At 51.3% G+C, this 139,844-nt stretch overlaps 6 protein-coding genes and 1 long non-coding RNA gene across 15 annotated transcripts in view; 2 read left to right on the forward strand and 5 right to left on the reverse strand.

The window, feature by feature from the left end:
- The window catches only part of ARHGEF12 (Rho guanine nucleotide exchange factor 12), a 73,695-nt gene extending 41,129 nt beyond the window's left edge, over nucleotides 1–32,566 (reverse strand). For 2 of the 4 annotated variants that reach the window (XM_035345999.1, XM_035345996.1), the window contains exons 1-3: nucleotides 32,108–32,566; nucleotides 2,280–2,303; nucleotides 1,526–1,614 (exon numbers count right to left, since the gene is read on the reverse strand). In XM_035345999.1, coding sequence (XP_035201890.1) covers nucleotides 1,526–1,614; nucleotides 2,280–2,303; nucleotides 32,108–32,139 — 145 coding nt within the window. In that variant the 5' untranslated portion in view covers nucleotides 32,140–32,566. The remainder of the gene's footprint in view (nucleotides 1–1,525; nucleotides 1,615–2,279; nucleotides 2,304–32,107) is intronic. The other 2 variants (XM_035346000.1, XM_035345997.1) reach the window with 1 other exon arrangement.
- An 8,556-nt stretch (nucleotides 32,567–41,122) lies between these two features.
- LOC118177980 (TLC domain-containing protein 5-like) lies at nucleotides 41,123–48,099 on the reverse strand. Of its 6 annotated transcripts, XR_004756003.1 has the most exons (5): nucleotides 47,793–48,099; nucleotides 47,491–47,604; nucleotides 43,491–43,690; nucleotides 42,329–43,070; nucleotides 41,123–41,735 (listed from the first exon to the last, which is right to left on the reverse strand). XR_004756003.1 is itself a non-coding variant. In XM_035346109.1 (4 exons), exons 3-4 carry the CDS (start codon nucleotides 43,687–43,689, stop codon nucleotides 42,532–42,534), a joined length of 738 nt encoding a protein of 245 aa, XP_035202000.1. In that variant the 5' UTR covers nucleotide 43,690; nucleotides 47,491–47,604; nucleotides 47,793–48,099; the 3' UTR covers nucleotides 41,123–42,531. The 6 variants fall into 6 exon arrangements, 5 of the variants coding, with proteins under 5 accessions (XP_035202000.1, XP_035202003.1, XP_035202004.1 ...); XM_035346109.1 differs by having other exon boundaries at nucleotides 41,123–43,070; XM_035346112.1 differs by lacking the exons at nucleotides 47,491–47,604; nucleotides 47,793–48,099 and adding exons at nucleotides 45,308–45,386; nucleotides 46,145–47,368 and having other exon boundaries at nucleotides 41,123–43,070.
- Nucleotides 48,100–48,996: 897 nt separating this feature from the next.
- On the reverse strand, nucleotides 48,997–51,203 carry LOC118177982 (TLC domain-containing protein 5-like). The gene is made up of 2 exons (XM_035346114.1): nucleotides 51,004–51,203; nucleotides 48,997–50,359 (listed from the first exon to the last, which is right to left on the reverse strand). The coding sequence occupies exons 1-2, from the start codon at nucleotides 51,197–51,199 to the stop codon at nucleotides 49,821–49,823; spliced, it is 735 nt and encodes a 244-aa protein (XP_035202005.1). The 5' UTR covers nucleotides 51,200–51,203; the 3' UTR covers nucleotides 48,997–49,820.
- Nucleotides 51,204–55,471: 4,268 nt separating this feature from the next.
- POU2F3 (POU class 2 homeobox 3) lies at nucleotides 55,472–96,628 on the reverse strand. The gene is made up of 14 exons (XM_035346108.1): nucleotides 96,421–96,628; nucleotides 92,592–92,645; nucleotides 91,801–91,869; nucleotides 81,296–81,330; nucleotides 68,007–68,111; nucleotides 66,408–66,510; nucleotides 63,391–63,473; nucleotides 63,088–63,270; nucleotides 62,587–62,728; nucleotides 61,633–61,769; nucleotides 60,384–60,545; nucleotides 58,873–58,939; nucleotides 58,254–58,386; nucleotides 55,472–57,317 (listed from the first exon to the last, which is right to left on the reverse strand). Exons 1-14 carry the CDS (start codon nucleotides 96,626–96,628, stop codon nucleotides 57,278–57,280), a joined length of 1,521 nt encoding a protein of 506 aa, XP_035201999.1. The 3' UTR covers nucleotides 55,472–57,277.
- Nucleotides 96,629–100,378: 3,750 nt separating this feature from the next.
- Nucleotides 100,379–111,648, reverse strand: OAF (out at first homolog). The gene is made up of 4 exons (XM_035346099.1): nucleotides 111,200–111,648; nucleotides 103,150–103,284; nucleotides 102,425–102,605; nucleotides 100,379–101,953 (listed from the first exon to the last, which is right to left on the reverse strand). Exons 1-4 carry the CDS (start codon nucleotides 111,428–111,430, stop codon nucleotides 101,679–101,681), a joined length of 822 nt encoding a protein of 273 aa, XP_035201990.1. The 5' UTR covers nucleotides 111,431–111,648; the 3' UTR covers nucleotides 100,379–101,678.
- On the forward strand, nucleotides 103,281–108,724 carry LOC118177970. The gene is made up of 3 exons (XR_004755999.1): nucleotides 103,281–103,476; nucleotides 104,127–104,129; nucleotides 108,714–108,724. It is a non-coding gene; the product is annotated as an uncharacterized LOC118177970 (long non-coding RNA).
- A 27,121-nt stretch (nucleotides 111,649–138,769) lies between the features above and the next one.
- Nucleotides 138,770–139,844, forward strand: part of TRIM29 (tripartite motif containing 29) — a 27,191-nt gene continuing 26,116 nt past the window's right edge. The window contains exon 1 of the mRNA XM_035346323.1: nucleotides 138,770–138,793. The gene's annotated coding sequence lies outside the window, so the exon portion shown is untranslated. The remainder of the gene's footprint in view (nucleotides 138,794–139,844) is intronic.

Genomic DNA, 139,844 nt, shown 5'->3' on the forward strand with positions numbered 1-139,844 from the left:
AAAAAAAAAACTTAATGAAAAACACAGACTGATTTATTAGGTTAAATCGTGCAAAACACAAATAGGATGTGAACAAAACATAGGTGAAACACTTGGAGTAAGGGGTGAATAATACAAGCATGAAGACACAGGTAACACCACAAAGAATCTGTTGCAGAATTTGAGACAATAAAAGAAGTTCTTGGCTATGAACTACAGAAAATATTCTGGATAAAAAACAGTCCAAGCATAGAAACTCTGGTAACATTCATCTCCAGAGTAAGTAATAAACATATGCACAGTGGTTCAGCATTCTGAATTTACCCCTTAAAAAGAAAGGAATTTTATGAAGGCTGCAGTACAGAGTTCATCTGTTAGACCAGATCATAACCATTGTACAGTGGTGCCAGGTAGGAGCTCTCGAATCGGAATTACTTTCATCAATTTAAGATCAGAAGATTCCTGAAGTTTGCTTCTGAAGAGTTCTTTCTCCAAACCAAGTTCAGAGCCCGAGACCTCCCCCAACCAAAATAATTTTACATTATGTATTCCCAAGGACTAAGGAAAAGAAGACAACCACTAATTAGGTTCTCTCCCTTAAAGGACTTTTTTTTTTAAACATAATGTTAAAAGCCCATTTTAATTTATTTTGTGCACACTAGGAAGGAGTCATGCAGCTAGTGGCAGGAAGCATTATCGAAGAGGATGGTTTATAAACATCAGCTTCAAATGCCTTGTGCAAAAACACATTCTACAAGTTCTACAACCTTTAGATTCAACTCTTGTCTCTTCCACAAGCCCCAGGGAAATCACTGGGCTAAACAGCAGAATGCACAGACATGAAAAAAGCACATTGCATGGGGCCAGGAGGCTCAGGCAAGAGCCTGTCATGCATTTCATGAACACACACAGTAGTCACTGGGTTAGTGTTTCGCAGAGGGAAGGAAGAATCCCTGCATGCATCCTAATTTCCATGACAGCACTGGACAGGTTGACCAAGCTGACCCAGATGCAACCTTTCAGAAGGTTAAAAAATAGGATAGCATATCCTTTAAAAAACAGAAGTTCATCTTAAAATACGTCATGTTGGAAAGCACAAATTCACTCTACAGTGGTGGCTCAAAATCCACTAAACTTCAGAAAAAATTTGCAAGGAATACCAGAGCTAGTCGAGCCTATAAGGTCTCAGATTTCACACTTTTTTCTACGAAAACAGCCAGAGAACTACCCACAACTAATTACAGTATTTGCCTCCTGAAATTTCAGACTAACGTTTCTGAAAGAGGAAGCAGTTATAATTACTCACTGATACCACTAATCTAGGTTTATTCTTGAATAATTAACAGCTACTTTGTCAATGAGCACGTCTAAAAGCAAGCCCGTATTCATTTCAATGCCTGCACGCATCCAAAGGGCTTTGCAAGCCCAGAAGAGCACAACTCTCAAAAACCACATTTGTTGACACATTAAAACCGGTTTCATTCCGATCCCCAGCACTTTTCAAATCAAAGCCTAGATCTTCAGCTGTGAAGTTTTAAGCCTTTACCTGTCGGATCAAAGTCGTGTGTGCTACTGCAGCGTTCAACCTTCTGCTTCTTGTCAGCTGGAGACTCTCTGCTCAGAATGCTGCCGTGTCTGTGTCAAAGCAAAGCAGATAATCCTGACTACTGTGCCGTAACAGCGCCGCTCAACCTTAACTAGTTCTGGAAATAACCTTAACTAGTTCTGTTTGCTAACATGAAGTTTAGATCATAGAATCACAGAATCATGTAGGCTGGAAATGACCTCTAAGATCATCTAGGTAAGTAGGTACACATTAGGTTCACCTCTGAATTTCTTCCCAGACTGAGTTCAAGGGGAAAAATGGTCTCCCTCAGAACAGTTACAGACTGAAAAAGCTCCTCAAATTTTAATTCCACCTCCTCTCCCACCAAACAGTCAATGTTTATAGATGCAAAAATTAAAACACTCAGAATACCCACCCCACAGCCCCCAAAGCAAGTGTCTGCACATCATGCACCAGCACAGCATCGCTTCTCTGCCCATCTCAAACCCCAGGTAAAATGACCTGCCAGGGTACGTAACAAAAGCAAAAGGTAACACTACACCGTGCACTCTGAGCACAGCACCAGCTGCATTTTTGGCACCTCATCCTGATCTGGATATTAATTTCCTTGCATCTATACTGGGCACTTCTACTTACGTTTGCACACGCTGCTCTCCTTTAAAGGCACTCCTCTTTCAAAAACGCTGTACCATAATTTGTCATACATATAAACAGTTAAACTTCAGCAACTCACCTTGTAGGTTTTTTGAGAGGAAACCTGAAAAGAAGAAGAAACAAGTTTAATGAACTGTCTTTGTTTTTTTGGTTCTCAATATTATGCTTGTTAACAACACTTATTCTTAAATACAAAGTTATTTTACACCTCTGTAATGTCTTTGAAAGAGAACAACCAAGGCTTTTCTATTCTTCTGCCTCAGCAAATTATTAGTTTGTTGATTCAACTAGGCAAAAAAATTACCAAGATGCTTAAGGTTTCAAAAAGAATAAAGAACAGAAGCAGAATTTGTGCTGCCAAATCCAGTGTCCTGTAGGCCTTTTTCATTAGGGTGTAATGGCTCATGGATCACCTTCCTCTCCTAATAATTAGTTCCATACAATAAAAATTAACATTGCTTGATTTTTTTTGTCCTGGTGTCCAAGAAAGCCCAAACTCCCACTGACAATTCTTCTATAGCTGTGACATTCCCATTACGTCCCTCCCACGTGGGTTCTGTGGTGTCCAGGAATATCGGAGCTCACGCTGACGTCTCCTAAAAAGACCTCTAACTATTTTCCTGAAACTAAGAACTTGCCAAATTTGAGACAGCAGCATGAAGTTAAGCTGAAATTCTATTAACTATTCCAAATATTATTTCTGGGACACACAAAGAACATAAGCAACAGGAGCTCAGAGTTAAAGGGAGGCAGAAGCGTATATGGATTTTCAAATTAACAAATAAGAGACATAAAAACAAGTAAGACAAATAAAACCTGGATATTTTCCCCTTGAATTATCACCAAAAAAAATGAGAGAGCAAGGTGTACACCACCTAAATTAAGGTACCAACCTCTACTTTTATAAAAACAATTCTTTATTCTCAAAACTTTTCAGAAATTTAGCTGCACCGTTGCTACTTGTTAAATGTTTTTCAGGTCCTTCGGCTGGAAAGCAATACCAACATTTAGACATGTGCGTGTACTTATGAAAAAAGGATAAATCACCTTTTGTTCTCAACGAGTACATCTACAATTGTTGTAGCTGATAATTCCCCCCCACACACCAGTTATCCTTACTGCACTTGGGTTTCCTGTTTACATAGGCTTTCCAAAAAGCAACGAGGTGAGGGTCAGGAGGAGATTCAAGTAAAAACAAATCTAATACCACAGAAGTTAACAAGGCATTAAATGACTTTTTTTTTTTTAGCAGACCTATTTAGTAAAGAACAATATTCCACAGTAGAAAACAAAACTGCCAGGAGTGCAGGACGCTCCCAAAGGCACCACCTCCAACCACATCCAGCTGAGCTGAGCGATGGCCTTGCCCATCCAAACTGCTCCAATGGGCAGAAGCAAACTGCTCCCGAAGAGCGCTTCGGAGCATTACAACACGGATGCCTCGAGCACTGCCCACAAGCCTGCCCCAGACGCACACCTCGGGTTTGAGGCTCCTTTCTCCATGGAGGAGCACCTCACATCCTCTCATCCTCGGTGCCACACTGAGCGGCCCAGCTGGGAAAAGCACAGGCGCAGAGCTGCAAACTCCTTCCCAATTACCTGGAAAACATATCTGGATACAGAGAAGAAGCACCCAACGTAATCCCTCGCTTCAAATAACAACTTAACTGCGTACAGACGAAGGCCAGCTCACACGCGCCAAGCCCCTACGCAAGGCTGAATGCTAGGCGCTCTGAGATGAGCACCTTATGACACACTAGGCAAGAGAAACTCAAATGACACTGGCAGTGGTGGCTGCCTATTCCTGACAATAACTACACAGAGAAAGACACCTGGCATCTCTTAAGAGAGCAGCAGCAAATGTAGCTGAAACGAACCAGCAGCTTCAAAAACAAGGGGACAGACGGGTTTGTTCGTGTAAGCCTTCAGAACCGATGGATAAAGCAGCACAGAATTTATCAGTTAAAGAAAAGGTGCACCCAGACTCCACAGAAGTGCTGGTCCTCTTTCCCCCACAAAAAGCCAGGAATCATTATTTCCACCTCAGAAGCTGGGAAATCCACAGATTGAAATAAGCAAGGTGCAGCAAACGCAGCCTCTCCTCGTGCTGCTCCACCTGCAAAGCCACATCGCCCAGCACTCAGCCCTGCCGTCTGCGGATCTCAGTCAGCAAGGAACAGCTTTGTGCAGGACAGACAGCCTGAATCCTAAAGCAAAGAAAACAAAAGTCATCCCAGGCCAACCCGGCCTGGCCTGAATGCCGCACGGTAAGCAGATGCAGCAATAACCAAGCGTCGCTTTCAAAGAGCAGAAAGGGAAACAAAGAAATCCAGGGGCAGACAAACCATCATCCCTTCAAAGGCAGGGAAAGATGGTTAAGATTATACTTTTTTTTTTTTTTTTTTAATCTAATGCACTCGCTTTTGAGTTGCATAAAAATTCCCCAACACCACTAACAAATACTTTGATGGGGGAAAACTTTTATTCCATAGGCTTCCTTATCAAGCACCCAGAACTCCAGGCTTAAGCTCCTACAGCAAAAGAAGCCGTTTACAAACAAAGTAAAATTAGCTCCCTGTTGCACTGTTTTGGTTGGTTCAGAGCTATTTATTATGTGTTCAAGCACCAAGTGCAGATGATGTATTTTCGAGGTCTAGAAGTTACGAACAACGTTTCAACTTATTGTACACAAGCTGTTGATGTTATTTATAAAGGAAACACGAGCTGTATTTTTTTCCCCCAGCTGAAATCCTCAGGATTTCTTCCTGTGCTTCGACGTTAACGGGGAGCGGAGAAGCTCTGAGCGAGAGCCAAAACCTCGCAGCTTCCTCCTCCGAGGCCACAGCTGCCCTCACGATTTTGGGTACGGCGCTCCAGCACAACCCGTCAGCATTAGTGCTGGAGAGCCAAGCAGCATTCGGGCCTAGGCCCACAAGGGAAATGGCGTTCGGGCCTAGGCCCATGAGGGAGGCCCCTGGGGGCCGACGCTGGCTGCCTCCCCGCTCAGCCTTCCCCCGGGGCCTGCTGCAGGCCGCAGGAGGCCGGGAGAGGTTTGGGAAGCACTGGAGGCCCTGGGCCGCCCGCCAGCTTCCCCAGTTTCACCCCGCTCCCTGGCTAGCGGAGGGAGGCCGGTGGTGGGGAGGCTGGCGGCAGCGGGTCACGGTCCCAGTGCTGGCAAGGCCAAGGCAGGTCCCGGTCCCCTGACATCTGACGATTCTGCACCCAGCGTGGCTATGGAGGTGCTTGGGGAAGCCGACAGCAGAGGAAGGGGCTGGTTGAGCTGGAGGTAAAAACCCCCAAAAACTCCCCTCCAAGGCCTGCAATAGCTCCAGTCCACAGAGGTGTGAAGTCACAGAGATGAGAGATGGAAGAGGTGGCTGAGGCTATAAATACACCTTTAACATCCACGCTAGCCAGGAGAAGTTCCCTTTCTCTTCCCCAAGCCCTAGCAGAACGCTACCTGACATTTCTTAGCTGAATATATCCCTCAGTTCCCAGTCACTACATCACTTGCACGCTATGGCACAGTGCCACTGGATAAACGGAGCACAAAGTACACAACAGAGTCCCCCTGAGTTTCTTCCACAGCTATTTGTGTCCCAGTGCCGCTGACCATCGCTTGGACGCAGCATTAAGTTTGGAAGTAGTACCAAACCTCCCCTCACTGCTTTATTTCATTCAGCACCATATATAACGTATAAAATGTATTTCACCTACTACTGTAAACACCACGCAGGCTGTAGGCACGGCAGGGTGCGGTTAACAGCTGGAGGTTTAATTCCAGATTGAGCTGGCAAGTTTAGGCTCCATGATAAAACCCTGTAGACATTTTGTCTGATAACTGATGAACATCAGCACATTTTCAAACAAGTTGTTCCACTCTCTCAACTCCCAAATACCAGGAACAATTAAAAGCCAAGTCACATTCTGTTTTTAAAATACTGGGTCAAATAATTTAAGCAATTTAAATGCATCAAATTACTAAAAGTATGTCTTGTTAGTCATGCTGCATTAGTAAAATCTATTTACCGGAAAGCCAAGTGAGAAAAATATACCTGCAACTAGTACCACTGCGGATTAAAAATTACACTTCTCCAAGTTAGCTCACACATGCATGCACCATTCAGTACTGGACCGGTGCCTGAAAGCTACCTTCAAGCCAAGACAGAAAAAGATAGTTTTAAGATCTAGTGTGTCAAAACACACCAGAGCGAGGAAGGATTCCCAGCTCCCTGCAGTACAAAGCATTCCATTCCAGCCCTGGAGGTTGAAAATATATCTGACCATAAATAGCACAGCACTCAGATAACCATGTTGGGTTTGTTGGTGTGTTTTTTGTTGTTGTTTTGCCTTTTTTCCCCTCCCATGCTAAAATATTACTAGATTTCAAGTATTTGCTATCTCAAAACCTGATCAAAGAAAAAAATATTTAGATTCAGACAAGAGCCTCAACCTTGGAAATATTTACTCATGGGCCTAACTTTAGTTCCCTTTACTTCAGCAGGACTACTCACATGCCTGAAATTAAGCTTCTGTGTATTTCAGTGGAAGTATAAATTACTACAACTTGTGCTGAGATGAGTAAGAAATATTGTGAAACCCACACAAAAGAGAACAGCCCAGAACTGCTTGCTTGACAGAACTAATCTTTAATTAGGAGACGAACAGTTGCAATAGAAGCTTCTTCATTGCTTTATTAGTTTCATTTAAATAAGGCGTTGCTTTGTTACAGACCAACCCTCTCCGAGAATTCTGGATTTGGAAAAAAAGCAGCAAAAGCACCCAACTACCCCAAACCCAACAGAGATGAGAAGTAATTACAGGCTCATTCGTCTTGTCCACACACTTAGAGAAGAAAACTAAAGATTAACTCTAAGTCTTATCCTCCCCTGAATAAAAGCCTGAAACCATAGCTATTTAAAATTACATCACCCTACTTCAGAAGGTTTTCACCAAGCAACGAGTCAATGGGAGGCCTTCTCCTAGCACCACCTTCGTGGATGCTGGTGACAGAATTGGTCAGCTGCCCCCTCTATTCCTGGGAGGAAGAGCCAGATTCTACCCCCCTCTTCCTCATCCGTACCCAAAGAGATCCTGAAATGGAAGGACCGAAGACTGTTCTCTTAAACATCACCGGTTTCACAGCTTGATTTCAAATGCATCTAATGTGTGCAGCTCCCCTCCATACCTTTATTTCTGATGCCCTGCTTGGACGTGCACCGATAACAGACAGAAAAAGCTGCATTTTCTGTGTAAATCAGGTAGGTTTAAGGAGGTGCCTTGCAAGTTCAGTGAGTATGGATGTCTGAAATGCCATTTCACAGGTAGTTCTCAGAATTGCATCTTGAAAGAAACAAAACCGTCTGTATGTTTATATTCCCCCAGTCTGCAGATGCACATAGCCACCAACCACTTGTTTGCTGGGCTTAAAAGCCCTGAGAAAGGTATTGTGGCAGAGTGCTGACATGACCTGAACAAAAGCAGTACCAATGTGACCTTAATATAGAGCTAAAGGCAGTCTTCTGCCACAACAAAAAGGGGTAGACGCGCTCTGTACAGGGCAGCGGGTGAGTAAAAGGAACTGATGAGATAGCAAATGACAGGCGGATCGAGAGAAACACAGATGCAGCAAGTGGGCAACTATTAGCAACCAAGAAAAAACACAGACACAAGTCTGCCATTTCCCTGCGCTGCCCACAAAGCGCAGCTGCAACCACAGCAGCTATCTGTGGACACCACCGATTCAACACATCGGGTCTGTTTACCCGAGCATTAACCCACTTAGTGCATAAAGCTGCTCTGCGTCATCTCTTCCCCATATCAAAGGACATTAAGCTCAGGAAATCAGTTTTCTTCCTCAAAAAAAAACAAAAAAAAACCAACTGCAGACTGATGACAACAGAGCACACAGCACAAGGTGCAGCAGAACAGCCGAGTGAAGGAGGAAAACAAAAGGATTCCTGGGACCACCCAGGGCCGATGTATGGATCCTAAAACCGTAGCAAGTGCACAAGGAGGCGAAACCGAGCTGAGCAACAAAAGTTTCCATGTTATTTTTGTAGGAGTCCAAGGCAACAACCACAGCTGACGCAATGACTCATGGAAGAACTGTTCGTGGCATTATTAGCTTTAGATTACTGACAGCTTTGCCAGCAGACTTAGTTCTGCCTTCGCAGAAGGAACCCAGGAAACATAAAGCTGTGGCCTGAGAGCCCCTAAAGCTATCTTCTTGGGCTGACCCCACAGCTCTCCATCTTCTCAACCTTCCCAGCAGCTTGGATTGGCCCTAATAAAGCATCAGCAAATACCTCCATCCTGGTGAATACTGTATTTTGGTTTTCTGCCCCACCAGTGTTTCTACACATAACTAGATTGTGCTATTCAATTTTCCTTTTAGGCTAGAAAATACGGAGTAGCCAACACAGCCCATCAAGGTGCACTCCAAGTACACTGCTGCCCGTGGTAGTTCTTTCCTACGCACCCTTCGCTGTCCCACTTCCAGAAGGGAAGGGTTCCTATTTCTCTATAAACAGGAACGTTTGGAAGCGGCAGAAGAAAAGCATCTCCAGAGGAGTTTCATCCACAGTCCGGTCATTCAGTCCCAGCCCAAGCAAGTGCCTGAGCTATTTTCCATGACACAAGCACTTGGATTTTTCCAAGAGCTGATGTCAGGGCTTTTCATGGAGAAAGAACTGCATTTACAGGGCCGGCAAGGAAGGAGGGCTTCCCCAGCAGCTATTCTCAATGTGGCCTTTGTGCTGCTCTGCTGCTGAAGCCAGGACCCTGCGAGAACTCTCAGTCCCCTCAGAAACTCTACAAAGGGGAGGGGACAGAGACATTTTCAGCAGCCGGCACTGTTCTGCCGCTCCTGACCGACTTCCAAGGCTCAGAAGCATCAGCTTTCCATCTCGGGGCCTGAAGCTCCAGCCTTCCAAGACAAGGCCACCTATTGTTTCCTGCCTCTACGACTGGGTAGGAGCAGACAAACAAACCGGAGCTGGGGAGGGGGGCAGTGGAAGAGAGCATAAATAAACCGAGTCGCTCGTGCGTCCCCCGTGCTGCCTTCGGGTGCAGCCTAAAAGCAAGATTCAAGTGGTGGGGATGAGGTTTGCCCTCAAAACGTGGTTCAGAAACTGATGAAGAACAGAGGTCGCCAGATCACGGCTGATTTTCTGCTGGTTTCCCAGTGTGGCTGGCTACAAGTTCCTAATTCTGTTTCCACCGCCGGGAATGCAAAATTCACATCTTTGAAATGGAAATAAATAAATAAATGAACTAAACATTAAGAAAAGCTTTTTAAAAAAGCCTGGTATTTTCTAAAACACCTTCAGAAAACGTCATAAAAATTGAAACAGAAATCCAGTGCTCTGCAAAGAAGAAATGCCCCCGATTTCTTCATTCATTTGCCGCAAGTTTTTCTTGCATTGCGCATGTAGCAGCATTGACCACGTACAGTAGAAAGGTCAAGCCTTGTGATTTCAGAAGTTATGACCCACTTTTCTTGCTTATTTATTTTTAAGTAGGCTATAGACAAATATTCCCAGGCACAGAGAGCTCGACCTTCCCTGAAGGAAGGAAAAGCAGCTGAAATATGGAAAAGCAGCTGAGATAAACACAGCGCGACAATAAAATGGGAGCTCCAAAATCTCCCTTTTCTCCCCATTTTCATATAACCTTGGCAACCTGAGCTTCAGCTCTTTGAGGGGGGAAAAAATACAGTGCAGAACATGGGTGCTCTGTTTCTTTCCCGATTTTGTTTTCTGAAAATCATTTAAAAACCCCCTTTTGCCCACAGCCTGCTCCCCACTATGGAAGGATCACATAAAGCAAGAGGGATTGTTGCGCAGACAGGGCGTGGCGGTCCAAATTAACCTGCCTCCGTAAACTGCAGCTAATTACGGGGAAATGAAATGTTTGCTTTGCCTGCCAATAATTGCAATACAGAGCTGGCTCAATGGAGGCAGCCCCGCTCCCCGCCTCCCTGCAACCACTCCTCCTACACGGAGTCTGGAAAAGCTTTCTAGTTAGATGCACACGAAAATCAAAGCGAGGCACAAAGGAAGCGGGGCGCTGCGGCAGACCTTTTTATTTCCCTAAACCGACCATAGGAACCCGAAGCCGTGGGATTTGCTGTCACCCAGCGCACGCAGAAGGGCTCGGAGATGGCTCCTCACGCCGCCCCAGCGCAGTCGAGCGCCTTTTGCATTTCATTAGGCACCCAGCCGAGTTCCTTAGTAATGCCGTGCCTCGCTTGTGGTCGTTGGGAAGCAGCAACAAGGCTGGTGTGTGGAAGCAGGTCTTAAAAACAGCAAAAGACAGCAATTAGAAAGGGAGGAGGAAAAACAGCGCATGCAATACAACTGGAAATGTAGCTTTCAAAAGACCGTAACACTAAGTCCAATTATCCAGCTTTAAGTTTTGCAAATATATGTACAAGGTTCAGAGCCACATTTGAATATTTGGCCCAGAGTTCACATTTCTGGTAAGTGAGCACAGGGCCTGGCACGGGAACACGGCACCTCCACAGCCTGTGAGACCTACGCGCGTCCTGGGTTCTAGATACCGGTAAGAAACAGGTCCTGTTCTCCAGTAACTGCACAAGCTGGGAATTAGGAGCCTTGCTCCTGCTGAAAGAGACCTGACATAGATGTCAGGGGATGCAGGACAGGGTAAGCCCTTGCAACCCAGCTTTTAGCGTAGACTCGAAGAGGTGAGCGGGCTTTTCTCCCTCTGTAGCTTTCAGAGCCGTACCATCTGTCTCCAGCTTTTTAAAATTTATGGGTATTTAACATCACATTAAGCCATACTTCCTCTCCTCCAACATGCCTTTCACAAGCTGTTTTAGAAAAGAACCAACAAGGTTAAGTCCTTCTGCTCCTTGGCACGGTGAGCTCCGATCTGACTCACCACCAGCTCGCTGCAGATTGATCTCGATACAGATTTCACTGTAATTTGGAACCATTAGCAGCAGAACACAGATCAGCAACACCCTCACCGATGGATTCGTGTATTTAAAAAGAATCAGGGTAGTTTGAGCCACTGCACAGAATGTTACCCCGATAACAAACGTGGTCAGCACGGCTAACACCGGCTCCAAGAAGAGCACCTTGCCTTAATTTAGATTTTCCTTGGATTCTCTCGGCGGCTTGTTTTAAAGGTGAACGTGCGTCAACTGCTCCAGAAACCTAACGCCAACACTCCAGACCCAAGACCTGCCGGCTCATCAGGAGGAGGAATTGATCAGCTCAGAGCTGAGCAGACACCCAACCAAGAAGCAGTTTCGGCCCTGCCTTTGCTTCTCCCACCCAGTCGTGAACCTTTGGTCAAACTACGCCCATCCTGCATAGGATGTGCAGACAACGCTCAGCCTTACGACCTTGGCAAAGCTTCTCAATATTTGCCAGCTGCAATAAACTCATTTACAGCTAATACATCTTAAACTACCCGAAGGCAAAGTGCTCCCAGTGGCCTAATTTACACCCAGGAAAAATCGGATCCACGCACTATATTACAAACGAAAGCTGGAGCAGAGAGCGGAGCAAGAAATCATTACCACGTTGTCGCTTAAGCTGTACAGCGAATTATTAGCCCTCAGCCTTTCAGCTTCTAACGTAGCTAATTCTCCCGGTGAAGTTTTACTAAGGCAGATGCAGACACCGAGGGCAACAAAATGAGTGTGCCATCACGAGTCTAAACTATCAGAGACTACATTAAGAATCTGCAGCTAATTGAACGTTTCACTTTGCTTCAGCACTTCCGAAGAGGGTTTCTCTCTTAGTAAAACTCTGATTTTACAAGTATCCGTGGAAGATTTCTCAACGGCACATGTCAGTTTGGCAGAATTTACAAAAAAGAAAGTGGGTGATGTGAACTGAACGAGGAAGACGTTAGCTAAGCTATACGCTGAAGTTACAGCTACCTTATTTGCATTGCCTAAGAAAAACAAAGAGCTGTCTGTGACACACAGACCCATTACTTCCTCTTCCCCTGAGACACAGGTCTCACCCACAGAGCACGAGGCAAAAGACTGTTTTGGGATACTCCGCGTGAAAAGTGCAAAAAATCCCGCCGGCATTCACAGCCAGCCTTCCTCCCCAGCATTTCATCCTCCCCTTCAGCTAAGTTCCAGGATAAATCCAAAGAGACCAACCGTAAAGGGCTGGAGCAGCAGGCAGGATTAGGATTTCACAGTAATATCAAGCCCTGTTTCTTCTACTATAAAATGGAAGGAACGACAGGAAAAAAACAGTAGTGAAGCCACACTGCTTGTAAGATGGCTCAAGACCCTGACAACAACATGAGTCAAACCCGTGGCTATTAATAGGTCTCCGAATGTGTTTGTGTGAGCATTCACCTCTTGCTTCTCTTAAAATAAAGCTCTAAGAAAGGAAAAAATCAGTTAGGTAGGAAACCTACCGGCTGTCAGGAGGCGATGGCAGCGAAATCCCTCGAGACGTGGCAGCGGTGCAGAGATCATCGGGCTACGGGACGTCTGGGGATCGGTTGGACCAGCTCTTTCCCCACCCCCTGCCCTGCCACCAGGTCTCGCTGCCTCCTCCCCGCGGGCACCGCCAGCTCCAGCGCCGCGGGGACAGCCGCAGTTGCGATACCTGCGGGTGGTCCCTCGGGATTTCGGGGTCACCCCTTGGTGGCCGAGCCACCCACGAGACTGCCGTCCTGGGGGACGAGCATCTATCCACCTTACAGCATAGCCACTCAAAAAAATAAGAGAGATGTAATAAATATATGCATAAGTGTGCACACACTACGTGTAACAGAAGCCCTAGCAGCGATGAGCACACGCCAAACCCTTTTGACATCAAATCTTCGTCCCCTGCATCAGCAGGAGCTATCGCTAGCGGCGAGAAGGCTCCGGGGGCTGTTGCTGTGTTAGTGCTGTCTCAATCCTACCCAGAGATTTTGGAGATCCTCTGCTGATGCAGGTTGCTTCATTTTTTCTTAATTTTCTAAACGCCACACAGCGAAATCCAAAAATAAAGGAAAATTTCAGAGAGAACTGTTTTCGGAAAACAAACAACGCACCTCAAAGATGGTTTCTTGAGCAGCAGTACTTAATATCACCAGGCATCAGCTCTCAGCTTCTCAAATCACAGTCACCGAGCCTGCAGAAGCTGGCGAGAAGGCTCTGCGAGCATACACGAGGGCTGGCACGTAATTCAGCATGGGGAACTGGGAGGAAGGCACCGCTGCCTGCATCTACACCCGAGGCTTCTTTCCTAGCTGTCAAAACCTTTGTTCTTCAGCTGAGATGCCGAGGCAGATTTTCCCAACGATATTTAATTGGCCATTTTTACAATGCAAACACAAAAGAGTAACTAAGGTTCAGGCAGCAGCCATTAAAAGAATGGAAAGGGGAAAATAAAAAGCCCTGCAAGAGAAAAACCTAAAGCTTCCCACCCTCCTTTTTCCGACAGATAGTGAAAGAAAAATTCTTCCCCTCTCCCCTGCATTCAAGGCAGCTATTTTCTCATCTTTCAGCATATTCACGGAGCGCAGAAAAGGAACAAAGACTCTCCGCTATTACCTGGTTCACCAGACACAGCTGAACAGGGAGATCCCAAAGGCCCGTTCCCAGGGGGAGCACGCCGAGACCGAGCCCCTCAAGGAGCCACCCCTGCGAAGCCGATTTTTTTTTATTATCCAGCCTCCCTGGGAGGCATCTGCCCGGCTGACCACTCGAGGAGGGATGGGACCAAACTCCACCTCTCCTCTCCCACCTCCTCCGCGGGGCAGCGTCCAGGCGGCGCAGCCAGGGGGGAGCTGGGATTTGAGCATTTTGCATTCCCGGAGCTCCCAAAGGACAGAGCAGCACCTACCTGGCAAGGCGCGTACAGTGTGCAGTACCTCTAGATGTGTTCTACGTGTGTACCTTTACATTTATGCGCGTAAATATTATGCTTTTTTTAAAAAAAAATCAGATCCCCGATCAAAGCAAGCGCATGAGGCACGTGAGCAAGGGCTTGGATTCTCGCAGCCAGATTTTTCCTCGGATCCTCGCAGCCTTGCGCGGGGTCGCGCCGTGCCACGTAACGCCTCCTGCTTGCGGGCGTTTTCCAAACAGCCGTCTCCAGCGTGGCACCTGAAAAGCACACGGCCACAGGAAAACACAGCCCCGGTATTGTTTTAGGAGAGAGGAGGGCAGGAAAGGGGGGTGAGAATGAAAGCACGCCTCTTTCTGTCATCCCGGGAAGGGAACCGGGAGGTCAGAGCAGGGGGGCAGCGAGCTCCTACGGCTCCGAGGCTGCTCCAGCCGTGGGGAAGCAGGACCGGAGGGGTGAAGGGGCTGTTTTCTTTTTCTGCCCCAATAACCTAATTAAGTTTGCAAGCGCTGCTAGCGGGATAGAAATTTCTTCACGCTACGCTGTCTGTTTGTGTTTGATTAATGTAAATCTTCCCAGGGCTCCAACCATGCCCCAGGCGCTGCGATGCCTGGCACTCCATTAGCAAGCAGCCAAGCCGCCACATGCAGCAGGAGAGGGGAAAAAGCACCATTTCTATTTCAGCCTCTGCCGTAAAACCACCTAATTCGACTGAAATATTTGGGGGAGAGGGAGGGGGTTGAATTGCCAGCCCTGAGCTCCACATCTTTCTCAAATCACGGGGGCTATGAAAAAGATGAATCTGCATAAATCACTTAATACATCCATAACGAGTTCCTTTCTTCTGCACTCAGGATTTATTTTTTACATGACAGAGGACACTCACCATAACTTGTGTGCTGCCCAGTCCAACGCGCGCTGGTACCAAATATAACCTCAGAGCCACAACTGCACCAGGGCTACAATTACACAGCAGACAGGAAGCCAAAGAAATCAACTCCTACCCCTATCTGCTCCACGGTTCTGAACATGCAGCAATTTCCCAGCCTGAGCTTGTATTTTCCATGCTTCCATCTTCCCTGTGGCGTGCATTATCATTTTCTAAAGAGCCGTAAGCTGTACTTAGCTGGTCCTTAGTCTGGAAGGTTTGCTCAGCTCTGCATTTTCTAGGAATTTCACGAATCAGACGCGAAAATGCCAGCTCTCAAAAAGAAAATGGTAACTGGAGGAAAGAGAAAACCAAAAGCACAGAGAGTAGCCAGCTGCTCAGCTACTCGCTGGCCAGCCCCTCTTCCTTTAACACTCCTGGTTTCTGACCTAAAGCACGGAAAAAAATGCCCAGTGCCTTTTTTAAGCAAACAGGGAATCACAAAGCCTTAAGGAAGTGAGGGAATGATCGTTGCAAATCCCAGGGCAGAGCTTCATAGCCACTCTACTCATGCCTGAGCGAGAATCACGTGCACAAAATGCCACTAAGACATGAAGAGAGTATCAAAGCAGAGAGATTTTGAAAGCTGGTTTATATTTTAAAATAAAGGATTTCCCGTTTTGTGTCCCTAATGCTCATCTGTAAGTGAAGCACTGATCAAACACCGTGTGCACCTGACATTAGCAACCTGCATTTTGCTTAAAACGTAGATTTTCCCCCTTGCTTCACTGCTCAGAGCAGCTCATTCATTTGCTGTCCCCTGCAACGAGCAGGGCCTGGGACGGATGGGCAGAACCAGGTTCCTATTCCCAGCTCTACACCCTCCATAAACCCGCGTGCCTCAGTTTACCCCTCCATACAAGAGCAAACCACCACTGGGCTAAGATTCTTAATCTGCTTTACAATCTTGAAAACAAACAGGTCTAACACTGTATTTTTTGTTACATCCCTGCAAAACTCAGTGCTTGCTTTTTCAGATCTGCAGGCAGAGGCTTTGGTTTGCAACCCTTCAGGTCAGTGAGCAAAGGAGATGAGCACACCGCAGAGCTGTGTCACGCCTTTACCTTGGAGGGGCCATTTTCAGCCCCCCTGAACAGAAAACCTCTTATTAGCATAATCAATTGTGCAAAAAAAAAAATGCATTTGTACCAGGAAACAGTCTTAAAAGCTTCGGGAATGGATCCTGCAGCCTTCTCTGAATGGCAAGGAAGTCATAAATACTGTGAAGATACTAAAACCTCCGTGTATCACAAGTATCGAGTGGAAGGATTTAAGCCCAGGACACAGCAGCCACATTTTTGGAAAACTATTACAAGAATGAAGTTCTAACTCCTGAGCCTCCCAGCACATTTGTTCGCTTCTTGCTCTGAGGTTTCCTTCTCGCTGCGAAACCAGCGCCGAGGAGGCCGCTGTAAGCAACCGGAGCCAGCCCAGAGCCTGCTCCTTTCCTGGAACACCCAATTTCTGGAAGAACATTGCTTTCCGAAGCACCAACCGTCATCTTTTGTAGCATATTGCACCCAGGATCGAAATGCCACAAACGTGGCACACCCCACCACTCGAGACAAAGTTCTCCACTCGCTCACAACAGGGATGGGCACAGGAACAACTGATTTGTGCCCGGGATTTATCGTGCAGCACCCTCACAGAACCACACAGCCCAGGGACGCAAGACCCAGCTGCTGGCTGCGGTTTCTGGCTTGGCTACGTAACAAGCTTTTAATTTTACAGCGTTCATTTTGATTTATATTTTATCTGCAGATTTTGAGAAAAAGCAACACAATGCGTTCCTTTCAAGTCCAAACCAACGCAGCTGCCAGGAAACAATGTAAAAACAAGGAAGGTTCAGGAATGGAAGCTTCTATCTTGCTTCCTACTCCGATTTCCCAGATTTCCTTCCCGCCGTACTCTCTCAGCCACGGGACGTAAGAAGAAAACAGTTTGGAAAAAATAAATCAATCTTTGACCAAAAAAGCTAGGAAGACCGTCTGGCACAACCAGGTTTTTAGAATAAATTAGGGACAGCTAAGATACGGCTTGGACTGCAAACGGAGTATCGCCGTTTAAATAAACGCCTCCTAAGAACATCGGCAAGACGGTGAAAGAATTAGCAGATGCTCCTCATTTAGCCAATGCAATAAGACGCCAAGGTAGGAAAATCACTTTTAAGTGCTTCTAAAACATCACACTGCAAGTTCTAAGGCTTGGAATTCCAGGTTTAGCTTCCCAGCGTTTTCCTCCCTCTGCTGTGCCATTCTTTGTCGAGTACCTACAATTTTGGCCGCCTCGCGCTCTATCGATTAGGGAACCCCTCGCTTCTTGCCCGTGCACAAACCACGCGCCCCGCAAGGCAAACAAGCAAAGCTCTTCTTGCTGCTAAATAACAGCATCAGCAGCTCTCAGCTGGTTAGGATGGGATATGGTAAATATTTATGCGGAATTCACAGACCTTTACCCCAATAAGGAGCCAGGCATGGGAAAAGAGCAGCTTCCCAGAGCTCCGTCCAGCGGAAGCGAAGGGGTCCCCGAGGGACGGGCTCCACACCCCTGCAAACAGCATCCGTGCAGCAGCAAGAGCTCCGCATCTCATCGCTGCCACCACGGGAGGAGCGTGCGCCACGAAACGCAACGCCTCGACACCCGAGGGCTGGGCATCGGGGCGCCAAACCGCTGCGCAATTTATGAGCTCCGAGAGGATGAAGAGATGTGGTGCTGAGAACGGATTTAGCCCAAACGCCATCCGGATACGGGGCAGAGAGGCCTGCATTTTGCATCAACGAGCCCCTAGGATTATAACACATCGCATCAACGCACAGAGAGCTTGCTATTACACCTCCTTAGCCCCCCGATGATGGGCAGCAGGGTTGTCCAGCTGCCCCATCAGTGTCTAACCACGGCACAGAGCCGTGCGCTACGAGCGCTGACCCTCCTCTTCTCCCTTTCAGCTGATGGGCTCAGGATGTTGATTTTTCCTATCTTTTATATAAAGCAACAAAAGATATCCCCTCATCTTAAATAAACAGGAACTCGCAAAAGCCTCGTTAGCATAGGGTTGGGGTTTTTTAAGAGAATAAACCTAAGAGCACAGGCAAAGACGACCTGCAAGAAAGCTCACCGATTTCAGCACGACACCACAAGGACACGAAGCCCACTAGATCACCGACACCTTCTGGATGTGACTGAGAAACATCTGTGGGTTTCCAAGCACAAAAATAGCAGGCCCCTCTTCTGCATGCAAATACCCACCAAGAAGCCGCGGAGAGATCAGAGCCAGGGAACTTCACTTCAGCAGTGGAAAGCAAGGCGAGTGTTGATTCGGTGCAAATCCATTTTATTTAGCAGCTGCACGCGGGACTTGCTATTTTTGTTGTTATAAAAGGGGCAGAATCGTCCTCTCTCACACACCACGACACCTCTTCCTTGTCACTTCAGGCACTGAAACCACACCTTTTTCACGCCTGCTGCCTTATTTTCAAGTCGTGCACACTTGAGGTTTCCTCCAGGCCCATCATCTTAAGAGCACGCTTTAAATTACTTCAGCTTCGTTTGAAAAATAGGAAACAGGTAGAGAAACAGGGAATTATTTCTGCAGTAGAAGAGCAGATCGACAACTGCTGAAGGATAAACACTACCCAGACGCTGACCAGCCATTCCATCTTCAACCTGTAATTGTTTTAATTTCTATAGATTAGTAAGAGATGCCTGCGTGGCACTCCCAGGAGCAGAGAAGCCACACACTTGGTGCATACAATGTACTGGGACAGAAAGCTGGACTCAGCACAGCAATGGACAGGTAAACTAAAAGGCCTGCAGACTTCCAGGTTTCAGGGTAGTTTGACACGAGTTACCTGAACGTTTTCAGGATCTTGGACACCAGAGGAGAACCCCCTAACAGGTGCCCTCTGCTTCCTAAGCACAGCAGTGGCCACAGGTTCACCACCTACTACGTGAAACTGCAACACCCACCAGGCAAAATTCAAACTAAAAGCTGTCCGAAAGGAAATGAGGGGCTGAAATCAAGTGTAAGACAAGCTCCAGAGGAGAACTACCCATAAAGAAACGAGCAAGGATGATTTAGGTACTGGAAAACCAGATAAACTCAGCAGGGTGGAAAAGTACAGAAGTAGGGGGGGAGGATAAAATACAACAGCTCCCAATTTATTACTCGAGACGTGACCCCATGAAGGTATCGGCGCATAAATCCTCTGGCTCTGCTCGGAACAAAACCCACGTCCCGGGCTCCAGCTGATGACCAGCAGCAGCTATCGGCACACGCTGGGATTAGGCGGGGAACCTACTTCGCGGAGTCAACCACTGCAAGACTGAACCACAGCTGTTTTGAACACACGGCTGCATTAACCTGCGGCAAAAAGCACTGCTAAAAAGTAAGTTTTAAATAAGAAAAGTGAAGTCCTCACAACTCTAAGCACAATTATCAAGCTTAACCATTTACTAATAGGAGGTACTGCTGAAGTAAAGATCTGCTAAGCAACAGAATTACAGAAGGCCCCACCATCTTCTGCCGTGACGCACAACTGCTACTCGATTTCCAACAGACAGTAATTAAAGTGGGAAAGTTTTGGCTCAAGCACGGAAACTGATTAAAAAGCAGCTGTAAAGTCTGTTCAATCTGTGATGCAGATAAAAAAACACCTATCTGCAAAAGCAAGAAGCAAAAGACCCTTTATGGACACGAACCCTAATTCGTTCAATCTCCCATTGTCTGGGCTGACTGCTGGCATAGGAACATGGGATATATGGAGCTTCGTTTAAAGGTCACACTGTTTCCTTCCTTAACTTTTTACCACGAGCAATTTTAGAAGCCATTAAACATTTTAGAACAGCCCGTATAAAAACAAATTTTTGCTTATCCTGCCTTTGAAGTAAGTTCAACTGATTTCAGTCAGCCTGCAATAGCGGGGGGGGGGGAAACAGCTCCAAAATACAAAATTTATGCCAGCCACTAAATTCAAACGTGAATCAATGCCAAGGCAGCATACTAAATCAAAGAGGGAGACAAGCAGTTATTGTATAGCTCACATTTTCAAAAGAGAGAAAAATGAGAAGAGGGACGCTCCATTTTCTGAGACAAAGTCTACTTCATTCACAGCAAGCTGCTGAACATGGTTGCTAAATTGTGTTATAATCTGAAGAGATAAAAAGCGAGAGCAGTAACGCGGTTTTAGCATTGATAACACCTTGTTATGGAATGCTCTAGAGCAGGAAGTTTTCAGTAATAAATACTTTGAGGCCTAATAAATTCTACTAACGGCTCACAACATACCGAGAACCGGGAAAAGAAAAAAGAGCTCGGCTCATTCTTTCCCAGGATCTCTGCGGATCCTTCTCAGATCACTGCAGATTCACCTCTCCCCAGCTTTATACGACAACACAAACCCAAAACGTCAGGACATGAACCACAAGTTCAATCCCGTAAGTGACAGCCAGCGCTGGTTGATCATTCCTGTATCCCCCACCTGTAGCCTTCCGCTTCCGAATGCTGAGAGGACAAAAACAAAACGCGAGGCAGCGATACCTGTATGCACAGCCCCAGACTCTGAAAACGCAGAGACCCATCCCCTCAACGCACTACAACCTACGTTCATTCTCCCACTGCTTCAGCACGGCAAGGGAAGCACAAGCACTGATGTTGCGAGCTTGCGGTATCTCCAGACGTTGTCTGTGAGCCAAATCCCAGTTTGCTTTAGCTCCCCCAGAACTAATTTTATTTCAGAGTCCGTCCTAGTGACGATTTCTCCTTTGCCCCGAAGCCAATGCATAATGAGCAGGCTTTTCCAGGGCCCTCCATATTCCCGCAGAGCATCGTGCCTCCAGCGCGCCACCAGAAGAAAATGAAGGTTTGGGATCTCAACGAAAGTTTTACCGGTGTAATTACGAGAGTTTTCTTCTCCAATCCCAAACCCAGAGCGCTCACGGAGCTCGTTACACCGGTGTAATTACGACGGTGCGTTTCCTCGCCGAGGCAGGACTACACCTTAATGGGGCCTGGGAGGTGATTCATCCAAATTCCTTCGTCCTTGCTCACCAGCTGGGCACTGCTGTTCAGGAGACTTCCTGCTTTGACCTCCGGAGGGAGAACAGCTCTACAGCCGAGCAAACCTTAACACAATGGCAGTTACTTCTCGGAGCATGATCAAATATACAGCATTATCGCTTCCCTTTCAGCAGGGAGCGCGTGCACCGCACCTACGGAAACCTGACAGCGCTCGCCCGTCCTACCAGCTTCGGCTGGGAGCCATCCGTGCCTGCAAGAAACCGCAGCTCCCTCAGGGCTGGATCAAAGCATGCTCTAAATGCCAACACACGGACCTCCCTCTCCGATTTCCACTGTTAGCCGAACACGTTGGCTACCCATCAGCAGTTGTCCACGGTCAGACGCCCTGGTTGGATTAAACAGAACGTTGTGCATCACCATAACCGACAGCTGCGAGGATTCAGGATCCCACACGTGCAAGAAACCAGGGAACGTAGAAACGAAGCGCAGAGAACATCAGCACTCAGCATCGGGAAGGAAAATAACATTTCGTAGAAGTTTACGAACCGCCAGCAGTAAGGCGATTTCTCCAAGGCGTTTTCTGCCCGGGGCTCCAAAATGGAATATCTGCAACCAGCCCCCGTGCGGCACGGAAAGCACCGGGATGTCAACAGAAGTGCTTTATCTAAAGCAAACATCTCCCCGTGATGGAAAAGAGAGAGGAGGGGGAGAGCAGAGGAGGGGCGCAGTCTCACAAGATGAAATTCATTTGCTACTGGGCATTTCTTCCTGCGTGTTATCATGCAATCGAATTGGGTTGGCTGCCACTGAGACACAGCCCAAGTGCTCCTCGGTGCCAAAGGGCTGCCCCCCCGATGGGTTATTCCTGCCAGACTCATGCGGCCTGACAGCTATACCCAGCGTGGCCGCAGCTGGAGAGGTGACGGAGACAAAGGGAGGATGCAGCGTGCACGGATCCTCCGAGCAAGCAGCCGATTCAGAAATACTCCTAGCACCGGCACCACCGAGGAAGCGCTTCTTAAAATCCCACAGGAAACAAGCTTTCCATTTTGGGTTCCTGGTATTTCAGACTTCTCATCGCCATACAGCTAATCGTTGTATTTTATATTTACTGCCACGGCAAACTGATCCAAATGCGACTTGGAGATGATTTCACTGAGGGATTTAAATCAACAAGGTCCCTGAGCAGGACTGTCCTTGTGTGAAGTGTCCAGAGCCCCTCTGTGCCTGGCCTCACAACTGATTACAAATCTTCCCCCCCCTTTTTTTTAAAGCTCATTCTTTGTATGCTCTTTGTTATTTTTTCCTCTTTATCTAGTTGTTGAAAATGAACTTTTGGGGCCAATTTCAGTTTTGATTTAAAGGATATTTCATAGAGAGGGAGAAGGAAGGGCAGAGGGAGAACCTTAAATCCCTACACACGCTCCAGCGTAACCCTCATTTTGTGGACAATACATTCCTACTGCCCAATAAAACTACAGGAACCAGCACATTTTGGTGCGTGAAACTCGCACCAATTTCTGGTCACTCGCTGATCCACCTGAGCGAAACCCGTTCACATTCCGGGAGCACCTTACGGATCCGGGGGAGCCATTTTCCCGTCCGCCAGCAGCAGCAGATGGAGCAGGAATTCCAGCACGCCGAGCCAGCGCGATGTTCCTGTCCTTGCAGGAAGCAGGCGGCCTCGCTGAAGCAGCCACGATGATCAAAAAAAAAAAAGGGAGGGGGAAAGGGGCAGGTCCTTTCCATCCAGCTGAACTCCAGCCAGAAGCGTTCAGGCTTGCAGACAGCCCCAAACTCAAACCTGTTGCAAGGCTGCTTCCTCTCCCCCCCGCTTCCCTCCGAGCTTAATTATCCGCTTCTGCCTGCAAGTGACCCAGGGGCAGGGCTGCGAGCACCAGCCTCCTCCAGCAGGGCCGCTCCTGACCGTCAAAACAAGGCTGGATCGGCACCCAGAGACTCTCCCCTCCGCCTGGCGCCCGCCAGGCAGCGTAGGTTTTTATCTGGCGAGCAGGCAGGAGCGCAGCACACCGCCAGGAAAGAAGTGTTTTCCTGGCCCCAGCCTGCCGTGCTGATACCCCAGCCACAGAGGGGGAGGCAGCAGCGCAGGTGAACAGGTGCAGACACCGAAAAAACACCGTTAATGTCTCCCCGACGAGTGCAAACCCTGATAATAAGCCTGCTAAAAGGAAAAGGGAGAGGAGGTCAGGGTTTGCTATGCAACACATACAGCTGAAGTTGCACTGGTTAACATCCAAAGTAAACAGCGCTCCGGAGTTTAAAGCTATCACCAGCATTCCTACATCCTTCCATGCTGGAAGAACAAAAAAAAGAGCAGGCGTGCTTTTCTATTTTCTTTTTTTAAAGTATTCCAGGCTTTTCTTCCCATAGCAACGTCCGTAACGCAGGTGGGATGAATGGTGCACAGAACTTCGCAGAGCGTAAAACCTGGGATTTCTCAGGCCTACCTGCAGGCTGCTTTGTACTTAGCAGCTGCTGAGAGAGGATCATTGCACCGGGACACCACAGCACCTGCCACTGCGGCGACCTCCTTCCAAGCCTGTGCCCGTCCCCAAACTATCACAGGGCACTTCCCTTCCCAGTGCAGGTTCCGTATCGCACGGGCAGAGAAGAAGCCCGTGACAAGGTGTCCGTGTTACCAGCACCCTGCAGACTTTGGCACGGCCTCGATAGAGCCGAGGGAAACCCCACGCGTGCGAATGGCTTTCTCTGCAGCATCCCCGTTCCACCTCCATCAGCCAAAACGATCGAGCCCGTCGGTTTGCGAAGATCCGATCTGCACCCACACGAACCACTTCCGCTGCCGAAACCACAGGGACTACACAGGGCAAACCACAACCTATCATTTTGTGTCTCTCAACATACAGCAAGAACAAATTGCCAACTTGCGAGCTGCAGCTCAGCGTTGCGAGATCTCCAAGCTGTCTAAGAACTCTTGTCCTTGACACAGAGGTATTGCTGGCGGGCCATCGCTCCCTCTCACCCCAACGTTCAGGGAGTTCACGTCGTACAAATTCATCCTCCTCTCTTTCACAGCTCCCCCTGACCACCTTTCCCAAAGTTGTAATGCTGCCCAAGCAAGGCAGGTCAGATGGCTACATGCTCCGGAGCAGCAGGGAATAAAAACGCACTTTTAGGATCTGAGAACAGCAACTTACTTTTGGCTGAAGTCACCATCTCACTTCGGACTGTGCGTAATAATTTTTCAGAGGGTGGAAAGAGCTATCTTATCTGCACAGCTCAGAAAACCACACGATTTTCCTCTCTGAGAGCCACGTACCAAAAGAACAAGACTCACTACCACCAGCACGGCTCAAATACTGTCACGGGGGACTGCTGTCACTGCGAGCACAGCGCGGTTTCCGAAGGCACTGCAGTACCCTCCTGGAGGAACAGGGGGGTACCCAGGCACCAAACCCACCTCCCGTCCTCCCCAGCAGTCAGCAGGGCTGCGCTCCTGGCAGCGTTTGTCATTTTTTTTGCCTTACGCAGCAGGTCCTGGCCCTTTGCTGCTGGCGTGTGCCTTCAGGAGGCAGCGGCAGGCAGGAAACCTCCCTCGTATCTGGCCGCTGCCACCACCTCTCCCGTTTCTCTCCCTCTCACTCATTTCCTATTGACTTTCGCATGTCTTACGCTGCAGCTTTTTCCTATTTCCTTTTGCTCCGCGCTCATTATAGCTCCTCTCTCTCGATTCTCTCCTTCTCCCCCTTTTCCCGACACTCCCCTGGCGGCTTTAATCTCCCTCCCGGTCCCCCAGGCTGCCCTCCTGCAGCTGGGCACATCCGAGGCCGGCGACGGTGCCTCTGTGCCACAGCAGCGCCGAGAGGAGCCGCCTCGTCTGATGTGCTGCCAGCAAGCTGCACCAACAGCCACTATCATAACACGGTGGAAAGACTTGCAAGCAGCCATCAGATACTTGAGGGAGGCTTGCAGGTTGGAGCTTGTACGTTTATGGGAGGGGTGGACTCCGAATCCCGTACCTCTCCTGGATCAGACCGGTGCTTTATTCAGCTGGGTCTTTTCCTCCAGACCGGGAAATGCTCGCGCAGGTCAATTCAGGTCCCACCGACGCCTTCCAGCACTCCTCCAGCGCTGCAGCTCAGGCGGGACTCCACAAGAGAGCACCTGGCTCTTCGTAGGTCACTGGTTCGTGGTGGGAAGGCAACTGAGCTCTTGGTAACGTGATTGCCTGCGACACCACAAAACCGAGGCTCACAGTTTACAAATAAAAGCCAAGGCAGCCTCTCACGTAAACAGGATTATTTGTGCCGCCGCTCACAGTTTCCAGGAGGAACAGTACGTGGACAAAAAGACAGGCTTCCACCACCATTTCTGCAGACTTCTAATACATAATTCAAGAGCTCAGGAGCCCACAAACCGATCCAAGCCTTGCCCTGGCAAAAACCCTATTTGTTGTGCCAACTGCACGCGACCCAGACTTCCCATACGCTGGGATGCTCGCCTGAGTTCCTAACATCAACACTGCAACATCATTGTACCCAACAAAAGAGGGGCCTTTTGCTCATTTCACACAGTCCAGCCCATCTTTTGGGCAGCTCTCATCCTAAAAACGTTAGTTTTTCTGACCCACGTAAAAGACGGGACGTAAACGCACTCCGAGGACAGCACCGACCGTCAGCACGACGTTTGACAGCGCCCGGGGAACCAACATGACAACGATTCGGATGGATTACAACCGAATTATTTCAAGTCCAGGAACTCACATGCTATGCCTTCGGGTCTTTTCCAGCTCATGTCTTCGGCCCCGGCAATGACACCATTCATTTGCTTTCCCTGCGCCCGGAGGATTTCACGACGTACCTTCCCAACTGGCATCGCGCAGCCCCACAAGTTTCAGCGTTGTCAAAACAAAGCTTAAAATAGCCCCGCAGATAATTTTTAAGCATTTGCCAACAAATGTAAACAGCATCCTTTCTTACTTACCAGACTGCGTTACATGGCGCAGCTCTGCGAGGAAGGGTTCCTGCCCATTGGTCTTAAAAGTCAAACAGACAAAATACTGAAAATACTCAAGAAAAGGATGCAGAATAATAACAAAGCATAAGCGACGGTTTGGAGACTATTTGTGAATGTCACGGTCTGAGCATTGTTTGTTTTGTTTATACTATTTATAATTATGCTTACATTTCAACATAAAATAAGGACACCGCTTTTTCCTGTCATTTTAATGTATTTATTTTAATTTAAAAAGTAAACCTTGTTTCTTCCTGCCATTTTCTCAACACGCTGTTCCTATTTTGTACGCCTTGGTATCCTGCCTTTATCCTTCGTACGTTCTTGCAGGTTTTTTTCTCCCTTCTCACGTAACCAGTAACTCTGCTACTCCTTCCCTTGTCCTTACGTCGAGGCATTATCCACACACAGGCTCCTGACCCTTGGCTTCATCAAGCTGAGACATGAACTGACATTTCTGTTCTTTACACCTAGTAATTATCCAGAACAGGGCCACGAAACAGAACAGAACACAGGATCACCTAGCCGAAAGCAAGCACCCGGGTTTGTTTTCTCTTAGTGCTACTGGTACCTCTCACCGGAGCAAGATCTCGTTTTCTCCAAGTAGGTAAAACATCAGGAGTAGGGCGAGTGCAGGAAAAGAGTGCTCAAAGGAATATTTGTGCAGCCTCACAGAGGCCACCAGGAGCATTTTTACCTGCATCTCGGATCACCCAGTCTGCAAATGCCGGGATAATACAAATGGGATGCATCACTGAGCCTCCTACCAGCAATTTTCAGGGGGCTGAAAGAGGTGTTAAGTGAGAAACCTGGAGGCTAAGGCCCTGAAAGCAAAAACCTAAGCTTATCTCTCAAGCAGCAGAGCCAACATACTTCCCCGGTGACCCAGAAGGACCACCTAGACGTTTAAGTGCAGAATTCAGTCTCCAGACCAAGGCAAACACTACTTCTTTGAGACACTTTGCATAACCATGCTGCTGGCCAGGGTGGGGGATGGAGGCTGTAACCCCTGAGAGGGAAGCGATGCCACCCAGAACTCGGGGGGAGAAAAAGAGCTGGTGGCAGAAATCCCAGCAGTTATACACCAAGGCTTCTCGGGAAAGCAGCGGGGCAGCAGCAGGCACTGAAAACACTCAGCAAACGGCGTTCACACCAAGTACTTAGAGCACAAACTCACTCAGAGAGCTGCTTCTTGAAATAACCTGAAAAGATCTTCGGGATATAGCTAAGAAACATATAAAATAACTGGCACAGGTGTGCTCAGTGTTCTATACCACCTTCAGATGGGATGCCAAGTAATATTCCATGCCTAAACCACTGTTTTTACTACGTGATGTGTAACAGTTCTGAGAGCAATCAGGGAGCAGCAGCACTGAGCAGTTTTCTGAGGGCCAACAAACTTTTACCCTGCATGGGCCACGCTCATCAGCACCGGGGTCAGGTTTACTCTTGCTGGAAGAACACAGACCGACACCCCCAGGGCTCACCAGTCCTAGGTGAACGGCTCCAAGGTGCACGTTCCTTACCAGGCATCTCTGCAGGCCAGCAGCAGGCATCAGCAAAGCAAACCGTGATCCCGAAGCACTCCGAGGTGCAAACCTTTCTCTCCCAGGGAGAAACGGGGAGGCAGAGGCAGCCCAGAGGAGGACGACAGCCACAATAACTATCTGAAGAGCTCCGATTGTCACCAAACCCTTTCTCCAGGCTTCTCCCGCAATCCCCCATACCCTCTAGGCTTTCCATAATTAGCTCTGCTAAGTAGTGCTGCAGCTAAACGAATCGTGCCCTGACTCCTGCGGACCTGGACAAGATTTTTGCACAGCCAGAATTCGAAACAGCCTACATCTCGGTCCGGTTCCCCATCTACCCATGTGAAACACTAATAAATGCCATAATAGGAGCTGTGTGCAGGGAGAATTATACAATCTGGCTAACAGACGAAATATCATTCCTGCCTCCACCCAAATAATCACGACGCCCACAGCTCTGTTCAAAACTAGAAAATCAAGCTCACCTCAACTTCTGTCTCTAGTAAAAGCCCTAATAAATTATGCAGCACCAACTGGTAGCGTTCGCTTCTCTCCGAGCCAGTAGTAAACACCGGAGACAGCAGCCCCTTCTGACAGCTTCGGTAACGAAATCAGTAAGAAACGAGGTTACGCACAGATGACGTCAACTACTGATTCACAAACACAGTGAAACAGAGGGAAAACAAGAACATCGGCTGTGATGCCTATTATCAGGGACGCAGAAAGGTTTGGGTTGGGAGGGATCTTAAAGATCATTTGAACGCAACCTGCACGGGCAGGGACACTCGGCCCTAAAATCAGGCTTTTTAGTCAGGAGAAACGGCTGTTTGACCGCAGCCCACTTTCCCTAAATAATCTCACAAACTCTCCTAATTAAGAAAGCGCACGGTAATAGCATCTAGCTGCTCGGTGACAGCGAGGTGCGACTTTCTCTGAAGTTCTCTTACCCTGGTGAAGAAAAGCTGCTTTCTTCCCCCAGCACGGGGTTAAAGGAGCCCCAGCTACCAGGGGACTCGCAAACAGCCAAAGACAGCGAAAGTGCATCTCAGCAGATAAGAGCCAATTAGGGCCTATTTTAGTACCAAGTGAAGAGCGAATCAGCAATTAAAAGCCTCTCAAGGATAATTACGTGTCAATTCTACCTCTCCTATTTTCCAATCATAGCAACAGGAACTACAGCAGGGTTATAAATAAAACTCCTCCGACGGGAACTGCACGGGGAGGGTAAGCGGTCTCCCGACAGGACGCCCCGAGAGCATCCCTTCTTTCGGAGGGCTTCAGCAAGCAGAGAGAGAAACCCCGGGCGAGTCCTGGAGCCGTGCAGTTGTTTCACTCGGCAGAGCGCTTGGAACGGTGACAGGAAGAAAAATACAGTTAACTGCGAGGCAAAAAATATTAATCGCACACAAATGTTTCTTTAGTGTCATAACAGGATACAGCCCGGTTGTGATCATCCTTCAGCGGCCAACCAGGGCCCGCGAAGGGCTGAGTTTCATCCCGGCCCCGGTACGTCCTTGCAAAGAATCCAAGCCTTATCTCGGCCGGCCATGTGTCGCCTGCCACGCAGAGAGCAACGCCCAGGGCGGCCGCACAGCTCTGCCGCGAGGCAGCGGGGGCACTTCTGGAAGCGGCCCCCTGCCCGAATGGCAACGCTGGATGCTGGGAGCTCGTAACAGCACCCAGCAACAAGGACCCAGCCTGGTGAGAGTAATGAGGAGGGAGCTCGAGGACAAACTAACAGGAGTTTGCAGGCCAAAAGGCGCAGCTCCCTCCTGAAAACAGAGCTGGCTGAAGTGGAGGGGCTCGGTCTCACCTGCCCGCTCCAGGTCCCCTCACCGTGCCCATTTTCCTTCGATTCTGAAGGCAATCCAGACCAACAGCTCCAATACAGATGCGCACCCAAAATCTTACTCCGTTAAGCAAGATAAATGCCACCCCAGGAGGCCTCCAAGGAAATACAGAAGAGCTAAGAGAAGATTAAATTGAGAGGGTGTGAATGTTTACAGACAAAGCGGCAGGGCAATAAGACTGAAGATGAACTGCGTGATACGGTCCACCGGGCACCAGGGTTATGAAAAGCAGCTGACAAAGTACAAGAACATCCTGCAAGAAAGAAGGGGAAGTAGACGTCACTGCTTGGGGGTCTGCACCTCTCATAGCAGCATCAGAAGCCACGCAGGACACCACGGCTATCCTGGGCATCCCTCTGCTCGCGCACGTATTTCTAAATCTCATGGATTCCTAAATTTCAAGTACTACTTCATAAATTAATCCTTTTTTTTTTCTGCCCGCACCCCTTGCACGTTTCTCCAAAAGCAGAGAAGCTGACCGGGAAGGGCCCGTGCCAGACGGGCAGACACTGAAATCTGCTGGGCAAAGGAAGAAAACACCACGAGACAAAAAAAAAGCCTTCGATTAGTGAAAACATCGTTTATCACCCTGGCTATAGAGCAGCACCAGACACGGCCATTCCTCCTAACTCCTCCTCATTTACACAGACTTTAACGCCCTGCATGACCTCGTCAGCAGAGGACACGTGAGGGACAGGACAAGTGCAACCTGGACAACGGGAATGCCGAAGAGCTACCAAAACACGCGGGATTTCATCTCGTTTTCACCTGACGGGACACGAAAGGAAGTATTTGCTGTCTTCAGCAGCTATACGTTTGTAAAAGGCAACTACGGAAAGCTAACACGGAGAGAAATGCAGGCCCATGCTGCCCCACGATACTCCTAATGCCATCCGGCAGAGGTGCAAGCTGAGAGTTTTTGGTTTTGTTTTCAAGGCAGTTCCCAACTCGATCGCACCAAGGAAGGTCACCGAGAAATAAGGGGAGAATTAAACACGTCAGATGACTTGTGCCGTGCGGATCTAGTGACACCAGGAGCTCTGAGTTTATTTATGTTGCACCTGCTTTGCATTCCAAGCCTGAGAGCGGGACCCAAAGAGGCGACACGGGGGTTTCCTGGGCACAGTGGGAACCCAAGCCTGTCCCCATCATCGTGCGAGCATTACAAAATCCTCGGCATTAAAATCACCTGAACCGAAACCCTGATGGGACACCGAACAGCAACAGGCACTTCCACGTAACCAAAAGCAACAGAAAATGGAGACTTTTCTCTTTTTTTGGTCTCTGCTACAGTTTTAATTTGGCTGTTCCAATTCAATAATGGAAAGTATTTTGTTTTTACTAAGCAAATATAACTCCATGTCCTCGTGCTTCCCCCCCCCATGCAGCACAACTGCTTCTTGGTATGAAAATCCTGCTGCTCCTTCAGATATCTTGCAACCCACCTTAAGATATATGCTCTTAAGTACAATATTCTTGCAAACCTACTGAAACATCACCTTCGTTTTACTGTCACTGTCTCGCCTGATGTAGAGAAGTGTCCTGCAACTCCACAATATCTGTGGTGTTCATACACGTGCACCGCAAACAAAAATAAGAAGAAATAGCGAATAAAAACAGCAAGGAGCCCCGCAGCCCCAGGCAGCAACAACTTCACCTCCTCTGCTAGTACAAAAGTATTACGCAGTTCATCTCAAAGTCTCGCTGCTCTGAGAATAGCACAGAAATAAACACCGACCCGATGCGGCTCCTCGCTGTCCTGGAGCACTGCTCAACCTCTGCCAAAAGGCCCAGGAGTGAATTACGCCTGCTCTTTTCTGCCCGCACCTGGGATCCCCGAGGGATCTCAGGCACCCAGAAGCATCATCCCTGTCCCAGCCCTGCTTTACCTCCTGTGCCAGAGCTGCTTGCGTCGGTCGTGCAAGGCCCGAGAGGCGAGGCCTCTGTCTCAAACACATTTGCACCTTAACCACCAAACACGCACAGTAATGAAAAACGCAATAAAAACCGTAATAAAAGAGAAGCTGGTTCTGCTTGCAAGCATCAAAACAAACTATTTTTCCTGCTCACCATAAAAAAAAATTCATCTACAATTCCATCTCAAAAGCACCTAAGGGGTTTCCTACTGATTTTTTTTCCCTTCAACGTATAAAATATGTTTTTTTACCGGCCTCGGTAGCATCCGAGCAGAAGAATCCCAGCCTGCTAACAAAATGCACGTGGCAGCACCTGCAGAGGAGCCCAAAGGCCCGAGCAGGTATCTCAGGCAGGAATGATCTGACTGCTACGGTCGTGCAGCCACCAGCACCATTCCTGCTCGGCGACTGCTCCTCCTGCCCTCACCTGATGTGACCTCCGTGCAAGGCTACGGCGCTTGACCTGCCGAGAAGCAAGCGTGTCCTCGACTCAGCTTTTGAGCTCGAGACTTCAGCCGTACCCTAAACTCGTGCTGCTTTTCCTGCTTTACTTGGCGCAGGAGCGGTTCCCCTGGGTTTTCCTACCAGCACCGCGCTGGCCTGGGAGCGGAACGAGAAGCCCTGGCAGGCGTGAAAGCAGTTGGACTTGAAATTCTCCAAAGTTAACCCCGGAGCCTTGACAGTCAGCCACCCCAGGTACGTGCTGATTCTGATGCCCAGAAATACGATTTAATCCTGATTTTCTCATCCCGTCACCGAAGTCAAAACGCGGAGGACGCGAGCCCTAAGGCAGAGCCTAAACTTCATTAAAAACAAACTTATTTCATACTGACCTGTCCGTGATTGTGGACTGTGTGCCACTCATTGGAGCCTTTGGCAAGAAGTCGTATTATCCACTTTACATTTTACTCTTATTGCAGGAATATTACCGAGGCTTGGCCCCCCACACGCACCGAGGTTCCGGCTCCAGCCTCGCTTCAGAAGAGGCATGCACAGAGAAATTCAGTTCAAGGGCAGGGGAAAAAGAAAAAAAAAGGAAAAAAAAAGAAAAAGAAAATCCCAAACTCTTCTTGCAGTCACTCGGAATATCCAGACCACGGAAGTGGAGGGGGGGGGGGGGGGGGGAATTGTTTAAGGAAAAATTCCAAAAAAAAAATAAAAAAAAAAAAGCTGTTCCCCAAGGTGCCCCCCGCGATGGGAACGGGGGGGTAAAGGGGTCTGCAGAGCGAGGAACCCCTCCGGGGAGCAGATCCTCGGTGGTCCTAGGGCAGGGAGCGGGGGGCTGAGCCCAGGGGAGGCCGGAGGCCGCCGGCCCTGCCGCCTCCCCGCGGGGTGCCCCCTCCCCGCCGCTGGTTTGGGGGATTTTTTTTAGGGTTTTTCTTCTCCCCCCTTTTTATCTCCCGACGGCTGCCGGTGTCCTCGGGGTCGCCGAGACGAAACCGGGTCCCATGTCCCCGTCCCCCGTCGTGTGTCCGTCCCCCCCCCCCCCCCCGCCCGCCGGCTCGCCCGTTTAGGGGAGGGGGGCGGGCGGGTGGGAGCTGCTGTCCGGCTGCCTGTCCGTCCGTCCGCCTGTCCTCAGGCCCGGGGCTCCATGCCCGGCCTCGCCGCTTGTCCCAAACCGGAGCGATGTGGGGGGAAAGGGGGGAAGGGAGGGGGGTCGAGGCCCGGCCTCCCCCAGCCCGGGGAGGGGGGAGCTCGGCTCCGTTCGTGGCCTCTACCCGCGGGGAGGCCCCGGCCCTGCCTCGGGCACGGCGCGGCGGGGCAAAGTCCTGCTGCGAGGGGAGCTGCCGCTGCCGCTGCCTCCTCCTCTTCCTCCTCCTCCTCTTCCTCCTCCTCCTCCTCCCGGTTCCGGCCCGGCCCCGCTGCTGCCGGGCGGGAGCGGAGCCTCCCGGTGGAGGCCGAAGCGAGCCGGGCCTCCCCTGGCCTCCGGGGGGCTCAGCCTCCGGCCGCAGCGCTCCTCCCCGCCCCTCCGGCCGGATCCTTCCGCCGCCGCTCCGCCCCTCCCGGGCCCTCTCCTCCTCCTCTTCCTCCTCCTCCTCTTCCTCCTCCTCCTCCTCCTTCTCCTCCTCTTTCCCCCTGGAGCCGGGGATGCGCGGTGTGGAAAATGTGGCACGGAGAGGCAGCGGGCAGGAGGGGGCGAGGGGAAAGAGCGAGGGCAGGAGCTCATCCCCACAGCCCCCTGCAACCCCCCTGTACCCTGCATTCCTCCTGTATCTCCCTTCATCCCCCCCGTCACAGCCTCCCCTGCCCTTCTCTGCATCCCCCCGTACCTCCATCCCCTCATGCCCCTCCATCACAGCTTCCACAGCCCCGTACCCTCCTTCCCCCCGTACCCCACCATCCCCGCACACCCACAGCAAGTCTCAGGATCTCATAGCTAAGGTGATCAAAAACCCAAGACCAGCGTGATGGCCGAACCCCGACACACCTCAGTCCCGCTCCTGCTCCCCCAGTGCTCTGGGCGAGCAGCAGCCCGTGTGCTACCACACCGAATAAATGCAGAATATTCGGACAGCAGCACCTCAAGACACACGGATGGGGCACGGCTCCCACCAGAAACGTGCCTGTGTCAATATGTCTGTAGTTCCTTGGTGCTTACACCACATAAAACAAATCCATCAGGAGCAGTGCCTGTCTCGATGTCACGGCGTTTAAACAGCACAGTTTGTTTGGGACGTGAGGCAAACTGTGACAACAGACCAGACACCAAGCTGGAGGTCCATCACCTAATCCCCAAATCGGTTGCCAACACGAGGGGATAAATGAGCTTTCAGCCAGGCACGCTTGCTCTCAAACACCTAGCTAAGAGTGTCCGTATACCAGAAGCTCGTGAACCTTCCAAGCCACCGAGCCTCGCGTGGCCAGGAACTGAAGGCAGTGACCACCAGACGTGAAATGGAGGGGACGGCTCCACGTGGCACCCATGCCCGGCCTCCCAGAGCCGAGAACTTGGGCAAGGCCCTGGGGCTGAGGCTCACGTCAGCCTTTCCTGCCAGATGCCAACAACAGGCCAAAATAGGAATATTATTAGCTAATCCCAGCCACGTAGGCCACCTTCCTTCTCTTTAATTAACCTTACCTCCATGCACTTCTTCAAAGCCAGGCACTGGACTTGGAAAGAGCCTGGAAAAGAGGTTTTTGGGGAGGGAGGCGCAGACGTGGCAGTAAGCACCGTACCTTGCCCCAAGGCGCTCGCGGGCCCCCGACGTGGAGCTGCTTCCTCGTGCGGAGAAGTGAGTGGGAATCAGGAAGCCCGGGGGCTCTTTGATAGTCTGATGAATTTGTTGTTTTGAAGAAGTTCGGCGCAAAGAGGGGAAGCGTGGGATGAAATCATTTTCTAGATGGTGCTTGACACAGACACGCAGAGCATTTACGCTTCCTCTTTTGGTTTCCTTTTGGGGAAGATAGAGGCTTGAAAAAAGAAAAAGAGGGGGGCGTGAGTTGTGCACCCACAGCCGCCTCCAACACGGCAGCAGCAGGCGACACGCTGCTCGGTGCTAATGGAGTGCCTCAATATCTCTATTTATCTATCTGTATTTATCATGTATCTCTTTATTGCATTCTTTATTGCACCTTCTCTGCAATAAGTCCCTCCCTGCCTTTATCGCAGGGAACACGCAGTACTGTGCCTTGAGAGAGAGGAAGGCTCTTGGGAGACCGCTTCTTTCATGACGGGCCCAGCGTTTGCATATTAGGCCTTGATGCTTTTTTATTACTTTAATCATAATTTATCGTGCATGACAAAATAATGACAATAACAATTAGCTGGAGGAAATCCTGAAAAAAAAAAAAAAAAAAGAGTAGGAAGCATCTTCAGCTGCAGTAAAAGCACATAAAACTCAGTGGAGTGACACTGATTAACATTTACCAAAGAATCTGCTCAGTATTGTCAAAAGAAGCATCACATAAAACTGTACCAAAGACAAGAAGGAAGCATAAAACCCTTATAGCATATTGTTGAGTAGATTAACTCTTGCTCGTAATGGGCTGCATTCACATTGCTACGTTTAATGCCACAATTAAAAAGAAAAAGCAATAATAAAACAATTGCAAAGTAGACTCTGATACCATAATTGCTTCTCCTTCCTGCACATGATGATTTTTGTGGGGAAGTTGATTGTGTACTGATGTTAATACACATGTCTATTTATGACACTTCTGCTGCCTGGGCAGTTTTACAATGTGAAATCTGGTGGAAAAAAAAATCGATAAGCAATTACATTGTGCAGTACCAATTAAAATAGATTTCGTTTGGTAGCTATGAAGTCCTCACTTAGCCTGAATTTACAGCTAGGACTGTCACACAAATGTAGATGTTGGAAGTGGGAGCTGTGTATTTAGCTCATCAGTCCATATCTCAGGGGCCAAGCACCAATGTCCCCCATCCCTCCCACTTGTATCTTTATAGGGACCGGAGCAGAGCTAAACAGCTGGAATAACAAGGACCCTGATGTGAAGAATGTCGAGTGCTATGAGCTATAAATTCCCATTTTGCCTTAAGTAAAGGATGGCACAAAAATCCTTGGAGGTGCCTTATACAGGGCTCCTGGTAAGGCATGCCTACAGAGAAGGGCTGCGCTGAGGCTCCTTCCCAGACCTCATTTCCCAGCCTGGCACCAGAGGCTCACCCGGGGACCTGATGCCATCTGCTGGAGGATCCTCGCATGGCTGCTCTCATCTGAAACCTTCCACCGGCATTTTAACAGCAAGGGCCCGCTCACCGCCGAGCCGCTTTCGAAACGAGTCCTGAAACCGGAGTCAGCTTCTGGAGTCTGGGTGCTCCAGGTGCTGTGCTCTGATCCGGAGTTGCACCACTACGGCCTCAAAATAAACACAGAAAACAGCACAAAACAGCAAAAGGCAATAGATTTTTAACTCCCTGATGCCAGATGTATCGGGCTCTGCCTCGTCTTCAAATTTTGAGTGTCACTGAATGTAATCATTCTTCTGGGAAAACTTTGCAGCGCATTTCAGGTGGGATAATCAAGCATTAGAGCACCTTACCTGCAAGTGCAAAGGATCCCCTGCAGACTTTAAGTAAAGAATAGATAGCTTTGTAAAACTGCATGCTGCAACTCAGACATGATGGGATATTAGCTGAGTTTTGCTGACCTCCATTATAAAAATGAAATGGAGGAGGACTCTTCTAACATTAAGTTATGTATGATTTGAAAGGGCACAGATCATTCCTCTTGTACTTTGCTGCTTACAGGTAATCAATTTAAAACCAGAGGCAGAATGCACCAGGATTTTGTATTGGTATTTAGACTTCAGTTGGTAATGCCACAAATTACTAAGGCTCTGGGGGGAAAAAAGATTTCAGGGAACTCCTCTGGTATGAGATCCTGCTGAGCCAGCTGAGAAGTTGTGGGGGATTTCCTTAATTGCTGAGATTCTGCTTTTGAGTGAGCGGAACATGTTATGATAAACTGTCTGAAATCCAGACACGTGTCTGTCTGCTTGGCCATCCACTGAATTTTCCAGCCAGGTGCTAGGCTGTTGCTGAACAGCTACACCGTGACATGGATGCCACCTGCTTCGGAAGCTGATACAAAGCCTGATCCAACAGCCACTAATGGCCACGTTGACGCACTTCTAATCTGAAAAATAATAATAAAAGTAATGAATTTTTGCTGCACTCCACATTGCTATGAGATTTCAAAGCCTTTCAGCATCACATGCCTTAAAATAGGCACATGACCCGCTACCTACAGAGACAGGCAGCTCGTTTTGTGTCCAGTTAGCTGGAAATGCATACAGGGATGGCCCGTGCTTTTAAGTCACTTGGACACATGCGATACTTTGCTGACTTTGTTGAGATACAGATAGGCTAATCTATCAGGGTTTCCACTGTGACAGCTTATTAAGTGCCTAAACCTGGATAAGCCACATCACAGTAAGCATTTTTATAGCACTAAGCTTTCTTTCCACATCAGCATAATTAAAGCAGCAGTGTGTAAGGACAAAGCTGCTGTACGTTCTGCCATGGAGTCTTTCTTCTTGCTGCCTGCTAGAATCAACACCCTCTAATTGGAAAAAAAGAAAAAAGAAAAAAAAATAATTAAAAAAGAGGTATTTGTTATTAGGGTAAAATAATCTAAAGAAATAGAGAATGAAATTTCTTACCGCATTTGAGGACTATCAGTTACACTGAACAGATGTTCACCTTCTGACGTGATACGGGATTTAAACACAAGCATTCCAGAAAACCTGTAGCTTGTAACACATGAAAAGCATCAGAAATGGACGCTTTCTCTTTTCCATGTGAAATTAGCTCCCACTAAGCTGTTCTAACTTTGTGAAAGTATTTTGCACACACTTTCCAGATCCGTTCAGTTGCTTCTGGAAGTCATTCTCTGAAGATTCCTTAGGATGCCAACTTATCAGCTGCCAAACTGCCCCTGGGGCTTGAGGGAAACAGGACAAAGCCAGCTAAAGCTGACACCTTCTTCTCTTGCACAGATTTACAAGAGTACATATCGAAGCTGACTTGGAAAGGGAAAAGCACTTGTTGGTTTTGGTATAACCAAAAAGTTGTTCCTTGCCTAGAAATTGCTTATGCAACATGACTCTAATTCTCTCTTGGTCTCTGAAACTTGATTTCTTTAGAAATGGCAGCAGACTTGTTATTTTGCTTCCAGCTAAGCTATACAAAGTCCGCAACTATCAGGAGCATACACACGACTACCATGAAGCTTAAAACATTCTTTTATATTTTATACCCAAGGAACAGGCCAGCTGACAGCACTGGTATTAAGTCTAAAAGCAGACTCTAGAGCCCTAAACCACTATGCTTTTATAGCAGTGTTTGGACTACAGCTGCAAGGGAATAAAGCCTTCAATTTCACAAAATAGCAATTTCTTCAAATACAAGTAAGGAGGTTAATTATAAAGAGAGGGCAGAGGACCAAAAGGAAGTTAGCTTTATAAAGCTCCACTGCAGGGCCAGCAGTACAAGCAAAAAGCAGGCAGTAGGGAAGGAACGGGTTTAAAAGAAATAATGGGAAGACATAAAATGAAATAAATTGCGTGGGAGGCAGATGTCACGTTTTTACACTGAAGCACCTTTGCTCATGAACTTAAGACTAGATTCTAGTGTGTAACTTGAAGTTGTGAAACGGGGAAGATGCTTGCAGCTCCAAAGCAAAGCTGCAGAACATTACTGTACTTTCTTCTCTGATTGCAGATTACCTCAGAGGTTAAAAAAACTCCCAGGATAAATTATTGCAGTCCCTGACACCACTTCACCATGCAGCCAGGCTGCTTGGAGAGTGCTAAACAGGCCGGTAACTCTAGAGGACTCAACACTACACAGCTGCTCCCCAGTGCTGGGGGATTTTGAGGTAGATTTAGGGTTACACTCAAACAAAAGTCACTTAACTGTTCTTAGAAAACAGACCCTGGCATGATAGATCTCTGGCAAAATGCTGTGGCCATAAGCAAGGCAGAGTTGGTTCTGGGTCTGTACAGTGCCTGGGTCTCTCACTGAAAGCACCACTCTGACAGAAACATTTTCCTCTCCTCCTGTTTCAGCAGCACCATTTTGAAAGGAACACACAACTTTCTAAACCACTTTTGATGAAGATGTTCCCCATGTTGCTGGCTTTCCAAGTGCCAAGTTATTGCACTAATGGCAAAAGAAACCCCTTTGTGAACAGAGCTGAGCCCTGCGCAGCATCTTCGTGGCAGCTCGCACCTCCCAGAGCAGATTAAGTGCCTGGGGAGCTTTGGGGCACGAACGGAACAGGATGTACACAGCTCCCTGCAGCTGCACGGACCTGCAGTTTTTCTCTGGCTTCGAGTGAAAGCAGGCCCCCAGCATGTAGGCAATAATACCCTGGCAAGCGCACGGAGTGACAGACCAGCACCTCTCACCCCCCAGCTTTGTTCAATGCCAACTCATGCAGCAATCCACAGAAGAACTCCATTCAAAGGCAGAAACCAAATTCCTCATATAATTAAATAACCTTTATTTTATAAAACATAATACAAAGCATCTACACCATTCACTGGTGGAACATTAGTTGCTATTACACAGTAATGCAAACACAAGTTATTATTTCACACTAGTTCTGCAGTTTCCTTTTACACTTGCTGCAGGCACCACGGACAAGCTTGAGGACAGGTCCCACCACGTGCTCCACAGCTTACAGGTTATGCTTCTTCTTGGGTCTGTGATTCTATGCTGGAGCCCACCAGACAGACTACAAAGCCTTGCTCTGCAACATCGCTGCTAGCTCTACCTCACAGAGCCATTCCTAACTGCTCTTTTGTTTTCTGGTGCCTTTGCTTAACATCTAAAGCCTCGACATTGATCACTTCTTCTAACCCAGTTCCCTGCAGTTCAAAGAAGGGGACCCCTCAGCCATTAAGTGCATTACCTTTCTTAATACTTTCAGGCAATGTGCTTCAGAGGTACCTGCAATCACTAACTGGCACCCTTATTCTCCATTCCAAGTCAGGCAGGTTGTGCACAGAAGGGCTACAGCCACGCATTAAGCTGCGCACCAAATCTCACCAGAAGCTGGGGTCCGAATCATCAAGTCTGCTCAGGAAACTGCTCCTGCCAGGCAAGACAACAAGGGCACTGAGAAATGAACAGGTTACGTTTTCAGCTGTGCTTCTTCAGGGCCTGCTGCTGAAAGCCCTCCCTGCAATCCTAGCCCTTATTCCCTGGTCAGGCTGGCTGCTGAAACTCTTCTGACTCCAGATTTGTTGCAGTCCTCAGTAGGGAGCACCCACCAGACACCCTTTCTTTAACCTGGGGGTCTAGCTGAACAAGAAGGACCTGGGCTCACTTTTACATGGGTGTCTAGCTCACTCATTTTGACTCCTACCCACTGCAAAGCACCTTGGACTCATGCTTTTAAGCAAGCCTGATGCTGGGAAGTGCCAAGTTCAGGTTAAAAATAACTAAATATGGGCCACAGAGAGAAGTGCTTCACTCCGAGCAACAGCAATTTCCCTTTATACAGCACAGCTTGACAGAGACCACCAAGCTTTAATCAAAGGTGGCTTCGTGTTAACATATGGAAATGCCCCACGAGGTAGCTGTGTATTGTACCCACTTAACAAGGGGGGTAAGCTGAGGCAAAGAGGCTCCTTGACACATCCCACGCCCGCAGCAGAGCTGGGAAGGAACCGGCGAGCCCTGACTAGCCCTTCTTGCCTCCCTCCAAGGCAGTCACATCGCTGCGCTGTGCCAAATGAGTCAAGTTTGGGTTGAAGGACCAGCTCACCACCAGCCGGCTCTGCTGATCGGAAGCCCTTTGGCTGCAACAGGCAAGGCTGGCAGCAGCACGACAGCCCTGGTGCTGAGTACAGAGCGCAAAGAACACACAGGGAAACAAACGCCAGCTGCTGCCAGCTGGGCAGCAGGTTTGTTCCCTGCAAATGGGACCAGATAGATAACTAACATTTTCTCCTGGACAAGTACACTTCTCTGCTTAAAAAATGCCATGTTCTGTGCCTCTCATTTCTTTAATTATTGGGCCATAAAAGAAGTCTCTCTTACCCTGTAATTGTTCGCTTTCATAAAGTGAACCAGATCTAATCTGGAAGAGTGAAGTCAATTTAAAGCCCAGAGGTCAAAGCATCAATGCAGATCAAGAAGAGCCAAGAGCAGGTCTCCGGCTTAAAGAGGGCAGAGGACAGATCTGGAGCTGGGTTTCTCTCCCACCTTAACTAGTGGGTTTTGGAGATGCATCCTGACTACTTTTAACCAAAAATCCCAATTTGGATCTGAGGAAACACTCTTGTCAAAACTGTTATCTATGGTCCTTGGGAAAAACATCAATGCTCATTTGAAGCGAGCTGTATTTTCCAGTCGTCTTTCCGCACAGCTTCCATGCTTCCACCCACAGTCCTCCATTGTCTTTAAATGCTGGGACAGACTCTGGGTTCAGACACAGTGACAGGAATCTGGAAGGACACCTTCAAGAGCAACAGAAATATAAAGCCTTTACTACCAGTCGGGTTCTGCACCCTGTTCCCTTTTGGCTGCCGGAAACGGCAAGTACAGATTATTCTGCAGTGATCTGCAAACGCACCCTACATTTACTGCCCTCGTTTTCAGAAGTTGCAGCTTGGGGAAGGTATTTGACAGTCTCAGGACGAGCCATGGGGTCTGAGGCTTGCTCCACGCTATGCCTGCATTTGGGCCAATAAATAAAGCTGAGGGAAGTTTGCCGTTCTGCAGACACAGCAGTGCTGGGCCCACGTTGGAGGTCAGAAAACCACTTACTGACAAGTCCTGATGGGGCTTCTCATAAAGGCGAGTGTTGGTCACTCACGGAGCTAGGAGCAGTATTTAGAGAGCGTGGGCAGAGCTTTAACAGTCAGGAGTGAAGAGGAGGAAAAACGTCACAACAGCGCTTCCCATCAGGGGCTGCATCTTTGGGTGTGTTCGTGGAGCACCGAGTCCTGCAAGGTGCCAGTGCTGACCAGAGCCTCTGGACACTACTGAAAAATAAGTTACCAATACGTTATTAAATAAGTTATTGAAAGGAATTAGGGTAGGAAAAAGTGGCCTACTTAAAATACTGTTCTTCCTAGAGTCACGCTGCAGCTCAACCACCAGAACCACTTCTCCCAAAGGAAACGTGGGGATAATGAACAAAGTGCAGATAACGACCACCATTTTGTGTTTATATAGCACCTCTCAAGGGAAGATCTGAAAGTGCATAACACAGATGGATCGGCTCCATCACCCCCAGTTCACAAATGGGGAAATTAGGCACGGAGTTAGAGAGTTAAGTGACTTGCCCAAGGTCACGTAACAAGTTGGTGGAAGAGCCAGGAATCCCAGCTCCCACAAAACACTAAAACGTACTCCTTCCTAGCAGTACGTAGTCACTCCAGCTGTCTAGACTGTACAGGACACTGAACATCAACATCTAGTGTTATTTTCTCCTCTCTTCCAAGATCATAGCAATGCTGAAGGAGTTCGCTGCTAACACTGCTATTTACACCTGCACTGCTGGACCAGTTATGGTTAGTCAGTAAAATTAGCCCTTCTTTCACTCCTATCAGTTAGCGTATGCTTACATACACACCGAGCTAGCCTCTGCCAGGCCAAACACTGCAGATCCGATGAATCCATGGCACAGCTCCATGGATTTCAATGGAGTTATGCCAGGGATAAATTTGGCTCCAGAACTGCTAACGTGTGTTGGCTCCTCTCCCGACAGTGGCATCTCAGGCATGATCCCCTTCCTGCCAGACTGTGAACTCGAGGAAGTTTTTACTCAGCATCCAGTCAGTGGTTTTTCAGATGTCCGTTCGTTTTCAAGTACAGCTCCTCACTCCTCCGACTCCTCCAAGCGTGGTACTTCTTCATGCTCTTCCTCCTAGCGAAGCGACAGATGCTGACCATGAAGACCCAGGAGACAGCGTACATGATGACGCCACCCAGCTTGATGTACCACCTGGGCTTGGGAGAGGCGAGCTCACAGTACATCAGCCAGGCCCCCACTCCGATCCGCACCCCGGTGAAGAGGACCACGAAGAAGAAGTCCACCACGTCGCCTGTGAGGCTGTGGTAACACCCCGTCTCCTTCAGGAACCAGCGGGCTTGCAGCAGCGGGTTCGTGATCTCGCTGCCGAAGATGACAGCGTTGACCTCTGCGGCCGACTCCCCGAGTGCCAGGGATGCTGTGATGCCCAGGATGCTCACCAGGTGGTGGGCCAGCATCAGGGCACCCTCTGTCTGGAAGTACACGCACCAACAGAGGTCGAAGAGGAAGTAGCCCAAGCTAAGGCACAGCCCGTGTACCTGAAGAGTTGTGTTTGGTGATCCTGAAACAGAGAGACACCAGGGAGAGCGTTAGAGCAAGGAGGCAACAAGCAGGCAGGTTCTGAGATGGGGAAAGGGGATTCACCTTCAGCACAGGCAGGCTGACACTGTCCCGTACTGGTCACAGCTCCGCCAGAGAAGTCAGATGAGCCACAATACTACAGTTGTTAGTCCAACAGCTGCACCCATGTAATGGCCACACAACGTGATCGCACACTCTGCCAGATTGCAGCTGAGGGGAGGCGTTATGCTAGCAAAATACAGCACAGTCTCCCCTTTTCTCTAGTACCTTCAACCACAAAGCACCTCAGATATCACTGCAACCAACATTCCTCACGTGGGCTAGATACCAAGGCAACAGGAAAACCCCACCTTGTGCCATCACCCACTGGGGGGCTCAGGACCACAAATTCACCACTCACCTGGGTGACTCAAAGGCCAGGGGCCGTCGATGAAGCCAATGTAAGCAGAAAGACAGGTAGCGAGGATGCCGTGGGTCAGCGTGACCAGCCTGCAGCTCCATTCGTAACTCCGGTGCTTGTAGCGATGGCAGAACCAAGCGTAGAGGGACAGCCAGGCAAACAGGCTGCAGGCTACTCGCAGGGGCAGGGCGAACAGCATCCTGACACGGGAACAGAAGGACAAAATGCACCAGAAGGTGTCACCTTGGACATCAGCACAACCCTGTAGAGCATTTCACCAGCAGCCATCCCAGCACTGCACATACAGAGCTGTTTCCTGACAATATTTATTTTTTTTCTGCAGAGGAACTGCAGTTTCTCTGAAGAAAGGCCCATACCAAAGAGCAATTCATGATAATTTGGGCAGCTCATTGCACAGAAAACAAGTCAGAATTTGGTAATGCACCTCAAATGTCTTCCCCAACCAGTCCACAGTGCAGGATCTGTGGGATATTTTCGTGCTCCTCTGCACTGCCTGAGGGACAGGCTGAGGAGCTCCACATCTAGCGACAAGGCTTTGATCCAGAGCTACTCAAGCCCCTTCATTTTTCTTCCCTGCCCACACAGTCTGCACTTCAATGGTCTGCTTGTGTTGCCCCACCAGACCTACTTATCCCATCTGCTAGCCTGGTTCCTCCTCTACTGCAACAAAAAAACAGGAAATCCCAAAAAACACAGAGTCTCTTGCTAGGTTCACTGCTAATCAGTCTTGCCAGTGCTGCAACACCATCTGCAAATGGGTGAACAGAAACACAAGGGCACTGCCACCTTATCCTGCTACTGGAATTTAACCTTCCAGCACTAACACATTTCAGGACAATTTGGAAACAAAAAACAGCCGTGAGGTCCCCTTGTCCTCCCAGGGAAACCTCCTGTGGAGCAACCTACGTTAAGGCTTCTTCACAAACAGAATAAAGTGGCTGACTGTGCCAGGGAGCAGCCAAGCACTCACACTTCCACTCTCTTTCCTACCCTTCACTGCTCTCCACAGGTGCTCCCTGTCCCTCCTCGCACTTCCCTGTGCAAGGCGTTGCACGCAGCCGCCTCCAAAGTCCATGCTCAGGAGGTTCAGAAAAGCAATGTGCAGAGGAGTGGGACGAGGCAAAACACACTCAACTCTCCTACATACACACTTCATGTCATTTTTTCTGGCACCAAGATCTCAAAATCTTTTTGATGAAAAAGGATTAGCAGCTATGCCCACAAAGATTTTTTCAGCAGTACTTTTATATGGCTTCCCTCACTGTGCGATACAGGATCTCTCTAACAAACAGAAAATACGCTGCCATAAGAAAACTACAACACATACCCATCTGTGGAGGACGCTGGACTTATTGCTAGAAGCCCCCCCGAGCTGTAGTACTCTAATATCTACATCTCGTTCATGTTTATAAAAGCTCTCCAAGAAATACAAGATCCACATCATTATTTCTGGGCATTCGGGGAAGTGCAGCAAAAGAAGCTGAGTCACGCACAGGGCCACGCAGGTTTCCAGTTGTGCTGCAGCCAAAGCACCGCTGGTCCTGCTGCTCGCTGAGCACCGCGGCTGGGGGACACCGAAAGGACACGCATGGTGCCGAGTCAGAGGTGCAGCTCCCGACCTTCCTGCCTCGCCTGTTTTAAGTGTTACCAGGCATGACATAGGAAGCTGGATAAACAAGACCATTATGGTTTAATGGGCCTCGGGAACACGGGGAGATGAAATAAGGATGTGATTAACTGCTCTGACTGGGCGTTTCCATTGGCACCCCTGGTACTCGAGGCCCATACGCACTCACAGTCGGGGTAAGGGAGGAGGAATCCTGATGTGACAGACGGGACCGATGGGCTGAGGAGCCTGCTGGGAGGACACCTGACCTGCAAAAACGGGCAAAAAGCCTGCTGGAAGGAACCTGACCTGCAAAAGGGGCAATAAGCCTGCTGGAAGGACACCTGTACCTGCAGAAGAGGGCAATAATCCTGCTGGAAGGTCACTTGAACCTGCAAAAGAGGGCAAGCATCTCGAGGTGCTTTCCACACCTACGCTTGAAAAAAATATTTCTGTATTTCCCCAGGAAAAAAAAAAAAAAGGAGGGGGCTTTCTTTCAATTACACATCAAAGCTCAACGCCTGTCATTAGCATGTACAATATATATTTTATCTGTTAATTATGCCTCTCGCTGCATACTGAAAAGGGCAAAAACCTTTAAAACGGGCAGTAGTTATATTATTGTCCATATTGCCCCTTTAGAAGGATCAGCACTGCTTGCATTAGCAGCAGCTCTGGGGCCACAAATAAAAGCAGAACAATCAAACGCGCCTCAAATCCCAGCCCTACTCACCCCAAAAGAGCTTAAACCCCTGACGGACACCTCCAGAAAAGTATCACTTCCTCCTTTTTCTAAAATAAGGGAGAAACCACCCCAACACCACCCTGCAACTGCGCACAGGCCCCATCCCCTCCAGCCCCCGGAGGCCCCGCCGCGGGCCTGCGCCCCTCGCCTCGGCACTTCCCGGCCTGGTGGCACCCGGAGCCGGCTGCCGGAGCCAAGCAAGGCCGGGGCTGCAGGGCCGGGGTGGCGTAGGGCCCCTGGGGGTCCCCCCCAAGCCCTATTGGGGCCTCCCCACGAACCCACCTGTGGGAAGCGGCTCGGCCGCCGCCGTGGCTGCTGGGCCACGCTCTGTGCCTGGGAAGAGAAAGCGGCGGCGGCGGCCGAGGGGCGCCCGCTGGCGGGGCGGAGGGACGGCGGCTGGCCCCGGGGAAGGGGCCCTGTGCTCGTCCCCAGACCCTCAGCCGCAGTAAGGGCTGGTTGGGGTCAGGGCTGTGTCCCCCCCAGGTCCGCTCAGGCCTTGGTTTCGGTGGTCAGCGGGGTGTTGCTCGCAGAGCAAGGCAGCCACAAGGCACGCACGGAGCATCCCTTTGTCCTGCGGGCACGGGAGCTGAGCCCCACGCACCCACAGCATTGCTCATCTTGCGTCCCAAAGATAACAGGCACGGCCACGGCCGCGTCTTGCTCGCATCCAGGCGGGAGCGGACATGAGCCGGCTCTCCTGCAGGAGCTGCCGAACCGCAGCAGCATGAAGGTAGCGTACCCCGCGGGGTTCGTCGCCAGCACAGCACGGAGCATGCAGCTTCAGCAGGCTGGGAAAGCACACCCCTGCCCTAAGCCTTCCCTCCCAGCCTGTGCTTATGCAGCAGTTACAAAGCCTGGTAATTTCTTCTCACTGTAGGCATTCAGCACAAACACACCTCTTTTCCACCTGCCGCCCCCCCCCCCCCCCCCCCCACAACAGAGCAGCAAAGCAGGGCGCTTCAAGTAGCTCACAAAAAATCTTCCTCTGACCAGCAGACTTATTTCTTTCTTAAGTTTCAATCAAAGCAATCTCTCACACCCTGGATTAGTATGTATTTTCATCCTGTCGGGTTTTACCTTTTGAAATACAAATGGTGGGAGTGTCTTGTCAGCCTCTCATGACACTTGTACCCATCCTGTTTTCAGCTGGATATCTTGCTATCTCACCTTTCCAGTTCAAGCCAGGCACAGCTTCCTATAGCTACGAGACGCTCATCCTTCTGCTATTTCAACACGACATCCTCGCTAGCATTAATAGCGCACTTGTTTCTCTGACAAATCTTAGGTCTCATCTTGCTTTCCTCCACCTTTGCTGGACCAGGCACCAGGCCAGCCCTAATAGCCTCAATGACAAATGAGGCAGAGCTGTTCTGACGTTCAGTTTAGGATAAAGAACAGCACGGATACACAGAAAGCTACAGGACTAATGTTGAGTCATGGCACAGAAACTGAGCAGGCAGGAAGAGCAGCAGAGATGGTCACAAAAGAGCAGTCAAAGCCTCAAGAAGGCAAGGACTGTTTGCTGCCAGAGGTAATATAAGAGGAGGGGTTTTGTGTGTTTTTGTTTTAAGATCATATGATGTGAAACATTTGCATACAGTGAGATACAAGGTGGAAAGCTAAATCACCTCCCAATGGACTGTACCAGAAATTAGGTGCAGTTTCTACGCTAATTCTCTTGTTTGCTTTGTGCAGAGTCAGCTGTTTCAATAGGCAGGCTGAGTTGCACTGGCTTATTTTGCCTGCAGATGAATAGCATTCAGCAAATCAGCTCAGGACAGGAACCTCTGCTAACAGTTATTTGCACACTACTGCCCATTATAGTATAGCTATACCCTTGGTCATCAGTAAATTCTTCCTTTTCTTCCTTCTGTACCCATTCTAACAAGAGCTTATAGCACCAAGAGGGTCACAGGACTTATTAGCTTACCTTCCCTTAGAAAATATTAGTCCAAAAATGAACTGGGAATATACAGCAGCAAAGGCACTGGTGCTGCAGAGAAGAGGCGGCCTGGGAAGTAGGCCACAGCCAGAATTTAACAGGAGCTCTGTGACCCATGCCCATCAGGAGCAAGCACTGACTGATTCATTGGCAAGGCAGGTTATGGGTTCATTAGTCACAACTGTGAGCTTCAGCTGACCCTCATCCATCCTCCAGACCCCAAGCCAGAGCCCATGGCACTGCCCAGGCTTGTTTGCCCACCTGCTCTCTCCTTCCCAAGCTGCACAAAATGGCACAAGCCAGAGCTTCACCAGTGACTACTGGCCTTGGCATGCTTAACCTTCCTTCAGACCTTCTTTGCTCAGGGGAAGCTTCAGTTGCCCTCCTTTAGACACAGAAAAAAATAAAGTTAAAGCAATTGTTTCTTTTTTTTTAAAGGAGAACATAACTTTATTGGAAGTCTCATTACTCAGGGGAGTTTTCACAAGAGCACAGTGACTCCAAGAGCTGCCACCTCCCCAGGCAGCCCCCCAGAGCCAAGCTGGGAACCCATCAGGAGTGCAAGCCTCCTGCCCTTTTGACCATATTAACCTGCTTCCTTGCCTGGATTCACAACTGCAATGCGTTCAGGGGGCACCTCTAAAGTTACTTCATGCTATTTAATCTCTCCAGACACCTTCCTGCAGCCCCCAGCTAAGGCAGGTGTCAGCACCAGGCAGGGCAGGAGGCATGGAGCTGGTGGGACCACCCCACCACAGCAGCACTGCCACCCTTCCCCTCCTGGGGCTCTGCAGCATGGCAAGCAAGAGCCACACAAGCAGCCTCAGGGCTCCCTAGCTCCATGAAGATGCTCTTCTCAGTAAATCTTCTCAGTAAAGTCTTCAAAAGTAGGAGGGAAGGAAAGGCAACCGGCCTCGCTGAGCCTGAGGGAACTCAAGGCCATTTGTTTCCCAGCTGTAAGCAAGGCTTTTATGGGAGGGGGGAGATCCAAACTGCAGCCTCAGAATGAGGTAAATTCACATTAAAACCCCAGGGGAAAGTCAGAACAATTCTGAGAGGTAAAGACAACAATACAACTGGTCCATACTCCGAGACCTGCTGGTATGAAGCAGATGCTGCACCGAGATCTGCCTAAATGTCACTGTCACCACGGGCACATGCTGGACTCTGTTGCATACAGCTTAAGTGTTCAGTAATAAGTCAGCCCCAGAACAGAGAGCAGCCAGAGAAGACTCTAATCTATCATCTCTCACACAAGAAGTGTCTACTTTTTAAAAAAAAAATAATTAAAAAAAATCCAAGGCTAGGTAAATACCTGCTTATGGAGTTTATCAGCACAAGTCTAATTCTGGATTCCTGTCTGCCAGGAACAGGGTCTTGTAAGTGCCAGAGTCAAACTCCAGGAAGTCACAGTGCTCTAAGATCAATATCTGCTTGAATGCAAGCATTTAAATAAATAATAATAATGAAAAGAAACGTGTCATTAAAAACAATGAGGTAAAACATTGCCTCACCCTCAGGTACCACCGCTTCACACAAAGAACAACTCCACTATACCCCTACAAGCACTTCTGTCGGGTTCAGAAGCTTTCATCCAAGTACTTGGTCAAATGTTTTGCCCTGTTTCTGGATTAGGGGAGAGTGAGGCCGAGCAAATTTTGGCTAGGTCACCCCCCTACCTGGTTACACCAACAAGGGGGTGGGATTTTCCTGATTAGACTTTCTGGCCCTACGCCGTAGTTGCAGACTCGTTAGGCCCAGCATTAGTGCCCTGCTAGAGGCTGCACCGCTGCTGGAGGAGGCAGGGAATCGCAGGTCAGAAGACATGCGAAATTCCTCCCATTTCTACTTAAATCCCCTTTCTCTCAGCTTTTCTGCACACCTGATTCATCTTCTCTGTGGGTGGCAGAAAGCTACAGGTGCCCAAAAGTCAGTTCTGTGCCACTTTCAGGAGTTCTTGTCACCAAGATGGGCCTCAGGAACTAGGAGCTACCCCAAGGGCCCCTTCCACAACCATTAATGAGCTGTCAGGTGCCCGTTTGTTTTCACAGGTGCATTCATACTCCTCAGGCTTGTCCAGGAAGGGAATTTCTTCAACATTTTCCTCCTCACGAAGTGGCAGATCTCAACCATGAAGCCCAGAGATACAAGGTACATGGCCAGGCCCCCAGCCTTGAGGAGCCAGCTGGGCTGAGGGGACGCCAGCATTGCGTACATGATCAGAGCTCCCCCCGCGATGCGCAGCACCAGGAAGAGGAACACAAAGAAGAAATCCACCACCTCGCCCAGCCAAGTGTGGTAGCGGCCCATTTCCCGCAGAAACCAGCGGGCCTGCAGCAGGGGGTTGGTGATCTCGCTAACAAAAACAACTGCATTGACTTCGGTAGCAGACTTGCCGAGCCCCAGCACCATGATCATGCCACAGATGCTCAGCGTGTGGTGGAGCAGCATGAGGTCCCCCTCTGTCTGGAAGTACAGGCACCAGCCCAGGTCAAAGATGAAGTAACCCAAGGTCAAGGCCAGCACATGGATCTGAAGAGGTGTGTTTGGTGAACCTGAAATGAAAGACACACGTAAGAGTGGGGTCTTAAATAAGACATACTTCTAAAATACATAGCAAACAGGTGGCCAGCATGCCTCTTTCCTGCTTGCTTTCTGTGGTTATCCTACAGGCCATGAACCAGGACACCTGGCTCTGCTCTCCCTTCAGACTTCAGCCCCAGAAAACCCAGGCAGGTCATCCCATCCTGCCACGCTTGGCTTCTCCTTTTCTCTCCACCCTTTTAGAAAGCAGGGTGGGAGAGCCTGACCCCATCAGCAGAGCTATGTGAGATTTAACGATAGAAAAGAACAAACCCACAGTCAAGTGCCAGGAGTTATTATACCCTTCAAGAAGTGAACAGCATTTAGTCTGTTCTCTGCATTGCCACACCTAGCAGTAATAGCACCATAAATTCAGCCTGAAAGTCTTCAGTAAGTACATGAATAGAACAGCAGCAAGATTAAAAATATAAAGTCTTAAGAGCTGGAGAACAAGCATGGGAGTTGAACAGAGTTTTGCCATGCCCCACAAACACATAAACAAAAGAACAGACAGCAAAATTGGCCAGATCCCCACTCCACTTGCACAGAACCATAGGAGGAGTCACGTCCCCAGCAGATGACAAGGATGTGTGTCAGGGTAAGACTCCAAACATACCTGCATGGGTTAGAGGCCAGGGCCCGTCCAGAAGAGCAACGTAGCCCGAGAGGCAGGTGACAGCCACCCCATGCAGCAGGGTGACCAAGCGGCAGCTCCACTCGCAGGAACGGTGCTTGTGCCAGTGGCAGCAGGTGGCATAGAGGGACAGCCAGGCCACCAGGCTGCACGCCACCTCGAGAACGATCGACACCATCCTGCTGAAGGCAGAGAAAGAGTCATGAGCACAGCAGCTCCGTCACCGAGGGGTGATCATCCGGCCCTGCTTACTCATGTGGAAAAAACCCAGGGAGATAGAAATAAAAAGAAAAGGAAAAAAAAAAAAAAAAGGAAAGAAAAATAACAAGCCACATGCAAACAACCAAAAAAGTCCCAAACATGCTCCACACCCTTGCCATGAGCACAGCACCCTGCTGAACAGAGCTGGACCCTCTTTAGCACCATTCCCCTGCACACCCTTCCTCGTTCCTACAGCCCTAACACCAGTGGGAACAAACACCATCCCACAGCCCCAAAGCATCCCAAAGCTCCCTGCCCTGCTCGGGCACCGCGGGAACCCCCCCGGGAAGGGACCCCCAGTAGGGGGACAGCCCCCTCCGGCTCCTTACCGAGCTCGGGGCCGCTCAGGACCCGGAGCTGCCTCTGCGGGACCGGCTGCGAGCTCCGAGAGCACCCGAGGAGGCGGCGCTGGGGCTCCCCGAGAGGTTTTTATCCTCCCCCGTCCCTCCCCGCTCCCCGCCCCCGGTTGGTACCTCCTGCCCCTCCGCTGCCCTGCCCCGCGGGGAAAGGGGTCGCGGCAGTAAATCGGGAGAGGTTTTTGGGGAGCCTCCTTCCAGCCTCCTCACCGCAAGAGTCCCGAGCTCTGGTTCGGCAGCTTTGCGTCCTAATGGAGGGGAAGAAAGCACGGAACAAAGGTGGCTCAGGCAAGTAGGGGAGGTGCTTTTGTCTTTTTTTTTTTTTTTTTAAGTTTTGTGCGTGGTTTGGTGCAGGTGACTGCACGGAGGGAGGAGGAAGAGGAGGAGGAGAAGGAAGAGGGAGAGGCAGGATGCAGGGAACGGGGCGAGCAATGGGGCAAATGATGGGGGAGCCGAGCACCAGGGGTTATACCATGAAGGGCTGCGCTGCCTCCAGGCCCTGGCAGTGAACTTGGAGCCGCGTTGTTTCTCTTTATTCAATTCACTTAAAAATCTGCCTGAAGGAAACTCAGTGCCCCCAGCAACCCCAAATCTTCCTACAGCCACTGAGCTCCGTGCAGGGAGTGGAAGCAACCACTGAGAGCTTTAGGTCCTCACCTAAGGGTGCTTTTTTGGGGGGGGAGATCCCACTGCAGCTCTAGCCCTGCAGGCTCAAGCTACCCAGATCTATAAAAGCGAGCCTGAATTTAAGCTCAGCTTCTGAAGGCATTGTGTAGGATGTGAGGGTTAGGTTCTACACTAATGCTACCAGGAAGGTAAGCCCCAAGGCTGTGAGCATCAGGGATGATGAGGGCACCTGAAGGGAGCATTTAGACACTTAGAAAATGCTCAAAGACACCCTTCGGGTCATGGGGAAAACTGGGAAGGGCAAGGACCGAGCCCTGCTCTCCCCACTTGCTCTCATTCTTCTCCCATGTGGAAAACAGAGGAGGAAAAGCAGAGGAATGAACAGAAATACCAACAGCAAATTATTCCATTTCCAACCCTTCCAAATCTTGCTTGAACTCAGGCACAGCTAAGCAGTGTGGGTGTGCCAGGAAGGACACAACCTCTGGTTCCTGATATCCCACCCCCTGCCCCTTGCACACTTGCTCAGAGCTCTGGGGTCGCTGCAGCAGTCGTATGCAAGAGTCGTCCTCGCTATCAGCCACTAGTACTGGCTTTAGCATCTCCTGCGTGCACCCTGACGTCTGTCAGCAGAGAGGAAAATTGGGAGAATTTGTTCATGTTGCATTTTGAGGATGCTGATTTAGCTATCTCTGGTTGAGAAGAGCAGGAGCCCAACTTCCACGGGCATGCCATGTCCTTGTCCCGGTTTTGGTGCTAAGGGGGACCTGGCTCGTTTCTCCAGCAAGCTTGTGAGCGACCAGACCACGGATAAAAATAAAAGATGAAGGGGGTTGCACCCCTCATGCTCAGAAGGAATAGAGATGGGCCCCACAGAGGTGTTTTTAGGTGGGGGACAGCTGACAGATGGCTCTTCACTTACTTCAAGGGTCCCATCACTGATACTTGAGTCCTAACGTGGAGGAGCTCTCCTCAAAGAGACAGACAGGGACGGGGTGCAGTGGCTGCTGTCGGGCACCAGGGCTGCTTCGGCAGCAGGTCAGGTCCAGGAGACGGTGTCAGTTCTGACAGCCACCATGAGGCACCTCTGCTTGTGAGCAATTGTTCCCTGCGTTGTTTATTTATGGCTGTGGGAGGTGACTCTTGGTCTTGGAAAGCTGGAATTTCCTGCCCTGTATATTTTTTAATCCCTTAGCTGCTCCTGTGATGTTGGAGCTATTCCTAGAAGACAGGGGAATGAAAACCTTTCCCTTCCAACTGTAGCTTTTTCTGAAACAGAGAGGCTGCTAGGTTTGTTTTCCTGTTCAGGACTGGTTTATCAATAAACCTGAGAGCCGTTTTATTGTGTCGGTAAACCTTCCAGGGGATAGCAGCTCTCCTGTTGTGTTTGCACAACACCTGGCACAGCACGGCTTTGATCTCAGCTGCAACACTAACGTGCAGGTGCCGCTACCCAGCATCGAAGAGCTTTGTAATCTCCCTCCCCGGCTTTCAGAATCCCTATTTGAAAATGTACTTAGTGCTGCTTTTGTGGGAGCAAATTATATGGAGGAATTTCTGAAAATGAAATATTAGTTAACAGCTGGGTTTTGATCTCGATGCATCTTCTCTATGTTATAAAAATATACACATGTACAGTAACTTATAAATACACGATTGCAAATTGTAAATTTCCTTTTGCTTCTCTGTGTTTTTGTTTGTTTGTTTGGCAAAGAGGCTCACAAACCTCTGGGACCCTTCACCGAGGGTTTAAGCAGACAGTCAGCTGCCTCTAAAATCAACAGCTCAGCTACCAGGTACGCTGCTTAAAATTTGCAGGCTAGGGTTGTGAAGGCAATCAAAATGGCCACTCCTGAGCTTTTAATTAATTGCTTATCATCTACAAAATAACTGGAGATTTTTCACAATACAAGTGAGCTTGGAACCTGAGTTTTGCCTAGCGTTGGTATAACAAACGTCTTCTCTGACGGCAGCAGAATCCGCTGTGATGTTCGTCAGTTGTGCCCTATGCTGTTTTGCACAAATTGAGGACTGGGAGGAGGAGAGGATTGTCATCGCCTAATGGGGACTAAGTGGTTTGTCCGAGGTCATGCAGGAAGTGAGTGAATAGGCTGTAAGCTAAGAAAGGTGTCACAGAAGTACAGATTCGGGTTTAAATCCATTCTTCCCTTACGCTGGCCTTTACATATTTGTAATAGCCAGAATTTTAAAAAATATTAGTCACTGTCTTAGCAGCGTGATGCACGTTTCCAGTATGCAGCAGAGCTTTAGCTTCAAGAATTCTGCATCTTAGCAGGGAGAGGCCAGAGCAAGGTCCCTTTGTGCTACCCGAGCACCTTTGTCGTATGGAGCTGCCTTTGAATAAGGATCAGAAAATTACTGCTGACCCCAGGATCTGATTAGGGGTCTTCCTAGGACTCTTAGGGGTCTTTTTAGTGGCAGAGCAGGTGACAGACACAGCTCTTTTTCGGCCCTGTTCAGAATCTAACCCTTGCTGACTTTATTCGTAGCCTTGTGGTATGCTCAGTGCAGCAATGTGCAAATCGCTTTTCAGGCTGGCATGAAACCCCCAGCCCGGCTGTTTCACCCTCCCATGCAGGATCCTCACTGCAGAGGGAGGTGTTTCTGTGCAAGGCCTCAGAGGAGAGGCAGCTCCTCCAGGGGGATCCCCAGTTTCCCACTTACCACCCATGCCTCATGCTTGGGACGTGCAGCATCGCTCCTCCAAGCCCCCAGCCACGTGGAGATAATGCTGTAGGATCATTTCATGGCCGGAGGAGAATTCTCTCCCTAACCCCTTACCAAAGATCCCCTGGTTAAGGCACATGGTACAAAAAGACATCTTTTTAATTCCTATCAAGAATAATTCCTATTCCAGTTGCACAATACTGGTCTGGTAGGGGAGTCCCTGCTACAGGGGGCAACGGGAACCTTAAACAACGTGCCACAAAAACCCACCCTCGCGGCTGTACCAAACCTGTCAAAGCCTTTAGAGTAATTATACTCAAATAATTTGTTTCACATCTCTAAATACAGTTGGAAAGCAAATAGAGGACAAGGCTTGAAATCAACCCTCTGAGCATGTAAGAGTATTTAATTAATGGCAGAGAGAAGGGCCATAGCAATTAGGGAGATGAATGCTTCCCACCTACATTTCTTGCTTTCCCAGCAGAAAATGCTTTTTAAACCACAACAGATTTTGTTGCAAAAAATAGAAAGTTTCATTTAATTTTAATGTTTCCACTGAAAAAAAAAAATGCTATGACGAAAATGTTTTAGTTAGAGGTAAATGGGTGATGTGGGGAATGCAGGAAACAGAAATACACTTTCTCCGTTCTTTGTTGCTGTTGCTTTTGATGATTTCAGAACATTTTTTAAAAGTGATTTAATATTTGAAAAGGAAATATTTATCATTCTATTTTTCAATCCTTTCTCGTTATTATCAGTGTCTGCTTCTATACCGTACCACGCTCGAAGCGACAAATGCAGTTCCACGTACTTGTAGGGCTCAACGTTTTGTGTAAAGGTAACTGAGAAACTCTTAAGGTCCACAGACCCACTACGGCAATAGTGCCATCACACAGCACGGAAGGAGTAGGATAAGAAACAACCAAATCAAATACATTTTTCCCCAAAAGAAGTGACAACAGATAACTTTACTTAGAAAAAAAAAAAAAAAAGAAAAGCTCACATTTGCCTAAAAAAAAAAGTAATTGGAAAAAAAAAAAAAACTACTACTCAAAAATGTCTATTTACAACCTGTGAACCAAATGCTCATTTACTCTAGTTTCACTGAATTAATTACCTGTACCCATTGACAACCTGACCAGGAATTTGTATTACTCAAGTCTGCTTTTGCATAATTAAATATCTACCTCCTTTTAAGAGGCGAGTTGCAAGTAACCACGATTTCCCTGGCGATATGCTGTGACAGTTGAAGCTTCCTACGCTTTGGCCTCTCATGATATTAAGAAACCTTGCACACAAAATCCTCGAGACTCACACCTGAGCAGTACAACCTGTCCCCCAGGAACGAAGGGCACGCTGCAGGGACCAGGCCAGCTACATCACTTACAATTCAGGACAAACACAGGCACCCCCCTGCTCCGGAGGGGTTGCTTTCGTTTGGTACCAGATAAAGCCCAAAGGATGAATAAAAGAAAGAAGAAGGGGCGGTCAAGACTAATCCTCGTCCCATCAAGCCAACGCAATCTGCTTTTGTGTTCAGTTGGATCAGAAGTGCACCCAGTGTTTTACTACAGTGACATCCTCCAGCGAGGCCAGCTGTGAGCAATAACAAGACCTGGACACAGATTTTGCAAAAGGAGGCAATTTTTTTTAAAGGAAAAAAAATAATAAGAAGGCTCTAAAATACTTTAAAAAAAAAAAAAAAAAAAAAAGGAAAAGGAAACAAACTTCAGAAACAGGGCAGAAGGGCTCAAAGCAAAGCAGGTTTGGTGGTGGATAAAGCACAGTGCCATTGACCTTGGAAGTCTATTGAAAACCAAGGCTCACGTCTAGACACGGGTCTCTGGTGAAATGAACTGGGTTACCTCGGCTCAGTTTGGGGGTTACGGTACGTGTGCGTGATAGTAACAGCATGACAGACCCTTCCTGTGGGAAGCTCTGAAATGAGTGAGGGGAAAAAGAGGGTCCTAACACAGAAATCCTTCCAGATCAGGGATTGCCAGGCAATCCAGTGTGAATGCAGAGATTTGCAAGCAGAGGGCAGTGTTTCATGCTGATAGTGCTAAGCAAGGGCTCGTTCTTGAAGTGAATGCATGGAAGAGGACTAAAATGTCACTGGTGGTGGTAGGGAATCCTTGGGGAAGGTCAGCTGCAGTTTGAGTCCCTGGAGAGTTCTGCTGCTCTGGGCTCCCCTAAACAAGACCTTCATTTGGCAGCAGTTTGAAGGCACTGGAACGCCAGATGTTGCCCCAAGCATTGTTCCTAGAGAAGTTGGTCCATAGCTAGAAGTCAGAGCTCCTGTTACACACGATGGAGGAGTCATCTCAGTGGAGGTAGGTAGGTTGATTCCATCGGTACCAAGATCTGTTTGCAACACAGGGAATAAGAGCTACAATTGCCATGTTGTTAACTTTTCCCCTTGAAATAAAAACCATTCCTATTCTGTCTGTAACCCTTCTTAGACGTGGCAGCCAGCAAGCGATCCTTTTTCCTGTAGGAAGCTCAGAGCAAAACCTCAGTCTTTCTAAGCAGCAGCTTGCACTGAGCTCAGGGTTTCACACACGACCTGGCTGCTGGACTTCCTCTGGGTGAGAGCACGTCTGATTCATGGCACGGGACGCTCCATGACTCAGAAAGCCCAGAAGCTACACGTAATGCCCTCTCAGTTGCCTTCCTGCTAACGTAGCATCCTCGATGCCACGTGCAACGAGCCGCGGAAGCTACAAGTGCAGAGAGGCCTCAGCAGCACAGGCTGCAGCAGGGGAACAGTCAGTGAAATAAGGAGAAGGGCTCTGAGCCCTCGAGTGCGGCTTAATCCTTTTGTAGCATCTAAAGGCAGAGCAGAGGAAAATTGCTGTTCTTGTTTTATCTGCCAGTGTGGAATCATTATGCTGCAGCAGAGCTCTCTGGCTGGCACTACAGGAGAGAAACCTGGCTGTGGAGAGGTTTATCAAAGCAGAAGCAGCAAAATAAGCCTTCCTCTGCGTCCTCCACGCACAGAATTAATTCAAGACAGTCCTTATGGACAGTGCTTCCATCCAGATTTTTTTTTTCTCTTTTTTTTTTTTATCAGCATAGAATTTCAGGCAAACCTGATTTACTGATTATTTTTAACTAAAACCTAGCCATATCCCAAGAAGCTTCAGGTAAGGCGTGGAGCTTTGTGTAATCACATGCCACCACCTAGCTCCGCATTGCTGGAGCCTCTAAAGGCTCTCCTCTAGAGCCCCGCTGCTTTTCTCCCAAGCCCCCCAACCCCCACGGAGCACGCCGGGGGCCCCCCCCCCCCCCCCGCCTTACCCTGAAGAGTTGAAACCGGATGAGTTCATTGCAGCTTTGGAGTTGCTCTGGGCTGTGCTGGGACTGCTGGCATGGAGTGCACTGCCAGGGGACGAGGGCCTGCTGGAGTTCCCTGGGGAACACGATGATGTTACTGCACGGCAGAGAGAGCAGAGTGAGGCTGGGGTCCCCTTCTCCTGCCAAGGAAAGCCCAAGCCCAAACCCTTCCACCATCCTGTTCATCCTGCACCCTGCTCAGTCTGGTTTCTCTCAGAGCAAACCACATCTCTGCCACTGCTCCTCTGCAGAAATGCAGTAACCTGCCCCCTGAGCATCCTCTTGGTTGGCTTCTAGGTGTGTGCCTGGTTCTCAAACCTGAACACCCCAGTCACATTTGGCTAGGATTATCCTGGAAGTGTTACCATGCCCAGGATGCTTTCCTTGCCTTTGTTCCAGCCAAGAGAAAGACTCAGCTCTTCTCATCCCCCATCCACCCATTAGGTAGGGCTAATTTCCCTGTCCCAAACCAAAGGTCTGTTCAAGAGGGACCTGCAGAGGTGGCCTGGAATCCAAGCAGCCAGAGAGCAAGAGCAGAGGAAGGAGGGAAGGAATGGGGGTGAGACAGTTTGTCAAGGCTTACCTGTCCCAGGCATGGTGCTGTGCACCGGGTTGACAGAGAGGGGCCCCAAGGACCCTGAGGTAGAGACCTGAGGAGGAACAGACACAGACAGTCAGCAGCTGGCACTCCGAGGGTGCAGACCACAACATGCCACTCCTTCGTGTTCCCTTTGGAGTGTGCTGGCTCCCAGGCAGACTTATCTACATCTGAGCCTCCCACCAATGCTTCTATTCGTGCTCTATTCTGCCAGCACAATTCCCATATCAAGGGTCGGGCAAAGAAACCAGAATGAGGATTACGTGTGCCTGATACTCCCCACACAGGTCTACATTTATGGATCATCTACGGAACAGCCTGAAACTGCTGCACTTTCTGCAAGTGCTGAGCTCCAGCCAGGAGGAGCCCCTGCCCTTTGGATGTTTCAGACTGGATGTTCTCATGCAGAAACATCCCGACTCGTTCTGGTCTCGGGCACAAATCATCCCTTTTCCTTTGAGGAGTTCTTGATGGGTGAGAATCCTCATGTGACAATTACTAATTTGGTGGCTGTAATCAAAAGCGAGCCTGGGGCATCTGGTGTTCAGCCGTGATACTTTAGCTACAGGCAACGAACGCGCTGTTCAGAATGCCTGATGAGCAAAGGCATACTTTGTGCGACGCGCTCACGGGGAAACCAGTCACCAAAGCGGCTGCCTTAAAAATTCACGGCTTGCAAGCAGCGTTTTGTGTTTGCGACTGCGGCCCAAACGTGTTGTGCAACAAGTGACCAAACTTCTTGTGATGTTTTTTTTTTTTCTTTCTGCCTTCTAATGGATAATTCTAAAACCCAGAAGATTTCGAGATAAAATGTTGCTTGTGCATATGTACTCTTCCTCCCACTCACATGTGCTGCAGTACCAACAACACCGTAGGGAGGATCCTGCCACTTTTCTACATGGAAGCAACTAAACAGCTATTAAGTAGCAGAAATGCAAGAGCAGCTTGTTATCCAGAACAGCCACTCTGATTACAGGGACATGCTTTCACTAACTCTCACAGCAGCTTCTTTCTCTCATCCTTCCTGGCAATGAAAATACACTTGTCAAAATGGGAGTGTGCAATAAGTGAGAAGGACAAATAGCGCTGCTGAAGTGCGTTCTGCATTTCTAAGCAGATGAAAAACACCCCCGTGTTAAGTAAGTGGTTACTATCAGGTTTCAGACTCAACCAAATTGATATGACTGGATGTCATTCTCTTTCCGTGGAATGCTGAATTCCTCCTCCATTAACTTTGGGAAGGTTATATTTTACCAATCTTAGAGGGAGAATTTGGGGGATAGCACCCCTATTTGGATTAATTATCCAAAGGTAGACTAATTTATATTTTTTGGGAAATGTGCATTTTTTTTTCCTTGTGATTTCTTACCAGAGTTTTCATTAAAAGAATACAAAATGTTGTTCTATAAATGAGGGCAAACGCTGCTCTGTATCCCCCTCCCCTTTTCCCTTCCATGAGCAGCACATACAGCTCCTTAACCCAAAAAGTCTCTCACCAGTCTGGAGTTGTAGATGGGTGATTTGATGGGGGACGGCATCGGGCAGCTGATCCGTTTTTCCTTCTGGCGCCGGTTGCAGAACCAGACCCGAACCACCTCCTTTTCCATGGAGAGCTGCTCTGCTATTAGGGAGATCTCCTCTGAACTGGGCTTGGGGTTCTGCTAAGAAAGGGCTGGAGGTTAAAGAAAGCCTCGGAGGTCTGTAACTTGCAGCATCAGTGCCTGCTTCTGCTGCTGGAAAGGCAGAGGACGAGGGTGGGGTTGGAAGTAAACTGGAGAGGGGAGAATATTTGCTTCTAAGGCAAAGGGTAAACATTTGGGTGAGAGATTATGTTCTGTGAACCAGAAAGGGCCTCTGATTCAACATCAAATCTCATGGAATCAGCGGGGATGAGTCAGTACCTGGCCCTGCTATTGCATAAAGCACCAAGCTCTTTGATCTTAACAGCACCCTAAATCATTGCTTGAGGGGAAGCTAATGACTGGTGGTCTTCTTATCACCGCACAGGACACACGAGCTCCGAGTGCTGTTGTACACCTGCCCGCACCAGCTCACAACCACCATTTCATCTCTGGCTTTCTCCATCCCTCATTTATAAATGGAAATAGTAGTACTCATCCTTTTTTTTTTTTTTCCTGACTCATTTTCTGGTGTATTTGACAGCACTTAGCTCTGTGGTTTTTGATCTGAGATGGAGACTTGAAGGGAAAAATAATACCTAGCACGGAGATGCCAGGACAGTTTTCCCATTACAAAGAGCGCCTTGTACTAGCTAAAAAATGAGCTGCCCATAACAATCTGAAAACGACTGTCTTTTGTCCTTATCAACATAAGACTGGAGGAAAATTTGATATGATCAGATAGGAGAGAGAAAACAAGAATAAATGAGGGCTGGTCAAAAACGGTTCTGAGGAGCTGCTCAGCCAGGCACCCTCCTCCTGCTGTGCTGGGCAAGCAGCTGACCCCAGCTGCCAAGAGGTGGGTGCAGGGGGTCAGCCTTGGTCGGGGGCATTGATGAGTGCAAGAGTACAGGTGATGAAATCATAACTGCTTTAAAAACATCTACCAAGGAAATAATTGGGCCTAATTTCTTTGCTTTGATTTTTCCCTTGAACTCCTTCAAGCATTTTCTAACCTGCTGTCAAAACAAATGATTTTTTTTTGATTATTCAGTGCTGCTACTATGACCTAGCAAATGGCAAACCCAGAGACAGTTCACAGCACATTGGAACATTTTCCCCTCACATCTTGAAATCTTTTCTCCAGCGTGGAGCGAATGTTGGTCTCAATGCTGGTCCGCTTCTTCCTTTTCCGTCCAAACATCTCGTTCACTGAGGGGTAGGAATTGGGAGTGCTCATGGAAGAATCCAAAGGAGCAGATTCTGGGGAAAGAGAAAGGGGAAAAGAGATACTGAAGATTATGGGTTATTTGCATTCCTAGATCCTTTCTGGGAACTAGAGCACCTCCCAAAATAAGTGAAGTGCTCCTACATTATGCATAATTCCTCTTACAATTGCTTCAGTGCTTCCAGATCCATCAATGATGGAATCAAGAAAGAAATATAAGTGATAAAAATGTTAATCAAAACACCGTTTTTATTTCTTCCATCTTAATTTCCAGCATGCTCTGATGGGGACCACAGATCTTCTGGGGACCACACAGTTAAAGCTGCTGATTTACCTCCCTAGGGTCAGCCCTCGTGTAGCTGAGACACCTCCTGACGTGGTAAATTGGTCAAAGACGCAGCTCCTGACGGGCACACGAGACCAGAGCCACTCCTGTGCTGGTGCGCAGCCAGCAGAGGACACCAGCCCCATACTGCTGCTGCCGGGGATTCCCCGTGCAGTGATATCCTCCTTTTCTAGGCACTGCCCACGGGCTGATCTCTTGCACAGCACTCCCTGCCTTCTCTTGCCAGTTTGTGCAGGGAGGGGCAGGGTGGACTAGCCCAGAGATTTGCCCCAGGCCATGCAGCAGAGGCTGCAGGAGCGGATTGCCCCAGACACCAAGTGCCCACACTGCTAAAGCAAAAAAGCAGATATGCTTTGCTGTCTAGGCTGTGATCAACACAAGCAAGAAGTCTTGTCAGAGGTCTTAGCTCTGGCTACGGTTTTTCTGGCTTTTGTGGGAGGTTCCTGGATGGAGCCTCTCCTGCGCTGGTCAAAATCAGTGGTGTTTCTGCACCTAACGTCACCCACCTGCATCACTCAGCCACTTCTCCAGCAGGGGTTTGAGCTTGCACATATTCTTAAAGCTTAAGTTGAGAGCCTCGAAGCGGGAAATGGTGGTCTGGCTGAAATCATTGCCATAGAGCTTCCCCATGGCAAGTCCAACATCTCCCTGCCAGAGAAGACCCAAATCACAACATGAGCTCAGAAAAAAAACCCTCACAGCTCCCTGCTGTCACCACCTCTCGTGCTGCTTCCAGAACAGATGTAGCTGAGTGTCCATGCCCACCTACCCAGAGAGAAGGGCCTCTCTTCCCCTTGGAGTCTTCTCCGTGCCCCTGAGCCTTCATATATTGAAGAAGGTGTGGGATGAGGTCGTGGTAATGAAACACTAGGAAGAGTTTGTCTTTCTGTATGTTTGGAGGGGGATATCTACACCTAACCCAGCCCTCCCTCCATCCACTTCTCTGCCACAGGATCCCCCATCCCACCACGTGTGACACCGACATTCCTAGGGACGAGGCCGCTCACCTGCGTGAACCCTAACTTGATTCGCCTCTGTTTGAAAGTCTTGGCAAACTTTTCCAGCTCCTCCAGGTCACTGGGCTCCTCAGATGCTCCCGACGGAGTTAGGTGCTTCGCCACTTGCAAATGCTGGGGTACATCCAGGTGAGGTTCAACTGATGAGCCAGGGAGCCCAGAACGCCCCACAGCCTGTTAAAAACAGCAGCGACAAATGCAGGGAGTCACAACGACAGAAAAAAGCACATGGTTTTCCCTGCCATTCACCCTCGGTGAAGCTGCTCTTTAAGATTCTCGGGGTGGGTGAGTTACCTGCGATGCCAGGCTGGGTCCTGGCTGGGAGAGGAGAAGGCTGCCCTGCTGCTGAGGGAAGGAGAGGAGGTTTGGCTGCAAAGCTGGGGAGAGAAAGAGAGATCAGATCAGCTCCTTCATCAGCGCCTAGGCAGCTGAGCATCGCTCTGCACAGGCTCGAGAAGCTCTGAATGGAAACAGCTCACGCTTGTTCAAAATACGAGAATTTTGGCCATTGCAAGTGTGGATGGCTCTGGGTTGGGTTATGAGAACGACCAGGGTTTATTTTTCTTTCTTTCCATGGCCTTTTAGCCTGAAAGAGATTTCTAGAGTGATGATGGAGGTAAAATATTTCAACCATTGATCCCTGCGTGAGGTTGAACTAGGACACAGACATTTTATATAGACATCTAACTTTGATTTCAGATGTCAAGCAGCAGAGAATTTATCACATCCTTAGCAGTGATTTCTCCCAGTACTTAATCACTCTAACTATTGAGAATGTGCGTCTTATTTCCAATATAAGCTTTGCTGACTCCAACTTCCAGGAGTTGTTTATCATGTTAAAAATATCCCGATCCTACAGTTAATCTCATGAGCCTACCCAATCTGCTCTCTACTATGCATTTCATTTTGAAGTGTCATTTCGGAGCCATCAGACCCGTTCTGTTCTACCCTACTGTATTTCAAACAAATTGATTTTTTTTTGGAATTTATACACTGACACAAAATGATGAAAGAAAAAAAAAAAAGGGGGGGGGGAAATCTATAAAACTAACAAAAAGTAGTATTTATGGACACTGTGTAATTGTTCGGTTGACAAGCTGCTGAGCACAAGCCCATATGTTTTACAGGGAATGTCCTAAAGGATTTAGTAGCGACCGAAGCAGTGCAGTTCCATATAAATTTAGTCAGGTTCTTCAAGTCTGTTGTGGGTGAAGCTTATAGAATTTAGAGAGGATTTATAACCTTTCCTGAAACAGGCAATATATTCCATTGATTGGAACTGACAATTATAGGGAAATCTATAGACATTTATGGACTTCTGCTGAAAAAGGAAAAAAGATCATCTCCGAAATGTCTTTCTCTCCCTCTCTGTCTTTTCTTTTTTAATTTAGATCTGAATGTGCAGGATCCCATTTATTTATTTAGATTGGTGTTTCAATAAGCCTTCTCTAATGCTGGAACAACTTTGAATTTCAAATGCAGGCTGGTAATGAGGTGCACATTTTTAACAGTGAAGGTAATTAATCACTGGAATGGCTTGCCTAGGGACATGGCGGATGCTCTGTCATTTGGAGTCTTTAAAAACATGATTGAACACCTTTGCAAAAGCTGAGCTCTAGCTCAAATGAAAATTATGGACTGGATTCAGGAATCACCGGTTTGACAGCTGATGAGATGGAGGCTGTGTTTTCGTGAGATGAAGTCTTCAGCAGCAATATTTTGGCTGAGAGTATTCCCAGCATCTCCCTGGCTGCTTGTTTCCACCTTTGCAGCACTGAGCTCTCACCCTCTCATCCAAGCGTGCCAGCATGAGCTGTCTGAAGGGCTGCACAGCGAATCAGATCAGCGCATAATGAATCAGGCCTGGGAACTTAACTAGCTTAAAAAGAACATTAAAACAATAAAATCAAACCCAGGCTTGTGGCCTCTTGGAAAGGTTAAACCTACAACCAAGTCCCCGTGGCTGTGAAGTCTGTGAATTGATGTATCCATCAGTCAGAGCTCAGGAAAGGTTGGAGATGTTCCTATGTTCCTGAGGGGTGGCCCCAGGGATGACTTCAGGAATACTCCACGCACCTCATCGGCACGAAGAGCGCTTCACCTGCATCTCTACCAAACCACTCGTGCCACAAAACCCATCTGTGCCTTCCCTTTCAGTCCCCAGTGGCTGTGCACGCACACAGCAGAGGATCATTAGAACTTGACAATCGCCTATTCAAATGGAGGAGATCTTGCTCAAAAAGCTGGCTACTGGCCAAAATATCCAGTCTGCAGCAAGTCTGGAACCAAAAAGGGGTCATGGCCAAACAAGTGGCCATCTGTTGGAAGGGCTGCAGCTGCCAAAGGAAGTCACTTAACAGAAGAAATGGTAGTTCTATAAAAGGAAGCAAAATGCTATTTTCCAGCATAGTGCGTTTCTTATACAGGCATAAAATCAGGCAGCGAGCAATAGATTATCCCGACCCTGACAGCTCAAGCAAACTAAATTCTAGACTACTGTTAAATATACATTGAGTGATTTCTTGATGCATCGCTCAGCATCGTTTGGCAGAGAAAAGAGTGCAGGTACTGTCAATGAGAAATAGGTTTCCCAATTGCCCACGGTGTGATCCTTCTCTTTCAGAGCATGTGTACAGTTGCATTCGAGCTGCAGAGACGTTATGGTTCTAATTCTGAATTTTGGCTCCCATAGAGGGACTTCTGTGCTGGGATAAATGAGAATGTGAGCGGAGGACCCAAGTCCCTTTGCATCTGTCAGGTTATGGATCGACGTCTGTGTTTGTCCACAGGCAGCATGAAGCTTTCTCAATGGCATGTCTGTGTCCCAGAGGCTGGAGAAATGCCATGAAAATATCGGTGATAAAAATAGAAACACGAGGTCTTTCTTAAGCACTGCGTTCAGTCCTCTGCCCTTTCATGATGCTGATTACACTCTATTTCAGAAGTTGTTAGGTCTCCCGTCCTCTCCCGCCCCATGCCTTGGAGCAAGGTTGGGGAACAAGCAGTGGCAGCCCCACTTTGGAGCTCGCTCCCAGCCCCGCGATGCTCCTGGCTAGGTCGGATCTCTTTGCTCTGGTGCCAGCACCATCCTTCCACCAGAGCAAGGGGGCACTCGTGGGATGCAGGAGCCGTGGGTGCTGGCAGCCCCCCTGCTGCCCACCCCCTGCCCCGCTGGCAGCAGAAGGGGCCAGGCACTTCGAGCTGGGGAAATCAAACAGGGCAGCTTGAAAGCAAGAGTCAGGAGAAGGGAGGCTCTCCCTGGATACGTGCCCACATATTACAACGCCCCTTTCAGCTTTGGTTGCTCTTACCTTGTTGCCCTGCCTGGGACTGAGAGAGAAGAAACTGGGGAACTGACTGCATGTGACCAGGGAGCAATACCAGCTGCTGCAGGGTGTGAAGAGAGCTCATGTCCTACGGGAAAAAACAAAGCGAACGGCAACGCTTAGAGACATCTGCTCTTCACACAGCATCATCTCCCCCCCGTCCCTGGTCTTTTGCACTGTCTCTGACCCCTTTCTTGTTTTTCATTTAGCTGCCAACACATCACATGTGTGCACAGGAGAGCTACAGATCCAGAGCTAAGCCGGGATCTGAAGTTTTCAGCTTTAAAAGAAAAATGCTGTGCACACAGACATCCACAGGGAGAACACCTACTTTTAACTGAAAAAGTTAATGCTTGGAAAATAACATTTTTGAGGGACTGGAAATCAAAACCTCCTTATCTTAATAAGCAACAACAAAAGCCCTTGGATCTCAGCTTCTTACAGATACTGTCTTTTCAGAGAATGAACTCCTTAAAATGACACAGAAAAGGTTCAGCTGGCTGTCCCATCTCCCAGCACTGAGCCTGCTTGGCACAGAAGGCTGACTTCGTGCTGGGATGGGAAAGAAGCAAAGCCCAGTAAGTGTCCAATTCTCTGCAAACGAACTGCAATGGGCACAGCCACCAGATCCAAAATATTTTCTGTTCTTTGCCACGGGCACTCCCCACCCTGCACCGAGCAGAGCAGGGAATAGGTACTGAGAGGCAGGGAGTGCATCCCAGTGCTCTGTCATGTCCCTGGGGTCCTACGTCTTTTGTAGGGATGAGGGATAAGAGTTTGCATTTGTTTGGGGTAGAGAGAAAAGTGCTCCAATAAGACCAGCTCTCTTGAGACGTATGTTCTCGAGGGAGCTCATTGCTTAATAAGATCAGATTTTGAAGCTTCTCAATAATTGTTAGGAAGTCTTGGGGAACTTCAACAAGGCTGAGTCGGGTAAGAGTTCTGATTACCCCATGAAAGAATGGTGGAAGAGATTACTGAGCAGCCATGTGGCCTTCCAGCATCTAACTATAATAGAATTTAACAAGTGTTGAGTGCTAGACCCTATTTTTTTTTTTTTACCTTAAAGAAAAAAAAAAAATCAAGTAATTGATTTATTCTCTGATGTAAATCAGTTGGAGCCAACATATTTAAGGATGGCTAAGATTAGGAGTTAACCTCACCTAGGATTCTATCTCCAGCAATGACATTAACCAGGCATTCGGGAAAGAGGAAGACCAGGACAAGCATATCCAACACTTCCCCTTGGTATTGTCTCAGTCTCCAACTATTTTCAGCTCAAAGGGATTTCCTGAGCATGGTGTGGTTTTGCCTGCTTAGAAAACCCTCAAAGGAAATCTCTTCCAAGTACGTGTCCAGTCTGCCTTTGAACCCATGTAAACTTTCTGCATCCTTTGGCAAGGCATTACACAGGTCTCCTGGCTGCTGTGAAAAAGAGGCTGGGGAGGAGACTTTGCCAATTTACTGTCCATCATGTCCTCAAGTCTTCTTTTGTCACTGCCAAAAGGTGGCAAGTGTCTCTCAAAACCAGCCTTTCCTCTGGAGGTTCACTAACTCAGCCCCTGATGCCCCAAAGGCACTTACCCCTGCGATCTGACTTCCAGGCATCATTGATGATCCCTGTACAAGGTGTCCTGACCTGGGGGGGATTGTAGATTGCAAGGAATCGCTGAGGTCTTCGGTTTTAATCTGAAAAAAGAGCAAAGCAGTTGTAGCCTTAGGGCACAGACATAGGCCGTGGGATGCCTGGGATGGTAGGAAGTTAGGCTGGAAGAGACGGGGAAGGGATCGCTTTCAGATTAAAGGGATTGCTTTCAGAGAAGGGGGAGAAATCAGGGCCTATTGCTTCCATCCCTGGCTTTGCAGAAAGGTAGGGGTTGTTCCTCACTTCTGCTCTCCAGTTTATATATTTTTATGTCAGTACTAGGTTAAAGGTTGGACTAGATGGTCTTCCAACCCGAATGGATCTACGACTGTAAGAGGGGAATAATTTTCCTGCTCTGCTAAACCAAGGGGAAGCTTGCAGTTCACTCAATTAAATCACATTAATTAAAACGTTTCAGGAAGTTTCCAGTCACTTCACAGGCTTTAAAGCATGCGAGTGCTTTCCTCAGATGAAACACTGAGGCATTTTGTGGTGTTATGAGGAAGACACGATGCAATTCCCCTTTACAGATCACCACTCACAGCCCAATAGTGTGGCTGCAGATGGCCTCACATGTTGTTCTGCAGGTAGCAGAGGGTGGTACAAGGGAAAAGAAGAGGAAAGATCATGAAGTAAGAGACCTTAAAAAGCAGTATGCCCTTCCAGACTTGAAAACGCACACCCTAGGCACCACATGCCCCAAACCGTGAGAAAGCAACAAGAAGTGGGGGAAGTCCTGCTGTACTGGCAAGGAAAAAAATCTGGCAAGGAAAAGATTTGCTTCCTTAGCTAAAAGAAGCTGTGAGGAAAAAAAGGCAAACTTCACAGGTGCCAGCCCTTTGTCCAGTGGTCATTTTAACCTATTTTAAATGTTCAAGGAAGATTCCAGTCTACAGAAATCATTATTTCTGAATCCACATTTTTACATGGGTTCTTCAGAATTTACACAGGGACCAGAACTGAATCCTTACGTTTGGTTTACCCCATGGCCTCCATAATTAATTTTTAACATTGCTACTCTTTAAAAAAACTAGTACTAAAAAATAATAATAAAAATACGTCATTTTGTACTAGCTGCTTTTTAAATTTTATTATTTTTTGACAAGACCAAGTGGGAGAGGAGAAAGGACAACCTGGTTGGGGAGATTTTAGGAGTTTTTAGAATAATTCCTGAAAGCTGAGGAGCGTCTATGTGCAGATAGAGTGCAGAGGCATGAGAAAAGTCATACAGATCTCTTATAATACGTTTTCTCCAATAAAAGATGCACTCAAACAATTCCCAGACAGCCTCAAGTTTTCCCCAAGCATGACTGTGCCTACAGGAAGGCTCACATCAGCAGTCCCCTTCCTAGTTTAAGCTTTTCCAGCGCAAGAAGAGGCTCCAGTTCCCACAAACTGAAAAGAACAGGAAGAAAACAGAAAGAATACATCTAGAAAACCTTGTCTACAGACTCAGAATCTCAGGTTCCCTCTTACTACCAGAGCTGAACCTCACCATCTCCCGTCAAATATCCGCCGAGCCCAACATCGCCCGGAATTCGAGCAGGGTTGTGTTTGCTGGCGTTTCGCAGCGCTGGCACGGACTTTAGGTCATGCAGCCTTCTACCAGCAGAGGGGGACAAGAAATGCCCCTTTAAAAGCAATGGCCCGTGCGGGTATTTTTGGCTGAAGGATCTTTTATTTCAGTTTGAGCAAAGCAAACAAATACACACCACCTCCGTGCCCCGAAGAGGAAGTGCGACCACAGGGAGCCGACCCGATAAACGTTAACCTCTGCTTTTTGGAAGGTGCTGTGCAGAGGGAAGAGTTACAACATCTCCTTCACTTAAACTGTAGCTCTGGATACTGCCGAAACTAGTTTTGCAATAGTAGTAGCTCCTTGCAACAAGGCTTATACATGCTGTGAATTCCAGTTCTTTCCTACCTTTCAGGTCGGCATGATCATCCCGCTTAGCCTGGCGAAGGAATCAGATGGAAAGAGCTTCTTGATCACTATCAGCGCGGATAGTGTCTAAGTTACTAAATGTTAGGCAAAGGGCTCCGGAGAATGCACCGTTACCCTTGAGCCATCCAGTCACCGCAGGGAAATGGTTTTATGCACCTTTTTTTTTTTTTTTCCTAAAGGTGATTCAAAAAAAAAAAGAAAAAAAAATACAGGTATAAATCATCCGAGGCAAAAAGTAAAAATAAATAAATAAATGCTACTCCTGCTCGCAATTCACGCGTGTCTGCCTCATACAACGCAGTCATCCAAGGCTGAACGGTCCCAAAAAGAAAAGATATCCGCGTGTTAGAGAACGAGGCACTTGATCCCGCCTGGGTTACGATCCCGGTAGGAGCGGAGTGTTGAAGAAGCACGAGCCATTTCCAAACTGAAATCAATTTTTACAGCTGCCAAGCGGAATGATCTGGAAGCGTTCCAGGCCGAAAGGGGTGTGTAGCTGCATCCCGGCATCGCACAATATGAGAACGGGAGGTGGGTTTGGCAAAGGACCGGTTCCCCATTTAAAAACAACAACATCTCCCACTGCTCCTTCCCCCGGCCCTGGAATTCTCTGGCTCTCTCCTGCGCAGTGGGCGGGAACCTGGGTGTTCTTGACAAATCCTTCTCCCCTGCACCTTTTTTCATTGGTTTTAGGCTCAGTTTTACTTCTCCCTCCTCTTCCTCTCCCCAACAGGCCTGCAGCTGGCTAATTGTTCATTAGCAAGAGTTCGGGGCATATCCAAAACTTTTGGGATGGTTTATGCAAATCCTGCACCTTCATTTTTTCCCCAGCTAAACCGGCACTGTTACCAACCGTACGTTAGAAAGAAACCAAACCAAAAACCCCAAAAAACCACACACATTGTGGGCGAGGCCACTCAATATCATGAGACTTAAAATAATGTAAATTTCAAACTAATAAAACAAGAGGAGGAGTTGCCTTTCTCCTTTCCCAGTGCATCTGACTTTTGCTGTTATTTTCTGCAAATTGGAGAGTTTTCCTTAAGGAACCAAAGAAGGCTGAAAAAAAAAATCAGCTCATGTAGGTGTTTGCTGAGATCCACGCTAGATGACCATGCACAAAAACAAGTGTGATTGGGTTAAAATCAGGACCAGGTCTTGCTGTGGTTCCCCAGTTCCTTGCATTTACATCATGGTCAGGGCAGGAACGAGAAGGCATTGAGAACGAACCTTAGTTCCTTCCCATCCAGTTGGGTTTGGGAAAATAATGCTACGAAGGGAAAAAAATTAACTTGTAAGAGAGGAGGGGGAAATAAGGCAGTGCTCGCAGGCACCTGGGCAGTCTCCGGGCTGGGGCCCCTGGGCAGCAGGTAACGGCAGGTGGCGGCACCCGCACGCCGAGCTGCCGAGGGCTGGGGAGAGGAATCACACTTGGAGATCTCAAGTGGATGTTTTCACAGCCTTAAAATAGGGTCAGCTGCCCCCAAGCAATCCCTGTGAAAAACACAGGAAGGGTGACTGGATGGAAGGAGTCCCTTAGTTGGCTAGCGCGTCTGCTGGGCACGGCCAATGATGGATTGGTTCTTACCTATCTCTAGCCTGAAAACAAAAACAAAAAGCAAAACAAACTAAGAAACATATTGAGGGCGATGGAAAATGATCAAAGCTCTTCAGCTTGCTTGCGCAACTGATTTGTGGAAGGTGTTTCATAAACATTTCATAAGAAGGAGAATTATGAAGAAAACATCTCCCAACCTGCCTGCAATTACTGCACAAACTCTTCCTTACCAGTAGGAAGAAGGGGAGGAAAAAAAAAAGTACATCTGTTTTGTAACTGATCTGTGAACTTTTGGCAAACATTCGGCTCATGAAAACATCCTGCAGACATATTGCAAAGCTGTAAAAAGCCAGCCTTACACGAGGAAGTTGCAAAGTTAGCAGCTCCCATCTCACCGTGTGGAAGGCCGTACCCCTCCGACAGACGGACGGAGCAACCCCCGCCTGATCCGATGAGGTGGCAGCAGGATGCCATCGGTTGCACAGGGGCTGCAGCCTCCTGCTGTAACCCAGCACCGCCAAGGTGGCTTGAGATGCTTCACAGCATTCCTGTGCTTACAGGATCAATTAGCAATTCAGCTAACGAGCACCAAGCAACCGGCTGTGGTCCCCAGGCCAGCAAGCATCTGCTGCTGGCTGGGAGCACTTCCAGGTAACGTTAGCACTACTCCGCCATCCCCTTCGCTGAGGTGGGATGGGCTGATTCTGCACCCCTCTGGGATGCTCTCCCCAAGCCTGGATAAGGGGTGCCCGTACCCTGCCCGAGTGAAGCCATGAAAGCCACACCAGCCTCCTCCAGCAGTAGCTGTGGTTGTCATCGTAAGACCGAAGACAATCGGATTTGTTGTGCAGTTTCTATTTAGACGGCAACCTCTTTGAAACAGGTATTTATCTGCCCTCGTATCTGGCTTATCTGAGAGTCAGCAATTCACAACTGTTTAGGACTTGGACTTGCTCACATCCCTCCCCCTGCAGCTGCAAAGGGCTCTGGCTGTTGGGAAGAGGATCGGGCGCGCAGAGGCTTTGGAGCCAATTGCCCCTCGCTGAAAGAGAGCAGCACGTTTCTTCCTGGGCTGAATCATTCCCTAAGCATTATTTCACACAACTGGGTTGCCTGAAGTCAAGGGAGGAAGTCTTATGATGGAAACAGGTATCAAAACTGGATCCAAGGCTATTGCAGCTAAGCCTTCCCACCTTCCAATGGCGTAAGTGTACTTCTGTGAATTACCTGCACACGTGGGCACCATAAAACACAACACACACTAATAATGAATTATAGCAATAATAATAATAATGGGCTTGCAATTACTATTTCCACATGTACTATCCTGCACATGCAGCGAGGCTTAACAGACACTCAGGAAGAAAGCAGAAAACCCTCCTGTTAATAGGACAATATTCGCCCTATAACAATTCGGTGTCCTTTCACATTGAAGAGTGGGATTTTCAGAAGTTGTCAGCATGACAAAAGCAGAATTAATCCCACGCTGAATGCTTAGCAGACAACATCCTAAAACTCAGTAATGGCAACACAGGGAAAAATTAGAATGTAATCCCTAACCTCAACACACCTGCATCAGAGCTTTGAGGCGTTTGAGTCTGTTAATTGAGGTCTGATCTGATAGGCTTCACCCTCTGAGCTGCAGCTCAGGATGTGAATGGCTGCGCTGGAGCCGTAGTAAAAGTGGGGGTGGGAAATCAAAATTAAGTGTAACCGAGCTACACGCTTCACAAAGGGAAACAAACAGAACCACGCTCGGCTTTGCGTTTGCAAGCCTTCTGATGCAGCATTTCCCAAGTGTTTCTGCTTTGGAGCAGAGAAGAGGAAAAAGAAAGAAGCCATCCCTCTGCCCCGCGCTGAGCGATAAGCCTCCAAACAATCACGTGCGGCAGAGCAGGCTTCCAAAGCAGACACGGGGCATGGGAGAGGAGAACTGAAGGCAGAGGTGGGGCGAGCACCTGCCCAAGAGGCCGTGCTCACGTCTGTGCTGCCTCTGCATGAGCCCCAGGAGCACAGCGAGGGCTTGGACTGGTGACCTGTGGTCAGAGAGCGCCGAGCTGGCAAAAGGATGCTGGAAAGGAACAGCTTGGAGCATCTTTGCTCTCGCTATTGGTACTCAGGCATGCGGTGCCTTCCCCGCCAAGGCCTGCGGACGTGCCAAATTGGAAGTATTTAAAAAAAGGGGAGGGGAAGATGCCATTTTCTTGGTCAGAACGGTGAGAACCTCCAAACAGCACATGGAAAACTGTTTTACCACCATAAAGGCTGTGATTTCTCTCACGGCTCCGTTCCAGGGCTCTCCTCCCCAACCCTGAGCCCGGAGGTGCTGCCATCGCTGCTGCCCCAGCCTCGCCGAGCATTGCAGCACTGCTCCTGCATCTCCCGATTCCACTTGCCCAACTTCCAAAGCTCTCCAGAACTCCACCTCTGCCTACACCTTTGCGCTTATCTTCCCCGCTCCCACCCTGGGCTGCATCCCTGCCCCTTTCCTTATCAATCCGATTTCACACATGCCAGGCTTCGTTGCTTCTCCCATGCCCTCCTGCATGCTTGCACAGGTTCCCTGGAGCCTCGTCATGTTCCTGTTGAAGTCAGCAGCAAAATTGCCTTATTGGTCTTTTACGGGGGCCAGAACCAGACCTTTAACCAATTCCCTACACGGAAAATTTCCCCTTCCCGTGGATCCCTTGCCTAGGGGGAGCAGACCGTGCTGATCCTGTATTCTCTGTGCCCGCTGGCTGCCAACCAGTCAGAAACCACCTAAATACCTGGCACTGCCTCCCTGCTGCGCAGCACCGATGTCCCCGGCTCAGTCATCCGCACCCAGGGCAGGGCGAGACGCGGGAGTCGTGGCGCAGGGAGCCCTCGCTTTCCGCCCCATCCCACATTGGAAAAGGAATGAACTTGGAACCAGCCGGCTCCCGTGACTGGGGCTGGCTCCGTCCCAGCTCCGCAGGTTTCTCTGATTGGTTCGGGGGAGTTTTGGCACCCGCTGCCGTGCCCCGGGGAACTGGGACACAAGGAGAGCAGCTAGAGGAATTGCATTAAGCGCACACAAGTCATATAATTAAAAAAGAAAGGGAGAGTGAGAAAGATCAACCTCGCTGGAGAGTACCGCATAATTCTTCGGTTTGGGTGGAAGAAACGAGGCTGGAGGTTGAGGGAAGAGGGAACCAGTTCTCTGCTCCCAGCTCAGGGGCTCTGGCATCTTCCACGTGCCGGGGAAGCAGGTGAGAGGGTGTCCTGCAAGAGAAAACCCAGCGTCTGCCTCCCAAGGGGCCGAGCAGCTCCGGCTCACCCACTGATTTCACATGGAGCGCTGGCACATCAGCACCTCTGGGACGGCAGAAAGTGCACTCTGATGTCAGGTTTCCAAAATTAGAGGCCTCGCTTGAAACCCCATCACCTTCACCTTTTTATGCTATGACTTGCCCTTCTGCAAAATGGGTGCAGGGCCCCACCCTTGCTGGGTGGTGCAGGCTTTTGATTGAATTCTTGGAGCTCACCAGATGAAAGGCCTTCAAGAATTTGGAGTCTTCTCCTTATTACCGATGAGCCATTCTCCAGCAGGCAGAAGAGTCATAACCATGCATGGCAGTTCATGCCGCTCACCACTTAAAAAGGTGCCAAGCAACCTAAAAAGCACCTTGACAGTGACATCCATGCCCTGAACCCAGTTTCTATTGCGGAAACAATCGATAGGTCCCTTTAGTCCATGAAACCAGGGCTCGTTGCCTGCAAGCTAAGAAAATATTTAGTGAAAGATGATAGGAGCCCAGCTGAGCAGGGAATTTGCAGAAAGGGAAGACCAGCCTGTCTCTCCATCTTTAAGAGAGCTTTGAAACGACAGCACAAGACACATTGCCAGTGGACCAAGGCAACAAGTGTGGGCAGTACCTTCCAAATACAGGTTGCTCTTGGGGAGTCTGGAGCAGGCAAGCAGGAGTTTGTGCACGGGCTGTGGCTGGATCTGAGAACCAGGCACAATCCTGCCAACTCAGGAGTGATGCCGGGCTGTTGTCAGCAGTTACTGGCTAAGCAAACAAATCTGGTGACTTCAGTCCATCCCTTGGGAGCAGAGGGTGCAGGGTTCAGAATCTTTCCTTCTACTTCCATCCCTTTTCTCCCCTACAAACTTCACAGGACAGTCACCGGCACGTTTTGGAGTTTGTTCCCAGCGATCTCATCTGCAAGGCTCCAAAACAAAACTAGCCTGCAGAAGAGGTTCCTCTACATATCTGTCCTAAGCAAAACAGTGCCGTATATAGAAACAGAGGACTTTCCCTCCAGCCAGGGCTTTCTCTGATGCTTTCCCAAAGGGCTGCATTTCAATGAAGAACCAGCACTCATACAAATTTATGCAATCAGTCTATCCCTAGGACGGAGCAAGGGAACTTCAAAAGGGAAAGGCCAAGGCAGCGCTCAGCTTAGATCCAGTGTCAGTCAAGGCAGATATGGACAGCTGGGCCCATTTCCAACTAGAGGAGGCTCAAGAGATGAAAAGCAGATGCAAGACTTAGGCTGACACCCTGGGGCAATGCGGAGAAGAAGAGAGAGTGAAATCTGAATTGATCCCCAGAGGGGAGAAGGAAGCAGGATGTGAACCTCCACTGGAGAGGAGGGCAAAACAGGACTGGGATGGAAATCTGGAGGGCAGACTGAAACCTGAACTACCCACAGGGAAGAGCCAAGCAGGAACAGAAATGACATATAGGGAACACACGAGATTAGGGGGAGGTGGGAACTCAAAGTGGAATGAAAAGCTGTGAGAGAGATCGCCGGGGGGAGGGAAGCCCTGATTGAGCAAAATTAAATCTGCAGGGAGTTTTGCATCCCAGATATTAATAACAAACTACCTAGCAAGCTGGGCCCTTCTTTCCACCTTCAAAAGGATGGAGGGGAGGAAGAACTTGTCTGTGGTTGAGCACAAGACTATGAATCAGAGAATGGAGTCCGTATCCCAGCTCCGCCAGGGAGCGAGGCCCTGGATTACAATAAGCCTCAATGTCCACAGGCAACTCTCCCGAAAAGCATCCACTGATTTCAGCTGCAATCACAGTGCTCAGCATCTTTGGGAAAAGCCAGGGAGTCAGCCCCTGTCTGCCTCATCTGCAGGACAGGGTTAAACACCTCCCTACCTTCTGGAGGATGCTAAATTCATTAGCAAAGAACCTTCAGACGTGTGGGCGGAAAATACCCGGCAAGGTCAGGGCGTTAATGGCTCTGAGGAAGGGCCACCTGTGATTTCGCATCGCAGACGCAGTTTGCCTGCTTTCCTTTCTCACATCATGAGTCTACGGGACATCAGCTGTGAAGACCTGGGACAACTCAGTCTCTTACCTCCAAACAAGTGCTGGACCCCCCACCCCCAAACCTCAGAAATTCATGTTCCATCAGACAACAACCCTGCCAGATACAAACAGGGCAGGGAGGTGAGGTTAGAGAAGCAGATCCCGGGGTGGGAAGAAGATCCTTTTGGAAGGGAAGAATTTTTCCAGCGACCCAGTTCCTCACTGCTCTCTTGGGTTACACCAGCAGACACACTCAATTGGCACCCCCAAAATCTACCCGAGTCCTTCTGAGTGGGAACCTGAAGCAGCTCAATGGTGTGATGCTGACTGATCACTGGAGGAGAAGGGGGTGTGAAATCTGTCCCTTGCCATCATAAGGAACAGTCACAATGGCACAGAGTACGACCCGATGTGGAATTTAAGCATAGAGTAAAGTGCACGTGAAATGCCAGCCCACTTCAGTCGTGCATCTTGCTTCCTGATTTCACTCTGGATTCTTCCCTTCACGCTCTGAAGATCTCTCCCGCACCACCACTACATCTCCCAGTTACCTCCTTTTCTCAGGTAGATCCTTCCCAAAATCCTATTTCTAGGAGGCCCGTAGGAAAGGGCCGTATCCACATTACATCCCCTAATGGGTGTAAAACAAAGAAAATAAAGTAATAAAGAGCCAACAGGAAAATTCAAGCTATGCTGAGCCCTGGGCTACTCAGGCACATGAGTGCCTGCAATATTGGTAAGTCTCACGGCAGGATCACCTCTGTATTGGTACAAATATCAAACCTGTCATTATCATTAAACAAATGACAGCCTGTCTACAAGGGTTAGCCTGCTGCTGGAATGAAACTGCATGACATATTTGGATATGGAGCACACGCAGATCCTTTCCTGCCCTGGTGAGGCACAGCCTTTCAGCTTTGTTTCAGAAGGGACACGTTCTGTCCTAGCTCTGGAGCTCAGCTCTGTGCTTGAGAGCATGAGGGGCTTGGAGAGGACGTCTCATTCCCTCCTCTGGAAGGAGATGTGAGCCTTCAGCCCTCATATTGCTGCGAGGGCCAGCAAGTGCCACAATCCTTCACATCACTTCCCTGGTGGAAAAGAATCCAGAGAACCAGAATCTGTTCTTCCCTCCCCTAGCTGTGGGTCGATGTGTGGCACTGGGTGCCTACAGCATACACACAAGACCTGTTTTCTCTCCAAACCATCAGCCCTAGCTCCACGTACAGATCACAGAAGTCAATGTTATCTCTAGGATAACTCCAGACAAAGGGCGAGTTGCACGGCTCTCCAGAACAGCTCTCTTCAGAGCCATCTGAAAACGAACAGTGCAGTATTTCCCCAAAGTGTGACCACTGCGTTCACCAGTGGGGGAAATAAAACAAACCAGGCCGTCACCACCTGGTGAAGATCACCACATGACGGCGAGGAAAAGCTCCGACGCCAACACTTTCAGCCGGACCTTTCCCGGTCTGAAAACTGAAGCCACCACTGCCGAGTTCCTCGCTCCTCTCCTTGACACGCTCTGGACACGATCCCAAACCATTAAGAAGCAGATGTCCCTACCCAGGTTGCCAGCACTGAAGGTGAAAGTTTATTACGCTCTCTTTGCATTTCCCTTGATATAAACAGGAAACAACAAGCATTAGACTCCCTAAATAAAAAGCCAAACCAGATAGGCAGGGCAGAAGATGCTGCTTTTTTCCATACACACCCTTTCCCCTCTCATTCACATACAAATTACTGCTGCATCCAGGTGGGAGGAGAGTTTAAGCGGGGAGGGGGGGGAGTGAACGTTTGCCAAATAGGCTGAGGGATCAGAAGGCAGCTTTCTCATAAGGCACAGGGCTGACCCACAAACTGCGAGAAAACCTCAAACTCCGCAAGAGTTTCCCTCCTCCCCGTTCGTTGGGTGAGAGCAGCCGCAGCAGGGAACTGGTAGGCAAGTAAGGGGTCTAACCAGGTCACTCCACCCTTCCCTTCCCGCCTGGAGCATAACAGGGGAGGGAAACAGACCTGAAATGTAGGCCATCTACAAAGACTGGGGGAGAGGCTTAAACGATGTGAGATTTATGATCTTCAAAGTGATTAGCGCCCAGCACTCCAAATAAAGTCAAAGAGAGCTCGGCAGCTCTCGCATTCAGCTTGGAGTTGGGTTTCAAACCATGCTTCTCTGGCTTCGGTTTGAAAACCTGAATTGCAAGGTAACCAAAAAAAAAAAATTACACCCAAACCCCAAACCAAAATTAAAAACCCACCAACCTCCACCCGTAATGAAAGAGCTCGGCATCTGGTTTTACATGCAAACACTTTGATATTCCCGTATCTCCCCTCTTCCTTTTTCTCATCGCTCCATATCTATTTGCTGAATTGAAGATAAATTCACCAATAGCCGAGGTCAGCCTGAAACGTGAGCGTACAACCGGCGTGCGCTGGGGCTCAGTCTCGGTTAAAATAATACCAAGAATGGCTCAACTCGCCCTGGAGAGGGCCAAGAGAGGGAGACAGAGAGCCACGCTGCCTGCAGGTCCACTCACCCACACTGCGACAACCCGGATAAAGAAAGCAGCTGAAAAACACCTTCAGAATGAGCTTATTCACAGGTTTTTTGCTTTTTAAGCCTCGATCGGTCCCCAGGAAGGTTTGCTGCTTGGTTACACAGGTGTGCTGGCGCGAATGGAAGGGACTTTGCGGTGCCCTGGTGGAAGGAGAGAAACAAAGGGGGAAGCGAATGCTACCAAAGGCTGCTGTGCAACCACAACCTCATTTTGGGAGGAAGATGTTTCCACCGAGCAGACTCTGGCCCAAATCCTAACGACTGTGAGGCTGCCTGCCCACACAGGTATACAGGCAGCTCCTCATTCAGAGGCGTGCAGGGGACAGGGACCTTGAAGATAACGAGTCCAATCTCCAGCAGGTGAGAACCAGCACTGCTTCACCACCGTCACTAACGTCTCCCCGATTAACCTCAGCCCAGGATCCAGTTCTAACATCTCTGTGGTGTTGCCATAGGAAAAGTTTGCAACATGTAACGATCTTGTACTTTCATAGCTTATTTCTATCTTGAGGGAATTTTCTTTTATCACTCGTTATAAGCAGATTGGATTCTTCTCTTGGCTTGTAGAAAGCCTGTGCTTTGGGCTCTGCAATCCACAGAGCTGGAGACACAAGACTTTTTGTTTTCAGCTGGGTTTTCCAAAAACCTGGAAGATGGCTGAACGTGTTAAGACACCTTTGATAGGAAGTTACAACCCACCCAGAACCGGCGCAGCCAAACCAAACAAACAAACAGCAGCTTGCTGACATCTGTCAGGCCGGAGCCACCAAAACAAGCTTGGCGGGCAGAAAAGTCACGGGAGAGGCATCAGCTGCCCACCTGCTGCTAGCAGGAAGCCTTCACAAAGGATCGCAACCCTTGAACTCGGGGAAGGCAAAGCTGGAAGCAGGCAGGCTGCTGGATTGCTAGGAGTGCCAACATCTGCTTCAAACGCTAGTAACTGTCCACGGAGCCTGCTGGCTTTCCTCGCTCCAGCTCCCCGGAGTGCTGCAGCAGGTGGGTGCCTTGTCTCTCCAGACCTCCTCTTTGTGTCTACAAGCTCTGAGCCCAGCCCCCCTGATGGCTACAGTGGTCCTTGGTTGAGGACTGAGCATGTTTTCTTGTGTCTCTGCACAAGTTCGGGGTGTGGGGAGGGCTGTCACCTGCCTCCCCTTTGCAATTCTGCGTTGAGGTTCGGGGATTTCAGAGGGCCGGGTGTGAAGGTCTCAGGCGCTCCATGAGACAGGGGTTGCTTTTGGCTGCATGAAGCCAGAGGGCAACATCTAACAGCAAAGACAACAGCTCGCCAGAGCCTCACGTGCTGCAGCCAGGGCTGCTGCTATCAGACACACTTGCATTCATCTGCTGCCCCTCTCCCCACAGTCTTGTAAGAGGAATCTGCCGTTGTAGGCAGGCCTGGTCTTGACCCAGGCACTCCAAGACCTCAAACCACCTCATCTTCAGTCCTTGCTGATACTCCTGTGAGTCAGCCCGTGCTCCTAGACTTGCATACCGCAGTGCTTTCAGCACCAGCGTCGCGCACGGTGCAAATCCGTGGAGCTTTGGGGCGGGATTTGCACATTCGCCAGCGTAACTGAGGTCCCTTTTGTTTCTAAATGGCATCAGAAAAAAATAAAAAGCCAGCAAAAGCCTCAAGCAAAGGGTGACTTTAAGAAACTCTATAATTAACTGAACTTCTATGAAATGGGAAGGCCTGGAAACCAGAAGTTTCATCTGCCATGCTGTCCCACAAGGGGAATCGGGAAGGACTTTAGTGGCCTGTTTAATAGCAGCTTGTGCCCTAACAGTTTGTATCTCCTAGCAGCAGCTGCCTGGGACTCAGCAAGATGAGCAGTTACACTGTAATTCAAGAAAGCAGGAGGATCCAAGGAGCGTCTTACCTGCCTGTTAAAGTCCAGCCCATTCTGCTCACTTCCTACAACGAAACAAACAGAAAAAGGTCTCAGTATTAACAGCAGAGAGCATCCGTCTACACCTCCCAGAACTCAGGACCACGTAACCGAAGATGCGCTGCTCGCCCAGCGCACTTTTGTGTAAGAGCAAGGAGAGGAGCGGGGAGGTGGAATCGATGCGAAAGCAGCGATGGAAGCACGAGGACGGCTTTTGCAGCATTTGGTGGTACCAGCCTTTGCTGATTTTTTTTCTGCCTGGGAGACACCTGGCCAGGCAGCGAGGGTGGGGGAGAGCTCACCGACAAAGGGAGATTCCAGCGGGGGTGAACTGGAGGATATTGCAAGTCTCCAGGGAAACCCAGGAGCCAGGACTGCGCATAAAGCAAGAGCTAACTGTGGGAGAGGCTAGCAAACAGGTGGCCGAGGCTGTTAACCAGGGATCTTTAGGAACCTGTGTGGTACCAAGTAATTACGGGATATCTAAAGGAACAGAGGGTGCCGTGGGGTTGTGCGCAAGAGGCGTCTCCTTGATTCCAAGAGAGATTGGCAGGCACAGGGGGAAAATCAGACAGGTTTCAGCCTGAAGGTACTGCACAGGCCCTCACTCATTCCCCTTTGATGATAAACATTTCCCCCCCCTCTATCACACCTGCCAAATTCATCAAGAACATCACAGAGGAAAGGCTGTGCGCTCCACAGATATGAATGCTTTAAGGGATTCCACGAAGCCTCTTGAGTTGCAAAGGCAACCCCAAGAAACCCCTTCCCTTCCCCTTTGCAAGCCATCCCCTAAGTCATTCTCTTCCAGCCCAACTGAGTTTGTGATAAATAGTCTGAAATTGTTCGCATCCCACCACCACAAGCCCCTGGGGGCCTTCTGCCCCTGTTTTTTTCTTTCCTTTTTTTTTTTTTTTTTTCTCCCCTCTTTTTTCCAGTATAACGTTCCCCATGAAGCATAGCCCATGCCCTGTGATCTGATCAAGCTTCAACACATCGTGTTTTTTTGGGGAGTTCACGGCTCTTGCAAGAAGTTGGAAAGCAGCTCGGGGAGGCTGTGCAGGCAGGAGCGCAAACCCAGCTCTCCCGTTGACTTGCTTGCTTTCACCTGAGCAAGCCTCTACCCCGAGCTAGCAGGCAGTTTTTCAGCTCGCGCCATGCTCATACTATTCCCAGGTGAATCACCAGGGCCCCGAGATCCTCAGGGGGAGTGTTCCTGGTACAATTACTCACGGATGGCAGAATGCTTTTAGAGCAGACTCGAACCATTTCATGGCACCCTGTTCTCTGCTATCTAGAAACTACTCTGCAGATTTTATCTGCAGCACGTTAACGGCACCAGAGATGGAAACTGAGCTGCCTTTGTTGCTCTCGTTAGGCTGAGCTGCAGGTCTTCGTTATCAGGCACAACCAGAGCACTATTTCACGGCAGAGCACACCGTTGTCCCCGCTCCAAAAATCTCTATCCTCTCACCACCTGCAACTCAACCCCAATCCGGGTCTGTTCCTTTTTCCGTCAGCCCTTCTGCATTTCTGCTGTGCTGGAACCTGCCCTCCCCTCCTGGCTTCCTCCCGACCTGCTTTTCAAAGCTTTCTTTCTCTTCCCAATCTCAGGGCTTTCTCTTCTTCCCTGCAGTTCCCCAGCTCGTGCTTCCACCTCCGACCCGCCAGGCGCTCGTGAGCCCCCCAGCTGTGGCCAGCTGCCCCCTGACCACCTCTCCCTGGCTGCTCCCGCCCCAGGAATTTGTTCATTCATTGCGCTCCAGCTCCAAGCCCCGAGAGCCAACGACTGCTCATCTAAGCGATGGGAATGCTGATAGCGCTAATAGATGATCGCAATCAGCATCCACACACCTGAGCGGGGCTGCGTGATGATCTTCAAGGCCTGCAGTTTCTACCTTTGCAACCCACGGGGGGTTGATGCAATCTGAGGGCAGTAGCTGAAGGGGAGAAAGGCAAGAAGGGGAGAAGGAAACGCAGTTCCCAGTTGCTAAAATAGAACAGGAAGGAAAAGGTAATCTTCTGCTTTCTTGGATGCGAGGCTTTCGCTCACGTTCAAATGGAGCATGTTGATGAGGCAAGATTCAAAGAGCTGGAGGGAAATCCCTGGGTCCCAGTGCTGAGGGCTCTGAGTCACCACCGTACACCCCAGCTCCTGGAACCCGGGATGCGCAGCTGGAGCACGGCTTCGTGCTGCATCCCTACCACAATGAGCCAAACTCTCCAAACGAGGCTGCCAAAACACACAGCAGGTTCAAAGCGCCCAAGCTCAAGCTCTCCAGCACATCCCCTCCTCCCCTTCCAAGCTTCCCACCTTTCTCTTTTCCCTCCCTGCAACAGCAAGCTCAGCCCTCAGACTTCTTTTTCCCTTCCTCTCCTCCAAGGCCAGACTCAGCACCCTCCGCATCCTGCCCCAGATGAGCGCAGGTGCTCGGGAGTACCTCATTTTCCGTGACAGTGGAACATGCTGGAAATATGCACGGAGATCAACAGGAACCCATTTGTAGCTTGGGTGTCTAAGTCTGAGATAAGTGCCCCAGGCTGTCTTGGTAGACAACGAGGAGCAATAGGCACCTCCAGAGGCCATTCATCTGACCTATCTTAGACGCCTATCTAAGTCGAGATGAATGGCCCTCTGGAGATGACAATTTCTTTTTATTGACTACAAAGGGACCCAGGGGCAACTAGTTCAGGCTTAGATGTCCAATAGTGTGATATTTAAAACTGGGCGAGGTGATTTCTGCTCCCAGTGGTTATGTAAATGGGGGCTGGATACACAAATCTCTGCAGCTTTTCAGCCGGATCAGTGAGTGTTTGCGCGCAGATTTATTTGCAAACAAATCTCATCTTTTTCTGTTTCAGCAAAAGCTTGTGTGTCGAGTGAAATTAAAATGACTTCATCTGCAAGCCAAGGTTTGGGTGTGATAGGGATAACGACTCTCTCGTTCCAGCTAAATCGCTGACTTTCCGACAAATATTTTAAAAACAGACTGCTTTCCTCCCCCTTTCTATCACCATCAGGACCCACGCTGAAGGAGTCATTTCTCTCCTTAAAGGAACGGGCTGTTCAAACAGCACGGATCCGCGCTGTAGATTTAATCTCTCCTAGCTCCAGGAGATAAAAAGAAAGAAAAGCGTAAGTGGCGGCAGACTCTCAACTGCTGCAAACTGCCAGAACGCCGCTCGCTTTGGTGGAGCTCCGCACCAGCCAACAACGTGCTCCTGCTACGCCAGCCAGGCACCACGGCCCTCCCTTCCTTCGGTTGCATCCAATTTGGGAAGCCCAGGGACTTAAAGGGAGAAGGATTGCTTTTGAGCTCCTTGCTCTACCTTTCCCAGGAGCTTCCCCATCCCTTGCCCTCTCCGTGGGTGTCCTGGACAGAGGGGGAGAGGCAGCGATAAGCTCTGCCGGCTCCCCGCAGCACGGCAGCCGAGGGCCGCGCTGCTCTCCTTGGTTCACCTGGCAGCTGTTTTGCATAGCACTGGCATCAGATCTGGTGCGAGTTTGCCTGGGGAGGTTTCTCTGGGGATGGGAGCAGCAGCGCAGTTCCGGACGGCTTTCCCCCCACCCCTGCTGTTCCCCCCTGTCTGGAAGGCTTCGCGTGCTGTGAAAACCGAGCCCCCGCTCCCCATCACAACCGCCCCGGTTCCCACTGAAAGCCGCCCAGCCAGTCCGGCTCTTGAGGATAAAAGCCCCGCGATGGCAGGAAGGGAAATCAAGATCGCAGCTCGGCTTCGCCTCGGCGAGGCAAACGCATGCAGGAACATGCAGATGTCACCCGCGGGGAGTGACAGCCGCCCGTGGCTTTTCGCCCGGCGACAAAGCAGGGCTGCCACCAGAAGGCTAACTTTATTCCCCTTCCCACCCAGCTACACGCTTAATGTGCCCCGCAGTTTGATCTCGCAGAAGGGACAGGGAATTAGGAGGCGATTTCAATCTTTAGCAGGTGTCGGGGAATTCCCACAGGGAATCAGTTTTCTGCCCATGCATTTGGGAGGGAAATTCAGAACAGCTGAACGGTGATGGGGGAACAGTGCCAGGCAGACACCGGGCAGGGGATTCAGGCTCAGATGTCTAACTTTTAGGTGTCTAATTCCCAGCCAATTGCTCTAGGCTGCCTTTACAGCCACGGAGAGGAAGCCGGCGCTTCCAGAGGGCAACTCACCTTGCCCCCAAGACAGAGGGCAGAGAGATGAATCACCTGCTGCTGATGCCTATTTTCATCACTGACTCTACAAGGCGCCCGGGGTGAGTAGGTCAGGCTTCAGCCTCACAGTGCTGAATATCTCAAATTAAGATTAATCTCACCTATCCTGCAGGATTCTAGCACCCCAGCTGATAAAGCACAGTGCCGTTAGAGATTGACAAAGCAGGCCAGATGCAGAGCACCTTTCAATACGCGTTTTCTAGAGGCTAAGGAATTAACTCGTTCACATCGACCGATGCAAGAATCCAGTCCCTCACCCCAAATGTGATGTAAAGTCAAAACATAACCAAGAGCAGTGACACCCATTACAGCTATGAACAGTACTTGAGCCACATGCTGTAAGCAAAGCAAAACATTTACCTGCACTAAGAAGGATGGGGTCCTATTAAGCCAAAAACCTATTTGGCTCCTCAGTAATTTAGCTCGCTTTGGATACCGGAGCAAACACCATCACAACCCTCTCTGCCATTCCCAGCAGCCAGACCAGCCACTTCTGCAGAACTAGCAGCACAGGCCCTGCCTGGGACAAGCTCACTTAAATCACCTTGTCATCACTTGAGTGGCTGGCCCTGATTCCCCCACCTGTGCCCAGCGGTAATGGGGAGCAGAAAGTGCAGCTGAGCAGACACCAGCCTGTTCCCCGGACCCTTACCTGCCCTGCCGGGATGCTCCCTGTTCCCAAGGTTTGCTCCCGGAGCGTTACTTAAAAGGAGCAAGGGAAAGTCTGAGCGGGATGGGAAGTTCTCAAGGCAGCCAAATCGGGCTGCAGTTTTCCTGCTGTTTGCACTAACAACACAAACAGACCAAACCGGGGCATCGGGGCATCTCCATGGGAAAGTCAGGGCTGGTTAGCAGGAAAAGTGAATGCGTGCTGGCTGACTCAGTGAGAGGGCTGCACGACTGCAGGGGAAGCTTTCACTGAAGGCTCGGGCGTTTCATTTGGGTGGAAACCCCCTGGGATATAGAAATGCCTTTCCTTTGTGAGCCTCGCAGAACTCCCACCTCCTGGTGCCACCGCAGCTCCGGGCGCGACGTACCCTTCGTGTGGGGCAGGGCGCGGGGGGAACGCAGGACAGCGAGTGTGGGAGACTCGGGCAGCTTCCAGAAGGAAACCCGAGGGCAGCAGTTGTTCCCACGGAAAACATTTCACCTGCAGGTGTTGGGAGAGGGCAAGTCTCTTCTCTTAGACCAGAGGCAAGAGGCAGATCAGACCAGCTCTTCCTTTGCCCCTCTAATTCAAGTCAAACCAGCCTTTTGTTCCCCTTTCCCCTCCCCATCCTTTTTTATCCTCTTCCATAATGGGATGTTTAAGAAAAAAAAAATAAAATAACCCAACCTCAAACCCTAATCACCTTCATTTGAATTTCAAATATCCCCCTCCTGGCCTCCCCCACGCCCCAACTGACTCGGAGCTGGGAATATGGAAATTTCTCCTGCTTGCCTTAAATGTGGCTGTGCTATGAAAATCATCAGCCTTATGCAAATCCCGAGCAGGCCCAATTGCCATAGCAACCAGCTGTTTCCAGCCCGGCTGCTGCTGCTGCTTTTATTTATTTGGGACTTGTCCTGGGGCTGTTCATGGCTGCAGGGGAAAGAGAGGAGAGAAATCCTGGAGGCTCGGAGGGGAGTTTCACCCGGGAGAGCTGGCCTTGGCGAGCAGAGGCACAGCCAAGGACGGGGCTCGGTGTGGGGCTGGGGAAGGCCAAGTTTCCTCAAAAGTCTTTGGCCTGACGGCCCGTTTCCAGCCCTGTCTGTGGGGGTAATGGCAGAAGAAAGAGGAAGGCTCAGCCCCGGCATCCCTGGGCTCGCCTGCTGGGGGGTACCTGCGAGCAGAGCAAAGCCTGAGCACCCCCCAACCCATTTCACACTGCTGACATGGCTTGGGCACGTTTCCTTCTACCTGAGTTAGAAGCAGATGCAGAGGTGAAAACCTCCAGATCCTATTTGAACATAAACCATGAAGTTTAAAAGAAAGCCTACGCAGCAAGCCCAGAGCCCTACCACAGCAATACGGCAAACACCGGTGACCCCAGCCCTCGGGAGAACTGCACCCAGCCCGGGGAGCAGCGCCTGCAGCAAGGAGCTTACACCCGGCCAAAAGGTGGGGGACGAGCTGGGGACCCCCACTTTGGGGCTGAAAATCACATTTGCACAGGTTTTGATGCAGAAGGCACGGACAGACATCAGGAGATGGAGAACCAGGAGGGGCCTGGGGCCTGGTGGCAGCAGTGGAGGCAGGCTTTTACCTCTTGCTGCCACCCTTCCGCTGCCACAAGCTGGCTGGAATTGAGGAGCTGGGGGAGAGGAATGACACTCAAAGGAGCATCCCCCCTGCAAGATCACAGGAGCAGATGCATCATAGCTCCTTTCCACTTGGGTTCAAAGGAAAGGCTCCTCCTGACCTTCGGAGGGAAGGATATCTGCTCTACAGCTTCCTAACCCACCAAAAGAGGCCGAGACAACCACGGTGCTGTTGCCACCAGAACTGGCGAGAGCCCCCTTTCCACCTCCACATGCCTTCCCCACGCAACCCCACTCCTCGACCCATCAGCTTCCAGACCCCAGCCCTGCCCTATCCGTGCAAGCTGCTGGTCCAGCCCTCCACCACCACCCCAGGCAGCAATAGCAGCTGCTTTAGGGCAGCGGGACCGCTGTAGGGCCGTCCCATGCGGCGTGCAGCCCTGCTCCCCTCCCCGTGCACCGGGATGCCCATCGCGCACCCCGCCCTGGGCTCCTGGCAGCCTGTCCAGCTCCCCGTGTTGCAGGGTGGGGAGGGAAGATGTTCGGAGCGCCCGCAGCTATTCAGTTACCGATGGTTGTGTTTGAAGAGCTTCCCTATCGCCCTTTTGTTAAGGCTTTGGCTTCCCCCCCATAGCCTCAACAGATGAAATCAAAGGGAAGTAGCTTTGCTTGGTGTAACCTGTTTTGATCAAGCAGATAAACGGGGAACAAGTGTCTGACACAAACAAACAGACAGACAGAGGCAAGTCCCACCTCAGCATTTTGTTGCATCAGATACAGAGGGCTTAGATAAACCACAAGAAGGGGGAGATCTCTGCCTCTCGGCTGGAAGACCAGGGGCGACACTCGGCAGTGCCAAGCCCCCACAGTTCCCATAAAAAAAACTCAACCCAGAACTTGCTGGCATGGCTTTCATCAGTTTAAAAAAGATGAAAAGAGCTCGCAGCCAAGCGCAAAACTCGCGCTTGTCATTACCCCCCATGGAGTCCGCGGGACTGCCGGCGAGCCCAGCGCGCAGCAAAGGGCAGGGAGGACGGCACGGCACGGCACGGCACGGCACAGCTCCACGGACATACCCTGAGCATCTCGCACACGTGCCGCAATAGGAAAGGCAGGGGTGCAGCAAGGGAGGGCTTAGGATTTGCAGGACTGGGCAGGGGATATCCCATTTTATTATTATGATTATTATTATTGAGGCCATGTTATTTTTTTTTGGCAGAATGGCAGAATTTTGGCAATGGCAGAATTTTGCTGCGAGCAGCAGACATGATGGGGTGGGGGAAGGTACACAAAGAAATGGAGAATTTTGGAGGGCATCTTACTAAAAGCTTTGAAGTGCTTTTTATGAAATCAGTGTGGATAAGAAAAAAAGAAGCAAAAATAAATAAATAAATAAATAAAAAGCTTAGTCTTCCTAACCTCTTATGAAAAAGGAACAATTTCAAAAATTTTTCTCAAAAAGAAAAAAGTCCCACAATTATTTTAAACCCTTCCAAAGTAAAACAATGCCCCAAATTACCCTCTTTTTTTTTTTTTTTTTCCTCTGAGCCTAGAACTGGCGGAGATATGAAAGGCTGAGATTATGCTTCTGCTACTGCCACTTCCCATCAGATCTTTAGGCATCAGTTTTAGATCAAGGGCTTGGTTTACAAAAGCATTTTGGCACCCAACTCTCTCCTTTTCTTTTTTTTTTTTTCTTTTTTTTTTTTTTTAATATTATTATTTTAAATTCTTCTTGGAGCCAGTCTACATCTTTTGGTGATGAAAGGCCTTTGTAGATCTGCACCTAGAAAGATTTCCAGCCTTTATAAGCTGTAATATTGATGGTTTGGTAACTGCCCTCTCCTTCCAGGGGCAACAAGTTTCCTGGAGAGCAGTGCATTGGTGCAATTCATTAGGAAATGGGTCTTCATTTAATCAGTAATTGGAAAATAAGAGTTTCCCTCACGAAGCTGGTAAACAAAACACTCTTGCAGTAAAGATCCCTCCAACAACGTGTATCGGGGAAAACAAAAATGTTCAGGGAAGTTCAGTACAAAGCGCTCTGTTGTTTGTAAACGGGATGCTCGGGAAGAGGGGAAAAACCAAACAAAGAGGCGGAAAAGCTTCGGGGCCGCATCGAGGGAGCCCCTCGGGGGGCTTGGCTGGTTGTGAGCGCTGGTGGGGCTGGATGAGGCCCTGAAGGACACCGGTGTCAGCAGGGCATGGGGCTGCTCTGGCCCCAAATCTCCTGTAGGGTCCCATCACCAGGGGGGTGACTGCATCCTCTCATCCCACAGCCCGAACACCATGATCTTGTAAGGTCCCCACCAGATCCACCAGTCCCGGTGGAGGAAAGCCTTGGAGGAGAGCCTGACTGAAGCAAGTTGCTTGCATCAGTCCCCAGGGAAGTGTCACTCTTTTGTAAATGAGGGAGATTTACTTGTTCTGATTTCCCTGCCTGATTTGAAGGCTCCCGGAGCAGCGCTGAACATTTTTGTTATTTTAAAACAAATTGCCTCCACTTCTCCGCATTCTCCTCTCAATTACCACTAGAAAGAGGTGCTACAGCTCACACTAATGGCTGTCTGGGCAGCCTACACCAAAAACCGCGTTGCACCCAGCCGGCCGCCTCTGCTGGGGCACAGGGTGCTTGGGGAGCAGCTGCCTCCCCCTTGAAAGCTCCCCCAAAATACGAGCGGGGAGTTTTGGAAGGGCTCGGGACACGCTTGCTGCCGGGCGGCGTTGAATGATTTATCTCAGAAAACCAGCTTGGGGGCAGCTGAAAGCCATGAGCAGAGGCTGACCTGACCAAAGTCAGGTGGAGTTCATGGACGTGAATAGAACCAGATTTTATCTCTGCCTTAGATTATGTCAAATAACCCAACTTAAGAGCTCGGAGGATTTCTAGACCTCAATGTACGGTGTAAATAAAGGGGCAGATTTAGCCCCATTAAAACATGCTTAGGCTTCTCTGCCTTTACCAAGTTCTCTCCCTCTCTCTTTTTTTTTTTTTTTTTTTTTTTTTTTTCCTAAATCCTCTTAATCGATAGAAGGAGAAGTAAAATCATTCCATGTGAAGTTTTAATCTGTTGTTACACATGCCCCCACCCCAAGCTTAGGGCTGTTCATGACTCAGAGAACAATTCTTGGGCATTGTCTCTATGAGTTTTGGTTTTAAAGAGTGTTTATTTCCAAGTCTCTAGATGAGTCTCACTGTTTCTAATAACCTTTCTTATATTACAACTATAACTAGTGGGTGCTTAATGCCTTTCTTATTGCTATTTATTTGCCTAGAGAGGAGGCTGACCATAAGCCACATCCTCAAGATCCTGCACTCACAGCCCACTGCGGGCAGCGGCAGTCAGAAGCGATGCTGGAAAACATGACATGGATTTTTTGGGGGTATCTCACGCTGTGGCAGTGCAGGAACTGGTAGGCAAACTGGCAGAAGTCAGCACTAATGCCAGTGCTATTATCTTCACGGGATCGCCCAGTTCTTCGGGCTTTCCATCTGCAAGGAAAGCTGAGGCTTCTAGCCACAGAGCAGGGAGAGGCTGAGCATCAGGTGGGAGTCGTGGGGATGAGAAACCCAATCACGCCTCAAGAAGAAGAGCTATGCATTTTGGCTGGAGCTACCACGCTGGATTTGACTATTCCAGAAGTCCCTCCCATTTTTCTACATATATGTGGCCAAAAAAAGCTTCGTCCCTGGGAGCTTTGTCTGGGGAAACGTTCCTGACATGAACCCTGTGCACAACGTAGAGCTGTTTGTGCTGAGCTGAGCAGACCAGGACCATTTCAGTGGCATTATTCATTTGGCGAGGGAAGGGAGCATATTTCCACGCTGAAACCGATTCAGCGCTCTCGCAGAAGGATCTTGCATGCTGATCAAGATACCAATGCAATCCTAGCCCAGAGCGCATTCTTGATCAACTCCCCGGCTGGCTGGAAGAACGCAACGCAGCAGCAACAGGAGCAAAGCACCGGCAGAAAGTTCCAGCACCCGAGCCCCCCGAATCCCTTCCCCTCCCTCGGTGCCCCCCCAGTGTCCCAGACCCTCCTTACCTGGCTCCACCTGGTCGGGCTCGTGCCGAGTGTCTGTGGAATCCGCCGCATCGCCGCTCATCTTGATCTCTGGAAAAGATGGCACAACTGATTTTAATAACAGGTCACAGTCCCAGGCAACAGGCACATGTGGCTTCCACTAAACAGCACAAATGAATGTGTAATTATAATAAACCATCAGACTTTCAAATTTCTGATTCCTCAACATACAGGCACTAGAATATTCATCAGCTCTGAGAATGCACTTTCCCTCCTGTTGCTCTTTGCATCCCCCCCTCGCTCCTTTCCCCCCTCCTCAGTTCGCTGCTGTGCCTCTCACCTCCTGCCCTGCAAAGGGCTCGGGAAGCACCGGGAGCCCTCCCTGCTCCACTGGCCTCTCCCGCGAGCTTTTGAAGGCTTCCCAGAGCAGCCAGTGACACTGCCCTCCACCGCCACACCTACAGGGGATCCCTCCCAGCTTTGCCCCCTCTCCCACATCCCTTCCTTTTTTATTTGGGGATGGTGCAGCAGGGCCAGAGCTCGGTGCTGTGCAGGGCGCAATCGGCCAGGGCCAGCCTTGGTGAGGCAGAAGCGGAGCAGGATGCTCAGGGAGGGAAGCGAGCTCTCTTCTCTCACCTCCTCTCAAACTTGTTCTCCCCAGAACACCTCTTGGCAAAGTGCTGCCCCGCACGCACATGCTCACACCCCTCTAAGACCACAGAGCCGCAGCAATGTCCCCGAGGAGAACCCTGCCACCACGGTCCGGCACACTTCCCTCCATCCTTTCCGAGGCCAATAAATTTGTCATTTACCCTTGAAGTGATGGCTGCCACCACACCCGGGGCCACGTTCTCCTTCGGGGACAGCTGAAAGAAAAGGGTGGGAATAGTCAACTTTGCACTGGATTGCTCCTGCCTCCTTAAAAGAGGCAAAGTACACACTGGGTGAGAGAAGGAAGAATATCTATTCAAATTCAGTCGGACACCCCCTCGCCCTCTTCTCCCCTTTGCATGGGAATTTTAACTCTTTCCAGGCTGGTTGGGGGGGGGGAAAGATAAGAATACAATTTTATAAAGAGCCGACCGAGTGATTTGCATGTGCTTCCTGCAGCCAATCCCGGCCACAGGAGGCATCCGATTTGCATCGGGGAATAACAACAGCGTGGAAGCAGGGCGAGTGTTTGCTGTGGTTTTGCTGGGGTAGAAAAGGCAGGTGGAAGCCTTCTTAAAGGCATCATGCAAACCTTTTCCTCTTTCCCATGTGTGCCTCGTGTTATTTCCAAGTGGCCAAAAGGGTGAAGAGAAGCCTATATGTTTTTATTCCAATTTCCCTCTATTACTCACAATAAAACGGGCACAGCTTTCATTTGTTTATTTCCCCTCTGTTGAAACTTCCCGTGTGCAAGTGGCAAACTCTCTGCTTTTTGGCCAAAACGGAATAACTTTGTTTAGGCTAAAGCCTGGAACTTTTTCCTGCAGCAAATGACTATAAGAGGGGAAAAAAACAGGTAAGATTTTATGCCACAGGAGTGCAGCAACATCCACGCACTTCAGAAACTTCCTTTCCTTAAATTTTCTAAGCAGGGAGGGAGGAAAAGGAGAGAGAAAAGCGTTGCTTTTCAAACAACCCCTCTGCAATTAAGACGTGAACATTTAGTGGGGCTTCTAAGCATTGCTACTGCGGGAAGAGTAATTATCTTCAGTTATAAACATCTTCTTGTCTTGTAACACTGCCAAGGGACCCTAACTTAGGCAGTCTACAAAGCACAAAGTTTTGATTGTTGCCAAGAAGAAGCTTTAAGAAAAGCCAAGTTCTCAGAAAATAAGGAAAACCTTTACCCGTACAGAAGCTTGGCGAGAACGTCTGCACGTTTGAAAAAACAGAATAACAACAACAAAAAAAACCCTACTGCAACTTTCCTTGTGGGCACACAATGTACAAACGTGCCTTAGTAGAAGAAAATTATCTCATCCCCAGGACCACGGGGGCAGAGGGAGGGATGAGCAGCAGCCGTGCCTTGCCCCTCTACACGGACACGAGCACCCTCCTGGTGCTCTGCAGGAGCCTCGGTGACCCGAGGGAGCCAATTCCCACAGCCCATGCACTTTGTCCTGTGCACAGGCAGTAAAATAACCTGGCTGGTGCTCGGAGCCCTGTCTCTTTTCACGCTGGGTGAGGCCCTGGGCTGCTAGCAGCCACCCTCAGCCCCCAGCAGCAATAATCCTGCAGCTGCCAGTGCTTACACCAGCTGTGGGCCGTCAGTGAAATCCCCTCCTCCTGCAGTCAGGAGATAACAAGGTACCCCGTGATGCTCTCATACAGAGCAGAAGAGTTTTAGTGTCACAAAGGGGGCAATTTCCACTCATAAATGTACAAAAGTTACTATAATTTAAATGCATTGTGGTGGGAAAAAATAAACCAACAACGAAACAGGAAGAAAAAGCAAGTCCTTTTGGTCAAAGCCTGCTTGATATGAGTCGTTTGGGGCTGCCCACCTTTCAGACACCTATGGTAACCGTGCGGCAGCAGCCATCCTCCAAGGGCTCCTTGAGAACAGGGAGCAGACGCAGAGGGGTGGCCGACACAAGTGCAGGCAGGATGATGGAAACTCCTCCTCTGTGTCCTCCGCTTTAAACCAGGGAGAGCGTGACACAGCTCAGCTGGATTTGAACCCCCACGTATGGCAAAATTTCTAGACTAAACGGGCGTTGAGGCTTTGAGGCCAAATAAACGCAGGCTCCTACCACATTGCTTTGCAATACACCTAGGCTAGTAAAAAAATTATAGGCAGGCTAGTAAAAAAAAAAAAAATCTCTGGGAAAAATAATGCAACGTGGGACTGCCTAACTCCTAACCACAGACCTATTAGGAGCCGCCACTGTGGCCTGGGCCATATTAAAAATGTGCTGCTCTACCTCAGTTAGCAAACATCCCTGGAGAAGAGGCAGTCTGGTCTGTTTACCCAGACCAAAGAAACTCTACCAGTGCAGACAGTTCTCTGGGGATATATCTGCATCTATATTTTGGCTGAAACAAATGGTGTCAGCAAATAAAGCTTTCCCAAGCCCTTATTCCTAGTAGTTGTCTTGACATGGGCACCAGAATAAACCAGCCTGGTGGCTTTAAGAGGAAAAAACGAAAGCCGGTGGTGGTAGCGGGGAGAAATTGGGTTGGCTGGGGCCAGCACCTGGAGCCTGTTGAATTTTGCTGCATTTTCTGTGCCCGAGCCCCCGCAGAGGCTGCAGGAAGCTGAAAACACCCAAACGCCTGGGGAGGAGGAGGAGGAGAGGAGGAGGTTCTGCTGGGGGGAGCCTTTGGGTGGGAACGGGGTGAGCAGAGCCCCTGGTCCCTTTGTGCAGTGGGGATGAAAGAAGGCTCGGCACCCGCAGCCTGAGCACGCCAGCACCTTTGCAGCAGTGGGAATAAGCTCCCTAGGCTCTAGCACGTGAAAGCAGCTGGGCCCAGGTTCGTCTCCCTGCAAAACCACAGCGTGAAGCTCGGGCCCCTCGGACGGGCAGTGGGGTGGGATGCTGTGGGGGCAGGAGGGCTCGGCGCGCACCCAGCGTGCGCAGCTCCCGGCCAAATCCGCCCTGGGAGCGGTGCCGCGGGCTCTGACAGAGGGCACAGTATCGATTTGGGGAATCTTCTCATGAAGAAAGAGTCGCCCACAAGCAAAGCAGATGGGCGGAGGGGAGCCTGCGGGGGATGCGTCCCCGAGAGGCACCGCTCACGCACGCACGCCCATCGCAGGTGCTCGGACGAGTCAGGCTCGCACGCCGCGCCGGCACTGCCAGCCTCCTGCCGCCCTGCTCGGCCTGCACGTGGACCCCTGCCCACAGCACCCCCGATGCCACCAAAGAGGCTGTCGGGATCCAGCCCGTGCCATAGCCCTGCTCAGCTCTCATGCCAGCACTGCCCTCAGCCCCACGTGCTGGGGACGTTCCCTCTCCTCCAGCATGGGGGGGCTCAAAAGAGGGCAGGAGCTGAAGTGGCTCCGCAGCACCGAGGCATTTGGCAGCCGTGGCTCTGCTTCCCCTGCTGCTTGCGGAGACGTGAGGCTGTGCCTCCGTGTCAAAGCCCTGCAAGGCGCGGATACTCCTCCTGAATGTCCCCATTCATTCATTCCTTGCTCACCTCACCCTCCCACAGCTCTCCCCTGGCTCATTGCTCCCTCTTTGTCATTAACCTTCCTCCTTCCAGCCCACATCCCATCCTTCGCTCACACCCACCCACCCCCTGCCACCCTTTCTGCATCCCTCGGGGGCTTTACCCCCCTCTCACTCCTCCTGGCTTGATCCCGGTGACACAGGACAGCGGGCCAGGCACTACCTGCCCATTTTCCAGGTGCCCAAGCGACATTTGTGCTCTGCCCCACAGCCCACGTTCGGGCTGGCAGCCTGAGCAGCGCTCCCACGCTGTGGGCATGGCTCGGCAGCCCCCTAAATAGGGCCAGGGCTGCATCCATCCCCCAGGTGGCTCTTCCCCAGGCACTGCCTGCCGTCACCGACTCCAGCAGGAGAGAAGAGGAGGGAAAGGAGGGAAGAAAGGTCACGGGAACCGGAGCAAGCCCATTTCCTGCCCGAGCCCATGTCTCGTGTGCGTGTTGAGCCCCAGCCCGATCCTTCCTCCAGCGCCCTTTACCTGCGTGCACAGACTCCAGGTTCACCATCCTGCTGGTGGAGGGAAATCCACGGTGCGCCCAGCCTCCTGCCGTCAGCCCCAGGTTGCCAGGGGCTGCCAGTTTGCCCTCCCTCCTCTGCCACCCGCTGCCTCTCAAACCGGGCGTGGGTCCGCTCCCCAAGGGACCTAGAGCTCCATTGCCTGTTGCCATGCAGGGCCAGGTGAGCATGCGGCGCCGCGCCACGCCTCGCCCCACCTCCGGCTCCCTCGGGTGCCCTGACACCCAGCAGCCTGGCGCCCGGCCCATGCAAAAGCACCCATTTGCATATTAGTAACTCGGGAATGGATGAGTCCCTGCAGCGCTACCAGGGCGTGGGGTGGGGTGGGAAGGAGGGAGGAAGGAGGCGCTTCGCCCGCCCGCACCGCCTCGGATGCGCCCCGCAGCACCTGCCCGCCGAGGGGGCTTCATGGGGGCTTCGTGGGGGCTTCGTGGGGGCTCCGACACCAGCCCCGAGGCCGCCTGGTGAGGGAAAGGAGGCCGCTGGCTCTGTCCCTTGCAAAGCATGAGTGGGAGAGGCATGAAGGCAGGCTGGGCAGCACCCAGAGGGGAAGATGGCCAAGCAGGCCCCCGTCGGGCGCCCCCTTCATATTTTTTTCTGATAAATTTTGGGCTCTGCTCGGGTTGAGCCCATGAGTGTGGCCTGCACGGCATGGTCTTTGACTGCTGTAGGGCTGGGCTGAACAGGAGGGATGCTATTTGAAGCACTCGGTGTGGGGCAGAAAGGTGCCCTGGTGCTGCTGAAGGCGCACGGTCAGCACCCAGTGACTCCCCTCGCCTGAACCCTGCTCCCTGTGCCAGGACGGCACCCCAGAAAAAGTAATGAAGGGGCAAACAGCCTCCTCCTCCTCCTCCTCTGACATCTTGGTTCCAGCCGACTTCCAGGGAAAGCAGGGAGAAAAATCCCCTCAAGCTGCCTCGTGTTGCAGGCAGGCCAGGCCCTCGGCCTGCTCCCCGTGCTGTGACAGGGACCAGCGGTCCCCCTGACGGGCCTGGGTGCCACGTTAGCCACCTGGGTGCCCCCCTGCCATGCCCAGGGTGGTGGGGAGCCTGCGTGAAACTCCTGCAGCCCTGCTCAACCCCCTCCTGAAAGCGTTAACACGCTCAGTTGGTAGCTGCCAGGCACAAGCTATCGCACATTCATCTCTCCCTGGCTAATTCACGTTCCAGGGCTCTCGGCTTTCCCACATGCTGCTCTCCCTCCCTGGAAAGACAGGTTTCTTGGAGGAGATGGGTGGGCGGGCGGGCAGGCTCTCCGGGCCTCACCTCCAACCCAGTCTGGTGCTGCGGGGCCGCAGAGCCTGCGCGGTCAGAGGGGAGCCCTTGGGCCACAAGGATGGGGTGGATGTGTTAAAAAGAAAACAAAAAAAAAAAAAAGGAGGAAATCTGGGGAAAAAAGGAAAGGGGGAAGCAAAGAGGAGGTTCCCGGGTCAGACTAGCGTTTGCAGGATGGAGGAACTAAAGGGGGAGCGCTACGGGCTGCGCTCAGAGCGGCTCCAGGAAGCAGGGAGGTGACATGGGGTGGCTTGCGCAGACACCTCGTCCCGAGCTGCTGGAGGGGCTGGACTCCTGCCACTGCTCCATGGCAGAGCCCCAGCCATTCAGGCCCACTCCTCGGGGCGTTCCTGGGCCGCCGCCGCTCCATTTTCCCCTGTTGCCGGCCTGACCCCCACGGCTGGGTTTTCCCCGTGTCGAGGGCTGACGCGATCGGGTGGCCGCACTGCGTCAGACGTGGATTTACTGGTGGCACCTCGCCAGCTTGAAGAGCCTCCAAGGGGCAGGAGAAAGGCTCTTGTAAGGGCTGGGGGCGGCATGAGCATGCTCCTTCCCACCCCAAAAAAAAGCACATTTCTCACACCAGCTGGCAGCTCCCCTTGCTGCAGCTCTTTTCCCTCTGCTCCCTGTTGCAGCCCATCCCCGAGCCCCAGGGTGTCCCCTTTGGGGTGCTGGCAGGTGTCACTGTGCATCCCAAGATGCTGGCCCGGCCATAGGCAGGCCCGCAGTGCCCTCTCCTGGCCCTACAGACATCACCGGGTGCAGCCGGGAACCCTCCAGCCCTTCAGCTGCTTCTCTGGCTTTTATTCTGTGGTCAGGGGAAAAAAATAATAATAATAATAATAATTAAAAAAAAGATGCTTTTTTCATTAAACTACCTGAAACAGCTCTGCAATGAGCAGAGGGGCAAAAGAGAGGAGGACCACAGCACCATCAGGCCTGTCTGCTGTGTGAATAAGACCACCTTCCCCAGGCAAAGGCAGATTTACTTTAACTTTGTCCTGCGATGATCATTCCTGGATGCCAGCAGATATGCTGCTGCTAGAAATCAACTGCTCTTTTTATTTTTATTTTTATTTTTTTTCCCCATGGTCATCAGTGACTGGCCCATCTGCTTGCACCCTAAGCACATGCATGTGCTCCTCCACTTGTGCTGCCAGCGTTCATTCCTCTCTTGGAGGAAGGCAAGCTCTGCAGATAGCAATTGATTTCTGCAGCCTGGATGGCTCTGAAAGCACAGACTGCAGAAGGATGTTACAAAATCCTCTCCTGCTTTTCCTAATAGCAAGGATTTATAGCAGTGCTCCCGGCCAACTGCGACTTCTCTGTGCCAGGCAGTTCTCCTGTCTCCACCTGCAGCAGCTGCTCTTCAGGGGTGTTATTTATATCAAGAAGAAGAATTTTTCTTTGGAAAGGCAATTGCACTGCGCTGCAGTTCTCTTCTTGCAGGACGGGAGAGAGTGAGCCCTCGCAGGGAGCAAGACTGCAGTTTGGGGGGGGTGAAACCCCCAGGCTTTAGGGACGTGCCCTGGTTTCTCAGCTCCCCTCAAACCCAGAGCACAAATCCAGCAGCAGCTATCGAGCTTTGCTCAGCACATACTGTCTGTTGTTGTAAAGTTCATGTCCTTCATGTACTTGGCCTGGGTAAGAGCTCCCATGACACAGTACTGGCCCCAGAAACGCCCACCAACCTGCACTGCTGAGCATGGGTCTGGCTCATATCAGGCTCCTTGGTCGTCTCTACAGAGAGAGGATCTGGTCTGGCACTGCCTTCCTGAGGTGCCCTGGCTAAAAGAGATGGGGAATAGCTGAGATGTCTCTTAAGATCTGCCTTTCCTCCTCCATTCAGAGTATCCAGCAGCCCCCCTGTGCATGATCCCAGCACCCGGAGCCTCACCATTACAAAATAATCACAGTAGCTCTCCAGGATGTGACCCAGGGGCTCCCAAACAGAGCTCGTGCCCGCTCCCAGCAGCCCTGTGCAGGAGGTAGAGGTGGGAATGGGGCTCAAGGAGGTTGCAGCCTCCCTGCTATCCCCTCCCTCTATCCCCACCTTGCCCCGCTGCTGCAGCAGGGGAGAACAAACCCCTGCAAATGCTGACCACGTAACCAAGGAAGTAGTAGAAGAAATCACTCCCGTGCAGAAGGGCTGAGGTTGCAGACACCCTCATCCTGCCTCCACATTCACCACACTAGGGGGAATCAGCACTCCACGCTTCTCCTGTCATCAGCCACTGAGCTGGGAGCTCTGAACCAGCCCCAGGCTCTGCTGCCCTCATCTCCCCTCAGCTGTAGCTGAGACTTTCTGGAGGCTGCTGGTCCCAGCCAAGACCCCAGCCACACCACACACACCCCTGGGAGCCCACAGTCACCAGCCCGCCTGACCCCCAGACCAGTTTCTGTCTCCATCGCTGCTCTTTTACTTCCCCAGAGCTCAGCCCCAAAGCTCCCGATTACTTGAAGGGCTGGTACCCTCGCTTTACAGGACAAAGCAGAGTACTTTGTTCATGCAGGATCTGGCCCCTCCAGCCCCAAGCTCTCCACCACCCAAGGTACAGGCCTGGCACCCAGCAGAGAACAATTCCCAGTCCCAATTCCAAACACAGATCACACAGATTATGAGAGAGGCTTTTAGACCAGGCATGCTTTTAAAAAAAAAAAAAAAGTTTATTTTACCTTACAAATGATAAATATTTTTTTTTAAAAAAAATCATTCAAGTGTGTTTTACTTCATGTTGCAATATTAAAATACTTTTCCCTTCTTCCCCCCCCCCCCTTAACTGATCAATACAAAAATAATTGTGACCAAATTCATTTTTGTCAAAATTTCCTGGATTTTAGGCAAAAAGGCACATTGTGAAGGCTTTTCATCAGGAGGAACGGGGGCTCACAATGACCCCAGCAGCCACTTTCCCCTCTCTGCTTGTTCTAAACTCAAGTGGAAGACGGCTCGGGAAGCAGGCAGCACTCCTACAGCGCTTTTTGTCTGATGTCCTCCAGGCACACACCAGGGCCGTGGTCAGCTTCAAGGTCACCCCTGCTTTACATATAGGGGAAACCAAGGCACAGCAAAGCAGTAGTTAACTAAGAGCTTCTTGTGAATAGCTGGCAGAGTAGGACGTAAAAGTGGATGGAGGTGTAGGATATTTTCTTCCAAAGAACGGTTGCAATGCCCATCTGGGATCATCCCCCTTGCAACCACAAGGTTACGACGGCAGTCACAGATCTCCAGATGTCTCTTTCCTAGCAGGAGAGTCCCAGAACCAACACAAAAAGTTGGCCTTCACTAAGTCTAAATAGGGAGAAGTTTGAGCCCTAATTAACAGCCCTTTGTGGCAGAAGTAATTGCTGGGCTATATCCCCCCAGAGCATCTTGTCTGTAGCCACGGGAAGGATATACCAGCCAGGCAGACACTAGGAAAAGCTACAGGCAGGCTCTGGCTTTGGGTAGGGTTCGTACCTTCCTTGATCAGGGCATGTGGTCCCGTAACTCAGCCATGTTCCCATCGGGAAATGCTGTCGTGTCACCAGGAGGTGGCGAAGTCAATGGAGGAGATGTTGGACACCCCAGGGACTGCTCCTCTCCCTGCCCTGGCCACCCTTCAGGATGCTGGAGGCTGAAAACTGGCCAGAGGCACCCCCCCCCCCCCACCCCCAGAGCAGGGAAAAACAGAGCCCTTCTGGCGCTTCGGCCCCAAAACCCGCAGCTCCTGCTTGCTGCTTCACCACGCAGCGAGCAGAGCCCGCTTATCCCAGCACGAGGTGTGGGGTCGGGAGGGAGCCACGGGGGGGGCAGAAGGAAAGGCACACACACAGAGCTCTCCTGGTACAAGGCACCGCTGTGAGCCGCCTTCCTTCTTTGCAGCGGGGGGGCTGCAGGAGGCCCTCTGCATCGTGAGCAGTGGCAGGAGGCAGATGAGCTGCCGCTCGGAAAAGCCTGGCTCTGCTAGGTCTCCTCGTCCCAGAGACAGAGCTGCTTCTGCGGCACGTAGTAATCGAAGGTGTAGCCCTTCTGGCAGCTGCGGATGCCGCACTTGTAGGAAGAAACCTTGCCCGCGGCGTCGCGGCTCTTGCAGTACTTGAGCATGCAGGGGTACCACTCGATGCTCAGCGAGTAGCTGCAGATGCAGGGCTTCCAGCGGTCCGCGCACAGCCTGCAGCGCTGCAGGTCCGGCAGGTCGGACGTCTGCGGCAGGACCTCGAACATGGAGCCGTCCACCCCTGCGGGAGGAAGCAAATCCTGCTCAGGGAGCTGCCGGAAGGCGAGGGGAGGTGCAGAGGCAGCGCTGTTCTTGGTGGAACCAGCCAAAAAAGAAAAACATTTTCAGGGGCTGGTGGGACACGCGGCTGGGTGGGAGCCCTGGGAGAGGAAAGGGCACTGGGGAAAAAGGCCAGGAGGTATCAAGAATGCAAAGAACGCATTTCTTTTGGGTGAGGGACCAGGTGAAAGGTTGCCTTGGAAATACTGCCTAATTACATTCAGGAGGAGGGTGGCACTGAAGAAGTCAGATATAAGCTGAAGAACAGATGAGCACGTGCCAGCAAGCAGCGCACACGCCCTGCCCACAGCACAGGCAGCAAGCAGCAAGCTGAAGTGTTCTCTGCAGGTCACCAGGGGCAGGCAGGGAGAGCACAGCAGCACCCCAGCTTGCTGACCAGAGCAGTTCTACCCAAAGCAAAGGAAGCTTTTACCTTTCTCCAGCCAAAATTTGACATCGTCCTCTCGCGTGTAAATCGCTTCTTTGGCCTCTGCGCAGACGTTGTGGATGTGGGAGCTCAGCTGCGCCCCTTTGCTGAAGTTGACGGCTACATCCATGCTGAGGTGCTCCAGGCCCCGCACTTCCTCAGCCTGCCGCACTGTCCTGGGGTTTTTCTGCAGGGGACAAGGAAAAAAAAATTAATCACAAAAACCCGAATCCTGGCTGCAACAAATCGCCCCGTGTAGCACGTCAGGATTTCACACCGACATAGAAAGATGTGCAAATGGATGCTCCCTCCGAGTGCACCTGCATCCCATACCTGGATGGGAGATGTACAAAACCTCCTCTGGGTGATGTTGGAACTGATGGTTTATTACTGCTCCGATTTGCCTGGGATCATTTATCAATGCTGTCCTGATGGATGGTGCCAGTAATTAATTCACTGGACAATGTCAGGCAGGAGCTTGCCTGGTGATTACTCTAAGCATCCGCTTGCCCTTTGATTCAGACTGAACTCAATCATGCTCCCTTCATGTCTATTAGCAGATCAGGATCAATACTATTACTGAAATTAGTTCAATGCCGAGCTCCTTAAGCAGGAGGGGAGGTTGAAGGCAGGTCTAGTGGCCAGCCGAGCCACGAGGCAGCTGCATGGGAAGGTTATCCAGGGAGCTCCGAGAAACCCCGGTGGGTTTGGGGCACGGGGCAGCCCCCTACCTGCCGCAGCTTCGCCATGGACTCGCTGGGGATGATCTCGTTGCGGTGAAGCCGGGTGACAAAGCAGAGCGCTTGGAACTGGCTCTGGCCCCTCTCCAGCTCCCCTAGGATTAAGGCACGGAAAATCTTCACCTCCTGGCAGAGAGAGAATTAAAAAAATCGCAGTTAGTCACATGCCCCTGGCATCGTTTGGTGAATTGAGAAGTCAGGGTCTTGCAGAACGGCTCCAGTCCAAAGAACAAAGTCAAAGGGCTCATACTTCTGCTCCCTGAGCACAGGTGTCCTCTCCCAGGTCCAATCCCACCCAAGCCTGCAGCATAACAACTTGTTTTTCGCAATCCCACCGGGGCAGGGACAGGTCGCTGCCAGCTCCCATCCCACATCCCTGCCTCCCTCAGCCAGCGGCTGGGCTTTTGTCCTTTAGCACAAGGGCAGGTGAGCCTCCCAGGAGCCTTGTCCTCTCTGAGGAGATGCTCACCTTCAGACTGACCACTTGGGGTTCTCCCGCTATCAGGAGAGGATATTGCATATCCACACTCTGCTCAAGGCTATTTCTTTTGCCCTTCAGTCTGGAAAAGCCCTGAAGGCTCCCCCCAACCCCCAGAGGCAGGGTTACTGCTGGTGTTAAGCTGATTGCTGCTTCCAGTTTCTGCAACGTGGCCTCTCCTGCTAGGGGCCACTGGTGCGCGAGCAGAAGGCAAAGGGGAAAGGGCGAGAGGAAACACAAGCGTGGGCAGGAAGGCACGAGGGTGAGCACGAAATGGGTGAAAGGACAAGGCACAGTCCAAAAATCCCAGCACAGAACAGTGCCAGGAACACTGGGGTTGGGTGACTGGAGGAGTTTCTCCAAGCAGCAGCGTGACAGGGACCAGAACCTCTGTAACCATATCCCCATCACGCCACGCACCGAGGGAGGCCCATTTTTTCCCTCCAGGTCGCAATCTTCTTGAGCTGTAACTGAAGCCCTGTGGGGGCAGCTGGTCACGGCTTCCATCTGCTGCCGCCAACTAAAAATATCCCAGATCTTCATTACAGCAAAGGTCCTCCTTTCACCAACGAGCTAATAACAAGCTGAGATTGAGCACAGCCAACACCTCCACCTATTTTGGTTAAACGAATATCACGTAGCTGTTATCTCCCTGTATCGGGGTGAGCGGTGCCGACCTTCCTCTGCTGCCTTCCCTCACTTCCTTCTGTACAATCTGGCGTCCTGGAGAAGAAATTACTCCCTGTCCAGATGAGAAAAGGATGCACAACCCAGTGCACATCTGGACAGCTGCGATCTGGGATGTTCCCAGGACAGGGGAAAGGATTTTGCTGGGTGCCTTTGTTGTTGTATGCACTGAAAACTCAGCACAAAAACAGGACACGAAGGGGATTTGGAAAAAGAGATTCCGGTTGCTTTTGCCCACAGACACGAGGGTTTCTTCATCGCTGCCTGTAGTGCTCTGGTTTGGCTGACACCGCTGTGCAGACATGGGAAACATCCGAAAAAGCACAGCATAGCCTGGGAGGCATCACCAGCAGCTCAAAGCTGCTGCGTTCTCCAGGGTCTTAAAAGAGCATCTGAAGGCATTTGAAAAAAAAAAAAAATAGAAAACAAAAATAATATGAGAAAAGAGAAGCTAAGCTTTTTTAAATGGCTAGGGTTACGGCTGGAGCAGTACAACTGCAGGGGGACGGAGAGGAAAGCAATATTTCCCAAACTTCCCACCAACAAAGAAAAATCCCGGATGACGTTTTCACAGAAATGCATGTGAGGTTACGACTGAATCGTGATTCTAGCCTGCTTTAATGGGAACAATTCCCACTGAGCCCCCAGCACCACTGAAGGAGCCACGTTCCCGTCTGCGCTTAGTCCAGCTGCCTCCCAGCTGAGCTCTGCTGCGCGCTCCTGCCTGGTCCAAGGACAAGAAGACTGAAACCAGCAGCTCACCCTGGCACATCCCCCAGATGTGGATTTCATTTTAATTCACTTTGAACAACCAGCAGCCTGTCTGGAAAAAGCAAACGGGGACAGCCATGCTCCGCGCTAGGACTGCAAACCTCAAGTGGATGCAGGAGATTAACAGCAGCGCAGGCCTCCCCAGCTTGGAAGCGATTTTTGCAACATGAGAACATGCCGAGCAACCCACGAATCCTTCCGATGTGTGGGTCCAAGAGCTAGACATTAGTCGCCCAGCTCCCTCTCCTTGTCACGATACGTATGAGAGATCTGCATGACTCTCCCCAGCAGCGGTCCAAAGCTCCCGAGCGAGGTACACGTCTGCAGGTCCCTTGCTCTGGCTCCAAAGCCCAGCACCCGGCTGCTGCGAGGTCCAGGCACAGAAAAACTCCTTCCCACAAAGCCTCACATCCAAAAGCGCCTCTTCCACGGCATACCCAGCTCCTAATTCAGCGCTGAATTCAGAGAGCGGTGCTTTGTTTTCAGGGTCCCGAGCACACAAGGGAGGCAGGACCAAGCTCAGGACCACAACAGCCCAACCAGGGGAGCAAACGAGGAGCTCTCGGGCATCGAGATGAGCCTCTGCTCCCTCTCCAGCCCCAGGCAGGCAGCAGGAGCAAGGTGGAAGCACCACAAGCACCCGCACAGCACCGCGGTGCCTCCAGCCCCAGCCAGCGAGCGGCCCAGGGCTGCCGCTCAGCTATTCTAAATATTTATCTGCCTGTCTGTGTGCTTACTGATTTATGGGCCAGCGGGTCCACGTAACCTCGGGTAAAGATCCCTGCAAAATCTGCCCTGAAAGAGCCCGTTGGTAAGGGAGGGGAGGAGGGAGAGAAAGGTGGTCCTGGGGTGGGGTACAGCTGGAGGAGAAGGGAGCAGGGGGTAAAATGCTAAAGATCAACAGGAACCGGAGGGGGAGCGGTGCCCCCGACCCATCTTCTCATCCCCTTACAGCTTCTCCTTCCTCCAGGCCCCTTGGTGCCTAACCAGGGTGGCTCCACGCCTGGATGCCCCTACATCAAACAGCAAGGCCAGATCCTTATCTACACGAACCCTGCTGCCCCGAGCCGCCACCATCAAAGCTGCAACCCCACGCACGCCAGGCTCAGGACCTCAGGGAGGGGGCATTTCTTCTCCTCCCCGTGTCCCCAGGGCTTTTGGCCACCTCTGTCCTCCAGCAGCTCTGTTCAAAGGCCCCCCTGGGAACACAGCGACAGCTCCTGGGGTTGAGCTGAGCCTGCTGACCACCTTTGGTCCCTTTACTGCCATCACTTCTGGGGTCTCCATAAAGCTATGGAAAGGAGATGGTGCCCATGCAACATACCTCGAAAGCACATCGCATCTGAACAGCAAATCTGAGCTCCCCTGTACCCAAACCCGAGGGCTGGAGCCACACAGAGATGTGGGCCTCACCCCACAGCATCCAAAGGAGGCAGCTCTGGCACACAGAGGGCTGTGGTGCTGCCTGAACTCAGGGCCTTGGAGATGTAGGGTCAGGGACTGCAGGTATCTTTATTGATGCCAGTTTGGTGCACTTCTCCAGCAGCCAGCAAGCCACCAAACAGCTTTAATCAAACTGTGTTAATCAAGGAACTGGCTCCTAAGGCACGCGTTGTTCCAACAAGAGAAATCCCCCCTTTACCTGGCTCCAAGCAAACCCAAAGCGATCCTCCCTGCGGATCTCTGAGCAAAGCTCAAAGCTAACCACCTTCTGGGAGACTCGTGCCCTGCAGGGACCACTCTCTCCTGACCAAGAGGTCAGCCCCTTTTCCCCCAGGTCCTGCTTTACCTCCCTCTCTCAAACCCGTGCCCAGTTTCCCTGCTCTCCCTGCCCCAGCTACACAACACCAGGTGGAGCAAGAACCGCAGCTCGTCACATCAAGGCATGTCATGCCTCTCACCTGGAAAGAGCCACCACAAGTTCTTCTGTGCTTGGAGAGCACCCTCCCCTCCCCAGGCACCCCACCGATTCCCACCAGGAAGAGCAGGATCAGCCGGTGCCAAGGCGGGTACCCAGCCAAGGCAGCGAAATGCACCTTTAATTCTGGGTTTCTGCAAAATTTCCCAGCAGGGAACAAGCCCCGACAGAGCATCGCCTTGCAACGCGGGGACTCTCCAGATGAACTCATCCCGGGGGCGGTGAGAAGCCTTGGCCCTGACCCACGCTGGTGTGCCGGGTACGGTTACAGCTATTGTCTGGGGCTGGCCACGGCGGTGGCGTGGCAGGGAACAGGCAGTTCTGTGGCCATATACTTGCCGTGCCATGGGAGGGAACCGCAGCCTTGGCTCATGGGGCACAGGCAGAGCAGCTCTCGGTTCCTACGGGGAAGAAGGAAATCCGTGCAGCCAGCTCCCACCAACCCGGGTTGCCTGCATGTGCTGAAGCAACTCCAGCACAGAACCAGGCTGCACGGAAACGAAGAGAAATCAGAGTTTCCTCCCTCTCCTCTCCCCGTCCTCAGCCAGCTCCCCGGGGACTGCCATCTGGGGTGCGGGAACAACCCGGCCTCCATTTCGAGGCTGGATCCCGTGCAGCCGTACACGCCTGTGTGGTCCAGATCCGAGCCCAGTGCCTCGGCTTCACGCGGCGTGGAGCGAACCAGTTCCCAGGGAAATAAATTATTTCGGTGCCTCCCTCCCTCCGACCCAGGCAGCGTTCCTGCCAAACTTCTCTCCCCCAAGGAGATCAGCGCTGCCGTGGGACCTGCTTTTGTCTTCGCTGTCACACGTCTGGGCAAGCCGGGGGGGTACAAGGAAAGGGAAGCTGCTGCTGGGGACATGGGGGACCCCTGGACCCAGGTCCCAGCCGTGCCAGCAGCCTCTGCTGTGGTCGTGGCCCTGCCTGCACTCCCCTGGGGAGCAGCTGGAGCTGGCCGGAAAGTTGTTTTGCTTGTACAGCACAGAGCATGTGTTATTGCATCCTCGCTGGGGGGGCCAGGCAGCTGAGTTCCCCTGACTCAGAGGGGATTATGCTTTTTAACCCCTCTCCTACCAGAAAGCCTCGTTCCTACAAGCGCTGAGCAGCCAGAACTCCCTGCAGCGCCTGGGAGAACATCCCCTAGTTAGGCATCCTCCCGCTCAGCGCCTACAAACTGAAGGATGCCAACGAGTAAATCCCAGAGCCGCTTCCCAAACTGGATCCTGCCCCACGAGCAACCTGCCCAAGGCCATGGCATGAGCACGGGGCAGCCCTGGCAGCAGGCAGAGCACAGCCTCCCGTGTTTTACAACCACCATCTCTTCCACATGCTTCCCTACATCCCCTGGTCATTTAGCACCTAGCACAATTAATCCCTGGCACAAGGAAAGCCTCCACACCCCCCAGCTATCACAGAACTCCAGCTTTATTAACGAAGGACCCCAAGAGGACTGGCAACGCAAGCGTTACAATACCAGTAGCCACTTCCAACACGATTTTTTTTCCAGCAATCAGAAGGAAAAAGAAACTTTTCTCTATCTGCGCGCTGACCTTGGGCTAGAACCGCCCACTTTGTTCTCAGGCCGCTGTTTGACAACTGGCAAGATCACGTTATTGGAATTAGACACAACGTTTAGGGTCGATCCACCCCCTCGATCCTTTCTGCAGGAAGTTTTGTCCCTGACAGTGCCACGTAGACAAGGAAGGGTTTTCATCGCGCCCTTTCGGATTGCCAGGGAAGAAATAGTTCTCACCACTGCACGCCCCAGAAAGCGGCGAGGCCCGGTCTGGAGTCCCACGGACCCGTCTGTGGTGGTCTAGGGAACAAAATAAAGGCTGGTGTGCTCTGAGGACACCGCTCCTCCAGGTTCAGCTCTGGATGGAGGCAGGGATGGAAGAGAAAGGAGAGCTGCACCCCTGGAAGGCCTGGAGCACTGCTCAGCTTCCACCAGTGTCAGAAGGGAGAGCTGAGCCATGATCTCATTGTAACTCCTCTCCTCTGCAGCCCACGGTCTAACAGCAACTCTTTGTCAGCAAATTAAAAAATAAAAATAAAAAAAATCTGCCTTTGGACTAACCCCCTGCAGTTTAAGCCAGAGGAGTGGAAAAATCATTTGTGCAGAAAGCCAGCATCCTGGCCACAGCATGACCACACAATCTTGCTTGGGAAACCCAGATCAACAACCCCAGCTGCTTTCACAAAGGCTAAGAGCCTCAAGACCTCCTCTCTGGAGGGGAGAAGTTGGGTAACGTTCGAGAGCTGAGCAGCAGAGCAGGGAAATGCCTGCGTGCAGCCAGGAGAACAGGTCAGAGGGGGAAGCCTGGCCAGGCAGCTGCTTGCTCACATCATTACTCACTGCACCACAAATCCATCTCCTCGGTCCCTTCTGTCTCTGGCTTTCTTCAGCTCTGCTCCAGCAGTGCCATGAGCACAGACAGGCAGCACCCAACTGCTGGAAAACCGAGGGCTGGGAACAGACTTCGGGAGGCTGATGCTTGTAAGCCTTCTGACTGTCTTTGTGTGCTTCCAGGAGCTGAGGGCTTGCATGGAGCTAAGCATTTAACACATATGAGACAGAGAAACCTTCAGAGAACCAGCCCAGAAGCAGCTCAGCTAAAAGCAGGATGAGAACAGGAGAAGAGCTACCACACGCTGTTGGGTTTGGGGGATGAGATTTGAGAGCAAGCCTGCGTGAGAGCTGAAATAAGTGGGGAAAAAACGTTAGAGGGATGCACAGGACACCTGAATTCCCCACATCACATCCCTGTTTCCCACAGGGCCCACCCAGAAGGTCTGTACAGAGCTGGGATTTCCCTTGCTCAGGAGCATGCTGTGCAGCTTGGCACTCTTGAGGTTTAAAAGCCCTCCTGGCCCTCAGAGCCCTGTGCTCCCCCAGGAGCCATGGCACTGGTTCTCTGCACGGGTGCTGGCACAGAGCATGCCATCACACCCCAAACTGCCATGGCTTCTGTGAGCATCTCAGAAAGCATCCCAGAGCTGCACCCTCCAAACGGCCATGGGCGATCCGAGAGCCTTGCACGGAAACCGGGACCAAAAATCACAGTGGGAAGGGGAAGAGCCAGGAGAACACGCCTGGGAGAGGGCTCCAAGGTTCACAGTAGGACAGGGCACACCACCGGCCTACCTCATGGGGCTGAGCTTCCTCCTGATATGAACCAAAGTCCACCCGAGCAAACAGTCTGAGCAGAGGGCTGGAACAAGATAACGCGGCCGTGCCACCCACGCAGCAGCAAACAGCTCATCCCCGAGCCAGAGAAAAGAAAATTCACCGCATCCAGCCAGGCTCAGGGTGCTCTGAGGGACGCCACGCTGGCCCCAAAGCCCCATCTCCTGCTGAGAAGTGTGGGGTCTCAGCAACCACCACCCCCCATCAGAGGGGCCTGGGAGGGGGCCAGGAGGATCCCTGGGTTTCTGCCAGTCCGAGTGAGCTGCCACACAAACAGTGCCCACACACACCCCAAACCCACGTGCTCCCCAAAGCCGTCACTTGGAGTGAGATGTCCTGGAGACACAGCAGAGCTCCAGCTCATGGGGACTCTCCTGCTCTGTGCCCTGCTGCTGTCTGCCACCCAAACCCATGGCTCCTCTCGGCTCAGCAAGGAGAAACCGACCTGCTGCACTCAGCCGGGCATGGAGGTGGCTTTGCCACCCATCCTGCCAAAATCCTTCCCCACCGTGCTCACCACCGGGCAGCCCAGGTTGAATTTGTGCCACCAGGGGCCAGGAATCTGCCCAAGTGGCCAGGAGCCATCTGCGGGGTGCATCACAAAGACCCCAAAAGCAGTCAGCAGTGGAGGGACTTCTGAAGGACCCCATCCTCTGCCACAGCTCGGGCTCCTGAACCCCCCAGCAGGGTTTCCCCAGGCTCAAGGTGGATCCCAGCTCCCCACAGCCCTCCCCACACAGCATCCCCACAAGCAGCAGGCACCGGGGGGGGGGGGGGGGGGAATATCCTGCCCCAAGCCTCTTCCTGACGACCCTAGGGCTCAAAGGACCCATCCCCTCGCACCCCTCGCTCAACTGGGACCCACCGGAGACCCCCCGCAGCACCAAACCCCACCGGGGGCTCCCCAGGAACCCCGGGGGATGCTCGGAGCGCTCCGCTCCACCGCGGGGCGAGCGCAGCACCCCGGAGCCGTCCCGCGGCGTTCTCCCCCGAACCTCACCTGTCTGAAATCGGCCGTGAGGGTGATGAGGGCGCCGTCGGCCTTGCGGAGCTCCAGGCTGATGCAGTCGGAGCCGCTGTCGGCTTGCAGGCTCTCCTCCGCCACCTGCCCGCCGGGCAGCCGCACCCGCACCCGCAGCTCAGCCTTGGCCGCGGGGCCGGGAGCGCCGGGCAGAGGGGCTAACGCTAGCCACAGCAGGGCTGGAAGCGCCGGTAGCCGGGGGGCGAGCATCCCCCCTCGCTCCCCGGAGCCCCGCACCGTTACCCCCGGCGGGGCGCGCACGGCTCGGGGCAGCCCCCGGCCCGCATGGGGCGGGGGGCGCGGAGCGCAGCGTGGGAAAAGCGCCCCGCCGCGCCCCCCCCGGCCATGCAGAGCCCTCGGCCGCCGCTTTTCGGCCCCCCACCCCCCCCCCGGCTCAACACTTCCTTCCCCCAAAGGCAGGGACCGGCCCTAAAAGAGGCAGCGGCGCTGCCGCCCCGCCTTTAAAGGGCCAGGCCGGGCCCGCAGCTGCTCCCCAGCTGCGGGGGGGGAGGAGGGGAGCGGGAATAATAATGGGAAAAAAAAAAAAAAAGACAGGCAGAGCTCGCCCGAGGGCGAGAAAAAAAAATATCTGGCCCAAGAAGCCGCCCTGCAGGCGAGCCCCGGTGGTCTGGGTGGCAGGAGGATGGAGGGGGATCAGCTCCAGGCAGCTTCTGGGCTCTCCTGCAGGTTTTTTTTTTGTTTGTTTTTTTTTTTAATTGTTTTCTACTCCGTGGGATAAATAATTATCCCCAAAGTGCGTTTGGAAAGGAGAGGTCAGCGTTAATAACAAAGCCCAGCGCTCCTGTTTGCGCAAACACGCAGAAATCAGAGTCCTCTAAACATGCGGTTGTTGGGAATCAAACAACATTTACATGATTGCTCAGGCTCACGCTGCACACAGGAGGCTCACAAGGCTGCTCTCAGGCATACCGGAGGTATTCCTGCCCCCGAGGAGGTCGTGCAAGCCACTTCAGGCTTTCCCTGGCCCCTCTCTCCCAGCCACACGGACCTGGGGCACCTCGGACTCCGCAGCCCAGCCACAAGGCTCCAGAATTGCCCTTCACCCGCCCACTCCTGCAATCGCTTCCAGATGGGCAGATGCTCATGAAGGGCCCCTTTGATTTCAAAAGGTCTCTCTGCAAACACAAAGGTCACTGTGGCAGCAGGATCAGGGCCTCAGAGAAAGAGCTGTGCAAGGAAAAGCACGGAAATGTAGAGGAGCCACTGTTTAAATCCACGCTTCCAGGATAAAAGATCACTTTTGTCCAAGTAACGCATTTTGTGGGACCTCACACAAGTAAGTTTTAGACTGAAAATGTAAGAAAATGCGATACACAAGTTGTATCCTCCAAATACTTTTCAGGGCAAAGAAATCAGAGCAGGCAAGGAGAGAAAGTTAAGAGGTGCAAACAGGAGAAAAGAAACGGTTCGGCTCTGCCACAAAAAGAGAGGGGGAGGGCCCACAAGGTAGAAACCTACACCGACCAGCTCCCCCTGACAAAAGCCGCCAAGAAGGCCCCACTCACGGTCTATTTATTCAGAGGAGATTATGCAGAAAGACAGGAGGACCCCAGCAGGGGCTGGAAGGAAGAGTGCCACGAGGTTAGCGCGCACAAATAACCCTTGGAAAGCGTCCAGCCAAAGGGCCGCACTCTTTGCCCAGCTCAGATCTGGGATCAGCTTCCCCATCGCAATGGGGTTACCCCAGGTCCATCACCTTGCAACCGAGCCCCCAGAACTTGAGCACAGCGTGGTCCTGGGGCCATGCTGGAGGACAAAGGGAGGCGAGCGAGGCTGCAGCCTCTGCTCCCTGCACGGCCACGGGAACACGCTCCTGGACCCGAGGTTGCAAGAAGTGATTTAGGGCCCTCCTTGCCTGGCTTGGAGTGAGGGCTATCATTTTTATCTCCTGGTACCTCCCAGAGGGAAGGAAATCAGAAAGCAGGCTGCCTCACAGGGCTCGTCCCAAGGCTCAGCGCTCTGCCAGGAACTCTGGCCCTGCAGATCACAACTTGACCAAGGCACAACTGAACCTGGACTCTTGGAAGATCCAATCCCAGCCCCAAAATGAATGGGCACAGACAAGAAATACCAGGGGGTGGGGAGGGGAACCAAAACACCGGCACACAGCAGTCAGAGAAAGTGAGAGCAGAGGAACTGAGGAGAGGAGAAACACTGCTCTGATGGGATTTAAAACAACTGGTGTTTGAAGGGACAGACACCATCGGTCACGTCTCAGGAAGAGACGTTTGGGCAGGTTACCAGGGGCTGGAGAATTACTGGCCATGAAGGGCACCTGGAGAAGAGGAAGCACAGCTCTGGGACAAGTCTGAATGACCAAACCGATTCCTCAGTGGTGTCAGCTTCTTCTACTTTTGCTAATATGGAACAGCTCTTCAGACTTATAAACAGCAATCTCCTCCTAGCTATAGGAAAGGAAGCTGCCTGCCGGTTCAATGCCCCCACGGCAGGAGCGGTTGCTGAGCTGCATATAGTTTTACTGAATGTTAATGATCTCGTTTCTGGTATGCGTGTGCTGCCGCCCTTTTTACTGGGAGGAAATTTCCATTAAAATACCTCAGCCATGCTTGAGAAGGAGGTTAAGGAAAAATATGCTGTTGAAAGAAAATGTTCTCCCCTGCACTTTGTTGTGAAGCTCCAGCAGGGCAGCGCGTGGGAGCAGGGGATTAGTTCGACACGGGGCTCGCCGTGGTGCCTTGGATGCATCCTTTGTCATCCCTGTGGAAAACCACTAATATCTGGCCAGGCTGCAAATCTTCATTCCCTCTTCCTCACCTCAAAACTTCGTTTACAGCCCAGCATCACGCCAGCACCTCGGAAAACCAGGGAGGGAGTCGTGCCCACTGAGACCTGGACTCCGGCTGCAGAAGCCTCAGCAGGCAGGGGGGAAAACAGAAGCAGGGAGCGTGAGAAGTCCTCCAGCACCCCACATCGGGCTCTGTGGGCAAACTGCTTGCGAGAGCCCTGCATGTGCCACATGCAAATTTTCCAGGCGAACGAAAATGTTCGCTGCCACCCTGCCTTCACCACTTACCACCCACTTGGTGCCGAGCTGGATGAGGTATGAACACCTGCAGCATCTTCACCTGTTCCAGGAATACACCTGCCCTGTCCCTCGCCCCACACGCAATTTTCCTTCCCTTAGCCCAAAATCAGGCTGCTGCAACCACCTCCTGTGCTCTTCAGGGTATTTCTTGCCCTGTTCCCCAAAATAGGAGCATTTGAGACCAAAGAGAATGAAGGTCCTTGCTGTTTCACCCCACTGTGAGTAAGCAGCCAATATTCCAGAGCCCATTAGCATCTGAAGTTCACCCTCCCAGGGAGGAGAGAACAATAATTATTGCTACTTTCTCATCAGCTTACAGTAAGGCTCTGCGGCCGGTTTTCTTATTACAAGCACGAAACCAAGATACTTAACACACCGCAACAGCAGCACCAGCAATACATCAAAGAGCAAGGATGTTTGTTGTGAATGAGCCACTTATTCTGAGAAACAACCTCGGTAAGTCAGCGGGGAGCTGGGCACTGGGAAGAACAGCTCGCCAGGGACTGCAGCCTCTGCATCCTCACCTTTGGAGGGGCAGGAGGCAGAGCTGTGGCCTCCCGTCCTCATCTACGGATGGTCAGGGGTACAGGGGTCCTGCCTGTGCCAGGAGGGCTGCAGGGGGCTCGTGCAGATGCAGCACCAAACCTCCTTCAGGTCCCCCAGCACGCCGCTGCTGGGAAACAAGCCTGGTCACTGCCGGCGGGGTTCCCCTCAGCCTGCTGAATCAGCAGCCACAGCAGTTCCCAGGAAGCGCTCCCTCCTCCGTAAAACCTCACTGCATCTTCAGAAAGGTTTCTTCTTCACCTTTCAAGGTTCTTTGCCTCTAGTACCACGCGCTGTGTCGAGCGGAAATCCACGAGCACAGAGGCAGCTGGGGAAGGCACACCTCCAGCTGCAGCACCCACAGAAGGTCCAGGCCATACCAAGCTGTTGGACCCTAAGGACAGCACCAAGCCTTAGGGGCCCAGCCTCATCCCTGCGCCCACAGCCCTGGCTCCAGAGCCCTGCTAGAGCTCAGACCCCACTCCCCAGTCCTTACCTGAGCTCCACAGCAGGTCCACCCACGCCTGTCCCTCTTGCACCGGTGTCCTCAGCATCCCCTGGACCTGCCTTGTCCTCCCACCCTCACCTGGTGACCTCGGGCTGAGCCAGTTGTCCCCAGCGAGCCTGCTCTGCTCACCTCACCCTGTGGGGGAAGGTGCTGCCTCATCCCTTCCAGGGGGCAGCCCCACTCCAGCTCCTTAGGGGAGGGCAGGGGGCCTGGGCCTGAGCTTAAATGGAGCTGGGGGACCAGTGGGAAGCATGGGGCAAGGCCTGGGGGAAGCTCGTTAGGGCAATTAGTGCCTGCTGGAGTGCTCAGGATCCATGATGCTCTAAGTCCTGGAGTGCGCAGGACCCATGCTGTTCTAAGTCCTTTCCAATCCAGAGCTTAAACGAAGCAGTGATGTGATTTATTCAGCTGTGTGTAAGGAGCATTGCTCTGGTGGAGGAGATGGATGGCGCTGGCATCAAAACCACTGCATACACCTGTGGACAGCCTTCCCCCTGGTCCTGGGGCCACGCACTTCTCTGGGAGCTTCTCCCAGCCCTGCAGTCCTCCCTGCAGCGCTTTCAGCAGGGAAAACACTGCAGCGTTAGCTCATCCGTGCGCCTGCAGCGTTAGCTCATCCGTGCGCCTGCAAAGCTCAGCAGAAGCCCATGAAAAGTCCTGGTGCTGCAGCCCCAGCGCCCTGGGCAGGATGCTAACCCTGCGAGCACATCCCGACAGCCTCCAGCCTCTCTGATCCTCCGCCGGGCTGTCTGCCTGTGGCTTACCAGGCTTTCCATCCCCTGCCCTGGCCTCATCAGGTTTATTTCCCTTGCTGGACGGAGCTCTGCGCACACACTAAGAGCCAGGCAGAGTTTTTTCTTGCAGCGCTCTGGCTGGCTGCTTGTGCAGACAGGGATCAGGAGAGCAAAAAGGCAAGGGGAAGGAAGAACAGGCTCTTGGTTGTGCTCCGAAAACCCACCCAGCCGTGCTCCAGAAGAGCCTGGGAGATCTCAGCTTTCAAAATGAAAACCAACCGAGCACAAGCTTCTGCTGCCTGTTCAGTCCCCGAGTTTCTCATCCCCTGTGCGCTGGTGTTAATTTCCACTAAAAGCGGCGTAACTGAGGTCAGGGATCCGACCCAAACGCTCTGCCTTGATCTATTTAATCTTCCATCCTTCGTTTTCATTTCCATGCCAAACTCCACTTTTAAAGATACATGAAAGAATCATCAGTGCTTTTTGAAGTGTTCAATCAGGGCAACTCTTTTTGGGGATGTGAACACATAAAAGTCAGCTTTTTTCTGTTGTTCCCAGCACCACAGCACTAACAGACCTCAGGGAGAGTTAGCTGGATTTTTTTATTTTACCCTCCCAGTCCCCCAGATTCAGCCAAATTTTTGACTAAATCCCAGCTACAGCTGGGACTGTTCCTGCAGACCCATGGCTTGGTTTGAAGCTCTGGGAAAGGATTTGTAGCTCTAGTGCTCAGTGGAGCTCTTTCTGTTACAGAGGTGAATCGGGCTCTGAGTCATTTTTCATTAATTAAGAGCTCCTCAACCTCCCTTTGGGGTGTTCTCCGCTGGTTCCCCCCCCCGAATGCCCATCCTTTTCTTGGCTATTACCTAAATCTAGCTCCTCCATGTTGTTTATAAACAGCTTTACTGCCTTAAAACAATAACCAGCATCTTCTATCTCCGACCTGTTTTCCACCCCATTCTCTGCCCTGGGCAATTAAACAGCATCCTGGGCGTAATTAAATGAAAGGGGCCCAGTGGCAGGGCACGGGGAAGGCAGCATGCTCAGACCTCTGCAGCCGAGGCCTCGGATGAGGTCTCTCCTTCCAGAGATGCCGATGGCCTGATTAGGTGCACGTTAATTGGGGTACCACGCTCGTTTATGCGGAGGCTGGGTGCGGCTGCAGGGAGGATGAGAGGCACAGGGTGGGGGAGAGCAGTCGGGGGGGGGCAGGGGGCTTCTGTCCCGTTCCTGCTGGTGGGTTTATGGAGAGTTATTGGGAAATGCTTGGAAAATCTCCCTGGTGGCCAAGACTGCCACACAGAACTAAAACTGCTGTGGGGAAGTGGGTTCATAACTACTGGCTCTGGGTATCTTCTGCAGAAGGCTCCTCTTGGTCTGGGCCAAGCTACATCACCCTGGGGTAAAAGAGCAGGATTTTGTACTTCTTGTGGGTCAGCCCTTGTGCTGAGGATTTGGGCCAGGTGCCCTTTTGGTCCAGAATTTGCTCCTAAAGAGTTGAATTCAGCTCCCTTCAGTGTTTCATGGGGTAACCGGGAGGGCAGGCTGCGTGCGCCTTGCTCCCGCTCCAGCCTTTTTCTGTCCCGCTCGTGCAAACTCCGCTGCTTCCCCTGACATCTGGATCCAACTACCAAACAAGAGGCTTTCTGTAACACATTCCTCACCTCCCTCGCTGCTTTGTGCCTCAAGGCGCTTGTCCTGTTCACAGGGGAGTGAAAACAAAGAGGATGGGGTGGGATGAAGTGGTAGATGACCGGGCAGATTGCTCTGCTGCTGGCAGGTATCTCCCATGGCCAGGCCCCCAGAGCTGCAGCTGTATGAGTGCCACAGCTCTTTTAATACAATTTTTAATCCTCTTTTAATACTTTTTTTGGACACGCAGTAAGCACCGGGGTCTTGCTGTGTTTTGGGCAAGAGGAGACTCAGGAGGTTGGTTTTGTCCGTGAGAGCCCTGGGCGCAGCCACCCCTGCCAGCCGAGTGCTGATGGCTGGGAAACTTCACAACAATTAACTCCCATCAGCTCAGGCCCTCAGCGGGTTTAGAGATGAACCTGGATATGGTCTGGGAGCAGGGGTCCACCACCCTGCCCTGCGACAGAGCCCCACATTGCTGGAAAGCAGCCGAATATCCCACTGCGAGCATCGGAACCAGCAGCCCCCAGGGATGCCCACTGACCCTTCTCAGCCAGAGGTCGGCTTTCGCCCTGAAGCACGTGGGTTTAGAGCCCTTCCAGCTGATTTCTTCCACTGATGTGATCAGAGCTGGGCAGAAACACAAAGCCAGGTCCTCGGGGGCTGTTTGGGGGAAAGCAGCTTAAGGGAGAGCTGCTGCTGCCCTCCTGCTGCGGTGCCGAGGGGCTGGCATGGGAATTTCATGTTCTGAAACAGGAAGATGGAGAAGGAAATGCTATTGCTCTTTCAACACCCAGTTTCTTCTTGGTTAGGGCACTTTGGGAGAGGGAAAACCCAGCTTGGAGCCCGCATCCCCCAAACGGAGGCTGCTCCTGCAGTTGGGAGCGTCCTGGTCCGCTGCCGTGCTGGGAGAGGGCGCTCAGCTTCGTGTGATGGGGGTGATCAGTGCAGGAAAGGAAAGAAGAAATCCTCTAAGAAATTTCTCTAAGAAATCCAGTTAGTGAGATCTCTACAGCCATGCCGGTGCCAACTTGGAAGAGGCTAACTTAGATAATTTACATCTGCACAATTTATGCTGGAATAATCCCAGTGGGAACTGGGGGGGATGGGGGATGGAAGCACGACTGGAGGTGAGCTCTTGCTTAATATATCTAACTGGGACACTGACCAAAGCCCTGGTAAAACAACGCCGCTGTCGAGTTAAGCAATACCCTTTGAAACAAAAAAAGGATGCAAATCTCCTATGCAAGACAAGCCTAGTAAAAGAGATATTATAAATCTAAGAGAAGCCCTCAAAGTCTAAAGGGATATAAATCTAATTAAAGCGATATAAATCTAACTGAAGAAATACACTGTAAATCCAGCCAGAATGATATCCATCTCAGGAAAGTAATGCAAATGCACGAGAAACACCATAAATAAAATCAAAGCAACATATAGGATGTAATGGAAGCAGCGTGAAACTAAATCAAGTGATATAAATATAAGAGAGTGATATAAAACTAATTAAAGTGATTTATAAAATGGACATTTGGAAAAGAATCACGGCGCACAAAAGATGCGAATAGTTGGAGAAAGGACCGGGACGGGTTTATGAGCAAGGAAAACACCTGCAGCTACAAAGAACAAACCAAGGTTAATTAGGCGCGGTGCTCTGGGGCAATCTGCAGTTGCAGACGGGGTCAGGGAAGCTGCTCTTTGAGTACAGCCCCAAGCCACAGCCGCTTCTGGCTCACGGCGTGCGGCTGGCAGGAAGGCAAAATTGGGGGAGCTCATACAGGGCAAGCATAAGGCGGTGAGGATAAAGCCAGAGCTGCTCGGGGGAGCCCCAGGGGCCCCCAGCCCTAGGTTCTGGGGATGGTTGGGGTCCCGGTGCAGGAGGGATTGAGGGATTTGGGGGATGCTCGGCCGAGCAGGAGCTCGTGGGAATGTGCCTAATCCCTGCACGGCTGAGCGCGCTCGCCCGACGCTATGGGGCCTGACGCAGCAGTGCTGGCCGGGGGCTCAGAGCCACGTTTCGGGGCAGCTCAAAGAGATCTGAATCAATCGGAGGTTTTTTTTTTTTTTTTTTCCATCAGTTTTTCCATTTAAACCTTTCTTCTATGCGGTGAGGAAAGAAAATGAAATATCTGGGGGATTTTTTCCCCTCCAGTTATGAGCAGCGAACACCTCCCCCCTCTTTCGCCTCCCAGATCGAAAGGCAAAACTGTCCCAAATCTGCGCTTGCCGAGAGAGGCAGTGGTTAATATTTCTCTCTTAAACTGGAAAAATCTGCTTGGTAGGTTCCATTTTCATCCACACTTTCACATAAAATAAATTCCTAAGGAGCTTTTGGTTTTCATTTAAGCGATTTAATAATTGACCTAATGCGACCACAATGCAAATAAATAATAAGGCTGCTGCTGGTCTTTGGAAAAAAATCAGTTTCAGAAAACAGACCTGCTCAAAATTCTGTCTTCCTCTGGCTAAAAGAAAACACTTTTTCATACCATTCTGAATCATAAAATGTCCTCGGCTCAGCTTTACAGTTGAGCTTTTCCCTTTCAATCTTACTCCAAAGCAAAGTGCCATATGTTTTGTGCTTAGGATCTCAGAATTTTCTCATGCTTGAAAGTCATTTGGCACTGGAGCATCTGCAGTGGTCTGAATTTCATTTTTTTCCAGAGTAAAGCGAAATATCTATTTCGTGGAAACTTGCTAAAAAGCAGCACCCCCCTCCCTCCCCCCAAACCCCAGCAATCTAGGTTAGAAATCAGCCTGGAGGGAAATGCAAATATTTTTCTTGCAGATTTAGCTGGAAACATTTCCTGTGCTTTCCTGGAACGTTAATGCAAAATTAGGCAGTTTGTTGGATTGGAGGGCCCACTGAACCAAATAGCTTTAAAAAAAAAAAAAAAAAAAAGACAAAAAAAAGCAAAAAAAAAAAGACAAAAAAAAGCAACAGGCTGGCTGAAAGGTCTATTCACTTCCTCCGTGGACAGATGCCCCGCGTTTTGTGTCACCTCATCTTACGTGGCCTTAAAGCTCCTTGGAAATAGACTTTTTGTAAACGCCTCAGCAAAGCCACGCGGGGGTTTAGCCGTGGGATCAGCTCGAAACTGGGCTCACCAGCTGGGGCTGGGCAGGGCAGTGACCCAACAGGCTCACCGCCGTCGTGGGGTGCCTCCACCGAAACCTCGCTACCCGGGGTTTGGGGCGGAGGAGGTGGGCGGATGTTCGGCATCCCCAAACCTCCAGGCTGATGCAGCCCAAGGGGGATGGAATGAAATGAGATGAAAAAAAAAAAAATAAAATAATAAAAAAAAAAGAAGGTACAAAACTCCTACCCTGTGCTGTCACTAAAACCTTTCTGGTGGCTTCTCCAGGCCACGCTGCTCCCCTCGGAGCTGCCCGATGCTGGGAGCATCCCCTGGTGCTCAGCTCATGAGCTGGCCTCACCACCTGATCACAGCCCTTGCCTGTTGGAAATCTTTGCTGGGCTCTGCCAACGAGCTGTCGAGCTGGAAATGGAAAAAAAAATCCCCTCCCGAGCCCCAAAGGCTGCTGCTGCTTCGGCTCCGGGTGCCCGCATCCCCAGCGGGGAGCTCGTGGCACAGCGCACCCGGGCTCGGCCCCGTTCCCCCCGCCTCGAGGTCTCGGTGTCCCCAGGGGCAGGGAGGTGGAGGCAGGCCAAGGGACGATCTGTTCCTCATCGAGGTCACCCTGCAGCTCGCTGCTGATGTGGCGTTTGGGGGATGGAGCAAAGAAAAAAATCTCTCCTCCTTGCCTGGCCTCGGTTCCAGGGCTCCTGGGGGGGGGGGCTGATAACAAAGCGTGAGAAGAGCGAGGCCAGCAGAGGAAACCCAACTCTTCCAGGTATCCCTCTGCACCGTCCCATCCTGCCCCCAGCTCCCGGACCCACGGCCAAGAGCCGCGGCATCTCACCGGCTGGGCACGCGGCCAGGGAGCTGAGGAATATTTTCCTTCTCCCTCCCCAGACTTTCCAAGGGCCCTTTTCTTTTCTGGTCTGTCCCCAGTCACTTCAGACAAGAGGCTTTCCCCCCGTGCCGTTGGCTCCCCTTCCCCGCAGAGCTGCTGTGTCATTTTAATGACCCAGCTTTATTAAGTGCAGCTGCCGCTTCCAGGCGGTTTCTTGGATTCTGGTGAAAAATCACAGCTGGCTGCGAGTTTCCTGTTGCTCTGCCTTCCCCCCCGGCAGCCCCCCTAAGGAGGTGGGGGAAGCAGCAGTGCAAGAGCTGGGGAGTTTTTGTCTTCCCTCCGGCGCGTCAAAGCGAGATGCTTCTGCCCGCCCTGCGCCACGTGGGAGAAATCGGCGGCACCTTTGGGGATGTTCCCAAACCCCCTCCCTCACCAAAGAGCTGGGATCTGAATCTCTGATACCCCAAAATCTGAAAAGATTCGGCTCCTGCAGTTACTCCACGATGTCCCTTTCAGTCCTGCTGTGGGGTAAATCCCGAGTTCAGCCTATTCAATGATCGTGGCAGCAGGGTGGTGTGAAGGAAAACCAAAAGGCAGGGAAGCCCAGGAACCCCCCCCTTTTTTTTTTTGCCCAGGGCACTGTGGCACAAAGCTCAGAGCTTGGTGAAGGACAAAACCCAATACTGGGCACCAAGCCTGCGAGGATCCATCATGCTGCTCGTGGGACATTGCTGCAGGGCGGTCTGCAGCCCCAAAGCAGTGGGGCTGCCCCGGCTCTGCGGGAGGGATCGCATCCTGTTCCCTTCCCAGCTCTTGGGGCAGGGTTGCGAGAGAAAGAGGATCCGCGTCTGCCACGGAGCCACAGCGGGGTCGGGGCAGTCTCGTCTGTTTCAGGGAGAGACGAGATGCCTCTTGCTCGAGATAAGAGGCGCTAGGGCCAGCGGGAAGGCGGCAGGGCTGACACTGTGCAGGGCTGGTGGAGCACATCCTGTGCCAGAGGGATGCTCACAAAGTCCCCATGTCCTGCTGGCCTGCTCAGAGAAGGTTTTATGCAGCAGGGAGCTGGACTGGCAGGGAAAGCTGCCCCCCCCCAGGGATGCCAAGCAGGTTCGTGGCACCACTGGCAGCAAAGTTGGGGGTGCGGAAAAATAAATCTTGCTTCATCCCTCCAGATGCCCGGGGACCAGGTGGGGTCTATCCCAGGAAGCTGGGGCTGGGGGTTTTCCTTATCCTGACCCGAATCTGTTTCCAAACACAGGCCCAGCTGTACCAGGAGGTGAGGGACGACCCCTGCTCCCCCTCTCCAAGAACCCCCCCCCCAGTTTATGATTTACAGCCACCGGAGCGCGGAGGCTGGTACGCGCACGTCGGCCGCTGCGTGCTCATCGCAGCTGAGGACGGGGCCGGGGGAGGCGGCGGGCGTGGGGGGATGAATTCCCCTTCCCTGGTACGAAGGGAAGAGACGCAGACAGCCGCTGAGTCAGCGTGGGGTCAGCAGGGTGAGGCCGGGCAGGCTCCCATTCCCCCAGCAACTGGCTTCCAGCTGGAGCATCTCCCCTCCCGGCGCAGCCCCTGGCACAGGACCACGCGTGCGAGGGGAGCCGGCTTCGCCCTTCGCCTTCCTCTCTTCCTCCGCAGCCTTAGCCGAAGCCCTTCCCCGCAATCACGTGGCGAACGTGGCTCCGTTTCAAGGGACAAAGTGCAGGAGTTTCTCATTAACGGAGAAGGAAAGCTGCCTGCTGCGACCCAGCTGCGGGAGCTGCTGGAGGAGGGAGAAGGAGCACGGCGGGGGGAGAAGGGGGCACTAGAGGAGCCCAGGCAGGCACAACCACCTCGAGACCCTGCACCCAGAGCCCTGAGCCTCGGGGTGATGCCCCTGCACTCCACCAAGCCCCAGACATGGCACGGGGCAGAGAGAGGAGCTGCTGCTGCTCCTCGACTCCCCAAACCCTTGGGGGTCCACAGCTGCGATGACCCTGACTGCAGCTAACGCCCAGCAAAACCCCTCCGGACTCACAGCGTCCGTCTGGGGCTTCCTTCCCCTGCCCAGACACCTGCAGCCTGTCCCCGTGTGGGAGCAGGAAGGGCTTTGCCTTCCCCGGGGTGTTCTGGAGCAGGGAACCCGACCCGGAGGAAGAGCAGGAGGAAGGGAAGTGACTGCTGCCGTTTTTGCAGCCCCCCCTGTTACCCCCCCCCCCCCCCCCAAAAAAAAAAAAAAAAAAAGAGAAGAAACCAAGATTTGATTTCCCTGAGGCAGCTCTCAGAGAAATTACCCGGCATTCAAAGGAAAAGGCCTGGTTTTTTTATTATTATTTTTTTCTTCCCACCTACAGACTTGGCTGCAAAGCCAGCCTCTCGCTCTACAAGAGGAAAATAAACCCCCATTGTTAGCGAGAGCCCACGAACGCCGAACACACGGCCCCGCGTGGGCCACGGCAGGGAGCAGGAGCACTATGGGGAGGGAATAAAATATCCTTTATCTGGGGCTGGGTGCCTGGGCTGGGGGCGAGGCAAGGCTGGGAAGGACAAGGTGCTGGAAAAGGGGGGCCCTGGGGAGGGAGGAGAGGCCGATGAGACGGATGGGTGGCACTGGGTGGCACTTGCAGGGCAGAGGGGTTTTGAGTTCAGCTTCTCAGCGGTGGGGTCATCGCCTTGCACGTGGCTTTTCCCCACCGCAGGGAAAAAGAGGCAGCGTGGCAGGATGCACTGCATGAGCTGGTGCACTTGGGATGAAAATGGGGCACTTTCTGGGCGCTGGGGATGAAGATGGGCAGAGATGGGGATGGACACGGTGCTGGGAAACTGGGTGCACGGGAGAGGGGAGGCAGCACGGGGCGGAGGGGAAGCGCTGACTGGGGTACAGCAGGAGCACAGTTCTCCTTCCACCGTGCTGGCTCAGCACCAGGGAGGTTCCTCCGGGGAACTGCGTGTGCTTGTGATTGTTTAGGGTGAAGTGAAGCGGGCTGCTTTCCTCTCGCCCCCAGCACACGTCCACTCGCTGCCTCTTTTTTGCAGCAACCTCATCTAAGCCGAGCACCGACCTGCCAGCGGCTGCTGCCGCCTCCCCTCCCCAGGGAGCGTTGCAGGGAGCAGAGTCAGCCCTGGGCTGTCCCCCCTCTGCTTTCCCCCAGCAAAAGGTGGTGGTGTGGGCCAGCACCCTGGTCCCTTCCCACCTCCTGGTGGGACCTCTTGTTGCGGGTGAAGGGCAGGTTGCAAGAGACAAAGCCCCAATCCTATTGCCATGGCGATGTTAATTCAAGCTGAGTTCAAAGGAAATTGTTCCAGCTCAAGCTAACAAGGCTGGCAGGAAAGCCCGCTGTCAGCTGAAAGAGGCCAGCATCTCGTGAAAGGGGAAGGGAGGTGGGGTCAGCAAGAGGGGGCTGTGTTCAAAGCACAGCTCCAAATGCACCCAGACCCATTCCTGCCTTCGTGCACAGCCTCCCCCGGACCAAATCCCAGCGAAGCAAGACAGCAGAAGGTCCTGAGCAAGGAACCAGCACACACAGGAAAGAGGGGAGCCCTGACACCGGTGGCAGAGCCCCTGCCACCTGTCCTGGTGCCACGAGCATTAAACACGCGCGTGCCAACCCGCACCTTGCTCCTGCGGCCACAGGGCACGAGGAGGGCAGGGCAGCGAAGGGCGATCCGGCTCGAGCTTGTCACTGAAGTCATTCGGGTTTTTATACACTGCACTTTCAGGCTTTTGTGGAAGGATTGCTTTTGGTGTAATGATTAATCCTGACGGGGAGACTCGCTGGCTGCTGTAAACCTGCATGTTTGTGCCCCGTGCTTAGGGAGCGCTTTGGCTCTGAGAGCTGGGGGTGAATACTCACAGCCTCTGAGGGCAGCGGGGACTGACCCAGTCGTCGTTTGGCATTGTCACAGGGCATGAGAGTCAGGAGAGAGCATCTGGAGAGGAGGCGGGTGCGCCCTTCCCTGCAAAACCATCCTTAGACTGACACCAGCGTGGGGTTAGGGGAAGGCAGAGCCTGTGGTCTGGGGCAGACAGGGGGGAGCGCGGGGCTGCAGTGCCCTGCAGGGGCACTTTGAACCTGATTTCCCCCGAATCAGGAGAGATTTCCCCCAAATCAGGAAAATAAAAGTTTTCCCTCCCTTTCTCTTAACTTTCTCTCTCCTCTTTTCACGCCTTCCCCTCTCCTGCCACCTCTCCCTGCCCTCCTCCCGTGGGTGCCCGTGGGCTCCCTCCCGACGCTGCGCTGCCTCCCGGCCTGCAACGTGCTGGGGCACGAGGAAAGTAAGGAAAAGGGGAAGGACAAACTCTGGTTACTGCGAGCTCTTAGGGCAGCGAGAGAGCGAGAGGGGAAGCAGAGGAGGCAGCCCTGAGTGTGCTGCAGTCAGAAAGCACCGGCGCTTCTCGGAAGCCTCCTCCTCCAGGAGCAGGAGGGGATCTGACACCGTTGCCTTAGGAGAAGCCGTACCGTGGCTCCCTTCCTGGAAAGAGCTCGAGCTTCACCCTGGAGCAAGCTGGAGGGTTTTATTTCTCAGCATCCATCTAGACGTTGAGTCATCTTAGGAAAGAAAAACAACTAGCTCATCTGAGGCGGCCACGGAGCAGTTTGTTTCCCATCCACAGGCACCCTTCACACATCTTGCTCGCAAAGCTTCCTCTGACACCCTGCTGAGGATTTTAGCATTTCTGCACTCAGCTAGGCTAACCTCTCCCCACCCCCTTTCAAGACGTAGGCATGAAATTGGGTCTCTGCCCCCATGGCAGTGCTGAGATGGCGCAGACTTGTCAGCAATCCCGGTGGAAGATCTGTGATTTCCTCCACTCAGCCTCAACCAGGGGGCAGAAGGTATTTCCCTACACCCCCGACAAAACAGGGATCTTAATTTCGTTCCTACCAGGAACTTGGCAGTTTTCTCCTCGATACCCTTGCCTTCACTTGCCCTACGTTTAGCTCCATTTTCCCATTAATAAGTCCTTCCAAGGCGATATTTAGACATCCCTCAATCTCTACCCCGCGCTGATTGCAGAGCATCACCATTTCTTCCTCCCTTGCTCACTCCCTTTGTCATGCACCTGAAGAACTTCGGGCCGGCCGTTTTAATGCCCACGGTGGGATTACTCATCTGGCTTCTGACAGCCCTCGTTTATTCCTCCACACACGCCGACCTCTGAGCTGCTGCCTTCTCTGCTGACCTGGCCTGTTTCTACATCCCTCGCAGGCATCCTGGTTGCTGCCAGCCTCCCTTTGAGGTGGTTACGCAGCTAGCTGGAACTAGAAACCTCCCGGGGAAGGTTCTCCCTGCCCCCACACCTCTCACCCATTTTCGACTTTGCTTTTTTTTTTTTTTTTTTTTTTTTTTTGACTTTGAAAAATCGCAAGCCTCTCTGAGCTCCCAAGTCCAGTTTTCGTTCCTGTGGATTTCCCTCAGTCAACAAAGATTTGCCTCTTTGAAACCGAAAGCCCTATTTGCGGGCTTTGTTTGTCTTTCCATTTCATGTTAATTGAATTAGCAGCTAATCTCTGAATCCAAGGTTGCTTTCTCAGAACCGTGCCCTCACTGTTTATTGAAATCCAGTCCTGGGGAACCTTTCCTCACAGGTTCGGGGAACGCTGGTGAAGAAATCCACCCACCGCCACATGCCAGAATATTCCCTACGGTTCTCAGTGACCTTGGTTTGGTGTGCTGAAGAAGAGTCTTTCACTTCCTAAGAAAGCACTTTCTCAATCTGTGTCAGGTAACAATTGCTGCAGGACTCCGTCCATATCCCAGCCTGACCCCAAAAACCCACAGCACAGCCCCTCATGATGCCAGGATCAGCCCATGTTCCTTCCCCTACTGACCTTGAGCCCAACAGATTCATTTTATGATGTGTCAAGACTTGGAGGACTCTCCCTGTGCAGCTCCGTGCTGTCTCTAGCTGCAGGGAATTGTGCTTTCAGAACTCATCTCGGAGCGAAGTTTCCAGCCAGCCAGCTCTTTCTGCACACCTCATCCCGGGCAGACGTTGCACGGCGTGGTGCAACACATCCTCTGCCTGGAAAGCAAGGCACGCTGCGAAAGGTGATGAAATGCAGTTCCCTGAACTGGGGCTCCACCGAAATCAGGGTTCGGCACAGAGTGGGCAAGGCTTTACCGTCTCTTTCCTTCCTCCAGCCCCCAAAACAGAGTAAAAAGCAAGGGGCTCTGCTTAGATTGCAGTTCCTATTACACCTTGGTGTTAGTCGTAGTGAGGACAACTGCCAGGTATCTCAGTGCAAAGGGCTCGAGTGGACACAGGGCAGTAGTACAAGGCAGGCCACGCACGGGCACCGCGCTCTGATGCGTCACAGGGGTCACACAAACCAGCTTCGATTTCATTACATCATCTCTGCAAAAAGAAACGAATCAAGGCAATCCACGCAGGGCATCGAGGGCATTTTCTTTTCTCTCTGGATTAAGAGCTCCTCTCTTCAAACCCTCCCCTTCGTCTCCTGATGCTCCTGCCCTCCTCTGTGATCCTTAAAGCATTACTTCAGCCTGCTAAGGTGGGCGTCAGGCCAGGCTGCTGAGCGAGGCTGCTGGCTCAGCTTAGCACGGGCTGCGGCAGGAGGAGCCCTGCTGGCTGAGCACACCGTCCCTGGCCATATCTGGTGTTATTTACAGGCGGAAGGGAAGGGGAAGTAAATCTTTGTGAAATATGAGCTGGGAGAAAAGACCCAGACAGAGCCGGGTGGGAAGGAACCCATCCGAGAAAAGCAGCCCAGCCCCGGCTGCAGCAGGAATTAGCAGAGCTGGGAGAGCTGGGAGCAAGCTGCGAGGGTCTGCAGCAAAGCCTGTAAAGGGGGAAGGAATTGGACAGCCTTCTGCAATCGGCGCACGGAAGCTCTGCTACCAGCTGGGAGACTAATTTAGTTTCTGTTTTCTCTCCTTCTCCCCATTCAGCCTCCCTCTCCTTCTGAATGGAAGGAGAGCAATGCAGCCAAGCTGCCCGGCGCTCAGCCCCTGGCAGACCATGCTGGCTCCGAGGGGGCAGGCTGGGTCGCAGTAAGCACCAGGGGAGGCTGCAGGGGCTTTCTTCGGCTGTGCCGGGGCTGAAATGCTGAAAACCAGCACAGGAAGCTCTTGAGATCCCCGGCAGGTCCCGGCCTGCCTGCATCCAGCTGCACTACCTGTTGCGAACCAGAGCAGCCTGAGGACTGCTCTAAGCCCTGCAGCAGCCGTGGCAGGTAATGAAAGTGGAGACAGGCACGGGCTGAAGCTGGCAAGAGCTCTCGCTGTGCTATTTTCCTCTTCTCTGACCGGATCCCAGCAGCAGCACTGCGATTCAGTCAGCCACAGCAGTACCCATCTCCTCCCAGCACAGCCCGGGCCAGCATCCTGATGCACTCGTGGAGGTGCCACCTTTGGAATAAGCTGTAAAACCGACTGCCTGACAGCCTGGACTGGGAAAGTTCCCCTGGCAGCTTCCTCCGGAGCGTTATCTTCCTCCCTCAGCCAAATTCCAGGTTAGAAACTGAACAAAGCAGCGGCGGTGAGCTGCCAGTATTTTAATGAGCAGCTCTCAGCCACCTTCCTACCCCTGCCAGTGATGAAATTCCGCAGAGCAGGTGCACGCGCGTGCTCCCAGAAAGGGAGCTGTATTTACCTCGCACTTGTTCAAACAGCAGCAGTTACAGAAATCCTCGCTCACAACCATCACTCAAGCAGGGAAGTGGCTTATTTGGCAAGGAAATTGTCATCGAGTGCAGTTTGCTGGCGATGTTTACACTGTGTTTCTGAGGGTATAATGAGTGTGCTGATAAGATAGTGCGGGGGGGACTCGCTGACTCCAACGAGGGGGAATATGCTGACGGGGAAGCTGCTGTGTTCTGCAAGGTGTTTGGGAAACACCCTGCTGACACCCTACAGAGGCAAGAACGTTTATTCCCGAGTGTTATTTTTGGGACACTTAAGGAAAAGGTCTCTTAAGGAGAGAAAAACAAGGCTGGGAGAGCTGGGATTTTCAGGAATAAACCTAACTTCCCCATCCCATCATCTGGGGCTTCCCAGCAGGAAGGATGCCCTGTCAGCCCCTGGCTACCTGCTGCAAATAATCACACAGGGAGTCACCCGGCCAGCCCTGCTTGGGACCCTGGGGAGCAGACAGGGGCTCGGGGTGCAGGATGGAAAGATATCATAGAATCATATTATTGCTCCTCCTGTGCTGGGCCAGCTCAGCATCTCCCGTGCTCCCCAGGCTGGCTGCACGTTGCTGGCAGGGGATGCATTTAACTTCCTTGGATAGCTCACACAGGCTGGGAAAATGAAACCCTGCAAAGCTCCAGCCTCATCCTCTGCTTTCCAGAGGGGCACAGGAAAACCCTTCCTCCTCTTCCCACCAGCACCCCCAGGGATGGATGCAGCCAGGAGTCCACCCCACAGCCAAAGCTCAGCACCATGCAGCCCCCGGGGGAGCAGAGCTCTGCCTCGGGGCAGGGTGGCGAGGGAAGGGGTGCCCGTCCTGTCCCGGGGCTTTTTGCCCACACCCCCACGTTTCTGGAGCCCCCGGATTCCCCGCGGGGCCCCCGACACCCGTGTGCGGCCCACGGAGGACATCTAGCGGCCGGAGAGCCCTGCCACGGGGATGCTGCCCTGCCTGCAGAGATGCTCGCCTTGCTTTGCAGATGCTCGCCCTGCCGTGGAGATGCTCGCCCTTTCGTGGAGATGCTCGCCCTTTTGTGGAGATGCTCACCCTCTCGCCCCCCAGGAGCTCGCCCGTCCCCAGCTCCCTCCCCCTGCCTCCCGTGCTCGCACACAAACCCCAGCCTTGGGGGATCCCTGGGGGCAATTGTGGTGGCTCCCACCCCACGTCTGGGAGGTTGTTATACCAGCCGGCCTGGGGGACCCTCACAGTGAGCACTCCCCACTGTCAGGATGCTCAGAGAACCCTGCTCTGTTAAAAAAAAAAAAAAAAAAGAAAAGAAAAAAGTAACCAAAAGTAACCAAAAGTGCACTGGGAGGGACCTCCCGGGTCACAGTTTTCATTTCCCCCTGCTGCATGAGCAAGATGTGAGCACCATGAGCCCAGGAAGAGCCGGGTGCCAAAATCCCTTGGGGTAAGAGACATGGGATCCCTCCGGCGATGCCCCCCAGACCTTGTCACAGCCACCCTGTGACAAGCCATCAGCTCTTCCCACGGTGCAGGGCAGCACATGCTCTCCTTGGCTGCACGAAGGATGCCCGGTGTGTGTGCCCACACTGCACGACCACCCCTCTCCCCCCCCCCTTAAACTCCTCTCCTCTCCCTGCTGCCCCGCAGCCCCGGGAGAGGCACAAACATGTGGGTGAGGGCAGCTCCTTCCCCCTCCCGCATTGATGGAGGTGGCCCTGGGTGGCAACCTGTTCCCCTGACGTGGGGATCTCACCCCAAAATGCTGCCCCTGCCAGCCCAGGGGGCAGGATCGTCACGGGGAGAAGGGCAGGGAGCACGAGGCATGGGCAAGCGCGCCCTTCCCTGTGCCAGGAGAGCTGCAGCTCCCCTGGGCCCGCCGCTTTCTCACCCAACCTTCCTCCACCCCCCTTGGCTTTCCTTCCTGGGTGCCAGCCAGCCCCGTGACGCTCTGCTGGGCTGCGTTTGGACTTGAAGGAGCCTTAAAGTGAAATGCAATTAATGTAATGAAGACCAGCGCATGCACGGAGCCGGGCGGAGCAGCGGGGACGGCTCCTGGCGTTGCCCAAGCTCCGGGTGCTCCCTGCCCGTGCACGACCAGCAGCAGCTCTGCTCCCTGCTCCCATCCCTGGCATTCCTGCGGCCCGCAGAGCTGCAGTGCCAGCCACCTGGGAATCTCCCCCATCATTTTCTCCTCTTTCACAACCGTACCACCAAGGAGGAGACCAGGCTCCTCCTGGGTACTGGAGAGGCAGGCTCGGGCTCTGCCAGGAGGCAGCGAGGTGGGGAGGCAGGAATGCAAGAGCTTTTTGGCCCTCTGGCTGCTGGGCACCTTCCAAAGCTCACATGCAGCTGCAGGAGAGTTTCCCAACCCGGCTGGACCCCTGCTCTGCCCGGCAAGCAGTCACAGCCACCCAGCTGGGTGGCACACAGGGAGCTGGGCAGGTGCCTGGCCGGAGGCTGTGCCCCTTGCTGCCACTGCCAGTGTCCCTTGTGCCACCCTGCACCTCGTCACGGGCATTTAGCTGACCACGGAGAGCTGCTGACACGGTGACACAGCTGCCACCAAGTCCGGAGGAGAGCTCCTTGTGCTCACCACACAGAAAGCCCTGCCCTGGGGTGAGAGGATGGGATGGGCAGGCAGGTATCCATGGGCAGGGGTGCAGGGGGTGGCCGTGGCCCATGTCTGGCACCAATTTTGTCCTCTGGCTCTGAGGTAGGTCCTGCTGGGGGTTCTTGAGCTGGAGAAGCCTTCAAAGGTTTGCTTTTTCTGCCACAGGGCCACGCAGGAGTGAAGCAAGGAGACCTCAGTGGGGCTGGGAGGAAGGTGGGAGCTGGTTATAGGAAGGGCTGCGAGGGGACTGAGGGTGCAAGGGACCCTTTGGGCTGCTCACAGCACCAAGGATGGAGCCAGAGAGGGGCAGGAGGCAGGACAGAGAGCTGGGATAGCAGGGGACATGTGGAGGACGAGCAGAGCTGAGGGCTGAGCTCCTGCCATTTAGCAGTGGGGCTTGGAAGGAGGCGTACACAGGTGCTGAAGGACCATGAGCTCAGTGCCGGTGATGTAAGAGCTACCACGATCAGCCTGTCCCCAGATCCTTTCCAAGGCAAACACCAGACATTTTCCAACAGGCGCTGCTGGCCCTGGATGCCAAATTTCACTCCCTTTTGTGCAAGCCAGGGCTGGCGTTTGGATCGCAGATCCCTTCCCAGGCCCCAAACACCGGGCAGCCCCTGCCACGAGCAGCCAAGGGACCGAGCTGTGTCCCGGGCTGCCTGCCCCCTGCTCCCGACCCCACCCAGCACAGCCAAACCACCAAAACGCAGCCTCTGTGCCGCTGCTGGTGGAAGAGCAGCCTCACCGGCCTCCCCGACAGCTTGCTGACCCTGCTGTTTTCCCCTGGAGAAGGGGACGGCGTGACGCAGCCCTTTCCCAGGCGGCTGCCACCACCCTAAAACCAGAGGGTGGGATTGGGCTGCCGAGGGATCCTGCTGACCAAGGACAAGCAAGTCCGGGCACGGCACGCAGCAGTGTGCTGCCGATGAGTAAGAGTGGCGATGCTCAGCCTCCTCGAGGTCTGGGTCTGACCCTGGCCCTGCCTTGGTTCCTGCCGGGTTATCCCATATTTTTTGGCAGTGAGCAAGGCACGCTCAGGCCCCAGGCTCACCCTCGCATCTAGATTTTGTACTTCTCTCTCAGCATTATTCAGCTCTTTCTCCTCCTTCCTGCTTTCCTCAGCGTTGTCCCTCTTCTTTGTCTCTCCCCCTCCAGCTCTCATTTCTCTTTTTCTGCCCTGCCATTTCCCTGTTTTTAAAGAGGAAGGGAAGGGGGGAGTAACCCAAGACACGCACGCACACACGCTGGATGTTTGCCGTGCTCAGTCACTCGGTGAATAAGCGTCCTTGTTCCAGCATGTTTTCCCATCTAACGTCCCAGGGGCTTTTCAGCACGAGAACTCCTCTGAATGCCCGGACACGAGAGCCAAGCTCGCCGCCTCTTCTTGCGTGTGGTGGCCTCGTTACTCAGGCTTCCCTCTGTCCTGTGCTCAGATTTCCAGGAACCCCAGCGATGACACAGACCGGGGCCACCCCTGGCCTCCCCCAAAGCCTCCCTGGAGGCTGGGGACGCCGGCTGGGGCAGCCTCCTGCCCATTTAGCCTGGCTGGGTCTCACAAACCTCCATGGATAATTGCCCGAGGCTCCTCTGCCCTCAAGGCACCGAGGGGAGGCAGGTGTCGGGGGGCTGAGCCTTCAGCAGAGGTGAGACTCAAGACACCGAGGCTCTTGAAAGAGCTGAAGAGAGATTTTGGGGAGAAAACGCTTGTTCTTACCCTGGAAGTCACTGATCCTACAAGCCCCTGAGCTCGCTTCCACCCCCAGCCCCTCACACAGGACCATGAACAAGCACAGCACGAGCAGAGGAAGCAGCTCCAGGGCAGGAATTGCCCCATCCTGCTCTCCATCCAGCACTGGGCTGCCTGGGGACCACGCACACCAGGTCACCTCGTGAAGGACGGAGCCGTGGTTTCTGTCTCCAGGGCAGGCCAGGGCAAGGAGAGCTCCTTGCAGGGCTCTCTGTGCTGCCCGTGCTAGGACCAGCCGTGGCCTGGAGGGAAGCTTGCTCAATGTTGCCAAATACAGAAGATTTCAGAGTATTTAGCGTGTTTGGGAAACTATAATAACTCTCTGCCCTTTTTCTTCCTTGTCTGGCTGTCCTTGCTCTGCCCTTCTTCACCCAGCCACGTTTCTCCTCTTTCTCTCCACCTGCCTCCTCCGGGCTGGGTGTCACGAGTCCCATCATTCCCACCAGTCCCTTGACTTGTCAACTCTCTCCCATCACAATAAAGCTCTTACAGCGGTGCCCACAACCCCTTCCCAGCCCGGGATCCTGCATTCTGACCATACCAGGAATCCCTTCGTTGGCTCACTTACTGCGGTCATATCTCATGTACCACTAAAATAGGATCTGGAGGAGAAACGTGATTTTAAGCAACAGGACAGGGACAAAGATATTTCTGTTTGGGGATTTCCAGTCCCTGCTTTTGGACAGCTAGAAAGCTGATGTTTTGTCAGCTTTGGCAGGCTTTCATTTCCTCAGGCACGCAATGGAGATGGCATTCCCCTGCCTTGCAGAGTCTGAGGCAGGGCACTTTTTGCTGGGATCCAAATCCACAGAGCACTAGAGCTGACACAATAATTCCCAGTGCTGGGGACAATTAGCAAATTGCTAAAGGTTATCACTGCTAAGCATCAGAGAAACATGAGCATCAGAGAAACAAAAGTATTTGCATAGAAGAGCACAGAAAGAGCTCCTGGGGGCTATTGACCCATGCTAGCACCTACACCCCGTGACCAAATCTTTTTCCTTGGAAGGATTGGTACAATCTGTTGTGCCTATCCAGGTATGAAGAAATGCCATTCTGCCTGCAAATCAGGGAATGTTTTATTATTATTGTCAAATTATATGAATTGTGACTTTTACATGCATAATATCTACATCTTCCAGCACGCTTTGTTCCTTAAGGTCCCATAGTGCTTTAGAAGGGCAGCCACAGGTTGGAGCAAGACAGAGAACAGAATCCCAGCCTCCCAAGTCCGCGAAATCACATCTGCATGGTTACTGAGCCTGCCTTAAAAACTGCCAGTGACCCCCCTCTGAAGAGGCCAAAAGAAGGAAGGCAAAGAGCTGCAGTGGTCCTTGCCAATCGACCCGTGAACCAGTCCTTCCCAATCCCAAATCTGGAGATTGTGTTTTAGTGCTGAGCAGGCACCCGAGAGGTGTGACCAGCTCCACCCAACTTCCCCATCTCAGCTTGTGCCAATCTCCAGCGCATGAAAAGGAGGTGGAAAAGAAAACAAAAACTGAAAACCAATGACACAGAAACCAAGTTAATCATCAAAGAGGGGAAAAAAAAAAATCCTTCCTGGCCTCTACAGGCAACCAGCAAGCAGAAGCCTTGAAACACAGGCTTAATTAATTAATTAAAAACAATATGAACATGGTGCAACAAGTCCTGTAAGCACATTGAAGGCATATAGTATCATCCGTCCACTGTTATGCAACGTGTTGATGACTGCAGCAAGCTCATCTCGAAGCCACTTTGGATCCTGGTGCCCAAGACTTTATTTCAAAGGCCATCCCTGAACTCTGCTCTTGTGATCTCTAGAAATCTTCTCATTCTTAACCTGCAGTTTTTTAATGAAAAAATTGACCCTACTAGCTCTCACCCTGGCACTGCTCTTCAAGCCAGATTTCCTCCCTGAGCTGGAATTCCCTCTCCTGTCCTCCCTGTGAATTTAATGCTGAGTAGTTGTTTTCCCTTCAGCCTTTTCAAAGATGAGACTCAGCACAACCACTAGAAAGGGGTCGTCCCCCCCAGCACCACGTATCCTCCACGTAATGTCCTTGTTGTGCCGCACACCCCGGCTCCTTGGTGAATCACCCCCTGCCGCAGCTCTCTGAGTATCGCTGTTGCACAAGGGCCATTCTGTCCCGCCCGTAACTCGTTCCAATAATTAAGATTCCCCATGGTCCAGCTCATAGCCTGCAGGCCTGATTTAAGCCCTGGGAAGCTTGTGTCTGGCCTGCCACCGAGGAGCTATTGAGGTGCTCACAATGCCTCAAAAATCCCGGTCTTTGTTTCTGAAGCCAGGTCCCCAAGCTCTCATTTCAGCACGCCCCGTAAGGTGATAACGCGTCCCTCAAACGACTGGATCCTCCTAATTCACTTCTCCTTCCCTTCATCTCCTCATCAGACACGCACAGCTGACTACCACATGTACTTTCACAAGTACCTGGGCTCACGCCGTATAAATGGAGTTTATCTCGTGTCAATCACGGCTCTGGGAATCTCTGCGGATCTGCTTTAAGCACACCTGCAGCGTCGTTATTTTCTCTTCATGCCAGGGTAGCTCTCTTGATCTATCTGGCTGCGTCGCTGACAATCAGATACCCGTGAAAGCAGCACGAAGCCCTGAACTCGTTCTGCCTGCTCGGCTGTTGCACCAGGAGCTGTTAATGCCCGGCCGGAGCTCGGAGGTGCCTGCACGCCTGGTGGATCAGTTTCCCAGGCTTTCCCGTAGCAGCCGGCGTGCATTTCAGCACAGCGTTTGCTGAGCTCTGGGTTTATTTCATGAGAAGCAGGGAAAAAGGACCGAAGATGTGTAGGGGAGCAGGGAGCAGAGGGCAGAGCACAGAGCGGGCAGGTTCCCTGCTCCTAGCTCGGCCGGAGCTGCTGGGAGGACTGGGGCCAGTGAATCACGGGCTGGTTGATCTAATTCTCACCGACTCCCCATGACTTCATCTGACACTGGTGTTTGCAGCTCCGCTCTGGAGCCTGTCTAAAGGAGTGCCCCGGGGTTGGCTTAACTGTTTCTGTTCTATTTTGTTTGAAAGGGACCCAATATTTTCACTTTCTCCCTCCTGGGGAGGTTTTTTTTTAAGGTACCTGTTCATGGTGATTGCTGTGCAGCACATTGCGCAGCAGAAACACCTCAGTACAAGCAATAAAATGCACAAATTTACCCGTGTATATACAGTGGAAAAAAAAAATGAAGTTGAAAACAAGAACAAAAACATCAGGGACTAGAAAAAAAATAATCAAGGATTTAGGGAACACAGTTATGAAAAATAACAAGAGGAGAATAAGCAAGCAAAAGGCTGCAGAGCAATCTCAGAACAAATATTTCATTTTCCCTGAAAAATTTCAGCCAGTTTGACAGTACATGCCTCAGTTTCCCTAATTGCTACATGGGGTTAGCAACCCAGACCTATTTTGCAAAGGTGTTGTCAAGTTTAATTTGCGAACCTTTGAAAAACGCTCCGAGTTTTTCAGATGAAAGGCACTGCAGATGCCAAACGTGGGTGGATGCTCTGAGTCAGAGGCACAGACATGGGCATATTGTGTGATCGGCCTGACGCAGTGCACCAGATAGGAGACAGTTGTCCTCTGCAGGAAATGGAGGGATGGTCGGTGCAAAAATCATAGCTGGTGCTTACACAAGTGTGAACTCATGCTAGAGAAATCAGGAGCCACCCTCCAGGGAGGTGCAGAGATACAGCCTGCAATAAAGAGAAGTCCAGTCTGTGCTTTACTTTGACTTCCAAATTGCCTGGAATAAATGTGTGTGTGTGCAAGCCTCCTAAACACGGCTGAGAACTGAAACACAGATTGTGTGACAAACTGTCCTCTAACTAGCTGCCTGCCCTGTAACCTCAGCAGCCCTCCTGAGCTCCCCTGGCAGAACTGGCCAGCGTGATGGTGCTTAGGAACACCTCAAGCTCCAGGCAGGTGTGAACAGCTGAATTCCCAGCATAAGCCAGAAAAATAACAAGTGGGAGGTGGGCCCCATCTGCAAGTGATTTTTTCCCATGAAAATAAATAGCCACGAAACACAAGGAGGTGTGATGGGTTGCAGAGAGATGATGGGGAAAGAGTGGGCTTGGCCTCTGGCGCTGGAGCCGAGCTGCAGTCCCAGGATGCGTGGCAGCCGTGGTGATGCTTTCCTTGGTGATGCTCTCCGTGTGTGACCAAGCTCTCCTTGGTCACACATGGGCCTGCCACGGTTTCGCAGGTATTTACGAGCAGGACGTGCCCAAGGCACTAATGCCAGGCCCATGGGATGGTGTGAGTGTAAGATGAGGTTGAGCAGGGACCAGTGAAAGTGGCGTTATGCAGAGGTGCCTGGCAGCAGCGGGGAATGCTGCCTGTGTACACGGAGGGACAGCCTCGCTTGCTTTCTGCAGATTTGAGGGACATTCAGCCTGGGAAACAGGCAAACAGGTTGCTCTTAAAGAAATCCACTTTGCACTTGGCTCCATTAGCCTGCGCAAGTGCATCTGCACATGACTTCCCTCTGTCACAGTGAATTTAGACTGAGAATCCTCAAAACTAAGAAGCAAGGACAGATGCCACCCAAGCTACTCAAAAGCCAGCCCATAACCAGAGGCTGTATGGAAGCACGGGCTGCCACAAGTGCCTACAACGGTTCCAACTCTGATGGGAGCAGCAATAGAGGACACACATCCCATCATCAGAGAGATCAGGCATGGCCACACTTTGCCCTCCTGCAACAAACGGAGGAGCTAAAGCCACGGCTGGCACCAGGGCAGAGCACAGCCCTAACACGAGGGACTGGCGGGTGCCAGGCTTCTGTGAGCCTCTGCACGGACATGGCAATCAATAACCAGCCTCGTCCTGAGCCCAGTTACTTCCGAGTCTGCCTGGGAGAGCTGCATTAAATTCATTTACTTTGCATTTGCACTGGTAAAACTTCGATGAAAAAAAAAGCAGTCCTTAAGCTTTTGTCTGCCTTATGTAGTCCAAAAAATAACAAAGAGTTGGGAAAGCTAGAGAAACAAAGGCACTCCTTTTCCAAGTCAGATCTCTACATATAGATATTTTTGTTTCCTAGGTATTAATGGTGGCTTGGAAAAGCTCTGCTGAGCCTTTTCTGTACACGTGAGAACAGGCGCCTCCACCCTCCTGTATTTTTAATTACTTGGAGATCTCCAGGACTGTTGATGTTATAAAGATCAGCTCAGCCTGGGAAGCCAAGAGGAAAGAAATACGTATGTATGCATGCGCCAGCCAATCTCTTCCTTTTATGAGCATTGTTTTTAAAAAGTAGCATTGGCCTTTGCTGTACCAATGAATGGCTTCTGAGTCGAGCAAGACTACGGTCCCATTGATAAAAATCTGTCCATTGGAAATGACTGCCAAAGGGGGACTGCAACCCCCGCCCCTTTCCCGTCAACTATTACCCCAAAACAATAGTGTATACTGAATTATTCCCCATGCAGAGCGAGCCATAACTACTATAGCCATAGCAGGCAGCACGAGGGGCTGACTCCATGGGCCAGAATTCAAAATGCTGCTCAGTTGAAGGCCTTCTTTTTTTTCTCTCTCTTGCTTTTTCTCTCCTTTTTGCATAGACAAAGCCCTTATAAACCATATCTGTAAGACTGGTGCTTCCTGGATATCTCATTCTCATATCAGATCCAAAATGTACGTGGTTTCTGTTTTGGGCTGCACTTCTATTTCCTCCACACCTAAAAAAGGGCTGCAAAGCACAGACCTGGGTCCTTCCTCTACTGCTTAGAGCATTTCCAGCAGGGGGGCTGCTACAGATTTCTAAGGAGAAATTACTGCAGGGTAAAAATCACATTCTCCAGCAGTAAAACCATTACATTCCAGGGAAAAAAATGCAATAAAAATAAAAATGAAATTAAGCACGAATCTTAAGCACGGTTAATTTACAGCCTGGGTGTTAATCTCAGAGCAATCTCACTGAAGTTCAGAGCATAATCTATGTTACATTGATATGAAATGAGTGCAGGTCCACCTCCTTCTTTTGAAGTTAATGGAATTCAACAGTGCTGATAAAGAGCCTTTTTCTTCTGAAATCTGTGATTCCAGTTGGCTGAATACAAGCCATTATGGGGTGTGGACTTTTTCTTTTTCTTTTTTTCTTTTTTTTTTTTTTTATTTAATGAAAGGAACATTTCATGAGCTTTGAAATGATTTTGCTGCATCTCCCATCCAATGTATCCTCTTTTTCCCAGTCAAAGAAGTGAAAAATGAAGGGAAAGGCAAGGGAAGAGAAAAAGTAAAACCACCTAA

Source organism: Oxyura jamaicensis, chromosome 24 (genome assembly GCF_011077185.1).
Source record: "Oxyura jamaicensis isolate SHBP4307 breed ruddy duck chromosome 24, BPBGC_Ojam_1.0, whole genome shotgun sequence".
Taxonomy (NCBI): domain Eukaryota; kingdom Metazoa; phylum Chordata; class Aves; order Anseriformes; family Anatidae; genus Oxyura; species Oxyura jamaicensis.

Excerpts from the sequence above, each read along its gene's own strand:
- LOC118177980 (XM_035346113.1), bottom strand. The coding sequence starts at position 43,689 with ATGCTGTTCGCCCTGCCCCTGCGAGTAGCCTGCAGCCTGTTTGCCTGG. Across the intron at positions 43,071-43,490 it reads CTGGCCTTTGAGTCACCCAG|GATCACCAAACACAACTCTT; the intron begins GTGAGTGGTGAA and ends TCTCTGTTTCAG.
- LOC118177982 (XM_035346114.1), bottom strand. The coding sequence starts at position 51,199 with ATGGTGTCGATCGTTCTCGAGGTGGCGTGCAGCCTGGTGGCCTGGCTG. Across the intron at positions 50,360-51,003 it reads CTGGCCTCTAACCCATGCAG|GTTCACCAAACACACCTCTT; the intron begins GTATGTTTGGAG and ends CTTTCATTTCAG.
- POU2F3 (XM_035346108.1), bottom strand. The coding sequence starts at position 96,628 with ATGCTCACCTGGCCCTGCATGGCAACAGGCAATGGAGCTCTAGGTCCC. Across the intron at positions 91,870-92,591 it reads TGGCAGCCATCACTTCAAGG|AGATCAAGATGAGCGGCGAT; the intron begins GTAAATGACAAA and ends CATCTTTTCCAG. Across the intron at positions 57,318-58,253 it reads TCCGGTTTCAACTCTTCAGG|ATCTTGGTACCGATGGAATC; the intron begins GTAAGGCGGGGG and ends TGTTGCAAACAG.
- OAF (XM_035346099.1), bottom strand. The coding sequence starts at position 111,430 with ATGCTCGCCCCCCGGCTACCGGCGCTTCCAGCCCTGCTGTGGCTAGCG. Across the intron at positions 103,285-111,199 it reads TCACGGCCGATTTCAGACAG|GAGGTGAAGATTTTCCGTGC; the intron begins GTGAGGTTCGGG and ends TCTCTCTGCCAG. Across the intron at positions 101,954-102,424 it reads CAAATTTTGGCTGGAGAAAG|GGGTGGACGGCTCCATGTTC; the intron begins GTAAAAGCTTCC and ends TTCCTCCCGCAG.